Source organism: Rissa tridactyla, chromosome 9 (genome assembly GCF_028500815.1).
Source record: "Rissa tridactyla isolate bRisTri1 chromosome 9, bRisTri1.patW.cur.20221130, whole genome shotgun sequence".
Classification (NCBI taxonomy): Eukaryota; Metazoa; Chordata; class Aves; order Charadriiformes; family Laridae; genus Rissa; species Rissa tridactyla.
Genome location: NC_071474.1, coordinates 13949015 through 14093193, shown reverse-complemented (window position 1 = coordinate 14093193; position 144179 = coordinate 13949015). Strand labels below are relative to the sequence as shown.

The 144179-nt window shown below is 42.6% G+C and overlaps 3 protein-coding genes across 10 annotated transcripts; 1 reads left to right on the top strand and 2 right to left on the bottom strand.

The window, feature by feature from the left end:
- Positions 1–39041: 39041 nt before the first annotated feature.
- LEO1 (LEO1 homolog, Paf1/RNA polymerase II complex component) lies at positions 39042–50790 on the bottom strand. 4 transcript variants are annotated; one of them, XM_054214664.1, is made up of 12 exons: positions 50679–50790; positions 49084–49809; positions 48724–48831; positions 47882–47976; positions 47064–47209; positions 45609–45693; positions 45171–45265; positions 44775–44909; positions 44034–44169; positions 43542–43728; positions 43180–43277; positions 39042–39313 (listed from the first exon to the last, which is right to left on the bottom strand). In XM_054214664.1, the coding sequence occupies exons 1-12, from the start codon at positions 50734–50736 to the stop codon at positions 39209–39211; spliced, it is 1974 nt and encodes a 657-aa protein (XP_054070639.1). In that variant the 5' UTR covers positions 50737–50790; the 3' UTR covers positions 39042–39208. The 4 variants fall into 4 exon arrangements, with proteins under 4 accessions (XP_054070639.1, XP_054070640.1, XP_054070642.1 ...); XM_054214665.1 differs by having other exon boundaries at positions 48724–48828; XM_054214667.1 differs by having other exon boundaries at positions 39241–39309; positions 48724–48828.
- Positions 50791–52065: 1275 nt separating this feature from the next.
- On the bottom strand, positions 52066–78574 carry LOC128914761 (tropomodulin-3-like). 4 transcript variants are annotated; one of them, XM_054214284.1, is made up of 10 exons: positions 78515–78574; positions 71871–72057; positions 70277–70433; positions 62391–62513; positions 61694–61783; positions 61056–61186; positions 59742–59849; positions 58157–58300; positions 57661–57805; positions 52066–55194 (listed from the first exon to the last, which is right to left on the bottom strand). In XM_054214284.1, exons 2-10 carry the CDS (start codon positions 71994–71996, stop codon positions 55163–55165), a joined length of 1056 nt encoding a protein of 351 aa, XP_054070259.1. In that variant the 5' UTR covers positions 71997–72057; positions 78515–78574; the 3' UTR covers positions 52066–55162. The 4 variants fall into 4 exon arrangements, with proteins under 4 accessions (XP_054070259.1, XP_054070260.1, XP_054070258.1 ...); XM_054214285.1 differs by lacking the exon at positions 78515–78574 and adding an exon at positions 77387–77695; XM_054214283.1 differs by lacking the exon at positions 78515–78574 and adding an exon at positions 72469–72620.
- Positions 78575–86721: 8147 nt separating this feature from the next.
- On the top strand, positions 86722–123678 carry LOC128915308 (tropomodulin-2). Of its 2 annotated transcripts, none has more exons than XM_054215499.1 (10): positions 86722–86809; positions 97084–97292; positions 99055–99211; positions 111272–111394; positions 113346–113432; positions 116185–116315; positions 116944–117051; positions 117320–117463; positions 117781–117925; positions 120025–123678. In XM_054215499.1, the coding sequence occupies exons 2-10, from the start codon at positions 97167–97169 to the stop codon at positions 120057–120059; spliced, it is 1056 nt and encodes a 351-aa protein (XP_054071474.1). In that variant the 5' UTR covers positions 86722–86809; positions 97084–97166; the 3' UTR covers positions 120060–123678. The 2 variants fall into 2 exon arrangements, with proteins under 2 accessions (XP_054071474.1, XP_054071475.1); XM_054215500.1 differs by having other exon boundaries at positions 86777–86809; positions 97081–97292.
- The last annotated feature ends 20501 nt before the right edge of the window (positions 123679–144179 follow it).

The window sequence follows — 144179 nt, the reverse complement described above, 5'->3', positions numbered from 1 at the left end:
TTGAGCTGGCTGCTGTGTTAGAATTACCGAGTAAAACAAGTACCAAATACACCAGTATCACTGGGAGACATTCCCTGTGTTTCATAACCCTACAACAAACCATTACAATGAAGTTATAAAGTGTTACAGTAAAATAAAACTTGGCAAGCCGTACACACCCAGGATTTCTTAATTGAAGAAATTTAAAACTTGGTTTTACCAATTTCCTGGTACAGGATAGGACTTTTTTAGCCCACATAAAAATGCACTTTTTCATTAGCTACGAACTACATAATATTTAAGCACTGACATAAAAACTGAATCACCTCAAATATTTTTCTTCCTTCGGGCTAAGTATATATTTTGGAGACGGTCCATTGGCTATCCGGTAAACAGTATACTTCACAAAATGACCCGTTTCCTCCCCGTGCAGCCAGACCATTTAAAGGAGATGTTCATTCGCTTCCTGTAAGTAATGCTTGTGGAAGAATTTTCCACTGTGAAGCAGGTCAAGAGCCAGCAAACAGCCCTGGAGCTCTGTGCAAAACGCGCACAGCGGGACAAGGCAGGGGAAGCCCCCACCGAAGCGGTGGGGATGGAAAGCTGGAATGGCAGCACCTGCCCAGCACCACCTGGACACGTTTTGCCTGACGGAAGGCAGTAGGAAAAGTCTAACAAAAAGGTATTAAGAGCATCACGTTTTTTCCTAAAGCCCAAAGGCACCAGACTATATAATTGCAGGGTACCTCCTATAGCAGCAGATTTTGAGACCTGAATCCCCCAAAATACGCAATGTCTGGTGCCCAGCCTGGTCACGCCGGACAAACTCTCGCTCCTGCTGCCTCTGCCCCCAGCAGCCCCCGCAAGTCCTCTTTACTCTCTGGGGCCATTTGCACCCATTAGTTTCTGCAGGCTTAGGTTCACATTTAATTTAAAAAAAACCCCAAACAACTCAAATCCTTCCAAGCTTTCAAGTGTTACAATACTAATGAGCGAGGATTTCCATTACAAGCGCAAAGGCAATAGTCTTAGCAGCACTCTTTAGGAAGAAGAGAACCACCACAGTGTGTCAGACTGGATCAGACCAACAGTCAGTCTACCCTAACCATCCTCCTGATGCTGGCCAATACAGGTCATCAAGGGAAGAGCAGGAAAAGAGGATGAAATCAGGAGGAATTCAGTGACAGGTTTCACCATTCCCTTGGAGATGATGGAGAAGACCAGGACTGGGCCACAGACGAAGGTACACAACAGAAGAGCGCTATCTGTGGAGCTGGTCGAATCCTCCATTTTCACGTCACCTGCATCCAGTGCTCTTTTTGTCACCAACAGCAAGGCACCTACAGCTCATTTTCTTTGTGTCTTTGAGGCATAACTTGCCTCAAAGCACCAGTGTGTTCGGGAGGTACCCAATCTACTGAGAATGCACTTGCACAGATTGCAAAAGTGCAAAATGCCTGACACGCCAAATGCACCAGATTTAATACCTATAGGCTGCCTCTGCCAGAAAGGTACAAGAGGTCCAAAGCAGCCAGAAAATACTTAAACCCCAGGGAGCACTTGCATATCCTGGATTTCCAGACATCCAGGAATCCCAACAAATGTGCAAAATGTCCGTCTTCCCCTTGGATAAAACTTGTAGGTGGAAGAAAGGGCACATCTAGAGGGAAGGCTCCTGCTTAGAGCAGGGATGGAATCACATTATTAGACCTGACTGAAAAATGCCCAGCAGACATTGGCCAATATGAGCTCATAGCTCTCCGCCCGTTTGTGGGAAGGTTTTGACAAAATGAAATAACCCAAGACTTCAAGCCAATCTGAGGTACTGGGAAGAGTGACAAGTGGGTGCTATTGTGAGAAAGCTTAGCAGCACTTCGAAATCCAACAATACTCCTAAATTGCAGATGGAATTGGACAATTACAGCTTTGTACTTTCAACCAAGGACACCACACCTTGTCTTTAGACTCTTCAGAATGCTTTCTTCTGTCCCCAAGAATGCTCTTTGTCTGCCATGGCAGCTGATTTTCCTCCATGAGCTGATCTCATGCAAGCTGTAGCCTCGCTGGGAGTTGTGATGTGGTCAAACATAATGAAGAACAGTCACAGCAATCTCTCATTGTGATCTCACTGGCATTTGGGTGCAGATCTCCATACCAGTTCAGCTAGTGACTGACGGGCATGCTAAAAAGTAACACAGCTTCTGGAGTCACTGATGGGAGAAGGAGCTGGTAGGTACTTTTACAAGATTTTGAGGAGACCAATGCTGACTATAAAGGTCAGACTTTTCTGAAGAAACATAATGTAAATAAAGATAAGCAGTCGTATAATAAAAGACAAAAAAGCAGCAATCTTAAAATGTACTTGTATTCAGCTGTAGTTACTGTTGAACATCAAAGCTCTTTTGCAGCTTTGTTGCCTCAAACCCAGAGAGGTAAATGATATGTTGTGCTATAGCTGTTTGTTCTTTAGGACAAACATGGGATATTATATTTTCATTTAAAGATATAATCTTGAATGCTTATGAGGTGTTATTTACTTACAAGGGGAAGGCATGCATAGTAAAGAAAGCCATATGTTACAAATAATAAATAAAGGAAGTATAGCTGGGGTGTTAGCAAAGACTTGCATTACTACAAGAAATAGCCCTTAAATCTTCAAGTCATTTCTGAAAGACTCTTAGAAGAACATACAGACCAATGCATCTGATCATTTAGGAATCCTGTGCTTGGACTGTTTCATTAGATTTGGCTCCCAACCCGCTCTTCACTGCCTTTTCCAAGTATAATTTTTTCCTATATAAAGTATCTTCTGAGTGGCATCCTTCTAGATTTCTTTAAAAAAAACCCTTCAAGTAACCATTCAAAGCCTTGGAAAGATGCATGCTTTTGGAGATAATCCAGTTTTTTTGATCATCGCAGGAGCACTTACAGTCAAAAGAAAATAAAGCAGAGCCTATCAATGTCTGATTTAGGCAAGGATTAATCAACCTCACACTTACCGCACAGATGAGTTTCATCACTTCTTTTATTTAGACCATTGTTGCCTTGCTTATTCACTCATATTGAAGAAGACTGAGCTGGAATATTTTTACAAAAAATGCAGTGTTTACACAGGGCTTCTTGATACAGCCTTTGCACCCACGGAATCCAGCTGGACCTCTGCTGTCTGTGACATTTGCCATACATAGTTTTAGAGACTAACATCAATAAAAGTAACCTGCAGTTCTCAGCATCTTGCATGGCCCTGGCTGAGTTGAAGGGCTCTGTCAGCTGGCATAGCTTCAAAGCACTGTTAGAACAACTTTATACCAAAACAAGCTAATTACCACAGTCTGCATCCAAGATGGGCTCTCATACATTATTATATTGTCAGGGAAAAAAGCTGTGGCATCCCGAAAGATCTGAAGAAATCCCCAAACTAATCACTGTTGTATATACCCAGTTACATAGCAGAACATTAAAACACTATATTTCAAAGCTGAATAAAAGAGTTTAAAAAAAGAAAACCACTAAATATCTAACATTATGAAAATTCATTATAAGGGATCAAAAGCAGCTTTAATTTTGACACCGCTTTGCTGTCCTTCTGCACACCCACCAAGGACGAGCACCCCTTTCACTGCCAGCCATTGTCCCAGACCTCACCATCCGACCTTTATATCTGCCACTCTTGAAATAGCCGCTTCTTGCATCAGATGGAAAAGCTTCGCTACCAACCACGCAGAAGTCACAGTCCTCCCTACTTTGGTCTGCTCACCTCCAGAAGAAGTGGCAGCAAGAACTGGAGAGCCTTGCCTACCTGCACCACTTCCATTGACTGCCACAGCTCTTGTCTTCCAGCCCCTTTACTCTTCACTAGGTAAGGCTCACCAGAGACACATTTCCCCAAAATACATAAGCTCCACAGTTACAAATATATCTCATGTAGCACACTTCTAGGTGAGGGAAGTGATAGGACGTCATAGTTCGGATTATTTGTGAAAAATTAAGAACTCCAAGATCAGAGCTTTCTCTTTGTTCTTAAACTTCCACCCAGAACTGCCTCTTTCTCTGTATCACGTTTCTATTCGTTTTTCTTGTTAGTAACCGATACATACTCATAGGCTGACTTTAGTATGCAGCAGGAACAACACATTTATGTTTTTCACCAGAAAAAAACAATAGTCCATTCACAAATACTCGGTTTAACCAATCTGATTGATGGCTGTGAGGCATTTCAATAATTTTAAGAGTGCCTCATACTGCTAGCCACATCTTAAAGCCAAAGCCAATGTTGCTTCCACAGAGGACAGGAGTGTAAGACGGGAGAGCCTTCTGCAATCATTCACCTTCATTTCCCCAGGCCGCGGGACTTGCATTACAGTTTCAGTTTGAAGGTTCAAACTAACTTGCATGTCCATCTAACACTTAAATTGTAACCAGGCTTTACAGCAGATGCCCCCACTATGAGGATGGGTGGAATCAGAAGGTCCGGGTTGGCTTGGTAAGCTATCCTAAAGGCTCTCCATGCATAGCTTTACACTTAAAACAACACAAAGATCACTGGATCTCTCTCACCTGCTCTATGAGCAAAAGGGATAGTGTCTGATCCCAACATTTGGATAGTTTTAGAATGGGCAAAGAGACCTTATGGTGGAGGATCCACTCTCATGCTCAAATATCTTACATCAAAGGGCACCGCTGGGGGACAGCTAACAGGATCCCTGGCCAAGTTCATAAGGCATTTTGTATTCTCTGCATGCAGAGATCAAGGGTCTCGTGCTCTGCAACTCCCTTTCTCCTGTGGCCAAGGCTTTGCTGAGGGAACATAATGCCAGCTCTAGCTATCAAGTGTAGTATTTGCCCCAAGATAATTCTTTAGGGAAGTTATCACATGGGAACCAGCACAGGGGGAAAGACAAAATCTCTCCCATTTATTCTGACTTCAACCCTGACCATCCACAATCAAGAATCACACTTGAGTTGGCAGTTTGGTTGATGACACACAGCTCTAGTCGAAGCATGTCAGCTGTCTGCAAGGCTATTAAAAAAAAATCCCTTACAAACAGAATTTAAAAAAAAGCTGCCACCATATCTAACCAGCAAACAAATCGGACAGGAATGGGGCTTTTTCACCAGGGCACAGACATCTATCACTAGAAAATACCAACTTCTTAATCAGCTATTTGACCGTCCAGGATTTTTATTTCAGTGGAGAGAAAAGATTCAGGATATTTTCAAGTCTGGCAGTGCGCTTCTCTAAAGAGCGGGACATCCTGCCTGCTTTGTAGTTCTGTTTCTTTTTATTTGCTTCAGGTTACACAGATTAGCATTGCCAGTAGATTATTTGCAACGCTGACTAAAGAGCATCACTGTAGGGACACCGAGAGAAAAAGGATCCTCTGCAGCTGTCAACAGCCATAACAGAACCACTCTGGAGTTATTACAACTTTCAGCATAAGCAGAGCGCAGCAGGAACGCTGCTTGTTCTAACAGACCACATCCATGGGTAATTATTTATAAAATATGAGGTAGCTCAAGCTGGGGACTGAAGACTCCACCATTCCTCGACTGTTGTTGAAAATTGTCTTACCAGCCCTTAAGTTTTCTGCTTTTGAGCAGAGACAAACATTACTACAAAGGACTTATTTATGCAACTGTCTTATTTTATGGTCACTGACTTTCAGAAAATGAATACACATACAATTTTAATCCATGGAATTCAGGCTCATAAATCCAACGGGATCCACTCATTGAGAGCAAAGAAGAAGTTTAAAATTTACATTAATAAGCAGACGATGAAGCAGCAGCACTCCAGCTCCTAACTATGCTATATGGGAAGAAATCCACACTTCTCTCGGCTGCTTCTAAATGTCTCTGTCTTCCTCTGTTCAGTAATGTTGCCATCCATGTTCACTCCCAAGCCAAACAGGTTTAAGTAGACCTCCTATTAAAACGAGGCAGGAGTCAACTGATAAAAATTTCACCTTTTTTTTTTTTTTAGATTTTTTTTTTTATTTTCAGATCACCCATCAACGCAACAAAGTAACTCTGTGAAAATTTAATTTTACTTTAGAAGTTAAAATCAGTGAGTGGACTTATTTACAAGGAACATGCAAAGTCCCGTTTCCCTGCGTGCAAAAGAAACTGGGTAGCAGCAGCCAGGTTCTTGCACCGATTTTCTTCCTGAGAGTTACCAGTTCACCCCAGGGGTTCTCTCCCTTTCTTTGGGAAAGTTAATTCAAACCAAGGGATACTACAGTTTTAAAGTGAAATAGCTCTTTTGAATGAATGCTATAGAGACTGCGGTTCTAGAGCAAAAATGCCTTTGGAAAGAGATTCGGATAATCCACAACAAAAAAAACCCCAAACACTCAACCTGGAATACGTTTGTATGTTTGTAAGACAAGTTAATTGGAAAGAGTTTTAGAGGGGTGGCCATTCCAGAATAACTCTTTGAACTCCTGCTACAGCTGCGGTTACTTCTCCTCTCCCTCTCTTTTTTCTGCTGCTCTGTCTCCTTCCAGCACACACAATATGCACATAAACAGGAGCCCACAAATCCTTTCCACCAGCAGGCCCCAATTTTCATGTGGTGGTGTGTGTTGGGTAGGGGGACCAACAGAACCTTAACTGTTTCTGACTACCTCGGTAACGGGCAATGCCCTCCAGCCCAGCGGGGTTTCTCTGGAGCCCCAGCAGTAGCAGCGTCCCAGCTTTAACAGAAGGAAGCAGAGATATCGGAAACTCAATTTAGATAAAGTGACAGAGCAAATTGACGTCAAACAGGATTAGCACCTTCCTATCTTGGTTCCTTGGTAAATACTTTAAATCAACAAGTTACTTGCCTTAATTCCTGTCCCTCTGAAGATAGGAATTAATTTTTGCTTTCAAATCAACTTTCCTGTGAGATATTGGAAGCACTCGGGAATAATTCACGATGAAATTAATTTAACATGGTGTATATCCTGAATAGTAGCATGTGTACATACCAGAATACATAATGAGGACCCTAACATTAATCTGCGAGCATCTGAAAGCACCAGCAACACCAGCCCCTAGCCCGGCATATCTTAAAATCGGCCACATCCAGCTGGGCAGACAGCACACAGTTGACTGAGAACTTCCATACAACCAGCCTTAGAAGAGTCGAGAGCTGAAGCCATGGAGCCAGGTCATCTTGTAGAGGCTGGAGAGAAAAATGCTGCCCAGACCTGATGACCCAGAACTGTCTGGGGGAAGGCTGGTAATGCAACAGGCACACACATTTCTTCTTGCTTTTTCAATTTCATTCACAAGGTTAAGGATGCTTGTTACTCACATTTTCTATGAGAATATTGTCCAGTCACTCCCTACCCAAGTGGTGAAACATTATTCTGTGCATCCAAATTCATCCTTATTAGGAAGAAGCTGGAACAAGTTTCTTATGTAAGGAACTTCCATTGCTACTGTCAAAAATGGGGCAAATTTATTTCTGCTTTCAAAACCAGACAAACAAACAAAAAAAACCCCCACAACCTCAGCCTAAAAACAAAGCAAAATCCAAATGAAAAATTTGGTGTGAGTCACCTAAAGTGCACCAGGGAATCCCCAGAATTTCTTTGATTAGAGAGTATAATCATGGATTTGCATACAGACACACAAAAGGGACCCGAGCTAGGAAGAAACACTCCCTCTTTCACTTGAACGAATACCAACTCTTGATGCATCTCATATGAGCTGCGAGATGCAAAGGGATCGCGAAAGACTGTGGGCCCATCTGCAAGTTATTTACCCTGCGGAGGGAGTGACTTGCAGCAGCATTTGTTCTTCTGCTGGGGAGAAGAACAACTCACAGTACAACCACGTAATAACCCTGCATTATAATCCTTCAAAACAAAACCAAAAAAAACCCCACCGAACTAGGACTTGCAATAAAAAAATGCTTTAATCATCTCACCTGTGCATGCCAGAGCAGGCTGGGACGCAGACGGGACACTGCTGAGTTACAACACGGTGCCACGGTGGGGTTAGGCTTGCTGCTGGGAGGAACTCCGACTGCTCCAGCTGCTTTCACAGTGCAAATACATCACCAGGGCCCAAGGAAAGTGCTGGACAATGGGATATTAATTTACATCCTGACATGCTGCAGCCAAGCAAGAGACCAGGAGGGCAGTGAAAGCAACCAGGGGGAAGTGTTGCTTAAGGATGACTTGGAGATGTTAAGACTTCAGAGTCCAGAGGGAGCCGAGAAAGTCTGGGAGTGAACAAGTTACAGGGGTAAGGCAGAAAAACGAAACGAGCTGCCTGCAACAGAACTTGGTCAGCCCAGTTAAAGCTCAGATGAAGCTAAGTCTTAGCTTTAGACTAAGATTTACACTGCTTTTTCTCCCATGTTTCTGGTTCTACAGAAAGCTTACCCTATCGCACTGTGTTATTTCTTTATACAGTGACTAAAACAGCTTAGCTTGTCTGAAAGCAGGGAAGACAACCAGTCCAAATTCAAACAACAGTGAAGGCTCGTGCAAGATTGCGTCACATCAGCATTTCCCTGTTCAGCGCTCTCATAAAACACGGGAAAGTTGCGTTGACTTTAACAGCCAGGTGCATTTGTCTTGGTGGTAGCTGTATCAGGTCGCCACATGCCGCAGGAGAGTGAGGTAGAAGGCAGTGCCATGCTTGGTGTCACATTGTACCGCACTTCAAAGGAAGCCAGCTTCTGTACGGGAGAAAGCAATTAGCTGGGAACAATGGGTCTGCCTCATCAGGGCAGTCTGGGGTGGGAGCGCTGGGCTGGATCCAGCCATGGCTGGGAGGGATGACTGAGCACGCTAATGCTTGGCTAGCTAGGACAGGAAAAATAAACTACCTTATTTCATACTTTTAATATGTCTACTCATTTAACTTTTCTGCTTAAACGTGGTTAAAATTGGAGAAAGAAAATTGAAACAGCTACCAGAAGAAAACACAGTGAATGAATCAGAGTTGCTAGAGAATATTCTTAGGCACCAACATAACTGGATGCAAAGGCAACTTCAAGAGCAGTGATCTCAAAACAGCCGTGTTTTACAGGACGTGGTGCACTTACACTGCTGACACCTCTCACCAAAGCACAGCTGCCGGCGTTACCGTAGAAATTGACCTGCAGCAACACAAGGTCTGACCACGGGCTAAGTGTGTACGTGTGCATTTAGCCAGTTCTCATAACCTGTGCTGAAGGCCGTGTTGTCCTGATGATCCGGCGTGCTCTCTCACCTGAGCTACCCAGCACAGAGCCGGTCGAGGTATGCCTGACATACTTAACTGCCACACTTTACAGCTGCTGACTTACCACAATACTAGTCTTTTTACTTCTTTTGCCTGCTCAGACATGTTAAAAGTGATGTGCTGCATTTCATAGCACTTCAGATGGGGCCATAACAGCAAAAGATGGAACTTAGTAATACCTGGGACCAAAGACTGCTCTGTAATCTCAGTGCAATGCTCCTGATTTGAGACATTACCTAAAAAGATCATTCACAATGGAAAAATCAGAGATTAAGCGATTTCCCTTTTCTTTCCATTTCTAAAGAGCTTCACGTGGCTTCCTCCCACAATGACAGTCTGTACTTACCAACTGTCGCCTCCAAGTACGTCCTTATCTACAAGATGAGTTCAGTGCGACAGCGAAGGAGGCTTCGCCAACCCTATTGTCCTGGTTCCAGCTGGGAAAGAGTTAATTCTCTTTCTAGCGATTGCTATGAAAGGAATGTCAATAAATCCTATTGTTTTTAGTTGGTGCTAAGTGATATTCACAGTATTCAAGGACTTTTTTCCGCTTCCCATAGAAGAATAGACAGAACGATGGAAGGGCGGCTGGAATATTCCATACCATAGAGGTCGTGCTCAGCATGTAGATGGGGGTTAGCCGCGGGGGTGGGAACCCACGATCACTGCTTGGGACAGTGACAATTCACCAGGCGGTGAGAGTGCCCCGCGTCATTGTTATTATTATTGTTATTTTTCCTTTTCTATTATTGTTTCTATTAAACTGTCTTTATCTCAGCCCAGGACGGGTTTTTTCCCTTTTCCCTCCTTTTTTTCCCTCTTCCCCCCACCCTTCTTGGAGGGGAGTGAGCGAGTGGCTGCATGGTTCTAGCTGCCGGCTGGGGTTAAACCATGACACCAAAACCCGGAGTCATGAGGTCTCTTCCCCAAGGCCATCTACTGAAACCAGTGACCATTCTCCGTGGGAAGAGCAGATCTCCAAGCACATGCTCGGTCCCAAAGAAGATAAAGGAAAAGACATGCTGCCAACCCTCCACGCAAACTGGATGACTCCCTTAAAGAAAACATTTTGTCGAAAAACCTCACTCACTGCCACGCATTACTCCTGGAGATGCCCCCATTGCAGAGGTTTGCAGCAGCTGGAACCCCTGCTCTGGGATGGAGGTTGGTGCCAGCACCAGGTTTGGGAGTGGGCTCTGTCGCACCAGCAGCACAAGGCTGGCATTGAAGCTCCAACCAAATACAAGCCATGATTGTTCCCGCGGCACTTGGCGGGGAAACCTCACTCCAGCAACCAGAAACGAGATGTTAAAGCCCAAATTTCAACACCTGTTGCCAGAGGCCTCCAACGTGTGGCCCTTCAAGCTGTGATATTAGGAGGCTGTGAAACACTTGTCAAGGATTAGTCTTTGTTAGAGAGGCTTGCGAGCAACATTTATAGGAAAACAGTTGTTGTAAACTTTACAAGTCCAGCTGTACACAGAAGTTATATGTATAAATGTATAAACATATAAACAGTAGCCCCAAAACCAACTCATTTTGACTAGAGGAGGTTGGGCACCTCCAGCAGCAGAGCTGAGGAAACCTCTGTAAAAGCAGATGGTTCTGCTACGAAGGCGGGAGCTGGAAGAAGACGCTTGTCTGTGAGCCGTATCCAAGCCCCTCCCAGTCCAAGCCAAACAGAAGCGCACCACTTCTCAACAGGTGGGTGTCCAGAGAGGACTGGTGCTGTATTGGTTTAAAGCCACTTCTTCAGCTACACCGGTGCGAAGCTGCAGGTTGAGCCTCAGAAAAAATATTTCTAAAGTGCAGTTTCACCTGAAGAGTCAGGAAACCGGGATTTACAGCACCGCGCTCCTCTCACTTGGAAGATGGTACTCCTAATCCCTGAAGCTCTGCTGCCTTATTCCCATTACCAGGGCTGCCGAGGAGCCCTTGGGGTACAGCCTGCAGCCACACCTCCACACCAGCTCCCCAACTGCACCCAGGGCTTTTCGAGCTCCGTTAGCCCCCCTCAACTCGTGTTCCCAGCAGGCACAGCCTTGTCAGGAGCACACCTCCTCGCAGTGTCCATGAGGAGGAGACTGCCCAGGTCCTGACTGCTCCTGAGCCAGCTGCTCCTCATCTAAATCTTCCTGGGTCTCATATTGCTTCAGAGAAGGGTCGGTCTTCACCAGCAGTTTGCAGGGAGGATTGTTAGCTGACAGCCAGTTTTCCGAGGGTGCTTTTCCCAAGCCTGACGCAGAGGTCATGTCAGGTATGGAAAGACACGTGCAGGGAACTGAAGCCTGATGTGGATCAGCTGAGGTTTGGACCATGCAAGAGCGCTCAGGCGGCGAAACATAATCAGCTTGAAGGGCCTGCGTGACACCGTGCAGTCAGAAGCTGGCACAGGAGCATCGCTCCTGCCCGGTGCTCATCAGTGAGCCACCTCAGGTGTACCACCGGGGGCGGAGATCTCCGCAGGCCCGCTTTGCTCCCCCACACCATTCCCTGGAGAGAAGTGAATTCATCCAAACTGTGTCTAATCTCAAACATCTGAATAACTCACTGTGTCAAACGCTTCTGTGCGAGACAACCGGCAACACAAGCACTTCTTTCTGATGTCAAGGTCATCTGAAGCCACAGGAGTTATGTCTGTTAGCTGCAAAGCTCGCTGGTCATGTTTGCATGGGAAAAAAAAAAAGAAGAAAGAATGAGGGTGCATTCTGGGAAGGATTACTGAACTGGCAGAGAAGAAAGTGCAATTTAGCACTAAAAATAATGGTAACACAAGGAGATTCTTGGAGAGATTCTCCAGTTATGCCGATGGGCACTGGAGAGGAATCAAAGAGACAGATTCTTACAGGAGCAAAGCATGCCAACTGCTCAACACTTTACGTAAATTGATCCTGTGGGCACAAACACAGCTCCTAAATGCTAAACGTTTGCAAAAATGCAAGCTAGAGCTCTGTAAGGCTGACTACAACCTGCCCAAGACCTACTCAGCATGCCACATCGCCACTAGCACACTGGGTTCGCAAACTGAATTCGCACTGGTGGTCCCAGGGCAGAGGTGACAGGCCAAGGACACCTGCGCTATCTGATGTGCTTCAGGAGAACCTTTCCCTGCAGTGCCTCCTCAAACCCTCCGGTATTTACAGCTGCTACCCACATCTCTGTGGGCTTTCCCAGGGTGGAGGTGTGAGAACAGGAACCTCAGTGGAAACACAAGTGGGACTTTCTGTGATTAGTAATACTTCTAGTCCAAAAGCAGGCATAAACCTGGACAAGAATCTCCTCTTGGACCACCAGCTATCACCAGCATCTCTCTGCACTGTTCTCTTTTCCAGCTCCCAATTCACGGGCTGAATTCACACCCTTCCTTGGTCATTTTTTGTCCTTCACACAACGCAGCTGTGAGTCGGGTGGCTCCTCGCTCTAAGGGAGAAGGTCTTTCCTTTTGTCAGCCTCTGTACAACCCTTTCCAGCGGTCAAACAGGCCAGTGTTTTTCCTAAGCTCTAAACAGAAACGAAAACACAGACAAACTGCCATTTGACCAGCTACACAAAACAAAACCTCCTTCAGCGAGGTATGATTTGTGGATTAAAGATTTTTCCCTTGAGCCCAACGCAACCTAAAAATCTCTTCCGGCAGCTTATCACAATTTAGCTAACCCCAATCCTTAAAAGACTTCTCTATCTCAGCACACCAAGGAAGGTCTTTGTCAGGGACTTTCCAAAAGCCCTCGGCGAACCTGCTACACACAGGGTACACCACAGGCTGCTGAATTTCCCAACGCATCTGAGATGCCAGAGCGAGAACTGGGGGGTTGGATGTCAGGAACAGAACAAGCCTGGGCATTATTTCACTTTGAAACCTTTTGCCAGTCATCTGGAAACTCATCACGTTATTCCAGGAGCATGGAAAACTTCAGTGGGGGCTTCAGTGGGAGCACACTGCTCCCCACATCCAGGCTTTACGTGGTCCCGGAGAGGTGGCAGCAGCTCCTTTGGGTAGACCGGAGCTGGTCAGTGAAACAAAAATGACAGAAAACAACTCATAAAATCCCTCCTGATTTCCAGCTGCTTCTTGACAGACTACGCTTCTTTCGCCCTCTGAGACATGCAGGAACATGAGACTAAAACGTGTGCAGTCCAAGGGATTAATCAAAGGATGCCACGAATTTGTTGGGAGAAAGCAGACTACATGCCCGCAGTAACGAAGGACATAAAGAGACCTCATTAAACACCGTCACAGGCTTCTTTGGTAATTTTTTTCTATTCATAATGGCTCTATGTTGTAGCGCTCTTAAAAACCAGAAAAGATTATCATGATGTAATCTTACCAGTTTTGAGAAAAGACCACACTTTTGAAAATACCTGAAAGTCTGGACAGTCAAACAGAGTATTTTCATTATATTCACCTAAAGAGCAAGATAAACTCCACAACCAGCAGAAAATGCTTTCACATTAACTTCTTTGCAATGGAGCTACATCTTGCCAAACAACCCCGAATTAGCTGCTGCCTGGAGCTCGAGCTCTATGAAAATGTATCTCTGCCTCCTTGAATAAGCAGAACATTGTATACAAGTACTTACTAGCACACACAGAGTTAACCTCTGTGCGCTGCCCTCTTAAACAGAACTGGTTTTGAGACGTATTTGTTTAAACAAGTTAACAGAAATGTCAGAGGCCATTTCATCGACGGCACATGACGACAGCCTCCTTCCTCCTCTATCAGCAGAGAACAATTACGTGCGGGGAAACAAGCGCTTACTAATGTTGAGTCAGAGCAGGAAAATCCGTCCAGAAAATACACGCAAATGAAAGAAAGAAAAGACAGACTTTGCATTCTCTCTTCCTCCTTTTCCTCCTCTCTTTCCTCAAATAACGTGAGCAAAGCAGAGCCCGCCCCTCCCGGCCCGGGCTTGAAGAGCCCCATGGAAGGATTTGGCACCGACGGCCTCATCTGTTCCCACAGCTCCCGCATGGGCATTGCTAATAAATCGGATGTCTGGACAAATCCTCGCTAAGGTTAACAACTTCTGGTTATCTCAGGGCAGGAAACTGTTTTCCAGGAGTATCAGGAAACAGCACGTCCTTCCAAGGATGGGCTTGTGCATAAAGCACAAGAGCTCTTGGATCTACTTCAAGACGAGAAGCTCCGGACCTTGTATGACCGCACGGACAAACCACGCTGGCGTTTCCCTCCAGCTGCAAGTCTGACAGCAGGGGACGTGGGAGGCTCCCTTCCTCCACCTTCGTGAAGGACCCAGGGCCAAAGGGCTCGCTAAGTGTTGGGCATGATAAGGGCCTGCAGTGAATTCAATTTTATTTGACTGTAAGAGCCATCTCTTCAATGTTGAACTGTAAATACTCACTAATAATCGTGCACATGCAGGAACTTACTAGCACCAAAACCAACTGAAGACCAAGTTCTCTCCGGCGTACACCCCTCTTCGCCGCCTCTCCTCTTTCCCACACCAGAGGCGACTTTTGCAAACCTTCCCTAATATCAGGAGGATCCCCAGATTTCGCCCCCGCCCCCCAGTGTCGCATTCCCCACACTGACACCATTTGGAGAAATGACTCCACCGGATTTCCCGAACCACAAGCAGCCGAGCAGACGCGGTGCCAGCACTAGCAGGGCCACGCCACCCCGTACCCGGACTTCAGCCAGTGGCAGTGGGGCGAGAGCTCTCTCCTGTGCCCCCTGCGATAGACCTGGGCCAGCCGTGCTGCGTACAAGGCGCTGCTGGAAGCTGCATTGAAGGTCAGTCCCAATAAAGGACATGGCAGCAGTCTAATTGCAGCACCAGAAAAGATGCCGACACTTTTTTTTTTTTCTCTTGAATGTGGATCATGAAAACAAGCTGCACCTGAACCAGGCAGAGCTGAGAGCTCTCCCTGGGCAAAGCCCTGCCATCGTGCCTGCAGCATTGCATGGGACAGAGCCCTGCTCCCACAGCCCGGGCACTGATTCCGGACAAAATGAAACTGTAAGGGAAAACAGGGTTATGCCCCACTTTGCTTTGGAGTTGATTTACACTTATGAAACTCACTTGAGCTCCACTTATGACCATGACGCAGCACGAGGCCTCAATGCCAGGGCTCTGCTTTGCCATCCTTTCCCAGAGGGGCCCGGTGCCTGTTGGAGGGGCTCTGTGGCACCTCTCCACATCGCAAACGGACAAGCCATCCTGAAACCACCCCCAGCCTCCTAACCCTCTCTAGTTTTTAGGAGCAAGGCTTACTCAAAAGAAACTAACAAAAGAAACACCACTTCTGAAACTTCTGATTACAAGTTTAACTTCTTATTTTCAGGAGAGGACAAAACCCCGTTGAGATGCAATGAGCTATTTCGGTATAGTGCCGTTTCATTTCTTTCAAAAGACTTAACCATAAATAAGCGAATACTCCCACCTCTTCCAGGAACACCAGTCCTGCTCTACCTTCCTCTCCCTCAAGCAAAGATATCATGCGTAGATCACTCCTAAACTCAGCAGACTTCAGCTATTTCTCATTAAGGAAAGCAGAGGGTTCCACTAAGTCAGAAAAGCTACAGAATACAAGGGAAGTCGCAGCCTCATTTTGCCAACAGACCTGTTTTTGTTGTGGCTTTTCTAGATGTGCACCATAAAGCACAGCCCTGATGCACACTAACAGCCCCAGAGCACCAGCCGGCGACGGCAGCGCTGCGTGGTCCTCGAGGACTCCAGGGTCCCGCTGGAACAGGGTCCTCTCCTCCCTGCCTGGTAACACATGAGAAAGGCATTCGTCCAGCTCACCCATTTCACCTTGGCTTCCTCCATTGTGCTAAAATGGTCATGCCACAAAACGTTACCTATCTTACCCACATAATCCTCCCCCGAGGACCAGCTCTGCTTTGAACATCCTCTCCCTGGTTTGTCCTCCCTCGTTGGGCTGTTGTGTCGATTAATTAGTTAATGTTTGCCAGGTGCTTTGACGATGGAGAGTGTTAGTATGCAGCATTAAGCATGATTATTATAACAATACTGCAGGCTCCGGCAATGCACTTCAGGCAGGTGAGTATTCCACTGGAGCCGCTTTATCCTTTTGCCTCGGAACTTCCCTCACCCGCAGCACGTCTCGGTTACCCAGAAACACGTGACGTGTCTTGTCTTACAGCTTAATTAGAAAACAACTTCTAGTCAATCTCGCGCTGCGTGGTGGAGCAGAAAGGCCAGCCACCGCTCACGTTGCACAAAACCCACCGCTGTGACAGACCAAACAGCAAACTCTGCCTCCTCGGAGCAAACGATTGCCATAATGTCCCCAAACGCGGTGATGGTTAGGTGAGGGGACCTCCTGCAGCAAACGGCCAGGCTGCAGTAGGATTGCGGCAGATGATAAAGACACCAAAAATAGGCAGGAGAAACAAGTTACGGGAAAATTCAAGAACAGAGAGTGCAGGAGCAGGAGCCAGAAGTGAGGGAGAGCAGCCTGACTCCGGGCTCTGGCTGACGAGCTCCAGCAGCGGTGGCTGCAGCCCTACAGGCGCCTTACCTTCCTTAGCTACCCTCCCTGGTGGCCCTGGGGAAAATGCCACCCCCAAGTCTGCAGCTGGGTCAGCTCAGTTCCCAGCTCAGCAGCCAACTGCCACCAAAGACAGGTTTGCATGAAGATGCTGGACTGGGAACTGAAGTCCCCGAGATGTGGGTATGTTCCCTGCTGCCCCGAGAAGCCTGAGGGTGGCTGGACGTGACCCCATGCAGCTGCAGCCACTTGCTCCATCAGACGGGGTGAGAGCCTGAGGCCCCAGAACACGGTGCCGACCAGCAGGGGACACAGGCTGGGACAGCCACTACGCACCCGGCTGCAGGAGCAATGAGAACTCTTCCTGACGGGATGGGACCTGAGTGAGGCTGAGGAACACCAATCACCAATAGCCCTCTGCCTTCCACACCCATGCCTGTGTATTTTTGATATATAAAATAGCAAAACCCACAGTTTGGGATTTCCTCAGTAAACATAGAAACCCATTAAAACATTTTTCTTCTCCCTGCCAGTGCAAGTCTGTTGCCTGTTAGTGTTTTAGATAGTCAATCCCTCTGTCATAGAATGGTTTGGGTTGGAAGGGACCTTAAAGTTCTACTTCCAACCTCTGCCCTGGGCAGGGACACCTTCCACTAGACCAGGCTGCTCAAAGCCCCATCCAGCCTGGCCTTGAACACCTCCAGGGATGGGGCAGCCACAGCTTCTCTGGGCAACCTGGGCCAGTGTCTCACCACCCTCACAGGAAAGAATTTCTTCCTGATATCCAATCTAAATCTACCCTCTTTCAGTTTAAAACCATTATCAATCATCCTATCGCTACACTCCCTGATCAAGAGTCCCTCCCCATCTTTCCTGTAGCCCCTTTCGGTACTGGAAGGGGCTCTAAGGTCTCCCCGGAGCCTTCTCTTCTCCAGGCTGAACACCCCCAACTCTCTCAGCCTGTCCTCACAGCAGAGGGGCTCCAGCCCTCTGATCATTTTTGTGGCCCCCTCTGGCCCCGCTCCAACAGGTCCATGTCCTTCTCATGTTGGTGGCCCCAGAGCTGGAGGCAGCACTGCAGGTGGGGTCTCCCCAGAGCGGAGCAGAGGGGCAGGATCCCCTCCCTCGCCCTGCTGGCCACACTGCCGGGGATGCAGCCCAGGTACTACTTATGTATTTTCTTTAAACTTACTCTCCTAAAAATATTACAGTTGCTATTCTTTATGTACAGCATATACTGCAGAAGGAAACAAGCTGCTAATTGAGCTAGTAAATAGGTACATCTGTTACCTCATCTATACTGAAATGAGATAGGAGGCTTTTTTTCAGAACCATGATGCTACTAAGATCCCCGAAGTGCTGAGCTGCTTTTCCCCAGCTCAAGCACCAGCGACCTCGTAGTAGAGGCTCGCACTAGAAGCCCACTGATTTAGTGATAGAACAAGCAACGGGAAATTTATTAACAAATGAATTCCTGCTATTACAAACCACTTCCAGTGCACTACCAGGGCTTTTAAAGGTTCAAGGCAAGATAAGCCATCTCCTTTCATTCCCAAGAGTGCAATTGAGGGCTTGATTTCCATGATTGCTGAGCTCTTACTGCAGCTCCCATTAGCTGTGGCAGAAGCTGTGAGTGTTTAGCTCTTCCGAAACACAACAGTTTGATGTGTGGAGGGGGGCTAAGCACCCCCGCTCCCACTGAAGGCTCAAGATGCACCCAGTAAGTTTCCACTCCTAATGCGAGGGGCGAACATGTGCTCAGGGCAGCCTGTTCCATGCTGTGTCCGTGGGCTCTGAGCACAGGGTGTCCCCAGCAAGGCCGGGAACAGGCGGCACCTGCTAAGACAGGTTTGACTCTAGCTCTTGCCCCGGTACCTGCAGTTAAAGGCAGGAGTGGGGACGGCATGCCAGGTCTGGGGTGCTTTGGGACACATCGGATCACAGCCTCAGCCTGCACCAACCCAGAAGACGGCTGGAGCGACAAGCTGATGTGCTCAGGAAGGGTTGGACCTCCTGAAGCTCTACAATAGCAGCAATTGCAATCCTAAATTTAATTGGCAAGAGGAAGATCTGATAGACATCTGCCCTCAGTTAGAAAGGGCGTTAGAGACGGCAGATACTTCAAAGTAATTCTCACGCATCACCTACAGTTTCTCCTTCTTATCTAAATGCGATATTAGCAACCCGGCTATTGATGCTCCCCAGGGATTTAATCATGCGCAAGGAATCACTGTTTGCTGCAGGCAGCAGACAGTGCTGGGGAAGGTCTTCTGGGATCAGACTCCAGGCCGCTTTATGGATTGACATTAGAAGGAAATCGCATGAAAATCAGCCTTCTTGTACGTGCTCAGATAAATGCAGTCATCAAGCACAAAGTTGAAAGCTCTTCAGTGAAGAAGGGGTAGCGTTATTTTTATTTTTTTTTATTTTTTCAAATGCTGATATGAACCATTAAGTCAAAACCAAATCATGAAGCACTTATTCAATCTCTAGTGTCTGCCAGACTCACACAGGCTTCTGTGGGAGGTCTGTTTGAACAAGGCTATTTTCAGCTATCCACCTGGAGAAAAAAAAAGAAAGAAAAAAAAAAAAGAGAGAGAGAAATAAAGAGGATTTTGTTTCAGTATAATCTATTCCCACCACGTGATGCCGACTGATCTGTGATAAAATTTCCAGAGCTCAGCAGGTGTCTGGGGAGTGACTGCAGCCGCCCATTCAACACAACACACAACCGCAAGAGAAAGATGCGAAACAGAGGTCAAAGGAAAAAGTGTAGGAAGTTAGATGCGAAGATGAATGATGAAGCTAGATAAAACTTGTGCCAGACATGATTTACAGTGTAGAAATGCAATTCTCGTTCTGGGTGAGGGCAAGTCAATTGGTCCCTGTTACAGGGCACTTCTCCATCAGGCTGACAATCACAGGTCTACGCGTATTCAGATGCGCTGGGACAACCCGTTGAAGACCCCAGAAATCCCAGGCCCGAACACAGCTCACAGCACACTTTGTCCTCTTCATTCTTCCACGTCATTTCAACAAAGAGATTTTATTCCTTATCTTCCAGAGCTCCTATTGTCACAGAGAAGCTGAAAATCAACAGAGTGATGACACAAATTCAAGCAGAACTGATTCTTTGCTCTTTAAGTAGCCCAAACACTGATGACACAGGAGAAAGCTTCAGATTGCTGTTGATACTCAAAAGCCAGCGTCCCCACAACCCAGACCTTCTGGCTGTCAGATGCTTCAGAATGACACACTAAATATAGTCATGATGCTAAATATATCCCATGTACTGTCTGCATAGAGTAAAACACTCTGTATGGACCAGCTAGACAGATTTATTTCAGTATCGGTGTCACGTGTAGGATAAACAATACCTGCTTATCCAAAACTGGTACACTGCTATAAAAGGTGGCTATACTGCAGAAGCTTCATTTCAGAGCTAACTACAGAGGAACAGGAATTAAAGCGGCAAGGTTGCTGAGGTCTAACAAGCACGCACTAAATGACATTAAGGAGATAACATGGGCTCAAGTTACCAGACAGGAAAGGGGACGGATAAAGAGTCCCTGCTTGTACGCTGGCTTCCCCCTCGGAAAATAAAGCAAGCATCGCTTTGCACAACTCCCTCCTGACTTTTCCGGAGAGCGCTTCCCAACAGGAGGGCCCACGGGCCGGTGTGGGGGCGGGCAGGAGGCACACCCCCACATTCCCGACCCGGGGAGCCAGCCTCAGACCAAATTAAAACCCAAACATTTCCCAGCGAGGCTTTCACATGCCGGGAACTCCTTGGTCAAAGGAGCAGCGCGTTAACCTCGAAGTTTTTCCCACGGAAGCTGAGGATCGTGGGCTTATGAAAGTTAGGTCCTTTTATTTTCTGTGCAAGCCGGTTTTTGCTTCTTGCAAACTCTACCCGCTTTATTACTGAAAATGGAGCAGCCTGTTCCAGAGGAACTCAGCAGCGTACCCAGTTCTGCTCCTATAAAGGGAAAGAGCAAAACCAAATCAAAGAAATTCATTTACTACAGCAAGTTACACTTTGTCTGTGTATAGGTATTAAATACTTTGTAAGATGTCTAAGTAAATGGGTGTGGAAAACCGACAGTTGAAAAATAACGTCATAGTTTTATTGGTTTTGTCCAAATCCTCAAAATCTTGTACGCTGTTCTATTTTCTAATGTAAGGAATAAGAAAATAAAAAAAAACAACCACCACAAATAAAGGACAAGAGCTGATGGCTGAGGCTTCTCCAAAGAAATCTGCAACAATACGGTCTGACCAGCCTGTATGAACGCCGCACCAGCTGCTGCCACGGCTGGCACACACAAGGACTTCAAACCCGATTGCGACTGTAATGATGAATCACGGCGCGACCGAAGCCTCGCAGCCGAAGTACCGTTTGCAAAGGGATCACCCTCTGCCGTTTTTTCAGTTCCCTGTTAATTTTTTTTCACTGCTCCAACTCTAGTTCCTAGAGAACAACCATAAACACCCCTAAGGTAATGACCTAGCTAAACACAGCTGTATTTATAGCGCTATTATTTCCCCTATAGTACATTTTGGAGCGCAGAGAGAGCAATCAGACCCCTTGAGGATTATATCCTAACATATCTACTATAAATATTTATCTGGCTGACTTAAGTTTAGCTTTACCTAGGTCTTCCAGGGACATGCAGCGGGCCTTAGCTTGGGAAACCAGAGAAGCAACACAACATGACCTTCTCATGTTCCAGCCAGTTTCCCCTTTCTATGGCTGGGTTAAGTTACCTGTGCCTCACCTATCTGGAATGGCCTCGCGGCGTCACGGCTTTTCGCAGAAGGAACGCCAGGACTCCCAGTCCATGCTGGGTGCTGTATTTATTGCTGAAGTTGCCAGCGGAGAACGTAGCAGATTTCATCATATTTTCATGGCACATAAGATCCTTTGCCATGGCAGTGAAAAGCCTGGCGCTGCCCAAATCAGTACCATTCCAGAGAGGTGACTGCCTGGCACAGTACATTCTCGGGAGAGAAAGATGTTCATTCAGCTACTAAAATAAAAGAAAAATAAAATCCTGCCCAGAATAACATCTTGGAAGTAAATCGCAAGTCCAAATAACAACATACCTTCTGGAGGGTGACTGGGTCTCTACAGTGATGCCTGCCTATGTGCTTCACACCTTGTCCTGTACACGTTAGTCTTGCAAGCAGCTCCCTTCCCAGGCACGGTTTCTCAGCAGATGCTGGATCCTGCTTCAGAGCCTCCGCACCAGCTCGCCTGGCACATCTGGGCAGCTGGAAGGTCTGCGTGAAGGTGGCCCCGGTTCCTAGCACCGTCCTTCCTCAAGCAGCCCCAGGAGCAGGTGCTATTTTTTACACCCACCACTGCACACCAGTTATTGTCACAGCTGCTGCTCCGCTCCACGCGTCATGATTTGTCCCAGGTGTTTGACTCCAGGCAGCCTTTGGGACTGGCAGAGCCACCCTAAAATAAAGGCTGTGGGAGAAGTCAGTGGAACCTGAGAAGAATTACTGCTGCAACCACTGCCCTGGCTCCTCACGCTGCTGCCTTCCGAGAGGAAGGCCTGGCACTGCCGGGTGGGACAATCACAAAATCATAAGATAGTTTGGATTGGAAGGGGCCCTTAAAGGCCACCTAGTCCAACCCCACTGCCATGAGCAGGGACACCTTCAACTAGATCAGGTTGCTCAAAGCCCCGTCCGACCTGGCCTTGGATGTTTCCAGGGATGGGGCATCGACCACCTCTCTGGGCAACCCGGGCCAGTGTCTCACCACCTTCACTGTAAAAAGTTTCTTCCTTCTATTTAGTCTGAATCCACTCTCTTTTAGTTTAAAGCCATTACCCCTTGTCCTATCGCAACAGGCCCTGCTAAAATGTCTGTTCGCATCTTTGTTATAAGCCCCCTTTACCTCCTGAAAGGCCGACAAGACTGTATCACAAAGGGGGAAGGAAGTTCAGCAGCAGCTCCAAAACATCTCCCTGAGGAAGCAGGGCATCAGTTCCATCCCTGATGAACCACTGTGGTGCTCGTCTAAGCTCACCTGCCTCATTCCCCACTCTCAAGGACAGGCTGGTATCACAGCTGGCTCTTCGAGGGGTTTTCCCAGCTGTAGTGTGACCAACACAGTCAGTACCACCGAGGATGCTGAGGCAGCCCACCACGGTCTCCTCAGCTATTAAAAACAAATTGACCCCAACAATTAACTTGCACACTTGCCATGCAACAGATATTTAAGCACCGCTCCATTGGCAGGAGGAAAGATCAAGGAGGATTGTGATAAACTGCAGAAGTCAGCAATATTTAAACAGCCTCAGATCCGCATCCCTCTGCGGCACGGCAGAACCACCGCAAGGCTGGAGGGAAAAAACAAAAAAACCCAGACGAACTGAATCACTCAGGTTTGGCCATTACAGGCAATTCGTCTCAGCAGAAAGAGTAAAAACATGAAGGAACCTTTGCCAAAAACACAGTGCCTCCTCTCTGCCCCCCGGTTCCAGGGTGGAGACAGATTCCCCAGACACACGCTCACAAAGCCAGTAACGCTCTCCACTGCTTTTTTATCAGATGCTGTGGGACCATACAGCTCGCAAATGAAGGAGTTTAGGTCAGGAACAAATTGTCCTCTTTTTAAAAGGATTTTTTTTTTTTCTGAAAAATAAACTCTGATTATTTCGGTACTTCCACAGGTAGGTCTATCAGCAAAGCGGCGTGAGGGAAAGTCCAGGCCGCTGGAGCAGGAATAGTTTTGTCAAGTGGCTTTGGTTTGTTTTGTCAAAAGCTTTTGTTGCTAAAGAAAACATGGCACTGAGCTGCACCTTGAGTCACGCTTTGGTACACAAAATATTCTCACAGGCTGCAGTTCCCCCTTGCTCTCCCTACACAGGCCAATGTATTAAGAGCAGGCTGAATCCCACCCCACCGAGGGCCACATGACAGGTGGTGGTTACAGGCACTGACGTTACATTAGGAGACATTTAGCTCTTGGCTTGTGACTTTTAAGTCCTCCCTTCTCCAAACAATGTGCTGAATTCTCGGTGCACAAGACGGTATGAGCAGCACAAACTGCCACAGAAACTCTCGCTGTGAGGCCCACCTAACCTAGGGATGATTGGTCACCAAGAGGATGAAAGTAAGTCCTGCCTGGTTCTGCAGCAAGGTGGAGTTCACCCCTCCTGGGCAGCAGAAGCAGCTGACATCTCCTCACCTCACACCAGGCTGATCCTTCAGCGACTGAACCTTTCTATGGGCCTTCACTAACTAAGGATCTAGGTCTTAAAATTAGTAATATTAAAAGCAAGAAAGATAAAATCAGCGTTGTGTTTGCTTAAGTGCAAACCTGCTCAGTGCAGAGTCCCACACGCAGTTGCGTCACCATGAGGGGAGGTTCACTCAGCTCCAGAAGCCGGGACGAGAAGCCAAGGGTGGAGTGGGGAACATTGCCACCAAAGTGCCCGCACCACGAAACTACACCCACACCTGCCCACTGCAAGAACAGCCCTGTCCTTCACCCTGCAACTTCCCACTGAACCACCACCACCACGATGGCAGCAGTACTGACCAGGCTGATGGGCAGGCTGCCTTGCAGGTCCCCAGATAAACAAGTGCCCCCGAGAGCTCTCCCAAGCAGGGCAGCAAAGCAGAGCCTTGGGACCACAACACATCCCGGACCCCTTCGAGGGAAGCCTACTCTCCCCTTATCTTCCATGTGAAATAGATGGCCGTGGAAAAGAACAGCATTATGGGAGGTGATCCTGTCAATGGGGCCTCCTAAGCTCCGTATACCAACGACAGCATCCTGGAGCACAGCCAGGATCACAGCTTCACATTCTCTGCTCACCACAACCTTTCTTCACGGATCTAAGGGCACCCACACCTCTTTAATGACTGTTTCAAAAAGGATTCAAGCGTAGATGCATGTAAAATACCACAGAAACCAACATTTCCACCAGACACCAACTAGGAGGCATCTCAATGCCAAGGAAACAGTGCTGGGCTGGTGGAGCAGGGGTTAACCGGCTGCTTTGGCCACTCACCATTCCAAGAAGTGCTGGGTTAAAATAATGCTGCTCGGAGAAGCTGTAGTGCTTGAGGGACAAGGTGGGTGTGGGGACTGGGGGATGCCTGTGGAGAACCACCTGCCTTCCAGCCCCTGGCTTGTGAGGAAACCACATCTGCAATGCAAATTAACCATGCGCAGGCAAGTTATCATCCTAGACAGATCTGCAGGCCTGAACTTCTTTCACTTCTGAAAGGGAAACTGGGATTTCCACCATAGATGTGCATGCAGTAAAAGATGTTCATGCGCTGCCTGGCAGCCAACTACTACAGGAGGGATGCCAGCTCTTTCAAATGCAAGTCAACACAGATTTCTCTGGAAAAAAATTTCCAAAGTCTTGGGGGGTCTCTCTGATGCTCCCAATGTACCCATCCCTGTTACTGCCTACCTTTACCGAGATCAACACCCAAGCCACCTAACAGCATCAGAAGGTGTTCTGATGTTGCATGTCCCCAGCGAGCCACCTCCAGCATGGGGAAGGGAAACAGCTGCTCCCATGGGGAGACCATGCCAAGTCGTGCAGGTGACAGGGACAACCACAAGTGGAAGATGATAAAAGATCTTTCTTAAGTGCAGTTTTACACGGCGCCCTTGGTGTTTTATATATAATCCATTTATCAGTATCATAGAAGGCTTATATTCAAATAATTAATCTAAGCATTAAGTGAGTAACTTACCTGACCCAGAAAACAAAAAAAACCCCACAAAACTCTGCAAGCATGAATGTGTCCCATCAGGCAGCAAACAAACTTTCTGCAGGAAAACACGAGACACACAATCTCTTCACCCAAACAAAAAGACCCGTCACACACTTTTGAACTTCAATTTCCTGATTTCTCCAGCTGCTGCGGCAGGGGGCACGAACGAATTACTGGAGCGCGTAAGAACTTACTGAACCAGTTTGCTGCTGGCAGAGCAACCCTACGCTGCAACATGGCCAGACACCCACTGCCCGAACTACCGGTGGACCCCCTGGCTTCTGCTGGAGGTTACTCACCACTCCCCCGGCTCCCTCAGCCCCAGAGGTTGTGCAAGCCCAGCTTCAGGCACAGCCAGCTGGGTGACCTGAAGTCAGCACCCAGGGCACGTTCAATGATCCCTTCCACTGGCACGACTGCGGCAGTGTCTAAGCAGTGGGCAAAAATGAGCAGTGGCTTCTTTAACATGCACATTTAGCATCTTTTAGGAGATCTCTACAGCTTTGCTAACTGGAGGGCTCCAACTGGGAATCGTTTTAAGAGGACTTCAAGCCCTTACCAGACCTTCCAGGCTCTCAGCTCTCCACCTGCACCGCCTGTGAGGAGCACGGGCAACCTTTGTACCTGCACCAAAGGCGAGTGAAGCTGAAAAGGCCCCTCAGCAAGCTCCCGCACAGCGGCACACCAACCTCCGAGTGGTCAAACACATTAGGTGATAAGAAACAGCAACAGTCACTGAATAATTTATGTGATAAACTATTTCTGGAGCGTTTGATCAGTTCTATTGGCCGTCATTAGTTTTGCTGAATCAACAGCCCTCATGAGAGCATATGCTCTAGCGAAAACAAGCAGCACTGTGACAGGTTAGGAAGGACATTTACTAAATTAAATACACACCCCACTTGCTCCGCTGAGCCATAATGCAGTACATACATGGAAATCAAAGCAGCTAAATGCATACTCTTCCTGAAGTGGTTGTCTGAGCATACACAATCTGTGCCTTCAAGGTTTTTCCATTAACATACCCACGTGTAGAGCTATAAATCAAAATGAAAGAGAACAGAGCCAGCCAGCAAAAGAGTGAAAGAAAGAAAATACATTGCAGGTTGTTTTGCAAGAGGCGGTGATTAACTACTATCGGTTGAAAGCAGTCACGGAGAGAGCTATTCTGCACCTCAGCGGCCTGCAACAGAGGGCTTGGAGAGACACAAGGTGTTTATCTGCTCTTAAAAACAGGAACAAACGTGACAATGTTTTTTTAAAAGATATTAAAACCATCGCTAGATACACATTTTGATTCAGAATTTACCAGAAGCAGAAAGAAGGCAACAGTATTGACTTCTGTAGAGAAGTTGGAGGACCCAAAGCAAAGGAGGGGAACGCAGCAGTGAAGCACAGAAAGTGCCCTGGCAAGAGGATGGTCCATCAGCTGCCTCGGTACCTCCCCGAGGCCGCTCAAAGAGCTGGTGTGGGGCAACAGGCTGCTCCCAGCCAACACAGGAACCATCCCTCCACTTCAGAAAGCAGCACCTGGGATTTGCTGGGGGTGGAAATTATCAGGGTTTTACAAAAAAAAAAAAAAAAAAAAAAAAAAAAAACAAAAAAACATTCCCCAGGGACATCCCTCACTCCTACAAAATCCGGAATCCTTCCTTGCCGCCACCTTTCTCCAACTGGCAGCTGTGAACCACCCTCCTTGTTGTGCAGAGTTGGTAGATTTTCAGAAGAAGAAAGAAAAACTGCCATGAGGTGTTGCTGTTGCACAGAGGATAATTTGATCAGCACTGGGATTACGAGACTCCTTTTGCCAGTGGAGGAGCACGCATGGCACGCAAGTCCCCATACTTGCCTCAGACTCCACGGAAGCACACCTGGGGGATCATCTTGGTAGATCTGGCAGCAAAAAAAATCAGTGGTTACCTTGTTTTCCCAAAGGCGCACGGCTTTGGACAAGAAGAATCCCAGCATGTGCTGGGGGTCTTCAGCTCAAAATACAAATTCCCCTCATATTTGGTAGTAATAATACACAGACGCCCAACCACCAGCCGCATGCAGAAGGCAATCTCACTTTCTGCCCTTGGCCAGGCAGAGATGCCAGTGGGGCTCACAAGAACACCCCGGACCGGCAGATTATGTTGGTGCGGTGACTCAGTTGGCCGGGCAGTGAGGAGCGCGCATGACGAGGCAGGAAAGCTGCCAGCTGCCCTTCAGCTGCCGGAGCGGCTCCCATCTGCACAAACACACTGGCACGACACCCACTCGCTCTCCGGCAGCAGCAGATTTTACACCGCTTGACACTGCTGTTAGACATAGGAACCATTTCAGAGCACAACAACAAAGTCACACATAACAGGTTTAACCAAAGCTGCGTATTTTCCTGCTATGGAAACCGGTCACAAGAACCAAAAAGCCGCCCAAAGACAAGAATTTCGTGTGCTGCTCTCTCCTTAATCTGCCCTGTTCCCTTCTGAAACCCTAAAACTGATGAAAGGCGACACGGACTAGTTACAGCCGGCCCAAAGCAGCAATCTGAGCTTTTCACATCAAAGCTCTGCCAATGCATTATCAAGGGTCACACCAAAGCACAAAGATATTTCACCTGCCACCTCCAAATGACCTCATGCAACGTGCAGCCTTGTTCCATCTTCACAAAACAGACTCCCCGCATATGGACAAACAACAGACCTTTAAATTGTAAGGCCTTAAGACACTTTTTTTTTCCAGAAGTAGGAATAATCCAGAAGTCCAAGCAAATGGAAGCTGGCAAGAGCTCAGTAGTCCACAACTGAACGAGAGAGACACCACCACATTTAGAAAAAAGCTCAAAAAGCAGCTATGAAAACTGCAGTCCTCATCTACTGAGAGCAGAAAATGTACTGGCTGAAGCAAAAGGTGAGCTGAGACTCAGAAAACCTTTGGAAAACTGGAGACAGCTAAGCAGCACAATAATCACTGGGAATTTACAGGTTAAAATCTGTCAGGAAGGCTTACATCAAGTTTATCCTATCTCAGAGCATGGACATCCACCTCCAAACCTATTTTTCTATGAACCTAAACCCACCAGTGTTTCACACTGAGCAACCCAAGAACCAAAGCACTCGGTACTCTGTACTGCAGAATTCTGGCTGTAAGTATTTGCTACTCTACACATCTCAGCAAACATTTGCCTGCTTTCTAAACATTTAAGTAAACTCCTTATAGGCCAGGGCTGGATGGGGCTTAGAGCAACCTGGTCTAGTGGGAGGTGTCCCTGCCCAGGACAGGGGCGTTGGAACTGGATGATCTTTAAGGACCCTTCCAACCCACACCATTCTATGATTTGTAAGCTCTGCTCCCATCCCGCTAACACCAGGCCCTCCAGCTGGTCCTCCCCCACCACGTCACACCATGGCCCTAAACCCACAACGTGAGCGTTGGAGAAGCTTCACAGACAAGCTAAACCCCAGTGCTATCAACAGCCACACGCTCACGGGATCCTTCCCCCAAACTGACTATCTCGGAGCAGAATAAAAATCGCACCTTGTCTGAAAAACACTTGACAGACCGTAACTTATGCAACAGCCAAACATTTCGTATGTAGAGAAGCACAGCCTGGCCTTGCAAGAGCGGGAATGCACATCGAAAGCTCAGCCGACGAGATGGAACAATAAACAAATGGCTAACAGGGGAAAACACGCACGTGGCGGGCCTGCACGGGACAGCGGGGCACCAACCCAAAATACCCCACGTGGGTTATTCTGCTTCGCCCCCCCGGCACGCGGCACAGCTTGGCCCAAAGCGTGGGGTGCAGAGACACAGAACCCGTGCCTGCGCATACGCGTAAAGGACCACCTGCTTTTGTTGTTGCATCCAGATACATTTTCAGAGCCTAAATTGCAATGGTACATGTTCTAAATGGTTTTTTAATGCAAGTTTTCAGTTTATTTTACAGTCTTCTGTGTTACCAGTTTTAAAATACATATATTTATATGGTTTAGAAAGAACCATCTGGAATCACGTCCTGAAAAACACATCCTTCTGGCAGACAACTTGTGTACTTGTGAGTAATTAGTGTGTGTTTATAGAAAGGCAAGGCACTCTTGGGGTGGGTTTTTTTTTTTATTTGTGAGCCCACTCTTCATTAATTACCACGTTTCCCAAAGAGCAAGAAATAACGTTCTGCCTCTCTCAAGCTCAGCTGCAACAACCCCCTGCGTGGAGGGCCAAGACAGAACGTACGCTACAAATGACTGTGGCTTGTGCCTTTGTTCCCCCCCACACCTTCTCAGCATCTCCTTCGGGTGATCCTGCATGGCTCTGCCCGGGGAGGTGGCTTCCCAGAGACAGGCAGAGGAGCTCAAAGCACGGCAAATTCAGGCAACTTCATCCAACAAAGCCCCTCCGCTGGATTCAACACCTGCTAAAGAGTTCTGCCATTTCTCCGCTTCCAAAACAACAGATTTTTATCCCCTCCCCCCCTCCCCATCTATTCCAGGCTTCCTTTAATTTTAAAGCTTTTCAGGTTTTTGAAACACCTATACAACCTGATTTAAGAAACATCTAAAAGCTGGACCCCTTCAAGATCCAAGGCCTTCAAGAAGCCAATTTACCTAAAATCTCCAATAACTTTTGAAAGCTGTATAGTCCTTTTAAATGTTACAGTCACGGTCTGCTGAAAAAAATGTGCATTTGCTCAGAACTCAGCATGCAACGCGTCTCTCTCAAACTACTCCCAGAGATCCCCAACTCAAACGTGACACCTTGGTTTTCTTCACTGTGTGAAAAAGCCCGAGCTCTCATTCCGAGCTCCCCCGCAATAGTGGCTGATGCGCCAGGACACCTTGCACGAAGATGTTGTGGAACAACAAAAACCTGTTTGGCCTACGAAGGTCTGAAGAGATTTAGTAAGACATTGTGAAAGGAAGGCCAAAAAAAAAAAAAAGGGGGGGGTGTGATAAAGATAGGCTCAAAAGGAGTTTTTGAAACGTGCCTCCAAATAATTTCTTCCCTTGAAAAAAAGCTTCCTTCCAGCTTATCTGGGAACCGATCTTTCTGTGCAGCCAAGTGTATTTCAGATGCAAACTACCGTCATACCCAGCGCGACATACACAGCTACGAACTGTCCCAAGCGCCCAGGTCAGCGCTCTCAACCTTTTCCGATTCCCAGCCTCAATTCTTAACAGCGCTATCAGCTCTGCTGCACATCCGACACAAGCCCGTACGCGACTGGCCGGCTTTTCTTAGTTACGTGGCGTGGAACCCTTGCAAGTAAGTGCAGAGACAGAAATCAGATCTAAAAACACTGCTCTACACAGCTTTGTAACTTACGCAGAGGTGTATTTCTAATGAACATATTGCAATCGCAATGCACTACACATTTATATAATTCACGTGATGTAAATCCAGAAGCGCCTTTAACAAGTGTCATTGTCACATGTATTAAGGACATTTAAATGACTTGAAAAAGCTCAGATAATCCCGCTTACTCAAAAACTTTGCTGGCTAACTGAAGGGAAAGTTGTCCTAAAATTTAAAAATACAGGAGCAGAGGTCGCAAATGACTACGGAAAATGACAGCCCTGAAGTCCAGTGAAGTGCCAAATTACAAAATGACTCAATTCTTCAAACTGACAGTGCAGCATTCATAGATTTAGTTTTCCCCAGCATCTACTAATATTCACGCTATGGAAGGACTAAATCTTAAGACAGACAACCACATACGTGGTGCTGCCTGCTACATGCCAGCAGCTGGCTCCAGATTTAGTGTTTGAGAAAGTCTGAGAGCCAGAATAATCCTATTTAGTTCTGAGAGATCAAACAGGATTTGTGAAAGGGTAACATATCCACAGATTAGCGAAATGTTCTCAGTTTAAGGGTGGTCACTTTGCAATCGTGTTCAGAAAGGATTTTCATCTGTACATAGAAGGAAAGTTTTTGACCACATCCAGAGACGTTAGAATGACATGAAAAATATACATTCCTATGTAAGGATATATATGAAAAAACCTGGGAATGGTATTCATAAAACACTAATCCTCCCTTATCATACAAATTTTGACACGCTTATTGATACAGGAAGGTTCTCCCACAACCATACATACTGACAACACAGGGAACAACACCTCGACAGAGCGCAGCATCTTCCTTAGCAGAGACGACCCCATCAACATTCTCCAGTAATCAACTTTGCTAAACAAGGTTTCCTTCAGAAGGAAGAAGGTATTTAAAGATACTATCAAAATGCCAGTTGTTTAAGCAAAGTCCATGCTGGTATTACCTACAGTTAACTCACAGTGACTCTAAAATGACACACCGATGCAAGTCTTCCACCCCAGCACACAGCTATATGCCTAACTGTCCCTGCCATTACAGCAATTAACGGTTCTGAAGAGCTTCCCAGAGCTCACTGTTGACAAGGTCCTCAACAATAGCTTAGATATGAAACTTCCAAGTCTTTGCTCTTAACTCTTTGTGCTGTGCCACTACGACGAGAACAGCACCATCGTTCAGCTGACAACAGAAGAGCCTCCTCCCACGGCAATCGTAAACAAACTGCTTCCAAAAGCAGGTGCAGTCCACTTCGGCCACGGGAAAACACAGCTCAGTGGACTGAGCTGACTCTTCGCAGCATCACACCACCGACATCACCTGAAGGGCAGGAAGGGGCCCTTCTGAAGGAGCTTTCTACCACGGTCCATTCCAAAAGCAGAAAACCAGCCACCTGCCAGTGGAGATCCTGGGAAAACATTATCTAAATGGTTACTGCAGACACAAACCTAATCATCAGCCAGACAAGCACCATAAATAACCTAACCAGATGCACAGATGTTACTCCTGTGATAAGAACAGGGGCAGTTAGAGCTTCAGAAAGCTCTGGATCTCATTCAGGCAATATGGGACAACTCCTGCTATCCCTGAATTCCTCTACCCCATAAGTTTTTCATCCCATTGCAATTAAATACATTTAAACTCGGACATGGGTATTTTAACACCCATCAAACTCCTTTATTTATAGCAACACCGTATCAATATGTCCATAAGAGTAAGAGCAGTCGGATCAAGTCAGCTGGCTGTCAAAATGAAAATGTGTTCTCTGTGTATATCCCACTGTCCATGACTAAGCACGACTGCAAGAGAAGAAAGTGCTCTTGAGTTTAGCTGAAGATACAATCCCGCACTGGAATCCTTGGACTCGGGGGATAGCTGTGCTTGGTGGGATGTCTCTTTCCTGAACTGCAGGTTAAACAAGCTCTCAGAAACTGACGGGGCACCAGAACTCGCTACCTGTTACAACGCTTCATTCCTCGCTCTGGGCTGTGACAGACCCCCTTCCAAACCTGCCCGTATGGCAGCTGTATCGCCGCTTGCTGGCTCCTTCTGTAAACCCTTGGAAAAGTTTCAGTACAGACCTGAAATGAATACTGACAGTGACCAGGCACGTCCTGTAACTGCACACTTCATCGGGTGCGGAAATAAAGACCAATTTGTCATGATAACTTTAGAGAACAGCTAGTAACAAATCCCTGTACTGAAGGTACTTGTCTCTCTTTTTCTTCCCAAGCATGCTTTATTTGCACATCCTACTTAAGAAAAAGAAAACTTATTTTCTCAGGAAACCTGATCCCCCTCTTACCAGAAACAAATCAATCTTCTGTTTTTATAGCAATGCCTAGTCACACAGTGACAGGTCAAGGCTGAGTTAGTGTTTTTACTGTACAACTCATTTCTCGAATCTTTTACAAACCTACCATAAATACTCACCGGGGACTATAACAGGCTTTATACACCCTCATTAGATGAGCAGACAGATTTTTTTCCTTAAGGCAGCTTTCACATCCCAGATTGAGTGGCTGTAGTTCACTGGGTTAAGGATCCTGTGTGTTTATTCTGGAAGCTGACCATTTTTATCTCTACAAAACTTCACCTTGGGTTGCCTATCCTTCACCGTAAGCCCAAACGCTTCTCAAAGCTCCAGCCCTCCTTAAAACCTTGAGCCTGTGGAGTCAGCTTGTTCCCCCCTTGCTGACTTGTTCCCCTCTAAATTGATTTCCCTTCATTGCTACATACAGACCACTGCCATGTACATCTTAGGTATATTACACCACTCATATGTAGCTGGACTGTTACAAAACTTACATACTTTCTTGAACCTATAATTTGAAAGTTTCACCTTCACCAATTTAATTCTTTTCTAAAATGCAGCAGTTTGCCACAGGGTTAAATGTCTTTACTGGAGGTACTGCAAGAGCCTGATCCGTATGCTCTGCTCTCCCACTAGGTTGATCTAACTGTAATTAGACCCAACACAGGAACGCATCCTGGTCATTTTCAGAAGACTGACATATTTGGGCCAAAATCTGTAGTTCTATGAAGCCACGAGCTTTTTACATTAGATGACGACTGCCTATGTTCAATAAAGCACTGGTTTAAGTTCCATAAAGAAAAGAGAAACACCATCTACATCCCAAGGCAAGTCACAGAAGTGCTGGGAAGAATAACGAATAAACATTTTGAGTCAGTAAGCCAACACTCCACTATTTCTGTCCTTGTTATTTAAGCCTCTTGTTTTATCATCAGGCATGAAGCTGTAAACGATCACCAGTGCTTCTCAAAACGCCGGCAGGTATTTTGCATTTTTTTCCAGAGAAAGAATATTCTTATTTCCTTTTCTAATCGCTAGAAAAACCTGTACTGAGAGAAACAGCACAGAAATTTCAGTCCAAAAGACAATTTACTGATCTGACATACACAGGAGCAAGGTGGTTATGCAAAAGGGGTAATAACTCTAGTTGTGTTAATATTAATATAAGATGAGGTATCCTCCAGGAAAAATGAGAAAGATCTAGCTTTACTTAAAGAAAGATACCTTTCAGAGTCTAGATTAACAGTTTCCCTTAAACCAACAAAGATTTACTTGCTCATGAGAGAGGAGAAACCCCCTAACATTATCAGGTGTGAGTGTGGAAATGCACCAGCTGCCCAGGGTCAATTTTAATTCACACAGCTGTGATTTTGGCATTTCAGCTTTTTCCAGTTCATTTTTGAGAGGGAAAAACAATAAAAGAAAAAAACCCAAACCATGTTTTATCCACAGCACTTTGCCTTGATCCTTCCTTATCTCCTCTGGGATACACTCCTCCCTTCACAAATGTAGCATAGTCCAAACAACAGTTTATTTTAAGCTGAAAACTGAGACCAGGAGATAGCAAGCTCACGCAGTTTAAATACAGTTCCCTTATTCCATACCCCAGCCAAGCACAACAAGCTTCCCAACATGAGCACCAAGTACAAGCGTACACCCGAATGGATGGGCTGGTACCGCCGTTGCCAAAACCCTGATGTTTATTTCCTTTACATACTGAAAATGAAAGTGTTCCTTCAGTACCCACGTAAGTTTTCCAAAAACAGATTTATCATGGAGATCGATAATGAGCCTTATTGCAAGAACCTGTCCTGTACAGAAAGTTTATCGTACATCTTTACACTCAGTGAAAAAAAAAAACAAACAAAAAACCAACAAACCAGAAGACTGCCAAATTACCAGCTAAGATTAGCACCTCACTTCCACAGTTACATTCTGAAGTGAGGTACCTCACAAAGAACAGGAAAACCATGAAACAATATAAAATCAGATATAACCTGACTCAGTCATAGAATATAAAAAAGAAGGTATGTTAGTTAATACTTCCACTGTTTTATACGTTTTTATTTAATTTACAACAAGTAAAGAATACAACATGGATATGATTCCATGACTATCAATAACTGCATGAATGCTACTGCCTCCGAGAATTTCAACACAACCCAGAGACCTGCAGTTACGTTGTTGGTGAACTGGCTCTACCAGCTCTCATTTCGTCAAGACTAAGCCTTAATGGAAAAACCCCAACCACTTTCTGAAGTTAAGCTTCCACTTTAATAACTTATTTTTTTATAAATAGCAGCCCAGTAAACTAAGAGTCATAGATTTTAAAGCAAAAATAATACCCTTAAAAAAGACACAAACAAAACACAAACACATACAAAAAGCCCTCAAGAAACCAAAATTCTTGTGAAAGCTTTTTTTTTTTAAGGGGCTTTCTGTCAGATAACTATTTCAGCATATGCTTACTTAATTTTATGTTATTTTCTAAACTACTTCGCTTCTATAATTCCTCAGAATGCCCAGGAGTTTTAAAGCAATTAAAGATACAAGTTAGTAATCAATACCAGTTTGCAGCTTTTCTGCAAGTCCTTCATGTCCAGACAAGTATTAAAAAAAACCCAGCTCAAGTCAAAGGGCATCACTAGGCAACAGCAGGTATTAGTCACATTGCTCTTCAAGAAGCACTTCCAAGGCAAGCCACAAGCAAGTTCCTGAGCGTTAGAACAGCCTACCTAAGTGTCACCAGTGTAAGACATTATACTTCTTATAGCAAAAATTAAAACATTTATCCGAAACAAATCATCTTCTCAATCGTTCCCATGTAATAACATTCAACACTACCCAGAGAGCCTGATGAGCAGTCTAAAGGTGTTAACAAAAAGCACTCTACTCGAATGGGCTGACACCGAGGACCCCCGTGCCTGCTGCCTGAGAAATAAATACCCATGACTTCATAGGAAAGTCACCACCTCATGTTTAACACGTTCCTCAGGCTGCAGCTTTGGATCAGAGCTGAGCGAAAACTTGGTGCCACGTACAGGATCTGTCCTGCTCCACCTCTGCTTCCCCTCGCACCACGCCAAGGCACAGCTGACTTTTCAATGTGCCAGTTCAGGCGGCTACACCAGCAGAAAGCTCGTCACTTCTTTCTGTAGGGCCAGGGTAAGTTTTCAAAAGACAACCAAGTCAACGGTTACCTCTGCCAAAGAGATCACCCCTCCCTGATGTCCCCCAGCTCCCGACCACGCCAACTTACTGACTGGCTGGGATGCCCAGGTGGCCATAAGGCAGTTGTGCAGGCAGGCCTGGCAGAAAACACAAAAACTCAGCAGAAGAGACATTTCCCAAGAGTTTAGCAAGTTGACTCACTGAGTTGGGCTACTTATCGCCAAACCTGCCACTAGGAAGGGCAAAGGACTGCATGGGCAGCTGCTCCTTTCCATGGGCACTCCCCGCTCCATCAGGTGTGCTGCAACGTGAAATCCACGCCATGCTGCGAGGCGAGGATGGAGAAAAATGGCTGGTGGAAAATGCTACAGCTACTAGAAAGAAAACTCCAGATCAACAACTGGAAACCATGGCTCAGTAGAAGGATATACTTGAAAGAACAAAACTATATAGCCAAGAACAGCTTTCAATGACTGTTGCAAGAGAATTTATCCCACATCCTGCCACTAGCAAGAAAACCTGGTACTCTACAGCTAGCATCAGCTCTTCACAGACATTTTTCTTTGTTGGAAGTTGTTCAAATCGTGCCCTTTCTGGAAGACGTATGGACCAGTCAGAACAAGAGTAAACACAGTTCCATCTATATTCTCTTTCCTTTGGCTTAATATTTTTAATTTGGGTAAAAAGAAACAATTCCAAGTAATTCTCACATGCTTGGAGGCTGGAAAAAGAGATAGCATAAACTGTCTTTGAGTTAAATAAAACTATACATTTGACTCACAACTAAAAAAATGCTGTGGATAAGGCTAAGTTCATTCAAGTGACTTTAATTACAAGATGATGATTAAACCAATTTAAGCTGAGAAAACACTTTCTAAAATTCCGTGTTTAAATAAGACTTTAAAAGAGCAATTTACAAAAGAAGACAGTGTAAAAAATTACTTCTTTTCATCTTTGTAATCCACAAAAAGCCTCATTTTTGGAAGCTAAAATGGAGCACTTACTTAGTAAAGGCTTAGTCAGCATCAAACCTATGAAAGCGATTAGAACACTTTCACTCTTAGGAGAGTAGCAAAAATAAAAACAGCCAACGCTTTAATTAAACTGACATAAAAGCAAGCACATCAGCAGTGAAATGATGGTGTGTTTCCATACGCCAAATTTGTTGTTTCAGAGGTATCTGGGAGGCTTTTATGTGAACGTACAGCACGTTACACCCACACAGAATGAGTCCCTCTGTAACAGCTGGCTTCTTCCTGAGGCTACAGAGGGAAAGCAGGTAACCTCATGTAAGGAACCAGTCTCCCAGCAGAGGCCTAAACTAAGAGGATTACAGGGTCAAAATTCCAGCAGATGGAGAAAGGTTTTATCTGCACACTAAAGAGGCACAGGAACTCTTAGATAACAATTTAATTATAGAAGAAAAACAAAAAAAAAAAGAACAGTTTCTCAGGCACTCAAGATTTCCGAGTTGACATTTTTCGCTTTGTTTTCGTACTTGCAAATGTCTACACTGCAGTCAGCTGCTCAGCAGAATATTTAACACCGGCAGAGCTCCGTCCTACTGCAGCTAGAACGCTCCCTGCACCTTCCAGGCAGGAGAAACAGACGTAGGGTATTTTGACAAACTGCTAGCCTAATTAAAGATGACAAAAGCAAGATGTCCAGACTGAAAGCTGTATCCAGGGAATGTCACGAGAGCAAATGCTCACCATGAGGCACTTGCACCCTTCTCCGTGTTACCCTGAGGTAACACAAATCCACATCATAAACTTCCCACAGCATCAGTCAATGGTTTTTGCTTAAAGAGGCCTTAAGCTAGTTCTCTTTTTTTTCTGTTACCTTTTTCAAGTCACATCCAAACTCTGTAGGACTGTGTGAAAAATCAGTTAACAATACAACACAGTTAACATCTGAATGCTCTCACCAATGAGACAAACTACATGGGGGATATTTCATCTCGGAAAGAAAGCATGGAAAAGTTCAGATATTTCTGCTAGCCTTTCCCCACTTCACAACTAGTACCGCATCATCAAATAAGGTGTTTAGAAATAGTGTATAAGCAGCAATGATTCTGTCCAGAACATTCTCCTCCAGTGGCTTCCCAGCTGAACAAACCTATTTATAAAACCAACCAGGAACAATAGGAAATAGCACCTTAAGGATTATATGAGATTCTGAGACACTGTTATTAGGATATATTTTTGTATTGTGGTTCATTTCACCTTTTAAAGGACACTTTCATTTCTGCTTGCAGAATTTTTTTAGTTTTGTTTAAATAAGTGCTTTTACTCTCACATTTACGTCACTAGCATGTGCCTATTATTATTGTTACTGGTATTATTATTATTAATGCTCAGGCAAGACATGGATCTTCATTCTAGGCTTCAATGCATGAAAAACAACAAGTGTCTTATGCGATCCGTGAACTATTCTAACTGCAGGAACTTCACAGTTTACTCAAACACGATAAGAAATATTTCCAGTCATCAAAATACACCAGCATGGTAATGTACTGTCCAGAGTCAACAGGAAATAAGGACTATCTAGGAAAAAAACCCCAGACTGTACCAATCATATGTTCTTCCAACCCTTCCGTACAAACGGTAAGCTAAACTGCCATACCCTTGTCAGGCAAACTTATCATTTAAGCATTCTATAAAGATTAGAATGATTTCACCTAATGAACTCAGTAAAAATCACTGATTAATTCAGTTGGACAACCAGTTACTACAACTGAAACGTACCGTGCAAGATAAAGATGGCACTGTCATGACCCCTGTTGCAATAAGAGAAAAATCTTAAAAAGTAAAAGGAAGTCAAAAAACTTTATTCACACCAGAAATGCAGACTTCAATGGAATTTTCCTTTATCAAAATAACCCCATTATGGTTACTTACATCTTTGCTGTAAGAGAACTGTACAATATATATATAAATATATATATATAAAAAAAGAGTCAACTTTTGTGCTTCCTTAATCGTCATCATCTTCCTCTTCATCGCTGATCACATATTTCTTATGCTTCTTACTTGCTTTGTCATCATCCTCTGCTTTTCTCTTTCCAGAAGGTTCACCTTCCTAAAGGCAAAAAAGGACAAAAATAAACCAACATACTTCAAGCTAAAATAAGAAACTCAGAAGAACAACAAAAAGACCTCAAAGTCTTTCTTTATTAGTTCTAGTTTTTCCATTTTGTGTTACTGCAATGCAGGACTGCTTATGTACCAGTACTTTATAAGTTCAGCCAGCATCGCTACCGGTCTCAAACCCCAGCCTAAGAGAGTCCACAACGCAGCTGCAGCTCCATTTACCTCCACGGACGTGCAACCATATCTGCTTCAAACTGAACTATGGCACGGAACTAATGCGTGTCACAGTCTGGATTTATGGCAGGTGCAAAATCATTCTCAGCAAGTCTTACGAGCACGGGCAATTCCTCGAATTCGTAGTGGATTTTTCAATACACAGAAGCTTTCCCTGCAGGCAGCCTGTGTAGCTTTGCTATATTTTCAGGGTATTGACACTTGTATGCCCTAAATTAGAGTTACTGAAGCAAAGAAGAAATTCAGTAAGCGGGCAGACATTTTGTTTGTTTGTTAATTTAAAAAAAAAAAAACAAAAAAACACAAAACCCACACACCACTCTGGCATAAAGGAAAAAGACTGATGAGAAACCACTAGTACTGAGAATCAACACCACAGTTTACGGTCCAAGAAATATAATGGTTTGTGAGGCTTCAAAGAGCTGGTCAAAGGAACTCAAATCATTGAGTTAATTAATTGTTTGCAAGCAATACTGACTTTAATTGTTAATTAATTGTTTGCAAGCAAATAATGACTTTAATAGGCTAGATGTCCAATTTTTAGCACCTAAATATAGAATCAACGGGGTGACTTTTATTCCACATGCATTTACACCAGTTCAGTTTGAATCATCCTTCCAAACAGCATTTTAAATAGGAACACTATGAAAATGTTCAATCAAACTGCAAATCGCCAGTGGTTAATGTAAAAAAATCAATTTTGGCATGAAGAACCAAGTAGTAACTCAAATCACCTTCAGGTCTAAGTAACCTTATCCCTTTTTCCATTTGTTGGTTTGGTTTTTAGGTGGGGGTTTTTTTTTGTGTTTGTTTTAAAAGCAACACAGATTACTTGGATTTTAAGAAGCAGCAGAGATTGAGTTTCAGAACTGTAAGGAATATTTTTTTATTCAAAGCATTTTATTCTGTATTAACATATTAAGTTAGTATGATGAGAATCTTGGTTAGGAAGGAATTTTAAGCATGGAAAACAGAAATTAGTAGGGGTGGGATTCTCAATGATAGCTTCTTCCTCAGAACGGGCATTCTTTTGTAATCTAGCTAGGCTATTGTTCAGTGTTTCATCTTCCTGTTTAGCAGAGTATCTCCATTAACTGCAGTAATAGTAAAACTACTTGCTGTGTGGTGATAAGGTGTATTAATAATAGATTGATGCTTTCAGTAACGGTAACAAATTGTTATCAGGACAAAGATTTGCTTTTATGTGCTGTCAGTCAACAACACAGCACAAGTCTGTGTACACGGAAGTCCGTGTTTCACGTATGCGGATACATACTACAAATACCCCACTTCCTACGTGGTGACTGAAAGTAAGCAGTTATGCAGCACTGAGTTTTTCTGGTAATACTGTAGCACCCCTCTGTGGCCCTGATGGGAATATTAAGGTTTAAGTCATGTAATTTTAAAATGGAGGCTGTCGTTCCTCAAGCAGCAGAGAAATGCTGTCGACTAGACCCTTTCTTCTGAGAGACTGGAACTGCGAAGTCCTGATATCGCTATATCATGAAATAGCAACTAGTACTGTCTTGTAAATAAACAACTCAATTTCTACTAACAGAGTTCACAAAGTTACACTTTCGCCTACATGCCTCGCTATGGCCGTCTCCTGGATTACTGTTGTATTTTCTGAAATACTACATTTTCCTCAATGTGTAATAAAAAGCCAGAATCTATTTCTCTGAAAGAAAAACTAATTTTTACATCTGCTTCATATTACAATGCCTATTAGTGGAAATACTCAGCTGACCATGTAAAAGGAGTAGCATCACAGCAGCAAGAACACGCACTCAGAATGCAGCAAACATCTAACGGGCTGGGAAGACAGACATGCCTCCCGAGAAGTTTGCAGGATAGAAATGCAAATGAGAGCAAACTTACTCCTTCAAAAATTAAGATTTCTTACATGATAGAGGTATGTGTCATACTGAAAACTATGTCCTGTATTGGTCATTTAAACATAACTTCGGCATTTCAGCAACTGTTGTTACAGAAGTCTGACACACATTCATTCACTAGAAGGACACACAGCAAGCTACGCTGCAAAATTACTCTTTTGAGAAGAAAAGGATGTTTTCTTAGGGAAGCCTCTAAAATTCAAGAATAAGATTCTAGCCACTTCAGCAGCTGTTAGAGTAGTACACGAGATATGACTGTAGGAAACCAACTGAAAGAAATCTTAGGGCAATAGTTAAAATAATTTAAACCATTAAAATAATACCTTAAAGGAAATAGTGATATAAAGCATTACAAAATATTCTGTTAAGTTTACTCTGATCTACTCAAACTTCCTTTTTTAACCTTCTGTGTGATATTCTATGCATAAACTTTTAAATAAAATATAATTTACACTAAAACTGGACAGGAAGATTAATCAAACTAGCACGCCAGCATAAAAACACCTCTCTCAACCTGCAAGGTAGTAATGAGAACCTGTTAAGCTAAGTCAGTTTGTATTTATTACTCTGCCACATAAGTGAAGGTGACCATCAGCAGAGCTCCTAAGCCGTGCTCAGCTTCAGAGAAACGCAAGCACACCCGCAACGCGGGGCTGCACTATGTACATCAACAGCAAGGTGACAGTAATACAGAACTCGTGATGTCTAAAAGCAATCAAACTAATGGGCTCCTAAAACCAAGTAGGCCAAACGCCGCCCCAACCCAATTCCCTCTTGAACAGGGCAGTGGGAAGCCAGAGAGCCTGCATCGACTGCCATTTGTCATGAACTCCAGAATTCCCCCCTCTTTCAGCATCCCGAGGTGCACAGTACATGTCCTGTGGCTCTTTGCCACAGGAGCGTTTCACAACGAGAAGCAGGAGTCAGGCAAATAGACTACACAGGTACAGCTGCTACGGGACAGAGTCCATATGCATCCTGGTTCCACTTCTACCACTGGATGAAAACAGTTAAGTTTTAATCTCAGAAACGGTATCTGTAAATTTTGAGAAGCGTTACACTGTAGTGCTGTATCAGAAGAAGTGACATTACTTGAAATGACCTAAACCTCAAGACACGATATACACAAAGATTCATTTGCATATACCCAGCAGTGATAAATTACAAACCAATAAAACACAATTTTAGAAGAGGGAACAGCACTACTGCTGGAGCTAACAGTTAACTTGATCATGGCCTCATGTTTAGGATGGTACTTGGGTGATGGATACCTATTTAGCAATGGACATTAACTCAGTTTTTTAACTCTTCTATTTAAAAGAGCAGAAATACAACGTGAAAATGCTTCTGCTATTTCCAAATAAACAGAAGAGGATGATGCAGCTTAGGAGACAACACTGCACCAGGATTCCAATCTTGAGTCTTCTAACTCCTGACATAATTTTGGTAAAGTCACTTTTACATAACTCTGCATAAATTTTTCCCTCTTTAAGTCAGCAATAACAATAGTGACCTCCTTCGGGAATCACTCAGGTCTATGAACTAATGCAGTATGTAAGAAATCAGTGATTAATTACCATGGAAAGCATGCCAAGTCAAATAATACATTCATCACAGCATAAATGAAACTACAAAATTCTCAGCTTTAAAAAAAATAAAATACGTTTAGTGTAGGAAACGTTCCTGACTGAAAACGAGCAGCTTACGAACAAAATCTTTTTCTCACCTCATCACTAGTAAGTTTCTTTGCCTTAAGTAGTCTTTGTGTTTTATCTTCATCTGAGCCTTCATCACTGTCAGAAGAGTAGATTCTAGCACGTTCCTCTACAGAGAAAAATGAAAACAAAAATATTCATCCGTAATTGATGGGGAAGAGAGAATACTAAAAATAATTCTCTTCCATTTAGTCCCACAAAAAGCTGGCAGAATCTAACTCCAGATAAACAAAATAAACTATACAAACTGAATTCATGCCTCCTTGTGTATCAAATGAACTGGCAAAATACAGTCTTACCAGGACTCTCCTATGAAACTAATCCATCTGAATCACACAGGCACTACTTATGTGCTGTTAAGTTTTATTATTACCTCTGATGCCACCTTTGTATCTGTTTTTGATAGCTGCTAGACTGATTGCATCGTCTCCCTCATCCTCTTCATCATAGCGGTCAGGTTCCAAATAATTTGCACTCAGGCCACGCTGATGCTGCTTCTCCCGCATTCTTCGCTGCTGAGATTCTCTACGAATGGAAGCTCTTAATCTCTCCTCTTCTTTCTGTCCAAAGAAAGAAGCAATATATAAAGATTGAGGGGAGAAAAACCACAAACCAACTCAAGAGCACACTGCATTCTACTGTAACTTTTGAAACAATTTCACAGCAGTGTAAAGATTGTACATATTCTGATTTTTTGTAATCTGTAAGCTTAAGCAAACTGCACCCATGGCTAACAACTCCAAAATACACTCTGTTTCTCTGTTTTTCATAAAGTCATAAAATGTTCAGAAATGTTCAGCTATATTACAGTTGTGATTTTTTTTTAGATTAAATCAGCCGATAAGAGAGTTCCATACCACAATACCTTAATCATTTCTGTGCGCTGAGACTCTGGATCACGACCTGCCATCGGCAAAATACGAATCTTCTGGGTCTTTGAACATCTGTCTGCCAGAGACAGAGTCATCTTCCTGTGAGTGGCACTGTCCGTAGAGTGTGGCCTGTTAAAAAATTGCTCAGGGTTAAATACTTCTTCAAGGAACGTATCCATTTTTAAAGGACAGCATACTTAATATTTCAAAGATTCACCTGCACAAAAGTAAAAGCATCATCCTTTTTTCCTTTTTTTTTAAATTTATTTTGTTTCTGTGCATTGTAACAGCTACTGGGGACATCAATTCCTCTCTCAGCAAACCATCTGCAGTCCATTAGCAGCCTAAATAATCATCCTCATATTTCACATCAATATCCCAGGACATAATGATCATCTTGATAGCAATTGCGCATCAGAAGAAAGGTTAATTTTAGGGAATATTAATATTCTTTCCAATTCAGATGAGGACTTGCACTTAAAAATGCAAATTAAAATATATATAAAAAAATACAGGTAGCCTACATATTGCAGCGAACAGTATATTAACCTTTCAAACTGTGACACCTAATTTAGGAAAAATCTTACTGAATTATTGACTTGGAAAACAGCACATTCTCATAAAAAAGTTAAGTTCTGAAGGTTTACGAACTGCTATGTCTTATCTTTATATGCTAGTTACAACACTCAATTGCAAAAGAAGTACCAACATTTGATATAGCACAGCATGCTTACCTGAAGGTTAACTTTGTCTTGAAAACAGCCTGTCCTTGTAGACCCGTCCCTTGTCTGATAAACAAATGGTTGTGATCTCCCTGTAGTGGCGCCTTGTACACGTCAAACACCTCGTTGCCCAAGTGGAGAGACATGCTTAAAAGAGATTCATGTATCAGTTATTTGATAAAGCCACTACAGTCTGGGGTTTGCTTCACTTATAAATGGAGAAAGCCTTAATGTTTCTGGTTTATATATAGCAAATAATTATATTTCAATCCAAACTAAGCAGAGACTAACACGATTTCTGCTGTGCAGAACTGACATCAAAGTTTGTTGACCTTCCAATTCAGCACGCCGTGGCATTTCACTGTAAGAACAACTGTATTCCTTCAATAGAAAAAAATGCAAACTCACCTTCCATCTGACCATTTGACTATCCGCGCATTACTTTCTCTGATCTCATTCCCTTCCTCATCTCGTCGCATGCGCCATCGTATTGTGTTTTCCACCTACGGGGAAAAAAACCCACAAAACACTTTTTCTAACACATAGTAAGGGATACTGTGGTAAAACATATTCTATGTAGGTCAAGAATTACAGCCGGAAAGACTAGATAATTTGCTGCATGGTGCAAAGAAATTAAGGTGAAATGTAGTGCTTTTATAGGGGAAATGCAGCTGTCAAGCATTTTTTAATTTATTACTAAAATGGATCAATTTTCCTGACTGCTGAACTGGTCCACAATTTCACAATCTGAACCATAACTCTAAACACTATTCAAAAACACCTGAAAGACTTTGAAGAAACATGGCTAGATGAGTGTAAAAGAGAAAAGGAAAATTAACATTATACCTTGAGTTTTAACCTAGTTCTGCCCTCTTCATCAAGCATCTCCTCATCTTCAAATTCATCTTCATAATACTGGGGATCAAAAGGTCTGCAACAAATTATATAATACAGTCTTTATTCTTCTAAAAATTAATCCAGATTATTCTCGAGTTGTGCAAAATAACAGGTACTTGAAAGGTTTAAATTATACACTGCACACAACAGCAGGCACTGCAGCTGCGAGACAGCCGTTGCTGCAGTAATGTAATTTACTGCATTGATCCTCCACCACAGGAGGCCCACCCAAGCGTCTTCACTACTGTGAACTGCAGCCACTTCAACATTCAGACCCTCTAAATGGCTCTAGCTAAAGAAAGCAAGTCTGCCTCAGAAAATACTGTTTCCTTAGTAGCAGGACGACAAGGTCAGGGTTAAGTCTGGAACAAAATACATACAATATTGTACAGAGAAAATAAAAACTATTCTTTTATAAATGTGGTGAATTAGGGATTTTCTAAGCGCACAATCTTTGTAATTTTTTTATTTGAATCTCAAATCCCCTTCCTTTCCACAGGGAAAGGAAGATGAGATTGTTTTTCCCTCTCTTCCTTCAAAAAACCTGACTGTGGTGGGAGTGAGTGGCGGAAGGCCATTCCCTAGCCTCCCCTTCCCAATAACTTCCAGGCTGTTGCAAGGGAAAGAAGCGATAAATGGACTCTGCTACCATATAATCCTATTTTCAGTTCTGTCTGACCCCCAGAGATCCCCAGGACTCTCCTCATTGATTACAGCCCCTAACTGGATTCTTAACAGTTCTCTTCTGAAACAGTCCATAGCACGAACGCCAGGAAGAATGATTTAACTAACGCACAACAGAAACAATGCTACACTGCCAGCTAACAAGACACCTATTAAATAATGCACAAATTTGCAAGAAGTGCTGAGTGTGGGCTTTAGGGCCAAACCTAACATCAAAACCAACTCTAATAATTTATTTTGTTTCTCCTTATGAATTGCAGAAAATTTCTTTACCTTGGGTTAGGTAAATAGGAAAATGAGTAACCAGCCTCTTCATAGTTAAACAGCACATTTAGCACACACAAATAAAAAAGGGCTTATTCTAAAATTCAAAATGATGTTTTTATCACTCAAAAGTGCACAAAGATCCTGTGCATTTGTCTTTCAGATCCGAGAGCCTGAACCTATGTGTAAAAGTCAACTGATAGCATGTGCTTTCAATTAAATCGTATTGTTTTTAAAGACAGGAAGTTATTAAATCAAGCTGAAACTCAAGCTCATAAGAAAATTAGTCAGCACTTGATTAGATAACAACAATAGATATTACTATTGACCGATCACAACCAAAAGCGTGCATCTTAATGTCAACCATTTTAAATATGAACAACAAATCTAATTGTATCACCGAAACAAAAGCAATATAGGGGAACCTTATCAATCACATATTTAACGTGCAATTACCTGGGCTCCACGCTAAGGAAGTTGGGCAGCTTCACAAAATACAAATCATTACCCAAGTCTGTGTTTACTTTCGGTATTTCTACCTCTATTCTAGTCTCTGGAATAGGTTCTTCTTCCTGCTGTTCTTGACTCAGTCCATTCTCATCCTAATGAAAAGAAAGGAGAATAGGAGCATAAGTGAAAAAGTCTGGCTACTGTTGCTCTAATAAGCACTTACATTTTGCTTAAAGAAATGTCATCCGTGTGCACAGAGAGAGATCAAGATGCTTTGGGTAAAAGAACTTGCGCATTTTTAGTGAAAGCAATTCAATTCAGCAGTTTCATATGCCACTTAAAGGCATTTCAAACACCACTGGAAACTCAAAGAGACCAAAGACAGTAAGGAAACAGCAAAGGAGCTGACATACAGTTTTCAGCTAAGCACTGGAGAGTAAGTGGGGGACAACTTTTCCCTGATTAAAACAATATTTTTATGTATTATCAAGACACAACATGAAAATATTTGTCAAACAGCTGTACTAAGGTACCAAAGACAGCTATGACTTTGTATTTCACTTGATGGCAATCAAAATCACCCATTATATTTCTTTCAAGTACAAAAAGTGGAGCAGGGATGGAAGAAGGCAGATAAATGAATGCATCTACTATTGCTATGTATGAAGCTTTAATAATTCTTTTAGCTAGGGCAAAATGATCTGTAATGCTTATTTAATGCTGTTACTCCTTTTTTTCCACTAAAATATTAGCAAACCTCATCGGTGTTCTACACTTCAGAGTGGAATGGCATGCTAATTATTTCAAAAGTCAAATCTACTCACAATGGGCTGTCCTGGAGTTGGTGGCTTGTCTTCTCCGTCGCTTCCTGAGGAAATGTCATCTGCACCTCCAAACAGATCCATGACATCTGCATGCTCTTGAGCAGAAAAATTACTATTTTAAAACAAACATATATATGCGCGCACACACCCCTGCATGCAAGCACGCTCACAGAAAAAAAGATTAACACATCCTTCACTTTTATTACCGCTTAATATCACCTACAAAGGTTAAAAGCTGCAAATGTTATGAGGCATGCATTATTCTCTTATCTTGAAAAACAGTTTTCGCATTATTTTTAAGCTAAGGATTCCAGGTATGTTTTCCTGGAAAGGCTCTATCAAATAAGAGAATCTAGTTGAAAAACAGCAACAGAAGAACAAGTGTAAGATCATCCTTTACTCAAGTAAACAATTTAAATATATGTAAACAGCAACTTTATTAAGCATTTTGGAGGTTTTGCCCCTCAGAAGAATCAATACCTCTTTCTCAGCCAGCTAAACATCACAAAAACCAGTATAAATTCTCTGTGCTGCTCTGATTAGAGGCACCATTTCTTAACATCTTTCAGTAAAAACGTGTGAAACAACATTTGCAAAAGAAAAGCTCTGTCTTTCATGGAGGAGACTGAGAGACTGACAGAGCTAACTAGAGACAATCAGCAGAAACAGCATGTACTTCCCCAGACAGAATTCTTGCTATGCCGATTTGTTATTTCCTTGGCACTATAGTTACACCATATAGCAAGCGCTATCAATTTTATCAAGTTCTGTAGTAGATCAATGGCGTGTTTAAGATGAGAATTAAATGAACCAAAAATCCACAAAACAATGCCTCCATTTACCTTTCTGTCCTTCTGTATCACTGTCCACTTCTGAATCCGATGCAATTGGTTTCTTTCGCTTCATTCGCAGAATTTCATCTTCACTGTCACTGCCCCTTGCAGACTCTACTAAGGAGCATAATTATTCTCAGCAAATTAAAAATTTTGTTCCATGTATTTTAAAATTCCTTTGTATTAGTAAGTTGAGTCAGATGAAAAGGAATTTAAAAACATGGCATAAAAAAATCATTACAAAGATGACTATAGTTGAAAGCTATACGATTAATGCCTTTACATTGAAGTCTGAATCTTTTCAGGCCAATATAAATAAAATAGAGAGATCAAACCAGAAGCAAATCATACCACTATATTCCATCCTACCAGATTTATGCTCTTGGTCCTCCTCATCGGAATGTTGGGCCCTTTCGTCATCGTCAGAGTTCTGCATCTTCTCCTCGTCAGAATGCTGGGCCCTTTCATCATCATCGGAGTTCTGCATCTTCTCCTCATCTGAGGCCTGCGGCCTCTCCTCATCATCCGAGTTCTGCATTTTCTCCTCGTCTGAGTTCTGGAGTCTTTCCTCATCATCAGACATCTGTGGCCTTTCATCTTCATCAGAGTTCTGCACTTTCTCCTCGTCTTCAGAGTTCTGCTGTCTCTCCTCATCATCGGAGTTCTGCTGCCTCTCCTCATCGTCTGACTGATCACTTTTGTCCTCCTTGCCCCACTTCTCATCCTCCGAATGTGCTTTCTCGGAACCATCTCCCTCTGAATGATGACTGCCTTCATCTGAGGCATGCCCCCGATCATCCTCCTCATCATCATGAGCAGCTTCTGAAACGCTGTGCTGGTCCGCGTCTGACTGATCGTTATCTTCATGCTCCGAATGTCCCGAAGCTTCAGAGCGATTGTAGGATCGTTCAGAGTGGTTGTCACTCCCTGTGTGATGGGATGCCCCTTCATCCTCGCTATCATCTCCAAATAGCTCCTTATTACTAGGTTTTATTGCCTCCCTGTCGTCATCCTGGTCACTGTCACTTCCAGAAGCATTACTACCAGAGCCAGCATTCTCCTGATCGGAATCAGATTCAGATCCAGAATCGGAATCTGCAAAACAAACATCGCCCTTTCAAGAGCTAGAATGCCCCTATAAGGATGCACACAAGATGATGGGCATCGCTTTAAAAAAGCCACACACAAACAACCCCCCCCAACCTCTAAAAAGCCACAGAGCTTACAGAGAACTGTAAGAAAGAACTATAAAAATTACCTAGAACAATAAAATAGTGTCTAGCAATAAAGGAACAGCCAATGAAAGGCACAATGAAAAATTATGGATGCCACATAAAGTTTCAAACCACAAGCTATGATCTAGGATACTGGAGCTGTATAAAGAATAAGCAATTATAAAGAAGAAAATAACATTTGAAACAGTGAGGGCTTAAAATATGTAAATACACATATATGACTTACGAGATGCTACAAATCTAAAACTGTCATCGTTTCTTTAATCCAAGTTAGCTGCCTCACACACCCTGACGCGTTGGTTACCATGGAGCTACTCTTGAACGCTGAGCTTGGCGAACAACGTTTCAAGCAGGAAAACAAAGGCACAACTGCCTTGGAAAACAGTTTACAGAGATTGAGAGAAGCATTTTAAAGATGTAAAAGCGACCTGAATCGGGAGCTGTTCCACCGTTTTTCTTTAGACACTGACGACAGCTGAAACTTATCCAGGTACCGAGGGGCAAGCAGGGAACCCGCCTTGCTTTCGCCAGCCTGGGCCCAGACGCTTGGCTTTTGCCCCCCGTCAGGGGCGGAGAGTCCCCGCACACCGCTCGCTCGCTCCCTCCCCGCCCCCGGCCCCGTCGCCAGGCCGGGCCCGCTCCCTCCCCGCGCCTGAGGCGGTGTCGCGGCCCAGGCAGCCGCGGGGTGGGGAGGGAGAGAGGGAATGAGGGGAAACGGCGGCCCCGCACCTTTCTGCTCGGCCTCCGAGTCGGCGTCGCTGCCGAAGAGCTCCTCCATGTCCGCCATGGCGAGGGGACGGCCCGCCGCGCGCCCGCCGCCACGCCGCGGCGCCGCTCAGTGACGCACGTACGCAGCGCCGCACGGCCCCGGGGAGGGAGGAAGGGGGAAGAAGGAGGGAGGCCGCTCTTAAAGGGAACGCGCCCCGCGGCCATTACCGGCGGTAACCGCCTGTCGGCGATAGGCCGCGACCGAGGCGTGCCGAGGAAGCGGGAACGGCTTATGAACGTAGCGGGTGGCGTTGCGAGGAAGCAGCGAAGGCGGGCGTGGGCACAGCCGCAGGGCCTGTCAGAGGGGATGGGCAGGACCCGGCCGCAGCGCGAACATGACCATTTCTCTGCACGTTTCACGTCTGCGCCCGCCCCGGCGGCCGGCTCCCCGCGCGGCCTTACGGCGCGCAGGCGTACCTTCCTCTCGCTAGCACTTGTTGGGCGCAGCCCCCCTGCTCTACTGCCGTCAGGTGTCGATGCAAGTTCTCCATCAGCCCCAGGCGGGCGATAGACCTTGCTGCTGCTTGGCGTTGGTGGAGGAGCTCGGCCCAACCGCGTTCTGGAGCCCCTCTGCTGTGGAACAGGCTGAGAGAGTTGGCCTTGTTCTGCCTGGAGAAGAGAAGGCTCTGGGGAGACCTTATAGCAGCCTTCCAGTACCTGAAGGAGCTACAGGAAAGATGGGGAGGGACTCTTGATCAGGGAGTGGAGCGACAGGACAAGGGGTAACGGTTTTAAACTGAAAGAGGAGAAAATTAGATTAGATACTAGGAAGAAATTCTTTATTGTGGGGGTGGTGAGACACTGGAACAGGTTGCCCAGAGAAGCTGTGGCTGCCCCATCCCTGGAGGTGTTCAAGGCCAGGCTGGATGGGGCTTGGAGCAGCCTGGTCTAGTGGGAGGTGTCCCTGCCCAGGGCAGGGGGTTGGCACTAGATGATCTTTAAGGTCCCTTCCAAACCAAACCATTCTGTGATTCTGACAGGCAGCCCTGCTGACATGCTCTGACCCTGTGTCTCAAAGGCATCACCCTTTTATCTATACACCTCCCCATTGCCAAATATGGCTGAAATAATGCTGCACAAAGCAGCCTCACACCCCCACCCCATTCCCTTGCTTGCTTTGAACGGGGGCAACAATATGCTGTCACTGTTTTTATGGGCTCTTGGACATCCTTCTGCCACCTGCTGTGTGAAAATCAAGTTCCACATCAATAGCCCTTTACTACTTCTCCTATTAGAGAAGAAAAAGTAATGGTTTAACATGAATAAATGCATGGGTGAACTTTAAGCAAGTCTGTGTACAACGTGAAAAAAAACCACACCAAACCAAAAGAAAAAAAAACCAACGACAAAAGAATACAGTACTTTAATCATCCAAAACGTTTACTGGTTTACAATCTGACAGCATATAGTGCTGATATGCAAAAACACTCAATTCATGTTTCCTCAATGGAAATTTAAATTGAACACTTGCTCGTTTGTAGCTTACAAACAGTATTACTCAAGCTGTAGAGAGAATGAGGCTATTTCTTTAAAATACAACAGTAAATAGATAATTGCTGTGGAATATAGGCTACCTTTCCATGCTCAGCTTGGAACTAACAGAATCAACAACATGAGTGGTCATTTGACTTCTGCATTAAGCCTGGAGAATAATCGAGAAGAAAAAAAAGTATTACCTCTTTTGGAAAAAAGACCTTGTGTTTATGGTAGCTGGTTATCAAAGTAATACCGCTTTTGCACTCAAAAAAATTTTAAGTCATCCACAAGATCTCACTACACTTGAGAGCATTAAATCAGACTTTGGTTTACAATTCCTGACTATCGACTGAATTCCTTCATTTAATCCAAAAAGGACATACATTGTAGGCACAAAAGTGATTGTTGTAACTGTTCCATGCATCACAGCAAATGTCTTGCAACAATTTGGAGGGCCAAACTTCTCTGGTTGAAAAACAAAAAACAAAACCCCAAAAAATAGTTTTCTGTGTCCAGCCTGTCAGATATCTGTCTTGAAAGTGCCAACAAGCAGTCAAGTACTTAGCTGCTGTCTACAGAGCCAGACCAATTATTCCGGTCCACTACTGTCATTGTGACAGGACACCTGAGAGCTGGAGCTTAAAAGCCCCTGCTGTTGATTGGAATATAAATCATACATCATTAAGCAGCTAAACTTGATTTAATAAAGTAAGGAAGGGATCTGGGCTATCATTTCCATAATCCAGCCTTTCATTTTTCTCCTCAGTTTCAAGTAGGAGATAACTGCCTGATCTGGTTAGATAATGATAAAATAAATCATCATAGAATCACAATACGTGAACAGATTTCTTGAACGTGCAGCCCTTCGACAAACGAAGGAAGACATTACAGCTTGTTTTTTGACACAAAATGATTATGGTGCCTAGCAAATAAAAAGTAAAGTACAGCTTTAGGCAACTCAGCACATGACATGCTTTGGCCATGTTTATACAGCACTGTCTGTAAAAAGACACTTGTGACTTTATGCACACTATATAAGAACTTAAATTTCAAAATCTAAAAAGTTCTTGAAAATTTACAAAACCCAAAACCAAAAGAAGCCCTTTTTGTTATTAGTCAGATCACTTCTAGTTGTTTCAAAATTATAGTATGTATAGCCTTTGGTGTTAACAGAATTAATTCCGACTTGCTTTTCAGAGAACACACTTATTTGTAATTGTAATAAAAAGGCCGATTCCGAACATGTTCTTCCGCAAGAATAAACCAGTTATATACATCCTCACTGAAGGCACTATAGTTTAAAATTCTCTGTACAGTTGTAGTTAAATTCGAAGTCACCTCCAGAATAAAGTCTGTCTTTAAAGATCTGAAACAAGATTTGCAGCAAATTACAATGTGGGCACAGTGTCAGAGAGTTGCTCTGGTGAATTTTTATAGTATAAACAACCTGATGCAAAAAGCTCAGTCCAATATGTTTTGTATACGTAAAATATTCACCATATAATGATCCTTAGATGAAAGCAGTTGTCAGTTGAATTCTCTGTTGCTATAATTATAGCCGAGCACTCCTTTAAAACATTTTTGTGAGTTTATGATGTCATGACAACATTGAGCAAACTAGTACAGTGCAGTCCAGACAGACCTACACCAAAAAGCCTCCAGATTTTCATATTATTTCAAGGAAGTCTACTGTGATTATGTACAGAAGTTGAAGTGATTCTTGTTGACTTATTAGTTCGCTTAGATATAGAACTTTAAATACTTCAATAATTACTATGCCATACAGATTTGACACTGCATATTGGTTAATTCCTGCACATGTTATGTAGTGTTTCAACATCAAGATGTAAGTAGAATAGAAAAATCCTTTCTTAAAAGTGTTACTTCATTGCTTTATTAAAAAATGATAGATTTATATGAAGTACTAATAGCTTAATGCAACTGCTTGAAAAAAAGGAATTTTTCCATTTGCTAGCAACTTAGTAACCTGGTTTTACAGTTACGACTGCTTTTCCTGTACAGAATTATGCAGAATTTAACAAATGCATGTCCACTACTTCTAAAGAAATTGATACTTATTACTTATGCAGATAAGGATTTTTAAACAAAGAATATAAACTAAATAATGCTGATGAACACATGAAATCAGTCTAAAAACATATCCAGTTTAGATACAAAGTAAGATACAGTTATGGAACGTTTTGAAAAAGACTTTAAAGATTTAGGTGTAATAGAAAAACTGTCATTTTTCAAGGCCCCTTTTTCTTTCTTTTTTTTTTTTTTTTTTCTTCAAGGCTTCCACTTTTTTACTAGTCCCTTAAGTCTCTTGTGAGAAGTCCTTAGCCAATTTATTTTTGTTTGGTTCAAAGGGATGTCTATAAACTTAATCACAGTATCAAGAACTAATAAAAAAATTTGAAAGTAGAATTACAAGTAAGATAGCTGTGAAAGATTTCTCTTCAGTGCATATGAACAAGGCTGAACAGCTCTACACAATGAGTCCAACTGCTGTGTGAAGAATCCCTTATCACTAACGCATTGTTTTCAAGAATATACATACCCCTCCACGTAAATAAACGCCCTCAGATTTTCTAACGAATATTTCAATTGGGTCATCATCTGCCCAATGATCTTGAATGTCCCATTCTTTGACTACAGACAATTATACCATTGATTTACAATTACATTTTTAGTAGAAAGCACAGCCGAAGTCTCGAAATACAAAAAAATTCTTTAAAAAACCACCAAAAACTATAGTACAGACTGTTGCAGTTATTGTGTCTCAATCTGAAAAACGTGATGCATACCAGCAGATTCTTAATACAACTTTGCTTTAAAAGGAATGGGGTTTCCAGTCTTTTCCCTTCTAACCCAGGTGAATGTAGTCCAAGATTGCCAAAGCTCACGGTGACGAGTGTGCCTCGATGGCCCTTGAAGTCTCCACACAGTTTTGACAAGATGATGATCTACTAATTGTCGCCTTCAACCCTTCTCTTGCGAACTGTAACAAGAGAGGGAAGAAAAAAGTTTTACTATTCTATCATTGCAACTACTTTTCGTATTTCTACAAGATCAACAGATAGTTTATACTTTGCCGCATAAAGTTTCGCATAATACAACTTAAGATAATTAACATTTAGTATTATTCGTCATTTTAAGCTTACGCGTTAGCAGTGCTTACTGTGTTATTCATGAACAGCCTCAAATGTTTGCGAGGAGAGACTTGCGGGAAACATGAGTAATTTTACATTTGTTAAGCAGATTTAGCCAGTACTCTTTTTTTTACATTGCAGTATTCCAGTGGTGGAGAATTAAGTTTACGTGGCTTCAAAATAAACAGTACAAGAGTTTCACAGTACATCCAGCACTATTTATACACTTTGCAAAAAAAAAATAACGTTACTTGCAATAGCCTAAAATATTGCATTTATTAATTAAAAAAATTTGTCAGAAAATGCAACAGCAACAAAAATTTGTGAATAAAAATCACAAAGGCTCACATGCTGTTTAGACTTCAGAGTATACAAGATTGACTGAATGACTGGAGCTTTGCTTAATATTTGTAGTATTTTAATTGATATTTTCTTTTTCCCCCCTATCAAATTCTATTTTCCTTTTCTGTGAAGACACAACAAATGAGGCTAAGAGTCTTGGATATCATATAGGGCATCTCCACTTTGTTTAAAAAAGTGGAGCAAGCACATCTATGTAAGAAAGTGATTCTGTTCTCAAATCCACTAATTGGGAATTCTGTAGTTTTACAGATATTTGCAATTTGAATTGGCCTTCTTTACCTTCACAGATCAAAATAACAGAGGGAAAGCTGTTTTGTTTCCCCTCCCTCCTCCTGTCTCAAGAAATGCTTTACATACAGTCTAAAGAAACAACCAGAATAGAATCACACTAGAATGTTACTCTTTACAAAGCCAATGGATTGCTCACTTTGAGAGTAACCCATAGACTTATATCTCCATTTAAATCCAAATCGTTTCCATCAGTGACAGAAGTTATGCATACCTGCTTTCATCAAATTGCAAGAACAGATGGAAAAGTTTCCAACCTTAGACTTCTCCCATCATGCAGTTAAAAGCAATATGCACAGTTTCAGACGAAGGAGAGGGAAGCAGTACAACACAGAGTAAACAAGGGAGAAAGAAGATAAAGACTGGCTTTGGGGTTTTTTTAGAAGAAACGTACAAAGACAGAAATGAGAGACTTTGAACACCTCAGCTTTCAGTGCTCAGTACCCAACTGGGTATTCAGAGTAACCCGTCTCTGTAGCTTCAGGGCTGGAGAGATGAAAAGGTATTTGCAGAAGCTTTTGTTCGCATACTCCAGACTAAGAAAGCAAAGAAAAAAAAGCAAGATATCAATAGAAACATAGATTTCCAACAGTCAAACACTAAAGTGAGAACTAGTGAAAAGAGAAACCTTAAAGGAAAGGAGAGACACACCCAAAGCGTTATGATGAAAAAAATAAGAATAACTCGTTTAGAATCTATTTTGAGAAACAGTTACGCAGTGTCTGAGTACCTTTCGTCTCTCTCTATGCTCTATTCTGTTATTTCTCCTCCATCTTTTTCAGATCTGTTCTCCACTTTAAGTTTTACTCAGAGGAGAGAAGATCTTTAAACCAAATTCCAATTTCCTATGTCATTCCCTCTAATGTGTCCCTGAACTATTGCTACCACTACTGAACTGCATGGCCCATTTTCATGCTGGTGAGATGTGCAATCCTTACCACAAAGCACCTAAAGCCAAAAAGTTTAATTAAATGGAATTTAAAAGGTAATTCTATTTAAATAGACAGACCACATTATCTTGTTGTAGTTGAGAGCTTCGAGCATTTGGCATTAGTATACACACTATTTCCATTCATTGGCTATATTATTAACCAATTTGCTGCTGGTCCATTTACATAGGATTCTAACAGATGAGCTGCAACAAAACTTAACTGCAGCAAATAAAGATGTCACTGCTACCAGCTTCCTTTAAGAGAGGCAGGGAAGGTACCTGGGCATGAACAGAACCGTAAGGGAAGAGATGACCCAGTCCCAACCTCTGCACATGACAGTACCTTCAGTTTCCTTGCTCACGCAATCCAAATGAGATTGGGTGTGCCGGCATTGAAGAGGGCATCCTGCACTATTAATTTCAAGTACTGCTTTTAAACAAACAATGAATCTTATCTGAATAAAACTGAACAATCAAAACTATTACTTTCTCTCATTGTCACAACTCAGGCGGAGTTTGAATGTTCTTGTTCTAGACTGCTAAAAATCATACACCTGAACACCCTGCAACAAAATAAAAGGAGAACATCAAGAAGCAACAGAAGAGTAGGAGTAAAGCACACGTATTTTGCTAACCTCGTTATGTCAACAGAAAAGCAGAAAAACCAGACACCTTTAAAACCTGTGCCACGCACACATTCATTTAACAGTCACTCTCTATTGACAGGTCTTACCCAAATCATTATTTTTTGTGATAGCTGCAGCTGCCCTGGCTCGAGGTCCCTGTTGCATGAAATGGTATCCAAATTTGAGTATTTTGGTGTTTTCTTCAAGCATCTTCGCAATTTCTACTTCTGCAAGTGTGCCCAGCTGCTGCCTCTGTTAAAATAAAAGGTACACAAAGACAACAGTGCTTATGTGTATTCAACCTAAAAGAGATCAGAATACTTTCATCATATTAGTCAATAAACACTTAGCTTCATATTGATTAATCTAAAAGGCAGAAGGTCATAAAGTACATTTGTGCACTTTAAAGCACAAGCAAGCACAGAAGTAACCAGGAATAAACTTCAACTGGATGCTTCTGAAAATCTTAAGGACAATCATTCATGGGGTTAAGATACTTAAAAGTAAAATATTCTGGACAGTGTATCACGAGCTGCCTTGTAAAAATATTCAGTCAGCTAGGAGAGACTGATTTAATTATGATATTACCACCACTTCACCTACCTGGTTATCGATTTTGATCTCTGTTAATGTTTCATTGTCTTTCAGTGCATCGACCAGTGCCAAAATTCCAACTCCAGTGATGAAGTTTGATTCTATGTTTAAACTTTTTAATTTTGTGTTTACTCTCAGCATATCTGCAAGAGCCTTTGAATGCAAGGGAGCGTCATTAAACTTTTGACATTTGCTGCAGTACATCACAGGACACAGTGATAACCATTTACACTGACTAGTTCAACGGGAGCAACAAGTTGACAGATGCATATCGTAACTTTGCAAGTTTTCACTCATTATTTGAGACTGAAGTGAGTCTTAAACTAGCCATTATCTACATTCCCTTTTTTAATAGTATTTAGTCTATAAAAGGCCTGTTTTTCTCTTGTTACAAACTAAAAAGCTACACAGAATATAAATTGTCTGAAATTAGCATATTGGACCAATTCCATTTTGTAAGCCTTCACAGCATACAATGAGTAATGCAAGCTGCTAAATAAAGGCCAGAGAAAGGGCGTTAGTCAACTGAAAGGAGAATTAGGTATGGTTAATTTGTAAACAGGAGATCTGACTTACAAAACGCTCGTGTCTACAGATTTGGTAGGAAGCAGTAAAATTCAAAGCTCTAAGCACAGTACCAGCAGGTAGCTAAAAGCACTCTTACAGAAGTGGCATATACCTGATCTCGTTTCTGAGAACATAAGAAAACAAGAACAGGTACCTGCTGAGGTTTACAGTCATAAAAATCACAATCTTTATTTTTATTTGTATCAAAACCACACCTGAGAAAACAAGCCTTTATAGATTTTTATTATAAATGTTTCAGTTCTACTGAAAAGGAACTTTTTAACTGACCCCAAACAAAGCTTTCAAACATTCATTCATTCATTTAATGGGAGTGTTTCAAACTCATTTTTTTTCTAATTTGAAATTAAAACAAATGCAAAGGATTGTCCTGGCAAAACAATTAGTGCTGTTTTCTTGCCACTTTATTTGCAAATAAATAAGGTACTGCTTTTGATTTAACATAGGAAAAACAAGACCAGGTGAGAAATACTTGTATTTCAATTGTGTCAAACTAGATACCTTGACTAATATTATGCTTTATATGCCAATGCTTTAAGCTAATCTTTGGTAGCAGGGAGATCAGAGAAACAGTTACTTTCCAACTTTCTTCAACTAAAACTCTAGTTAGTTGAAAAAGATTACGAGCTTTTTCAGTCCTCAATGTGCCGCTTTTAAAGTTAGTTTTCAATGTACTATTGGCTTGTGGAATGGAACTAAATGACTAGGAGAAAGAGAGAAAAGCAGGAAGGAGGTTAGCAAGATGAAGAGTCGGGGGAAGGGACTGGATAAAAAGAGTTCTCGCGTATCTCACGGATCTGACTCATTGCTTCGTATTAGTCAGCCAGCAGTCATTTACCAACTTTGATACAACAAAGGTTTGTTAAAGAAAACATACTTTACAGCGTAACAGAATTTAATCATTTCCATCTCTAAATATTTAAACAGGATTCAGTTCAATCCCTTACCATTGTCTTTCCAGCCTCACTTCCCTCGCACCCCACTTAAGCGCATTAGGGAGAGTACTTACAACAGCAACAGGATCATTGCTTCGGGTGGCTGCAAGGCTAAAATTCTTCACATGCGTGTTGGTTTCTAAGGCTTTTGCAAATTCTTTCAGCGTTGGAATTGGTATGTTCTTGAATTAAAAATAGCATTTCACTCTCTTGAGATACAGAAGTTTATCCCCTCCCTCCCAACTTCTTCCATTATCTTATTCTCTTTACAGCAAAACATATGATAATATTAACTATCACTGATCTCCAGCAGTCTCACAGTAATGGCCTAAATGTGTAGCAAAACTATATGTAAGATACAATGGCTATTAGAGTCATCAGTTTTATAGAGCAATGTCATCTTTACTACATTGATGCCACTGTCACAGTAAAAGCGTTAAAAAATACTTAGCTGACTTGAAATTTACTAAGCAAAATTTACACAAACTGAACATTCTGCTAACTATCAGCATCAAATTAACCTTTCACAAATATAAAAAGATTTAGAGCTTTAAACTGGTGAAACTACTAGCATTTCATTCTCTGTGTTCTATTAAGAATAATTCCATAATTTGCCAATCTATAGTTTGATAATGTTTACAGTGTAGTAGCAACCAAGTGTAAAAGGAATCATTTTAGATAATTAATTAGGGTAGCAAATTTCTCAGTTTATTATATCAGAAATTTTGTTCTGTTGCCTTTTTAGGCATTTATTTTGGCTAGCACTTCTCTACTGTACAATATTCTTAAACCATGTATTTTATTTTCTTCTGTTAGTAAAGGCAACAAATAGCCTAGGCTGCTCGAGAGGCTGCAGCCAGCAGCCTGTCACTGCTGTCTGCACTGTAGGTCAGGAGTCCTGTAGTTCTGTTTTCTCTCACGCAAACATGCAGAAGTTTTACTCATATTTAAAACCACAACTGTTACACTTATAAGCAGAAGCAGCCCTAATTGCCAACAGCTTTTTTGTGCAAGAACCAGAAGGATGTCAGGTACAAACATCACTCTGCAATAGCTGTGAGAGCACATTGCTTCATCAAGGACAAAGGAGTCAAAGTAGCAGTTAACTCCAGGATGGTGAGCTGCTGGAACTGTTGCCAACTTGGCAGCAACAGAAATCTGGGCTGGCAGTAAGAAAATCTAAAGCTTTTTAAATACACATTTGGCAAAAGAAACCAAGATGGCTTATCGGTTTAGCTCCAGGTTTCTGAGATTACACACACTGCAACATTAGCAGAAAGGCTGCTGTACTTAAAATAAGCCTATCGTGCTGTTATTACAGTTTTATGGCTTAACGTGTCTTCTACTGAGAAAAAGAGGCATATTTACTGCAGACTTCTGGTAATTACCTTAATGTTATTTAGATTGACTTCAACAAGACGGGAATCATTGTCTTTAATCCTTTGCAGCGTCTCCTCCACATTTGTAGGATTTGGCGGTTCATCAAAAACAGGCAACATTTTTTCACCTTTTACTATATCTGAAAAGGCATTTAATTGCAATCAAACAGGTCACATACACTCACTGTGAATGAATGATACACATACTAAATATTTACTGTATTTAAAGATCATTTCATCAGTCTTTACATCTTTCCTCCACCCAAAAGCCATACCATCGTCTCCTGACCATAGTTTCATAAAGTTCAATTCTTTTCCAAAGGTCCTCACGGTCCTTCTGCTTTTCTTGCAGACCAGCTTTTTTCAGAAAGCAGATAGGAGTTGAATTACAAACACAAACATGAAAATGCATGTTTATGCCTACTTTTATCCGCCAAAAAGTCAATTAACTGCAGAATAGATTTTAGTGTAGATATATTTTAATTCCACTTTTGCCAGAACTCAATTAGCAATGTTAGACATGCACATTTCCAATTGAAGAGTGAATAATCTATAAAGAATGCTAGTGCAACAGAAAATAGTTAATGCTATAGTAACTGTGTGCAGTACAAAGAACTCATTTATCTAGCACTTGCGTACACACTTACTTGAGAAGCTGTCTTTGTCAATCCCATTACTGCTTCCTACTACATCACAGAACTGATTGTTTGTTATCAAGTTAGACATTCCCAGTATAGCTGTAAAAGGAAAAAAAGAAAAAGCAAAAAACCAATTTTACTGTTCCTGAATAATTCAGCTCAGATGCAGAGTTCCTTTAAAATAACAACTGATATTTGTAAAACACCCAGTTATCAGTACAATAAGCCATTCTATCTCTTAATTTAAAGAAAAGTAGAAAAAAATTAATTAATTATAGACTTTTTTTAGTTGGCTTTCACATCTTAGAAAGCTTTTACTTCACCAGGTTCAAGCATCAAAGTTAAAAGTGCAGTTCAGTCACAAAATTCTTGACTGAAGCTTTAGGAATACAGGCGCATAGCAACACCTTCTTATGTGTGAGAAAAAGCAGTAGTGTACCCAACAAAAACCAGCCAGTCTGAGGAATGAAATTCAAGGTTTTGAGTTTGAAAATCTGACATCTTATGCAGGCCAAAATAATCTACCTTCCTATAAATTATCACAAATCAACAAAGATGATACACTACAACGAAACACGTTGTAGTTTCTTTCACAACTACAACTTCATATAGTCACATTTCAGGTAACAAATACACTACCACATTAATTATAGATCTTTCTCGTCTAAATAAGCACCAGCCCATTCGTACTTCAAAAAAAACTAACCTGCAAGGTCACCTAATTCTGTGTCTGTGGCACTGGTCAAGGCTTCCTCCAGTTCTGGATCAAGAGAGAATTTTTCTTCTGTGTAAGACTGTATAGGCTTTTGCTTCGGGATAAATATTTTCCCTGGAGTAAAGAAAATGAAGAGTCTGATGTTACTTTGTATTTTGTACTTAAGGAATACATTTAGTAAGTCCTGAGAAAAGCACCAAGGACAACATAAAGGAATGAGGTTTCTTCTGTTTGTTCTCGAAAGTCAGAGATGAGGAAAGAGCATAAGCAGGAATAGAACATTACTTATTCCAAATCTTCAGGAGTCTGTATCATGACTCCAATCTTATTTGTTTCTCCTAAGTATTAGAAAATAAAGTATAAGCCTCCATTATACATTTTAAACAGCCTAGAAAAAAAGAGCTTGTAAGGAAGATTTACTATCGGTAGAGAACGATGACCCATATCCCCTCAAGGAAGAAAGGGACCGAGGCAGAACTGTGATCTGAATGTGTCAGAGAAATAGAATATCAACAAATCATCTGATATCACAGACCTGAGTATTCACTGCAGTTTTACAGCACACACAATATTTCTGATTTGGGATTGTTTATTAATATCACATTCTGCACCAACTTTTTAGTCATTACGGACAGGTATTGGGACAAGTTATTTTAGGAGACATCATTATAAGTAGAGGTCTGTGTAGTTAGCACAATTGCTGTGTGTATCTTCAGCTGAAAAGTTAGGGTAAGAAATCAGAATATGAGAGCGCTATTCTAACAGTTGTTCTGAAAACAGTTCAGATGTGAATGATTTAGAATTGGCCTTTCAGAACAAACAAGTCTAGCACTGGGTAGGAACCACCCAGGAGAGGAAACGGGTGCTTAGGTTCAGGATAAACTGACATGGTAAATAAAAGCTCTGGTACCATATGACAGAACAAAACCAATGCATTTGATAGAAGTCAGTCACAACTAGAAAACTGTGAATCTGATCTTAACAGTTATTAAAAGTTTTCCAAACTTTCCAAGTTGCCTGAGCTATCTGTCAGCAGACAGAGCTGTGGGAAAGGGGTTCCAACTTCCTTTAGTTATTTCCTGGGGTAGGAAGCTGTGTCGATAACCGTCCTATGATGTCCCAGTGCTAGTTCAGGAACCCACGCTCTTCCATATTCATAGCTAAAAAACATTTCCACAGACAAATCATACTAGCTCGTTCCAATTACATGATGACAACCCGTCACACACCAGAATCGGACCAGCTGGGCAGAAGCCAGAAGACTAAGATTTTTTTACCTCGTACTGCACACAAGTGTATCTTGTTGCATGTTTGGACTAAGACTAAGTTTAGCATTTTTAAATACCTCCCAGTGACAAGAAGCTTTATAGGGATGTTTCAATTATTTTTTTTTTTCTGGGAAATTCCAACAAAGTAGGATTTTGATTTCGCCACTTGTGGGAAGCACTGCCTGAAGTCAGCTCCTGTGTCCCACAGCAGACACAGGCATGACAAAACGCATCCACCTTTTCTCCCTCTCCAAATTCTCATCCTAGATTACAATAGTTTGTGGTTCCTTTTCTTTTTAAAGGAACTTAATGCATTACCACTAGCACAGATTACAAAGAATTCTATCAGGTTTTTCTCTGACAGCACAGTCTGATGACCAAGATCTGTTGCTAACAACACAGGATTTTTGTTCCTGGGTTGCTATCTCTTTGGAAAGTTGTACAAATGGTCATTATCCATATTTAGAAGCAGAACATAAATCTCCTTACATAACTGCCCTGACTACAAACGGTAGCCGAAATGAGCTGACATGCAGTACCACCCATACCTCAGGTCTGATGGACACTGCAAAAGAAGCTATGTGGTGATTCAGGATTAAAAGAAAACCTCCATAAATTAAGACTTATTTTTGTATAAATGCGGATTATTTTGGTATAACTGATATGGTACACTTCTGCCCCCATTTTATTTTACCAGCATCACCTACTGGGGACAGAATAACTTTCAACTTAAATTTTAAATTTCAGAAGAGGTATGAAAATGTTTGACATGGCTTTCATTAACCCATGTTTACTCTTAACAGCTTATACATTATCTAAAGCCTTTTAGTAGCTATGTTTGCATTGTTTTTCCTCAGTAATACAGACTGTGAGTAAAAGAGTGAGGAATTCAGAGTACAAGGAAGAAGACACGCGTGATTCCAGCACCTGAGCCTTTGTTCACGTCATCCTATTTGCAGCATCAGTGCAGAGAGCAGCGAGTGGGAGAAGGAAACCGATCTCAGTTAAAAATAGCTTTGTAAAAGCGTATTTCAACCTAGATCAGCCTCCTGTCTGGTTCATCACACAGTACGCACAAAAAAAAGAGCTACTTTTCCTTATGTTACTTTAAGTAATTCTTAAATTTATAAGTTAGGAACTTCTGGTTCTAACCATTTGGTTCTTAAGAGGAAGACTAAATTTATCCATACATGCCTGATTCTTGAGATAAACTAAAAAAAAAAAAAACAACCCACCACCAGTGTATATTCATTTTTTATTAAAGCAAAAATGTTAAAAGCCACTCCCCTCCAGAAATGTTCATTGCAGCCAACTCCAGTCACATGAACTGGGTCAGGAGCAGTTTCTGTTATAAAACAGGTCACACCCTTGTGTATATAATCTCGCATTCATTTGCTTCATCACATCCTAGCCCAGAGTTCAGAGGTTTACAATGAACATACGAAAGCAGGTTCTTCCCCATTCCCCACTTCTAGTGACGAACTTACTTTAAAAAAAGATAAGACCCCTGTGTCTCCGGGGACGATGATCTAACTCAAGGCCTGCTGCCAGGACAGTTTGGCAATTCCCTTCCCCCCTTACTAATGTAAGCTTTTTTTTTTCCTTAAAAAAAAAAAAAACACCAAAAAAAACTACACATCTGTGCAGCCCATGAGATGAATAGCTTTCTCAGCCCTCAAGTGGAATGTTTCCAAATAGCAGGGATTTGATCACATGAAGGAACATGACATCCTCCTTTTCAGCCAACAAGGATACTGCAAAGATTAAGCAATACAACATGAAGAGGCAAATTTCAGAGATGTTCACATCATTTCTGTAATAATTATATATTCAGGCCTTCTATGCCTTTAGCTAACGTGTTAAACGATGCACATCCCAGGACTAATTCACAGGCTTTCTTTGCTACAGAATGAACTTTCAGTGCCAAGTTCCCAACAATCATACTGCTGAAGAGGCAGAAACATTGGACGACGCCTGTTGACATGCCCTAGACATTTCATACACAGAATCACATTATCTAAGGTGGGACTGAAAATCTTGGCGAAACCAGGTCTGTTCAGTGTGGCCATGCACAGCATATTGCTGCTACTATTCTCACATATCCCACAGTCCTACCCCCATCCTAGCAGGCAGCAAGTGGCCACAACTTGCAGATCAGAAGAAAATCTAAAATGCACTTCACAGTACTCTGTCTGCAGAAAAGGAATCAAGTATCACCTGAGGACAACCAAATACAAGCTCGTCTCATCAGTGACTCCATGAAGAAGAGCAAGCATCATCTGATATATTCCATACATCTTACGTTCCTTAAAGCTTCATCAATCCAGAAACTGATATAATCCACAATTCATCCATCACCAATTCTCACCATGTGACAGACTTAGGTCCATCAATTCACTTGTAAGCACAGTTTAATACTATTTTTTAATTCAATTTACAAGTGACTTCCTCGGTGTCTTACTGTAGGGACAGCACTGCTATTCGTTATCTGATTACAGAGGACATAGCAGTGAGTTAGAAAACTGTTTTATATTAAGGCTAGAGTATCACATGTTATTTATGTTCTTTTGTTCTAGTGGTCTTGTATGGAGAATGTCAATTCGACAAGTTGTTTCTCCAAAGCTCCTACAGGATATTAGCTTTATTTTACAACATGTAACGCTCTTCCTTTAAAGACCAGTGACTGAAAGGCAAACAGAGAACATAGCATCCCAAATCCTGTGGCAGCAGAAGCAAATGGCATTCTGAAACAAAAACTGAACAGGGCAGCACCAAAAGAGCTCTAGCCAGGTAACTACAGTTTCAGCCTAACAATATTTTCTGGGTGAGAGAGCAGGAACAAAAACCAACCAACCCAGCACTAAAGTAGAAGTTACATGAAATGCAAATCTACACAGAACAAACATACCCCGGCAGGAATGCAGAGGGAGAGCTGGAAGAGCGCGCCATGATTAGGAGAGTGCAAAGGCTAGAAAGGCAAAGCTTAGTTTAATTTGCTAACGCCTTGCACTATACAGCACAAAGTACATTGCTGATGTTAGATACGTTTTTATCTCAGGTGCAATAATTCTCATCTTTTGCTTCTCTAAGAGAAGCAAGGAGCATTGCTCAGACACACTGAACACACTTGAGGGCAACAGACTCCAGCGCTGAAGCCTCACTTCACTATTTAGATGAGAGATCCTTCTCTCTGCAGTATGCCTTGTAAAATCTTTATGACATACTTACGTCCACAGATTGAGACAAAGCTAGTTTTGTTGAAATTATTACCACATGAATCTCTTGAACAATGGTTTACTGTATGGTTCAACACTTAATTGGAACAGAATGTGACTTAAGTCATTAAATTGTGTTTGAAAACAAAGTATGTTTTTAAGGATGCTTTTAGAAACAAAGTCAGGCACTGGAAAAATGCAATAGAATATAATATAGGGATTGTTAAACTTCATGTTTCTTTAGCACTGTTCATCTCACTACATCAGAACACTTTACATGATTTCAAATCTTCCACATTTCATAGCACACAGCAAAAAAAGGTTCCAAAGGTTTGGAGAAATCACATCATCTGTCAGTGAAAGAGATGCAACATTGTTCTGTAACATGTTACCTCAAAATGGGGTACTTGGGACAACTGGAAGAGGGGATTTTCCTTTACACTGTAGCAGGGAAACAAGGGTACCAGAATCAGTAGCAAGACAGGACGTTTAAAATTAAGCCAGGGTAAGCTTCTTTGATAAACCCACAGGCCAAACGGCCATGCAGATCACCAGTTCTACTAAAATAGGAAAAGGAAAAAGAAAGAGAAGGATAGATTTTCCCTCTCTTACTCCATGAAATGAATTAGACCAAGTTAGAGCAATGAGACCAGCTAGGCACGCAGAAATATTTTAGCAAAGCCTAACCCACAAAAATAGCACCAAGAAAATAGACGCAACTCCAATCCATCTCTCCCCCCAAAATCTCTGGAACTGAAGGTTATGATTGCCAGTTTCCTTCTGAATTAACAGAATAATCAAGCAAGATTTTCATGTACCCCTATTCCACAATTTGTTAGCATTTCTGCATAATACATTTAGCTAGACAAAAAGTACAAGTCAGCTAAGGTGTTTGTTGTTGTGGATTTTATTAAAGAAAAGCACATTAGGATAAGAGCTCCTTCTAGATTAAAAACATCCTACACAAGTATTAAATTTTGCTCCACTCCCTTTCCAAGTTTTACATCTAGATAAAGATCGTGATTTCTTGCTTTAAAAGATTAAGTTACATAGGTTTGACATTTTTGTGCAAAATGGCCAGAAACAGGGCAGCAAGTCAAAGCTGAACCGTAACATTTTCATGAGGGGAAAGGAAAAGGTTATCCCTCACCTACTACAAAATGAGCTTAGCCTTCCTGCCTCCTCCTGCCCATTTAACACAGCATGGATTTCCATACTGAACATTTGTTTCCACATTTTTAGTTTTAAAGAAGGTAAGCTACATTTCATTTTTCATATTATTTTCTCTTCTTCTATGGTACTAAAATAAATAGTAGAAAAAGTTATTAAATAGCAACTCTTTTTTTTTTTTTTAAAGAGATACAGGAAATTTTACTAACTAAACTGGTATGACATATTGCAACATCCAGACAGACTGCTATTTAGTAATACTTTATTACATAAAGGAAATGACATTTGATCTTTCTTAACCAAGATCTGTGTAACAGCTGGACTCTTCTGGTTTTGTACATGATTCTCACAGATTTTATCCACCCAAACAAATAGTTTTGCTGTGTGCATGTATATGTAAGCTGACATTAAAGAACCACCTATCTGAATGAAGCACTAGGACTCAGTAGAAAAAGAAGTACTAACTAGAGCAAATCCACCATGCCCAGAGTCTCACATCCTGAAGGAGTGGTGTATGAGCTAGCCTGGTTATAAAGGATTCCCCAAACCAGCCCGAATATGAGGCCCGAATATACTTGAACTTAATCACGTTAAACCATTAGGCTGCCTGCAATACATACTAGCAAATATGCTGGGCAAGAAGCAGAACTGGGGAGGAAGCAGTGGCACGCTAGACAGCCAAACATGGGATCAATTGGTACTTGCCAGCAGCGGAGATATGGTAAGGGTACCACTGCTATAGGTACCTTTGACTGCCTTCTACGTTCAATACATTGCGTTACCCTTAACTCAGTTACTCTTACAGATTCAGCCAGCAAGCTGTTGTTCTGTCAGCAAAGGAGCGTCACAGTGATCATCTCTCAACAGAAGTGGTGTTAAACTACACAAATAAGGCAAAACACAGTGTATTGAGGAAGTAGTACGTCATACACAGTGCAGCACATTCTAAAGTCACAGTCTTTCTATTACTTCAAGAAAAAGAGAGACCAACATTGTCAAGTAACAGCAATCTGGTACAGGCAGAGAACATGCAAATACCCCCAACAAAATTTTCACCAAATATACACCACAATCACAATCATACATACAAACTCATGAAATGAATGAAGACTCAAGTCTGAAATAAGCAATGATTCACACCAGAGAATTAAGTAGAATTACGGGATTTCAAGCCCTTAAGAAAAGAGGAACCTGTTCATCTTGGGCAGCTGGAATACAACTTATCAAACAGTTTACTGAAGTCTTACAGCAGCAGATCTTCCCTGCTGCTGGGGAAGGTTCAGACAAGCTAGGATTCACAAGCAGTACACAAACACTGTGGCAACAACTAAAAGCTGCCTCCTCCTATGCATATGTGCCCAGCACAGGACTGGGAGTTTCTGTCCCTACCAATAGTGCTTAGTAAGACACAACAAATTCGGGAACTCTTGCTTTGTGGTGGGGAAAAAAAAAATTAAAATATATTCTTACAATATTTAAGATGCACATTCTTTTTTATTTTCCCCTGAAAAGGAAAATGCTTCCCCATCAAGTGAATGAGAAGACTAGATCCAAAACAAAGATTTAAAATCCCAGGCTTTAGCAATGCGCCCACTCATTGGGTCAATGTTTCCATGGTTTTTAGACCACAAACCACTGCCAGATTTCAAAGCTTCTTGCGATGTTAACTATGTAATTAGCTAGTAATAACTATGCAATCTTATTAAACCTCTCAGTAAGGATACCAGAAGGACAACAAGATTGCATACACCACTTGCCTGGCCTTGTCAGCCTACAATGTCTCTGAACATTACTGAGTATCTACCACGACATTATTCTACTGCTATTTTCTAAATTCAACATAGTATTACAAACACTACCATCTGTACTCAGCACCACAAGGCATAAGCCACAGGCACAACAACAGCATTTGTTATTATTGACACAAATCAGGAGGAGCTCTTACTTTGAGGACACCATCGCCATCAGAACTTTGCAATCTTTGATAAAATCTTTTGAGTCTTATTTCCTTCCTGTGCTACATGCAAACAGCACACCAGCCCCAGCACCACAAAACACTTGAACAGGAAGCATCCCGCCTCTGCACAGTAGCACTCATTTGGAAACGCCACAAGTTAAAAAGCATTAGAGCTGCCGGTGATTCAATAAACTTTGGTTTACAGTAGTTCTGCCTAGTCCACTTCAGAGATTTCATAACCACCTACACCGGAAAGGGCGGTGTTACCTTTCTTTTCTCTTGTAAAAGGCACATAGTCTTCCCTGTCTTTGTGCTCAAGAGCCTGCTTCTCCAAATATGCAAGGAGTCGCTCCCTGTCGAAGGGACCTGAAGCCTTTTTAGCAGTCTGGTCTTTCTGTCGGAAGCCTGCAGGCAGAAGCGCGTTCTGCAAAACAAAATGGAGCAAACAAGTACAGCTTAGAAAGCCTGAGTGAACACCTCTTCAGTTTCATTTCCTTCTTCCCTCTCCCTGTCCCCAAGGTTCAAACCTGATACATTATCCCTTTTAGGCAATCTTTGATCCCTTGCCAACTTCCTTTTTTTGGGGGCAGGGGAGGACACAAGGTAATCTATTCTTTAGGTACCAAGAATATAACTAGAAATAGAGCAATCTGCACTCTGATTAGGACTGAAGCAATTCTTTAAGTACAATAGCTCCCAGCACTAGACTAGCTAGTTACTTTTCATTTCTTTTCTAGAATGAACACTGTTTAAATGAGGAGTAGTAAATAAAACTCAGTTATTTACAGTTTAGACTTTCAGCAAGAACACTGCTTCCTCCATCACTTACATCCTTGTATTTCTAAGTCTTTAAGACAACTGTCTATACTATTTGCTGGCATTTTACACAGAGCATTTCTAGTTTTGACCTGACTCAAGGTGGGGTGGTTTTTTGCTATCAATCACCAACATGGTTCAGCTAAAGAAAAAAAAATCCAGAAAAAAAAAGGAGGATATTAATAAGGAAAGGACAGAATGTATAGAAATTCAGATTGTCATAAAAGACAACCAATCACTTTTGCCAGTTCTCCTCTGTTAAAATGTCTATAAAGATATAGCCAATTAAAATATCAAGAATATCTTGCAGTGCAACAAAATAAGTGACCATAATATTCTTCTAAGTGATCCCTGAACATCAAGTTTAAATTTATCATGGTCCTGTTAAAGCAAGAACAGAAAACCAGGAGGTGAAAACACAAATCCTGGACTCTGACATTATCTGCAGTATCAGTGGAGGACATAACTCAGCTCTTGATAACAGAGAGCTAAAATATTCCATATTCAATACCCCATGCTGACATAATCATTCAGGATCTGAGCAATTACTTGCCTCCTCTTTGCAAAGTCAGCACGGGACAGGAATAGATACAGGCTACCCACAGGGCCAGGAATCTTTAGAAGAGGTCAGCATCCTCCCTCTCCCATCAAACTTCAACAGTAGAAGCAACAAAATAAAAAAGGATACAAGAAGGCTCTTTAACAGACAACACTGGAAACAGGAAAGTTAAACAGACCTTTCTAAACAAAGATTATTTTCAAGAACATGACTAAGAGCAATTTCTTATTTATAAATAAATCCCAGAAAGCTCCTCCTGAGAACCCCTTCTTCCTTTTTCCTCTACTGCAGTTGCATTCACATTGTAAACAGGAAATAAACAACTGAAACATTATATATACATATATATCTGTAAATAAGATCATTAGCAGACTAGGCAAGAACTCCATCTAAAAGTATATTGTTCAAGTAAAAAAAAAGTCTCAATTTATTTAAGACTAATTTCTGAGCAAACAAAACCCAAAATTTCTCTTGGCTAATACCTACCTCAGGGTCAAGATCATCCAAAACGGTTTCCAGTTGTTTCAGTTCTTCTTCCGAAAGTTTGCCAAGAATTTCATCCTCATCGAGATCTTTGTACTTGTCCAAGTCCTTTCGAAATGGGAGCGTCATGACTTGGGTAGTAGAAAGTTGCTCAAACACTTCAAAACCCAAATCTTATTCTTAACCAGATCTATAAAAAAAAAAGTTTTAAAAAGAAATAACCATAGTTAAGGTAAATATCCCAACTACGAAGTATCTTCAACCTCCACATACATGTCCAAAAGGAAAGCTTTTTCATCCATATTGATATCTACCTGTTATTCCACAACAGACAAAGAGCACTTGGAAGCTGACCACACCTTGCTGCTTCACTGACAAGAATCCCATCCTGCCACACCATCAGTATCTAAGCTGTATTTGTTTTCAGAAGAATGCCAGTACCCAGCTTTCTCTATGAGAACTCCAAGGCCATAAGAAAGATCCATCTGGAACTAGATGATCTTCAAGGTCCCTTCCAACCCAAACCATTCTATGATTCTATAATTCCCACAGGGCAGGCTGGGGAATTAGGAATGTAGGAGGGAGGAGATAGCAACTATACCTAGTATTTGTGAGTCCAGCTGAACACCATCAGGTTTTACAGATACTGCAGCCCAAAGAAGAGTTAAGATGCTTCTATTGTTGCTGCTGCTGTTCGAGGGCAGTAAAGGAAGACTTCACTACAAACAAGCTAATTGGTTATTACTGACTCATATCCCTGTGTATTACCTACAGAGGGAACAAAGGAAGTTTGCCTCTGAGTTAATTATAGCACTACCATTGAAGTAACATGCTGTTCTGTCCGAGGAATATTAAAATACCTTGATGAAAGGCTTAGGGAATATAGGTCCTAAATAACAGCACTCCACTCAATCCTACTACCAAAAAAACAAAAATTAAAAATACAGAACAGATCACATAACTGCTCACTAAATATTATACTTAGAGGAAATCAGGGTCCTTCAAAAGATGTACAGTCTACATAGTACTTCTCATAGACAAGGAGAGCACAGGAAACCTTTTTTCTAACAGTGACAATTTTTAAGCATTTGGCTTGGAAAAAAACCCCGAACAGTATTGAAACAGGTTGGTTTCTCTCATTTCTCTGTGACAAGTTCTGGGATTCTCCTTTTGTTCAGCCAAATTCTTGCTTCAAGTAGAACACACACAAAAGGTAACTTGAATGACTCTCTTTAAGCAAGCAAGAGTGTCCATAATGTATTTGGGAGCAAAAGCTAGATCCAGACAATTCTATGATTCAGGCTCATTAGCCTTCCTAACCTCATTCTTGGCTCTATAAAAATTCTCACCACAGATCAGACATACAGCAAACATTATTTGTTCTCCAGTAGCTCACATTCCAGTTCAGATGCTCACACCACATATACTAACTGCATTACTTCAAACGTGCACTTACACTGTACTTCAAAACCAGATCAATTCAAAGCTATTGCCTCTTAAATAAAAGTAAAAGAAGGCCATATATACATACTATACCGTGGAATCCTGCTTACAGGATTCCTTCACCTCATTTGTTTACATCAAGGAAGGTCTCCCTGGCTGTCACAGCTACATACAGTGATAATTTAATTCAGAGACACTGAACATATGAGCACATAAAGGTTCATCCATGCCATTCGGTCAAATTTACCGGTAAAGTAAATCTGGTTTTAACAATTGCCTTTGCAAGAATAGTAAATTTTCAGTTCCTACCAACATCTACACCTGCACGAGGAATATATTTACAGCTATTTTCAGGATGTCTGCTTTTAAAAAAGTATTACTTATATAATCACTAGAGTTTACTTGTAAACCACAGCTGACATCGATAGGACATAATTCCAAAGCTGAACTCACTTAGGTGAAGTTCCCTCAAACATAACAAAAAACAGGAGAAATTCTCAATTTCATAGTAAATTACATCAAAAGAACAGTGTCTGGCTTTCTCTGCACTAAAACCAATCACACTGGAAGACCTTGGGCCTTTTGCAAGAGGTGACAGAGCTGAGAACATCAGGGTTTAATGGCTGCAGAAAACACAGACTGTAGCACACCTATGTTTTTCACAGCTGTGTCCCAAAAGTAACCAAAGGAGAGTCTCCATGGTCTAGCTACCACCTCCTTTCATAGTCTCATGGTACTTGTTTCTCCAGGTGCATAACAGCTGAAGAACAATTAACTGATAGCTGCAGCAGATGCCACACAATCTGCGTGCAAAATTCTCCTTCTGAGCCTTAATGTTTTCCCTTTCCTTACAGTTTAAGCCATTACACACTATCATAAGAGAAAAACATTTCCTGCAGCTGATTACACAGCATTGTTTGTGACCAGGCTGCACTGTCTGAATCTTACATCAACATGCTGCTATTTACCACATTTCTGCATGTCCATTTGCATTCAAATATTAAAAGGTGTAGTTTTAACAGGTAATTATAAGGAGCAGAAGAGTTAGCATACTGCAGAATAATGCTCCCCTTACTCTGAGAGAGCAGCACTGCATAACCATATATTACATTCACGTAGGCTGTATTTCTTCTCCATGAATCGTTGTAAAATGCTGTCACTCAGAATTAATTACCTTTTATTTACTGCATTGGTATGCTTTACATTGGAAAATTACTCATCCTTTGTAATACATTAATTAACACTCAGGTCATAGCCCTCAGTCTCACTTGTTTTTATAATATGATTAAAGTAGCCATTTCAAGTACTGAGCCACGGTGTTCACACACACACAAGTGTGAAAAATAAGGCAGCAGAGAAAAAAACCCCATATTTCTGTAACTGAGTCTTCACTTCAGCAAGAGGAAGAGAATCACATGTGGCCTGGCAAATTTCAGTTTAAGGAGTTTTGGACACATTTTCTAATACCTATCAAAGGTATCACTTAAAATATGAAAGCATACTTAACTTGAGGCACCTTTAAGAAGTTATGATGGTAGCACTGATTAGCATGTCTGTACTACATAGAGATTGCTTGGTAACGACCTTCAGATACATTCCCTACAATAGAAACTACAGCATGTATGACACTCATATATACCGTGCTAAAACTCAGGTTCTAAAACATGGTGTCAGGAACTCTCATTGCCTAAAAAGGGCATAAAGGCCAGCTGAAGCTCTAATCTAATCAAACAAGCCCCTCACCTCCCATTAAACACATTTGGTACTCTGTTTGCTTTCCATCACTCACTCTTACAGCACAGAGAATGATACATGCATAACAAATTACAAGTTTTTAGAAGGAGCAGTTATTTAGACTGTGAATATTTGTGGCACATCTTACTGCAAAATCGTAGGCAAAACTGTAACCATCAATTTTGGCTTTGCAAATACTTTGCACTTTTTTGAGGAGCAGAGCTAGTTTTCTTTTAAGTATCCTTCTTAGGTTTGCCATGAAAACATTACATACATTAAAAGCTGAAAGGGCTAGTATTCCTTTTTCAGATATATCACTATGAGGTAAAGTAAGTTCTTCACTCTAGAAACTTCATAGTCCCATAAGAAACATTTGGGGAAATGGAAACAAAGCCAGCACTTCCAATCAATCAAATTTCAATTCTGTGTTTATTAAACTGAAAATCAGAAATTAAGATATTCTGCTGGACATCACAAAGACAAAAATCTTGGCATTATTCCTTCACCTGAGAAATCAATGAAGAACTAAAGAAATTAGAAGATAGCAGTAACTTTATTTTAGGACACTTTATAATTACCAGAATCGTTCCCTGAAAGACTGTCAAGCAACTTTCACACACCTCTTAACTACAAGTTAAAGTATTTTTGGTTTAGTCTATCTGAAAGTGTATTTTTAAAACCCCAAAGATTCTAAAAACAGCTAGCTTCTGATTTTCTTTCAAAAATTCATCCCCCCAGAAATTTCTACTATACTTAAGAACACAATTTCTTGGGACCCTAACAGGTGCAACTCTTTAGAAATATTTTGCCCACAGAAAACTACAGTTTTGTTAAAGTCCACTGTAAATGATTTCCATAACTTGGATTTTAAAATAGAAGTGACATCATGAAAAACAAACCAAGCCAGTTTTGGCCAGCACGTTCACAGAGTTCACTTTAATCTCATTTGTTCCTTCGGAGCCTCCTTCCACCCAGCCTCTGGATGAACCCGTCCCGGTGCAGGGGGGTCTGCAGGGCTGTCAGCATTCCTGGACCAGTCGGGGGCCCAGAACATCTCAGCTGCTTGGAGAAGTCTAATCTGAGTGTTTCCCCAGGGAATCCCTACAATGGCAACGATCTGATTTTCCAGTGTGCGAGATTCTGTAGAACTGCTTATGAAGAATGTGCTGCATTTGAAAGAACTTTATTTATCAAAACTAGGAGAAAACCCAGTAAACATAAATATTACCATAACCCCAGCAGGCTCTTTAGGATGGCTTTGTAATGCCTCACAATACGTCTGCTGAACAGACCAGTGCTGCTTTTCTTAGAAAGAAAAGCTCCCAAGAGCCCACCTGAGCCTTGCAAATTTCCAGCCTCGGGTAGGGGACACAAACCAGGTTCTCCTGCGCAGGGAACCAGCAGACATTCCCTAGCCCAAAGCTTTACAGAGCCAGCAGGTGGCAGCTCATCTTTGCCTAGGCTTTTTGTCAGGCTAAATTGAGTTTTCCAGGCAGCAAGGAATAGCTATTCTGGGCTATTTTCCTATAAAAACAAGCCCGAGGCTTCATTCTGTTCAAAGGAACAATTCACTAAGCTTTACAGATGGCAAGTGGAGCTTCCCCAACTTCACATTTGTCCATACAGTAACCCAGGGAGTGAACGGCGACAGCTACTGCAGAGTTAACTACACAGACCATGAAGATTCTTCCATGATAAAGGACATCAGAAAACACCTGTATTTCCAGTTTCTGCCAGCTCCTCCTCTGTATTAGAGGGCACCTGGAATCAGACAGAGCCCACTTTGCTGTTTCATGTCTCCTATATAGAGCTACACAGAACTAGAACGCAGCTATTTTGCGGGCAGGGTGCTCTGAGTGATGGCTAAGTTGCCAAGTTGGCTTTATCCCATAAAAACTTACTCCTGTGTGCCTGTTCCTGAAAACCAGTCACCCACGCTGCAGGGCTGTATGGACATACCCATCCAGCCCAGGCAACAGCACAGGCGACAGAGCCAGGAGCCCCGAAGCACACATTCGGCAAGCTGCATGGGGCACAGAAGGTGAAGCCCTGGCAGCGCAGGAGGTGGCACTTCAGCACAGCCATCTCCACAACACTTCCAGGCACACTCATCAAACTAGCTGCAGGGCAGGTGTTATCATCCCAAAGAAATACAAGGCAGGGATAAGCTAAAAATCCCAGGTACCAAATGCCTGCCCTGAGAAGATCCTCTGACAGAAATCACCACCCCAGCTGTCTGTTCCCTCTCCCAACACGCAAGGCAGCACCACTGTATTGGGAGTTACTGCCCAGACACAATGAGGGATATTTTGGCATCATATTTTTTTTTTTTCAGACGGTACCTGGATTTTCTTCAATAGAGATGTACTGCCCATGGACACTGACACACTGTATCTCCTGGAGGAATCACCTATAGGTGTTTCACTCAAAAAGAAACATCAGATGCAACCTATTGAACGTTTATAGAAACATTCAGATGTTTGTATCTATTATGGAAAAGTGGCAAAACTTACAATCCTAGAATGGAACAGCAGAAGACATTCACTTTACTCCCACTGTGTTACTTAGGGAAAACTTCCAAGTACTAGCCTGTTTCAGGTTCTCCCCTCCACTACAGGCTATCGTTCAAGATCTGTACACCCGACACAGTAGCAAGACATTAGAGATAAGGATACATTCAATATATTATGTATATATATTTATATTTAAAGCATGCAGCAACCTCTCTAGAATAGAGTGCCGATTTTCAACACAACTTGCGCTGACCCGCAAAGAAACAGGCAGGTAGCTTTCAGAGGCGTGTACTGCAAGCGTATGTGCAAAATTCCCAGGAAATACAGAAAACGGGGTGCGCCGAGGCGAAGGGGAGCCCACTAGGCCTCGGCCATCGCCCCCCCTTGCCGGGGCCCGGCTCCCTGCCAGAGCACAGGCCTAGTGGTCCCGGGGCTACCGAGCACAAACCCTCCAGGGCAGCAGCCCGCACACTTTATAACTTGTAGAAAACATAAATCGCAAGTTGAAAGAGTTATGCTAACCAGATACTCCAGGCTAAGTTTGTGAAGTTTCACAGCAAAGTTGGGCGCTGGCTAAAAAATTAACCAACACCCCCCACCTCCCCCCGCTTCCTCTCAGCCCCGAAGGCGGCGGGGGAACCCCCCCGCTGGAAACCCGCATTTCCCCCTGCCAACACCAACACCCCTCCCCGCGCCCCCCAGCCCCGCTCTGAGGAAGCCCTGACCTCCCCACTACCGAAACCAGCCCAGGTTTCGGTGCCGTCCCCCCGCCCCCGCCGCCCCGGTGAGCCACTGGGGTCCCGGCCCTTCTTCTTCTTCCTCCTCCTCCCGCCGCGCTGTGGCGGCGGGCGGAGGGCTGCCGCCCACCCCCACCAGAGCACCGGAATGGCCGCCGTCCCTCTCCGTGCCCCCGGCCACCCGCCCCCGGCCACCCGCGGACGGCCGCTCCCCGCTCACCCGGGCGGCGGCGACCCAGCTCCCTCAGCCGCGACCAGCAGCCCCGCGCCCCGCCCGCCACCGCCGCGCCTGCGCGCCGCCCCGCAGCATGCCGGGAGATGTAGTCCGGCCGCCATCTTGTTTTCCCCGTACGCCCAACACCCGGCGTCCTCCTGCGGGCTGTGGGGCGAGGGGAGGTGTCGCTCGCGGCTGGGCTCGGTGCCCCGAGCCAACGAAAGGCACGGTGATGGGGAAATGGCGGCGTCCCCCGCGACGCTCTGGGCCGAGGGCAGCCTCCGCACGCCCCGCCGCTGGCCTGAGGTGGCCAAACACCAGCCCAGCCTCCGCAGTGCTGGCCTGTGCTCCGTGAGCGCCGGCCTGGTTTGAGGGCAGGAGTTGAGCATGAATCAGTGGGTGTTTCGCTACCAAGCACCATGTGCCAGTAAACACCATCTGCTAGTCAACATTAGCTACAAACACTATTTTTAAAGCGATCTGAGCAAATTGGCTTGAAAACGGTAGAATACCTTACCTGATCCAGTATACGTGCTGTCGAGTTTTGGTGTACGTGAAGGCTGGAGCTGCTCAAAGGCAGTGGTCTTCAGAGGTTTAGGTTTTTTACAATGTGTTTACTGTCTTATTACTGTGTTGGAAACTGTTAGACTTTCCACACCTCAAAATAAATACATAAAAAAAAAGCAATTAAAATTAAGGCACTTGTCTGGCCTTGATTTGATGTGCCAGGTGATTCTGCCCCTCTGCTCCACTCAGGGGAGACCCCACCTGCAGTGCTGCCTCCAGCAGCAGGACAGATGGACATGGACCTGTTGGAGCGGGGCCAGAGGAGGCCACGAAGATGATCAGAGGGCTGGAGTCCCTCTGCTGTGAGGACAGGCTGAGAGAGTTGGGGTTGTTCAGCCTGGAGAAGAGAAGGCTCCGGGGAGACCTTAGAGCCCCTTCCAGTACCTAAAGGGGGCCTACAAGAAAGACGGGGAGGGAACTCTGTATCAGGGAGTGGAGCAATAGGACAAGGGGTAACGGTTTTAAACTGAAAAAGGGGAAAATCAGATTAAATATCAGGAAGAAATTCTTTATTTTGAGGGTGGTGAGGCACTGGACCAGGTTGCCCAGAGAAGCTGTGGCTGCCCCATCCCTGGAGGTGTTCAAGGCCAGGCTGGATGGGGCTTGGAGCAGCCTGGTCTAGTGGGAGGTGTCCCTGCCCAGGGCAGGGGGTGGAAACTAGATGATCTTTAAGATCCCTTCCAACTCCAACCATTCTATGTTCTACAATTTGAACGGCTAAGTTTTGGCAACATACAATAATGGAAAATATCATTTTACAATAGAAACTGTTGAGTAACCTTCCTAGTAGACACCGCCATTCCCTCTTTGAGGATACAGCATTTGTAGCAGGAATATAATAACCAGTAATCATAAGTACAGATATAGCAGTTTGAACCTTGAAGCATTTTCCAGATGTCAAGGGCCCTTCAATACTGCTGTGACCTCGAGAAAAATGATTCCGAGGCTTAGACAGTCGGTAATACTGAGATGCTGATTTGCTTGGAGTCACTGAAAACTCTTGGTAGATTTGGGAAAAGAAATGGGGTGAAATGTTGGCTCCACTGGCGTCAGTGTAAGTTCTGCCGTCTGCTGCAGCAGTGCCAAGATTTCATTTCCAGAAGATATATAGAGTGTAAGGCAACATACATAATCCATCTTATTTTAATATGGAGTTTATTTAAAGTATGTAAAATTCTAATAACTTTTGACTAACACATCAATTAAAGATATTTTGCAAAGTCCTGGCTGTGCTGAAGTCATTAGTGAGGCTCTTACTAACTTTAATAGAGACATAAATTAATCTAATAACTTATATTAATATCAGAATTGTGGAAACTTAAAAATAGAACAGTCCAGTGTGTTGGGCTGAACCGTCTAAGAGTGCCTTGCTTCAAAGAAAGGAACTCCCCGTGCGTGCACAGGTGGCGGAGGCAGGGAGCAGTCAGTGGGTGATGGAGCTGGGCTTGTGACCGCTGCGAGATTCTCCCTTGTTCGGCGCTGGAAGCAAGAGACCCACAAAGCCACACTGAGCCCTTCTGGCACCGTGCCTGCGGGTGAATGAAGAGACACTTTTATAACCACAAGAGCACTTCTGCAAACGCTCAGCAATAGATTCATAATCCTTTGGTCATTAGAAGGCTGGCGTTTTCCAAGCTGACAGACCAATGAGTGTATCAGAGGGCAAACATAATGTTCTCAAAAGGATTAGTAGAGGGATTTCTTTTTCAAAGGCTGCGACATAATTTAAGACAATCACACATGGGTGAGGGAAGTGTTGCACATATGAAACCTCAAAGGACATAGAAGACCTGGACAGCAGTGGAACTTCCACAAGCGCTGAACCGATGCACATGCAAAGCAAGAGTGGATACAGCATGAAGCATCCTCACTGCCATTCACTGAGCTGAGCTGCGCAGGGCAGGAAAGGAACATCCAACGCCTCAGACATAATCCTAAACTGATTAAATCATAGTATATTTACTCGCTACAATGCTGATGTGGTACAAATGAATAACATGGGTTCTTCAATGCATATGGCCTGAGACAGAAATATCTTCCTGGCTGGGGAATTCACACAGGATATAGACAGGAAGGATATTGTCAGTAAACTAGATGATAATAAAAAGTGATGCCTGGACCCTCTATCCTATATAATTTTTTAATGAGCGTGGCCAAACTCAGATTGAAACAAATTATGAGTGAGGAAATCATATTCCTTCCAGTGGCAGCAAAGAAGGACATGGTTCAGTCCTGGTTCTCTTGAGACACAACCCTAATGCTTTGAAAATTTTATGTTCAGACAGGAAGGGTTAAGACGAGCACATTCCCGTGAGCAGGCTGGCTTACACAGCCCCACAGGGGTAGCTACCTACACGTATCTTGGAATTTTCCCCTCTTCTTGCAGATGGCTGCCCCGCGGCCAGCCCAGGGCCAGCCTGCCAGGACGTGTCTGGAGACAAGCTCAAGCACGGACCGTCAGACTCGCAGACTCCTAAGCTGTATCTGCAGGAGCCCAAACGCTGCCTGACGTGCTCTCTGCCCAGCAGCTGGGACCATGGCGCACGGGGTTTTGTTCCTTGAGTGCACCGATAAGACAGTTTAGGCATATCCAGAATGATCCAATTCACTGTGCACTGTCTGTATAAAAGAAATATGTGCTGAGAAAAACTTACCCTGGGCATACTGCTCAGCTGCAGAGGGCCTTTGCCTGACCTTGGGCCTCAGGTTCTTTAGGTAAAGAAAGAAATCCAACACTGAACGAGCTGTCCTGCAGATACGCTTATGGAGACAGAGGTGGAGCAGAAACTTCTTCACCATTAGCAGGCCCTGTAAAGAAAGGAGAACGGTATCTGTTACCTCCTGCTCCCTTCTGAGGAGCAAACCACCTTTTAAACATGACAGTTTAAAGGAGGTGAAGAGCTGGCCTGTACCTCCAAAGCCTCCTCCTTCTCATACCAGCACAGACAGTAGAGCTGGGCAGGTGGAGGAGCTGCCGTATCACAGTGGATGGAGCAGACGTCATGCTGCCTGTGCTCAGGGGTGGCACCAGGGAAGCGTGACCCAACCCAAGGCACGCTTTGGGACCAGAGCAGTGCTGTGCAGCTCTGTAAGCGGGGTGTAGAGGATGGTCAGCTGGCGGGGTCTGGTCCCAGGGTCAGCAGTGGTCTTCTTACGTCCTTGGGCAATTTCTTCCACCTTTCAGCTTTCTGGAGTCCCAAAGCATGGGACCCGTGTTCCCGTCCCCAGCGGCATGCCCACCAAGTGGGCCCCAGACTTAAAATAATCATCTGCTCTGTGTCTCACTTTCCACACCTGCAAATGGAAATGGTGATTCAATTTTAGGTCTACTGCTGCAAATTAATTGGTACGGATGAGGTATTTATTATTACTTTTACCACCATGGGGCAAGTGCAGTGTACAAATCTAAATGCATTTCTTCAGGATTTAGTGTACTACGGATACAGAAGGGTTTACAGAAATCGAGTTTGAGTGAAATAGCCGATGACTTGAAGTTTGTGTTATTTAATGTATTACTGTACGCTGCCTTATAAAACATTCCAAGAAAAAACAATTATCTGTCAAACCAATGCAATTAAAAAACCCCAGCCCAAATATTGTTGACGTTTGACCACTTGAGATGCTGCTGGCCAGCATTTTAAGGCACAAACCACCAGGCTTTTATGAACTGGGGCTGGCTACATACATGGGTTCTCTTTCAAAGCCATTTCAGAAGTGTCACCACAACTCAGTAATTTTACATGTGAACAGGAGTCCAATTTTATCTCTACCCTAGGTCCAAAATTTGCTGATCAGGCATTGAACCAAGGGGTTTAATACACAGGTCACTGAATTTGATCAACAGCTGGTCTTTAAGGGAAGCGATCAAAACATGCACAGCACAGTAATCAAGACCAGATGTTTGTCTAAAAGACAAGCTCCAGCTCAAGCAGGAATTAATTAAGCAAAGTCTTACAAGCTGTGTTATAAGGAAAACAGATGAAAAGATCACAACAGCCCCTCTGGTTTTTTTATTAAAAAAATACAACAAACAAAACAACTGACCACATTTTGGCTACGAATAGTTCATTAAAATAAAATTTGCTTTTGGGTGCCCAGTAAAGGATTTACTGGTGCGGCCTGCTGGCAGTAAGCACAGTTTAGGCAGTGTTGGAAAAACCCCAAACCTCAACACTGCATTCACCACGCGGCAGCTCTGAACCAAACTCTCACGGGTCAAAGGGAAGGCAGAGCCAGGAAATCTGTTGTTTTGGGATCCACAGGACCGTTGGCTCTTGAAGGTGCCCCCTGAAGTGGAGCAAAAATTTTTCTAGAGTAGTTGTCCCCATGTCTGTTGTATCCTTAGGGTGCTAACTCTGCTGCTGTGCTTCTTTCCACAGGTCAAATACATAAATTTATAAAAAGCCTAGATGGGCAAAATGTTATGCAAAGATTCCTAGCAGGGAAAAGGGGCTGTTTTGGAGCCTTACTTTCAGGGTATTGTCTGTGAAGTCCCACACATTGAGAATGCGGTCAGTCCAGGTGCTCACAGTCATTTGATGTAAATGTATCATAGCAGGTATAGCCCATACATGGGGTATAGTGTATCCCGTACATGGGCTATAGCTCAGATATGTGAATTGTATTGAATACTTTTGTCTTTTAATGTTGCGGTTTTCGAAGAATGAAACATTATTTAGAATGCACACTCTGTGAGGCTGAAGTATGATACAGTTTACTTTGTATGCTGTGGTTTTAACGAGAATGTTATTCCTATACATGTAATAGACTGTTGTGTACATCTGCATTTAATATATTTACCATGTGTATTTTTGTCTGTGTGTCTCATGAATACAGGCGACCTGTGTCTTTTCTTGGGCAAACTGATCACGTTTCTAATTTTTGATTGCAAATTCTATGCGTGAGGTAAAAGGAAGAAAGAAACACGAAACCACAGCCAAAGAGAAGAACCTTGACTCCAGCCAAACTCTGCACTCCTTGCAGAAGTCTTAGACTATTACATTCCTAACAGAAACTAATATGAGGTGAATTTGTCAGCAGATACAAGGCAACTGCAAATGGAAAAGTCAGCATGGGAGGGGTTCTTCCCATTCATATCAACTGAGAAAGAGTTTCAACTTAGCAAATATATTTTAAGGCGTAACAGGAAAATCTGAGTGAATAACCTGCAGAAGTTTATCAAAAAAACAAACACCCCAAAGTTAACTTTCGCTCCTTGTTGATAGCGTACATTTCCCTTTCCCAGTATTTGTATAGTTATGAGTAACTCATTCAGCCCCTGATCCTGCAGACCAAGATTAAACCCCAAAAGAGGGTTTAATCCACGTTAAGAATGAAATCCACATTTCTCTGCCTCATGTCTGAACCAGCCCTCTTTGCAATGAAGCTTCAACCCCAGCACCAAACTAAGAGATTCATCTTCAGCCTGAGCCACCAAGTTGCCGAGCAGCAGATTTCAGAGCAGTTCGATTCAGCTTCCCTGACGCTTCTGGTAGTGAACAAACAAAACCAAAGATGCAAGCCCTGTTTTCTCTGAATGCTTCAAGGCAGACAGAGAGAAAGAGGAAAAGATCATGGAATAAACAGGTCTGTTTCTTTTCCATCTCTGTTAATCTGACAACAATTTGGATGTTTGGCAAAAACTTTGTTAACTTATGGCTGAAGTTTGAGGCAAGGAGGCTCCAAGATAATTGCAGCTTTGGAGCATCTTCGTGCATTCTGCACATTATTGTGGATACAGGTGTTTTCCTGAGCAGCAGTGACAAAATGCCCAAGGTAATCCTTCAGTCCCTGGTGTTAGTCTGCCTCTTCTGCTGTGAGTCTTGCTACAGATGCCCGAGATGTTTGGCAGGGTATGGAGTGAAGCTGAAGGCATTGTATTTCCTAGTTGCACTTTCTTTTTTTTCCATAGGAAAATTCATCTCTGGTGCAGCATCTGCTTCTTACCAAGGCAATGCCTTGTTTTCCTGCCAACATGTCATGAAACTTAAAGACACGGGAAGAGCTTTTCTGCTGTTAGTGACTCATCACTTAGTGCTCAGAACCAAGGGCCTCAGTTCAGCTAGAACTCAGTATCCAGTGAAGGCAAGCTGATAAATGAAATTGTGGACATACGTGATTACAGGGAGTACATTCAAATTTGTTACTTATTATATACAATCTCAATCAATGGTTAACTTTAGTATAGAATAAAAGAACAGATATAAATTGAATTGTCAAAACTAATTAAAAGAAGAGAGGAAAAGCATCGCAATGGTCTGTAGCTATGTCCTCTGTTAAGATCAACATGTTCTTCTGAGAGGTTTTGACCTCACTGCAATGCCATCAACTCACTGCACTTTGATACAGCCAGCAGTCCCCTTGAAAACATACACCAAGCTTTTAGAAAGTGCCAGGGTAGTGACTTGTCCTTCTCGAATGGAGAGGTGCACTCTGAGATGCTCCTGTCCTTTTAGGCCTCCAGATGAGACCCCCCAGAGATCCTCCTGAGTCCAGAGATGGAGGAGCAGTAATTAAAGAGCCCTTCTCCTCCAGCCTGCGTCCTGCTCGCTGGCTGCAGCCCAGGCAGGCAGGCTTTGGGCAAAGACTAGCACCCTCCACTCCAGAACTGGCTCCCTGGAGCCACACATCTTGGTGCAGGATGAGGGCCAGCAGGCTTCTGCTGCAGGACCTGTCAGGCTGCTTCAGCTGCCGGGCCAGTTTGCAGAGGGTGTGTGAGAGGAGGAAACCATTCTCTTCAGGGCTGGCTGCCTACATGTGCGCCCAGAATTGTGCAGCACATCTGCAGAGGCTGTGCATGCATGTGCAGTGAGGGCATGCTCAACTGCTTAGGGATGTGCATGGGGCAGGGTGATGGCCACAGCTGGCAGAGCATCCGAGCTGCAGTGGAGTCTGTTCTCATGGTTTCCAGGCAGAGGGGATGCACGCGGGACAGCTGAAGCTACATCGTGCCAAGGCAAAGTCAGGAGGGAATAAACATGGTCTGGGTGTGGGTTAGGTGGGACTTCACCTGCAGGCTTGGGGCACACAGAAATGGTAGAATCATAGACTCACAGAACAGTTTGGGTTGTAAGGGTCCTTTAAAGGCCATCTAGTCCAACCCCCCTGCCATAAGCAGGGACCTCTTCAACTAGATCAGGTTGCTCAGAGCCCCATCCAACCTGACCTCGAATGTTTCCAGGGATGGGGCATCGACCACCTCTCTGGGCAACCCGGGCCAGTGCATCACCATCCTCACCGTTAAAAACTTCTTCCATCTACTCTAATCGACCCTCTTTTCGTTTAAAGCCATTACCCGTTGTCCTATCACAACAGATCCTGCTTAAAGAGGCTGTCCCCATCTTTCTTTTAAGCCCCTTTAGGTACTGAATAAGGTCTCCCCGGAGCCTTCTCCTCTCCCGGAGGAGGGGGTGACCTGCCCAGGTGCGGGCGGGAGGGGTGCTGCTGGTGGAGGCGGCGCTGGCGGTGCCGGTCCTGCTCGCTGCTGGGGAGGGGGCTGGCTGGGGCTGCTGGTGCCGGTGCCCGCGGACCCCTCGGCGCTGCTGGCGACTGCCGGACTACGAGTCCCAGCGTGCCCGGCAGGGCAGGGGCCGCGCTGCGCAGCCGCCGCGCCGGGCACCCACCTGCCGCCGCCGGCGCTGGGCTCGGGGCGCGGAGGGGCGCGCAGCCGGCGGGCGGCGCTGGGCTCGGGTTGCGGAGGGGCGCGCAGGCGGCCGGGGTCGGCCCCACGGCGGGGTAAGGCGGAGGGACGGGGATGGGGACGGGGACGGGGACGGGGACGGGGAGGGGGAGGGGGACGGGGACAGGCGGGCCGCCGGAGCATCGCCCGCGGGCCCGGGGCGGCGGCTCCGCGGTGCTCCGCGCAGTGCGGAGCGGGGCGGGGGGGCGCGGGGAGCCGGCTGGCCACCACCCCGGCCCGGCGGCCAGGAAGCAAAGCCGCTGGAAATCATCATCCTCGGCGTGGAATAAGCGGGGGGGACTCGCCCGGGCGGCCCCGAAACGTCCGAGGCTCCCGCGGTGTGCGCAGTGCCTCTCCCCGTTCTGCCTTTTTTTTTCTGGGAGGGGGTGAACAGCGCGTTTCACGAGGGAATGCGGATGCGTTTGTTTCGATGCGCTCGCATCCTTTCTGTCAGGCGTTAAATGACAAAAATGAGGTGAAGCGGTTTAATCAAATAAGAAAAGAAGGTATTTTTGTAAATGAAGACGAGCTGTCTGTGCTGAGATCTCACGCCTTTTGTATGTCAGCAATAGACCCGGCAGGACTGATGGAGGGCGGCTCTGCCCCGCGGCCCTGCCGCACGGCGGGATAAAGGTACCAGCGGCAGGTTCAGGAACAGGAGGCGGATTTGGTATTACTAACATTACCAAGCTCTCGATGAGCAAAATGTGTCCTCAAAACCTGCACGTTGGCACTAGGTATCGCACAGGCTCTATTTTGTCATGTTCTCATTACAAAATTATCAGGGTGGCCCTCCGCTGATTCAGGGGTTTTTGCTTTGATGGAAGCTTTGAGAGAATTTCTGTTGCCAGAGTAAAAATCCACAGCTGATCAATGAGAATCACGTAGAGAAATCCGAGGACTGTAAAACCAAAAAATGAAAACTGGCTAGATTCACGTGACCACCCTGAGCTTAGGAGTAACATAAACTTATGAAAAAAAAAATTAACATCATTAATGATGAAACAAATTCAGAAATGTATCAATGCCAAATATCAATTTAAAAATAATTGGAAGAAGTGATAGTATTTTTATACCGTGAATGATACACAGTATAGGGCTATGCTTTTGAAAATGTTTAGTAGATGAAGTCTTCAGTAAGTTATTGAGTTGTGTATTTGTAGTACGTAGGTACAGTCCTTCAGTTTCTTATCATAGGAAAGCTTTTCTTTAACTGACTTATTCTCAGAAATTGTCCTTGAATTTCCTCTGTTCTGCCCTCCGCTTCTGGAGACAGGAACTTGTAATGGGAAAGAAACACCTGGGACCAAGTGGCCTAATACTGCAGGCATCGCATCCTCTAATTGCTTGCAAGGGATACAATTATTAGAAAAATGAGCTCCAACTAAGGGATGTATGGATGTCTCACTGAATTATCCTAATGATATTACGATCTTTTCTGCGTTATTCTGCACCTGTTTGCTATCTAATAGACTGCTTTTGCTGAGGTGCCGTATGCTGTGCAGCTCTTAACTGGCTGGCTTCCACTATAGATATATATTTAAATTTTTACGACTATGTAAAAAATGAAGGTTATGTGAGTCATTTTAGTGACTTTGCCAACCTAAATTCCCTATGTATCTTTTCTCTCATTCATCTAGCTTGGTTGGATTTGTCTGAACTTGTCCAGTAGCCCCTCTCATCTTGACAATCAAAATAATTTTGTTCAAAATGGTGCGCTTTGCTCTCCTGTTGCCTAACTTTTATTCCTTCCCCCACTTATTATTATTTCCAGTATTTTACAACTTCTGGCAAGCAATGCTTATGCATTTCTGCTGTTATTCATCTGCTCTAGGGTTTTTTTGTAGCATTCCGAAGTTATTGAATCTCATAGTTCGATGTCTTCCTGTGGCTGAGTGCCCTTTTGACTGAGGCGGTGGTAGCTCTGCAGGGTTTTGCATCGAGAGGTACCAGGTAGCCCTCTGTAGCCACCTGGATTTGCATGTGTTAGGTTAATACCGGGCTGAATGCATAGGTTCTGTTTACTGACCGTAGCACACAAGCGTAGCGCTGCCTTCTGTTCAACACCGGAGTTTGGTCATCATTATTTGGTGCCACAGAAATCTGTAAACTTATTTTTTAAATCCTTCTTTATTAGGATTCTTTCAAAGAACGGCTGGGTCTGAAGGTCCAGCTGCTGTTCTAAAATAGGGAAATCTGAGAACAGCAGTGACAAAAAGGTAGCATGCTGTTTGCTATCTGTTGTCAGCACAAGTGGAACAATGCTTTTCTTGGTATTACCCAGTGTCCTTTTTTCCTATTGATGTTTCCAACATATGAAAACCAAACACTAGTGTTGTCTTTTCCAGGCCTGGACTGATCTATTTTGTTGTAAAAATTATCACTTCCAAGTACAATTTCCTCTCTTATTGTTTCAGCTATCGGAATGTGCACATCACGGATGGTTTAGAGCTAAAATACAAAAAATACAGGTAGTTACTATGTCTCTGTACATTGTAAGGAGAAAAAACAGCTTAGGAAAGATGGAAGAAGAGTTTTTTTAGAAGTCGTCTATCAGTGATCATTATCAATGATCATAGTTCTGCCATCAGTAGTATAAGCTCTTAGCCCAGCTTTTGGTTCTGTCTCTGCTATGTTTTCACCTGGCAAAGATCGTTCATTTAAAAGATCCACTTAGATGAATAAGACTGTCCATGGAAGAAGGAACCTGTAGCCAAAGGAAAAGCTGTCCAATGCTCAATACTTGGAAGACAGTTCAGTTCTTGGTCTTGCTGCAGACTTTCCATTTGACCCCGAACAAGGCATTTCTTTCCTCTGACAGGACAGTAAAATGGAGAAGCTCTCGTGTGGCTGATGATGTTTAAGGCACCACAGTAGCTGACTCCATGTAAACATGATCGATCAATGTGGGTACCAGAACTTGGCCTTTGGCTTCCTGAGGATGCCTTTTAACAAAGCCGTGGGTGATTCATACCCCACTCCGTGCTTTGCTTTGCATTTATGGTTGGTGTGTTGATGACAAGAACTATAATTCTTTAAACAACACAAAATCCAGGGGACTCAACTGGATGAAGGCACCATCTTCTAAGCATCACAGCTATTCCCATAGTGTGAATGATATAAGAACCGGTTCATCCCTGTTCATCTGGGGAGCATAGATCCATGGGCTGCTGTGTGGCAGGACTGGGAGCATGTACGCTCTGGGGCGGTGCTCACCCGGGGAGGTACAGCCTCTTGTTCCAAAGTAAATCCTACTGCAGAATCAAACCTGCGGACTCTGGTAGTTATCGAAAGTGGCTAAAATATCATTGGTGCCTCATAGAAAATAATGAGGCTATCATTCTTCCCGTTGCTATCGTATGGGCACTTACACTGTTACACTGTCGCTTATAACACTGATCGGCATCATTACTGATAGTCTCAGCCAGTCGTGATATCCCCCAGACTGCCAGTCAACCCCCACTCGTACAGCTCGGCAGCAGGGTGTTTCTGAAGCTTACACATGACAGATCGTGGGTGGAGCTGCCATTCCATAGTCCATTTTGTCTGCATAAAAAGACTCTGCTCTCCAGGATTTTCAGGCTAGCACTTCCCACCGCCCTCAGTTTCAGACAGTTACGGTTATGCTTTTATGGTTATGGTATGGTTATGGTTATGGACAGTTATGGTATACAGTTGTTATGGTTTTATTTTAGAAAAGCTAAATAACCTTGCAGGGATTTTTAAGTAATCAATTAAGTTCTAGAGATGGAAGAAACATACCTTCCTGTTCCACAAAGTTAGCAGTTGCAATGAGCAGAGATAGAAGATGGTTGCTTCATTATTTGATAACTACAACTTTTCCCTTCTAAAAGCAAGGAGGAGTCCCTCACTGCTGGGGACATGACAGATGGACAAGTGCCTCTCGTCTTTTCCATTTCCCACACTTGAAGCATCACTGGAGCGTCAGAGCACCATATGCAATCTCACTAATATCTGTAGCACTTGTTCTGCCATCCTCTTCCTGTAGGTAGGAATTAAGTGATCTACAAGTTGCTTTTTTTCAGTAAGACTGGCTTAAATCCTCATATAGTCATTGTATAATTAGTCATAATTTTTGTATGGAAACAATTCTAGTGGTTAGGATCTAAAGCTATGTTGATCCCCAGAAACAGGTTATAAATTCATCAGGCATTGTAAAAAAAACTACCCCCTACCCAGGACTTACTTTCATGTTTTGAGTGGTTATGAATAATACCACTAATGTTATTTTAGAAACAATCAGAAATTATTTATTATATAACTTTATTCTATACTGGTGGGAGAAGCATTAATGTTTCATCTTTAATCACCAGTGAAGAACCTTTCATGTTATCTGAATCAAAGGGACTACATCCTTTTATATCTTCTATAAATAACGGTACATTCATATGGATAATTTTGCAATATACTTGATGGTTATTTTCTCATAAAGGGCATGACTGAACTCCCATTAAAGTGAGTTGATGTCTCGCGTTTTATTTGCATAGGAGTTGTCAATCCCTCAGTAAAGAAGCTAACTGTAAAACATAAACTACAGAGTGGCGTAAGCATTACCAAGGTTCAGAAAGGCTCACCCAATTATGAAGTGGAGTTTCTGATCACTGAATGATTATCCTAAAGGTTCAGGTCTAGTCTAATATTAGGACAACACAATTTTTAATGTTTACCAGTGTCTGTATGAGACTAAACCATTTGCTAGGAACAGGACATGAAATAACCCTACATTAGCCCTGGGAAAAACAGTGTTTTAAATATATAGGGATTTTTAGGGATTCTTTGCTACAGTATGACAAAAGATGGCAAACTGGGCTGGGAATAGAAGAGGTTTGGCCATGTCATTACTCGCCCAGAGCCACCCCTGAGCTTGGTGCCACGTCAGCTGAGAGCACTCCCCATCAGCCCCACAGACACCCTCTCGATGGACCCAGTTCTACAAACCCTTAAACAGGTTTTTCGCTTTGATCCACCCAGTGATCGTGCTCTGTCCTGGATGTAAAGGATTAGAAAAGGTGACTAAACCAGAGCACCTGGTTTAGTCCTTCTGCCGTGAGTTCTTCGGAAGTTATTTTTGGGAAAAGTTGGGGGATTCTAGAAGACCAAGATTCTAGATTCTACAGATCTCTTCCATTTTCTGCCTATGTGAGTTTCTTTCATGTGTCTACTGTCCCTATCTACATACAGACCTGTAGCTAATACCATTTTCATCACACACACACAAAAATCAGTTTCATAATGCTTCACTATATGTTCCTATCATGCTTCTGGGCTGTGTTGGACCTAATGCACCCTTTCTAGCTTTTCTGAGATCTCTGAACCTTCTAGTTCAAAACCAAGAAGAAATTTTGTACCACAGAACATGATCTCTGAGTATACTCCTCCTGTATGTTCATGGTTAGAAAGTACATACTGGTCTTGCTTTTTAAGTATAAAAATGGAACCTTATTTATATGTCAAATAATGGAGTATTTATCAATTTTTAAATTTTTTTAAGATTGAGCTTTCAACAACCCAGCCTTATTTTTCATAGCAGTTCCTGGACAGCAGTGAGGTCCTCTCCCTGGCATTGGATCAAGTATATTGTTGTGAGCTCTCCATTGCCTGGGTGGTGCGGGACGGTCACCCTTCTTCTACGGAGCATCTGCTTGTGTTGCACAAACACTCTGCTCTTAATCATAATGTCCCCAATCCTATTTATTTGGTCCAGTATCAATTTAACTTGGGATTTATTCCACCTGTTTCTTGTTTTCATGTTTAGACTATTTAAAGAAAGGGAAGAATTTTTCCACATCTACAGATCAGTTTGACAACTATTTTTCAAAACACAAATACCCACCATTGTGGATAGGGAGATAGTTTAAAATAGATTGTGCATCAGGATTTCCTTTCTAAACATCAGTTGCCATGATTTGCAAAAGCGAGAACAATTTGTCAGTTCTCATTATAAAAAAAGACTTTTTTTGGTATAAAAATGCAGACTCTATTGGGTTATTTCCCATTCAGCACATCTCTTTACATAAATGCACATTGCCATGCAGCTTCGTTCTTAGCTTGTACACACTGTCAAAAGCTAGAAATTCAAATGATCTGTATCACAGTATTCTCATCTCCACAGGACCTCAGAGACATGATGTTTTTTTAGGTGTATAGCCTGTGGTTTAGACAGCGTGAGGGACCTGATGTGCCTTTGTAGCTGCTGGTCCATAGAAGGTCCTACAGGTCAGGTTGTTCCAACACTTCTCAAGGGATCCAAGCCAACACAAGTGGGACCTCTCTGACATCTGACCTTAATTCAGCAGAGGACCAATTCCATATCAGAAAGAAATACCTGTATCAGCGGTAGAAAATTACGACAGTCTTATGCTATCAGCAGAAATACAGCCTGGCTACTCTAGAAAACCCTTTCTGTAATGTATAAGGATTATAACCAAAAAGTACTTATGGAACACAGCAAAGTATAGAGGAGTTGTAGCACAGCAGGTGTTGGCTACATAGAGCAATAATGATTTTATGCACGCTGACTAATGACACCCTTTTTGTCTTTGAAAACATATTTTGAATCCTGATGTTGACAGGCATGGGTAAAAAAGCCACCCCAAATAAAACAGAAGTATGTATTTCTTTCTTTAGATGTAATCGAAGATAAAAATATAGCAATGGAGTCTTTGAAGCTCACCGTGAAACATCTGTGCTCCACAAAGATTTAAAAGTAGCACATAGTTAGCAGAAATGCTGTTTCTTGTAGTTTTGTACTATCCTAAACCCACATGGATTTTACCTGTTGGGTATCTAACAGCATGCTTTGCTGTTTAACAGCGGGTATTTGAGCCCAAGGTAAACCGTGATGCTCCCTATTGAAACTTCGTGGAAAAAACAAAAGGGATTTGTGCTCCTCCATTCCTTACTCCCCTTGTTCACTCTTCCCAGTAAGTTTGAAGGGAAACTCCATAATCTTATCCATGGTCCCTCATCCTGCTTCCCTCAGTGTCCCTAATGCACGTGACGTTCAACAGCGCATTGCCTCTGCAACTAGATTGAATGTCACTCTACTGTGTGACACCTGGTTTGCTTTTGTATGCTCAAAATAACAGTAGCTTGGAGCAGTTGGTTTGTTAGGATTGCTTTTGTAACTGATTAAAGTTCTCATACAGTAATTATAACAAAGAAAATTCAGTGGATATAATCTGTAAAGAGTACGGGCGCACTTAGGAGAGTCAAACCCCAACAAAAAGCAGCACAGACAGCATATGGCCCTGTTTACATACACAACATTAAGAGTATGGAATCCAATTAGGAAGGTGAAGATCGTAATCATCACATTAGACAGCAATTCCCATAGTAGGTGAACCCAAGACTTCAGCATTTCCTTCCCAGACTGAATGATGCTGAACTGTTAAATTTATTTCGTTCCTTTGGTTTCTGATAACATGACTGTGGTCAAAGATCACTGGAGAGCATAAAGCTGGGACATGAGCGACAGTGGAGCTTTCAGTCGCCTCTACAGCAGGGTGCAAGCTCCAGAAAAGCTTTACTCCTTGCAGAGATCGTGCACAAAGACATTCCCAAAGTGATGTCTTTTGCTTTTGTTCAGCCACTGAAGAGTAGGATTCAGTCGTGAAAGGGAAAATATCAAGGGAACTTCTGTTGCAAATCTATGCGTGCAAGAAAAGTGTGATTTCAACTCTTCCATGCACCGCTAATCTAACAAGGGTTATCCGACATAGTGCTTCATGCCATAAGAAAAGTTAGACTACTACATCTTTAATATCTGGGGTTATATTTCTCTTTGCGTATCCTTGCTGCACATGGTCAAATATCTTCTCTTTCTAATAATTAAAAGGAAACAGTTACAATATTGAAAACTGTCTCCTGTTGAAAAGTGTCTCCTGGCACGTCTTCCCTTTGTGGCTAAGCGCTTAGGGAATTCACAAAGAAATCAGGAACGTCTGGTACGCACAAGTCATACTCTGCTGTACTTAGCCATTAGCACCCGGATTCAAGTTTGCAAACTTTTTCACAAAAGCCACGACATACATGGTCTATCAGTAAAACAGTTCTTAGCTGTGTTTGTTCCCGGATGGGAATGGTGCAGCGCCGTACAGCTGCGGGAGAGGTGCTGGTACCAGCCATCCTGTGCAGCAGCGGCGCTGAACCTCAGCCAGGGAAACGGCTATGTACTCTCACTACTTACTTTTCCAACCATATTTAATTAACCTAACTTTAGGATTACATTTCTGTCTTTTCCAGGGATGCGATTAAACTCTAATAAAATAACCATTTAAACCGTTAAATAGAGTTTTAAAAATTTCTAATCCCCTCAAAGAAAATTTTCAGCCCAGTTAATGACTGCTAGCTGAAATGTTACCTTTTTAATGAGTTTATCCAAAGAAACTTAGAGAAGGTGCCTAATGCCTTAGTATAGAAATGTTGTACTGCAGCTGAATTTGTTTTTACAGTTTAAACAAACATACTTATCACTTAAATAACATGCTTTCATTATTTAACAAGTAGTTTTGGTAACAAATGGTATCAATTAAAGGTACGTAGAACTAGTGTTCTCTTTAAGCACCAAGTACACAAAAACATTAGCTCTTTCGGACTTTTTTGCCAAAACACCTCTCACACTCATCACATATGATGCAATTTTGATAATATAAGAATTTTTCACAACTGTGGTAACTTTGTGAAGCATCAGATGCTGACTAACTTCCTAAAAGAAACTCGCAATTTAAAGAACAGTTGAATTCTACCATGACATTTGGAATGGCTTGACAATGATGTCATGCTATGAAAAGAGGGACAATAAATAAAGCAGCAATAAGGAAAAAAAATGAGAATGTATAGGGGAGATAATGCTTTTTCTTGGAATAGGCTGTTTAAGTGTTTCAAATCAAGGCTTATCGTGCCTTGCAGTATTCATAGTATTACAGATTTTTCCAATTTGTAATTTTACTCATTATTCTATTCCTTTTCCCTAGGTTGCTGATTTCATGTCTTTTCAATAAGTAGAAAAATGAGATATGTTTTAATATTTAGTATTTCAATAGTGAAACTCTAAGTAAATGCAACATTTTCATATGGATTTTGAATAAAAGAAAAATAAAGATCAGGCTTCCAGCTCACATGAAGAGTGACAGAACCCGCATGGATTTTGTTAGCTTATGACAAGTAAGGACCTGGCCAAAGGAAATCGGAGTCTGGGTTGACACATAAGCCAGATGTAGGTGCCAGTTGGCTGGTTTCCAGATCGACCATAGCTTTGAAATTTGTGAATGCCAAAACCCAGCTGTAAAACTGCACAGCTAGCTGGGTAATTGGGAGAGCTCAGGTGCTGGCGTGGGAAACTGGGCAGACTTGGGAGGGCCCAGAGCACAGTGGAAGTCCCCAGCTAGTGCTGGTTCTGATGATACGTTAATTCTCTTTCACTTCGTCCATTTACAGGCAGATTCTGGCTCTAGAATGTGTTCTGGACAGGGAGAAAAGAGCGAGTAATGATCGTCATATGACAAAATATATGACAGTTGTGGCCATGCAAATGACACTTCCTTGTTACTGATCAGTTGGGATCATCTAACAAGGATCCACATTCAAGTTTTAAAACTTAAAGAGTTTGTGAAATACTAAGTCCGTATTTTTTTCATGACTGTGTTTTCAACGCCTGCAGGTGCCCCATGCAGCAGACTAATTTGCAGATGCTCTTTTGAGTTGTAAGTAGCATATCCTCACTGCAAGAATTATCTTGATGACAAGTGCCATCATTTGTAGCCAAAAATTTTGAAATGAGACTACCAACTAGCATACTTTAAAGCTGCTTAGGTAACCAGAATGTGTCAAAAAGCCAGCCAAGATGATGTGGGTAAGCTTTCATCCATCATCAAAGCTAGGATAAGACAGAATACCTCAAGGCATAACATTGTGTTTCTTGTTTGTCAGTGTTGGACTGTACCGCTTTCCTCTGTGTTTAGCCAAAAGAACAAGCAGATACTGCTGTTTCTAAGTAAATTCAATAAAACAGATTTATTTCTATGGAAAAGGATAAGTTCCTAATGTTTTGGGTTTTTTTCTTTTCTGTGTCTCAAAGCTTCTCTTTGCTGCTGCACTCACGAGGTTCCCAAGTGTACCATACCCTTCCTTGTTATTCCTGGGCTACTGCTGCACAGGCAGCCCCGGCGCTTCCCACTCCCCCTCCGCTGAACCAGGACTCTTGCTGCTTTGTTTTCATTAATAAAGTGTAAATGGGACTCTCAGCATGCAGGCTCTTTTGGACTATACCAGCTAAATGGAGATACTCATAATGCTTTATTGTTAGCAGTGAGTGAAGCCCCAAGAAGCTCAATACTCCTGGATGGTTGAAGTCTTGAAGAGCAGCATCAGTCGAGCAGAGCAGCAGGAGCCATGTCTCTGCCCTTCCGAAAAGAGTTGGAGAAATATAAGAACATCAATGAAGATGAAATACTCAGCAAACTCTCAGAGGATGAACTGAAACAGCTAGAGCATGTTCTCGATGACCTTGATCCTGAGGTTAGTAATGGGGGCCGGAGAGATCGTAGTTCAAAAGCTGATGATTATAAATGCCACAAAACTGCAGCATTTTATATTTGTATTCTGTTACAGTAGAGGCAGCGTGCCCTAAAGGATGAGCAGCTCAGCTAGGGACATCTTGGTTTTATTCCTGCTGTGATGTGCTACTTGCTTTTGTACAAGTCACTGTGCCCTTTCTCTATCCCTGGTCTATTTAGGCACGAGCTTGTCTGCAATCTAAATCTTTAATCATGTTTGTAGACTACAGCATGAGAAGATTTTATGGCTGCTATTTCTGAACACAGCAATAAACAAACAAACATAATGTCTGTTTGTGAAGATCCGATCATTTGAACTTCTGAAATCTGTTGACTATGTCATTCAGCGCAGATATTTTTAGTTGAAGAGAGTATATTTAGGCGTGATTAAGAAAAATAAGAATCAGCCACACAAATGTCATTTTGTCGAGAGCAAGGATAATTTGGATATTTGAAGACTGTCTCACAAAGAAGTTAAAGATCTCTGGCCTGGGAACCACTTGGTCCTACGGTAACGAGGTTACAGTCACAAGCGTGCTGGATGGGAAATCTGACTGTACCTGCCCCAAAACCTTCCAAACTGATGTAGGAGTTTGAAAACTGTCAGGTAAACTGGTAGATAAAATCCATTCACTCTGGAGACAAAATGAATTTGAAAAAAATACAATAGATTTATAGCTTCTAGTTTTATATCACAAATTTACCTAGAAACTAAGGGTGGGCTTTACTCTTCTCTCCCTCCGTGCTGCCACTTCCCTCACTGCTGCCACTTCCACAGTGCATTTTCTGGTGTGTTCAAGTATCTGGCATCTCAACAGGAGACACAGAGCATCCGCAACAGAAAAAACAAGCCATGGTGCATTTGTAGTCAAGCTATATTTGTGCAGTAAATTTGTAGCACTCTGGGCACATTTGTGCACGCACAGATGAAGTGTCTAGTGACTTGAGCTCATTGGATGTGCGCAGGATTCCCTGGATATTTGCCAGGGATCAGACTGACTGTGCGTGCTCTGGCCGAGGCGGAAGTGTTTCTGCAGTGCTCTGGGGCAGCGTCAGCCTGTTGGCTTTACTGCGCGTTCACTGCAAAGACCACATACCTGTATTCCTTTCTGGGATTTCCTGGGCAGAAATGTGGGAGCCTTATGCATCTTCCTATATTATGGGATGCAGATGCAGTCGCATGGTCATACAGCTACGTGTTTCAAGTGGGGCTTCTTCTGCTTGCTTCCTGCATACTCTAAATAGCTGAAGTCCACATAATTCACCAATTACTTTCTGTGCATGCCATTCATTTCTGAAGTCCAGGAGACATCTGTGTTAGAATGAAAGGAATTTTTTAAAAATTGAAAAGAGAGAAAAATGAGGAGGAAAAAGAGTAAATGAAGAGAAGAAAATGTAGAAAAACTTATCCTGATCTATTTACCTGGACTGCACACTCTGTGGTTATAGTATGTGTAAAACAAAGGGCTCTGATCTTGCTCAGTTCTTTGGTGCTGTGATTGTAAATACGGTTAATAAAAACATTAAGAGGTGGTACAAACAAGAAGGCTGGAAGATATACTGGTTTTAATGATTACATTTAGGTAATGTGTGTTATTCCTGTCAACAAAGAGCATTATGTGAAGTGACATGCAAAGAATAGTTTCATTAAAAAAAAAAAACAAACATTGAAATTAAAATTGTAATATTATCATGTCCTTTACACGCCTCCCTCTCTTTCACAGAATGCCTTGCTTCCAGCGGGATTTCGGCAAAAGGACCAAACCACTAAGCCTGCCACGGGCCCTTTCGACAGAGAACGGCTGCTTTCGTACCTGGAGAAGCAAGCACTTGAGCACAAGGACAGAGAAGACTTTGTACCATTTACAGGGGAAAAGAAAGGTACAGTCTGTCTTTGTGTCCGTGTTGAGTTATGGACCGTGCAGGCACAGGCATCCACCGCTGCCTGGACTTGGTGTGGAATATGCTGGGACAACAGAGGCGGAGGCTGTTGCTGTGCAGCTCAGGAGTGAAGCTCAGGAGTCAGGGCAAGTGCTGTCGAAGCAGAGGAAGCGGTGGTCTTACCTGGTCTGCCTCGCTACTCTGGAGTTATAACGGCAGGTTTGATCAGGCCCATTGATGGGCGTGGGAACACAGGAACACACCGGTCTAGCAAAGGGTTCAGTCGGCAGCTCCCAGATCAGCAAAGGCCTCTTTGCAGTCACGGATGGACAAGGGTGGCCGCCCTGACCTCATTGGGACTATTCCCACATAAAGGTTTAGGTCCGTGCAAGGGCACGGTACTGGGGGAGGTGTTTAGGAGGAAACGTATCAAATGCCTTTCCAAGTAAGTATTGCCTACAACTGCCGTTAAGTAATAGCTCAGGGAATACACTTACAAAAAAATAAGTATTTTTCCACTTGTTTACTAGCACATCTGGCAGTGCTATTCATGCAGACAAGTTTCTCTGCTTCCCTTTGTCCTACAGCTACAGGAAAAAAAGGGAAAAACAGGAAAACCTAATTCTAATTGTTCAAACATTGGTAGGATAACCTTAGGGCAGGAACAGTCATATTTTTAAGCAAACAATGTTTCTTTAGCACCATTATCTCCTTTTTCTCATTTATATACAGTGCATAAAAATACCTACCTCAGGCCACCCCTTCATTCGAGAAAGAACTTGTTATGTCTGAGTCCATTTCTGGTCATCTAATGAATTTGCCATCATTTCAGTGGGACCTGCTTAAAGGAAAGCATATGTTTCAAGAAAGTCACGTTCAACATGTTTTACTTTATGTATCATTACCAAAGATATTGCAGGCCAAGAGTTGTTACTATCATTACATTGTGTTCTTATTCTTTGAAACAACGGTTTTGGACAAAAGAGCAGTTTTTCAGCCAGGTTTGGTTGATATCTTATTTTATCATGCAGGATATTCTTTTTCCTCCATCATAACTTGTGCTTGCTGCTATTCACAGGGTCGGCTCTCAGCCCACTGAAATGCAGGGACACTGCAGTGGTCCTGCTGGTAGCAGGAGTGATCAAGCACATACTGTGCAGAAAGGAAAGCAGTTTATTGTAGTATGGATTTATTACCAATTGTTTCCCTTTCCAGTCTCGCATACGCCACCGGATTAGCGCAGTGCAAGTTGCCACTTGCAGATCTCTGCATATTTATGCCAACACCTTCAGTCAGGTCTCACCTTACTGATATTTACTGGCTTAGGGCTCAGATTTTGCATTTTGCGCTGTAGTCACGTCTAAGATTTCCAAACATGCCCAAAACATAAGTACACAAAAATCCAGCGGTGTGTGGAATCGCATATACCCATAGGGCTGACACTTGATCTGTACAAAGCTAACCCCAGTATTGTCCCCGACAGAGTTATTGTACGTACTGGCTTGTTTATTCCATTTCAGTTTTCTTTTGATGAGGCTAAGGCAGCATTATTCCTAAGTTTGCTTCCCTTAAAGTGCTTATTAGTGCTGCTTATTAATTCCTGGTGTCTGTGGTGTGGAAATGCCACTGCTTTACAAACACAAATAATCACACACGTCACTTTTCCCTCAGCACAGAGTGAATTCAGCCATGCTAGCATTTAAAGCTATTCTTATTTTGTTTTCTGCTTCACTGTGATCATTTACTTCAAAATTACAATTTGAAGAATTGTGACAATTACGAGGTTATGACAGCATTTTAGGCTAAGGGAACAAGGAACAAAATCGTCAGTATCGGCTTCAGCAGATTAAGTCAAATGAAAACAACCGCATGTTCTGTGATTTCTGCAGTCATTTTACAACTATAACTGAAACACAAAGAATTCTACTAATTTTTTTTTTTTTAAGTCAAAGGCCAAATGCCATGAAAATGCCCTTTGTTTCTTTCTTAATATTAGAAAGAACTGAATTAATCTGAGATCTGTACACCTGATGAGGTCCAGTACCGTGACAGCTGAGAACTGGATGAACAGCAGAGTGTCATTTTGTGCTGCTTTAGGGGAACTGGCTTTGAGAAGGAATCTGTTTATTTTGAGCTTGATCCCGAAAGGGTACTCGTGTCTCTCTCTGCCCCCGACTTGGCAGGAGGTGTCCTACAGAAAGACGACCAGAGTTCAAGCACTGGGCTTCGCGGTCCCCTTTTCTTGTTCTCTGTCCCCCTGGCTCTGCACTTCATGCAGAATCTGGGCCTTATAAAACATGATTGAGGTCTCCATCTGCCAAATGTACTGCAGCCTTCTTGTGAATTGTATGGTAATTCTGCTAATTGGGTGAATCTGGTGAAACATGGTGAATGTCGCATAAAGGCCATGCGTGGCTGTCTCCGGACCTTAGAATCCGTGCTTGTAACTGAGGCGTTACTTATTTTGACAAACTCAATTGAGGAGGCAATAAGAGAATGACTGTATTAAAATATTAATGACTTGGTTTTCATTTATACTATTTCCTGTGCGAGGAAATAAAGCAATCCTGCAAAGACATTTCCAAGACAAGATACTACATGCTAAATTTAAAGTCACTTTAATTAGAGAATAATTAGTATTCTTCCAAAGCTTAGTAATTAGTTCAGGATAAATAATTTACATGGCTAAAATGTGTCCTAAAACAAACTAAAGAAGAAGATCTCTTGAGGAAAAGCTTATTCTTCACCTTCTGCATGTTGATGGTCTCTACGGTGTATTTACAGATTGGTAAATATTTATATGATTATATTATATAGATGCCTGTTAAATGATCTCTTTACATTATAGCAGGGCTATAATTTAGCCATACTGTAAATATTCTCCAATTAATTTTACACTAATTCTGCTAGTTAAAAATTAAGTTCTGGGGCAGCTCCAAAATGCATCCAGTTGTGCATGATTAGAAATGGGAGGTGTCGATGTCAGTGTACCATTTGGCACTATCTACCACCTGAGAATATTTGTGTGTCGGTAGGACTAGAATATGTCAAGTGTTCTTTAAGCTTGTGTCATTGTTTTCTACTTTGATATTTTTCTGCCACTGGGAAAGCATTTATTTTTTCAAATTTAGGAAGTGGGATGCTTCTCCCAAATGTTAAGGGATATTTCTACCAGTTCCTGTGTTTATCATGCAAAGCTGATACTGACATGAAAATTCAGTGATGAGCTGAAAAGAAGGTGGTATTTAAAATATCCTCCTTCCAGAATAGTCTGTGATGTATCATTATTGTTCATCTAGTGTCTCTGCCTCTCTTTTTTTTTTGTGTGTTAATGTTCTATTGGAAAGTTCTTGACTAAAAAGCAATACCAAAGAGCTGCTGAAGGACAAAATTCAGTTGCCTATGTTGGTCTCTATACGCTGAACACAACCATCAGGTTTTGATTGTGCTAGAAAACAAGCCAAAACAAATTCCAGAGTGGACGGGGATATTCAGAGCGGCTAAAACACAGGAAGTGTTAAATACGAGCTCAAGATGGGGGGCTGGTCCTGCAGGGAATTGCCTTGGTTTTGATTGTAATCGTGGTTTGAAGAGGTTGGAAATGTTTGGCGAAAACAATCAAACGTATGGCATGCATTAGGGTTTTGACCCGCTGCCATATTTCAGCTTGTTAACTGCTGTTAACTACGTTAATTGCTGTACAAAAAGAAGGTTTTAAGCCTGTATGGGATAGCTCTCAAATTTCAATGAAACCCCAAGTTTTGCACTGAACGAGGGCCCGAATGGTCCCAGCCTGCCAGGCGCGCATCCAAACTGGCCACCAAGCAATTTTTTCAGACGGCTTTACCCCACACCCTCCCGAACACAAGTCAGGGGTGGGTACGTCATTTGAATGTCCCCGTGGCGAGTGTTTGCTCCCACTGCGGTAAGCAAATCAACTGGTGGCTTTCAGGAACCACTGTGCAACACAGCTGTTCATCAGCCATCCCCACAAACAGAGCGTTCGTTATTAATGAGCAATGGAGGCATAGGGAGTCAGGACTGATAATTGTAGCCATAGTGATTGGCAGCTTGTAGTGTTTATTTTATGTATTTTTGGATTAGTTCCTACTTAGGGTGGATGTTCTAGAAGTCCTTACATACAACTTGATGAACTACAGGAGTTACTCAGACTGACCCATTGCATTTAACACATATGGCTCGAACAGCCGGTTATCACACTTAGATCACTGTAAAGCCTTTTCTGTACCATTTTCAAGTTCATGAAAGGTCCAGAAATAAAAAGAAAAGGTGGAGAAAATAAGGGGAAGTGCAGGCACAAAATACTAAAGAGCAATGTCAGTGGTGCATGTTTTCTCTTACTGAATGCGGTCTGTACAGCTGATCTCGGTTAAGATCTGAGTACTACTGTAATACAAACATAAACTATTAACAATATTTCTGTTTCTGGTTTGTTGCAGTGGTTCTCTTAACTACATGATACTAATGAAACATGATTGAAAAAAGTTCTGTTGTTGTGAAATATCATTAGATATGAAAAGTTGGCCATGCCATTTTTAATTGCTATAAGAACCGCTGTTTCAACCCTTTACCACTATATCTGTTTTCTTCAAGGTCTTCTGCTCCTTGTCAAACCATTTTATTTTGGATCTGATCCAGTTCTCGTCAAAGTCATGGAAAAACTCCAGTGGATTGGGCTATTATTATTTGTGGCTGGAAAGGGAAGGGGAACATGCTTGTATGGGGTTAAACTCTAACATTTTTAGCCAACTGATAAAAGGGAAAAAGAAGAAAATAAGGATGATGAAACCAGAAAACTTCTGGGCAAACCCCTGTTTTCAGCTACTCTGGCAGAGAACCATCTGTTTTGCATGTTGTGTTGTGCCAAGCAGAGCATCAATACACAGCACTAGTAATAACGACAATCATTTTCAGAAGGTCAGAGTATTAGAGTAGATGCTAATGAGTTCCAATTCCAGTTTCTCTAACAGACTCTATATAAAAAAGTTAGGGTTTAGTTTAGAGTCACGGTATCTTTCTTGGATTGACAAAGGCAGTCTTTCTACCCTCAACGCTGAAATGGTTTGTTTAAATTTTTGCCACCTTCTTCCTGTTCTTCAAGGCTTAAATTTAGAACCGATGTTTGTCTCTCAAAGTCCTGAAAGTGGTGCAGTTGCTGACAGTAATGCCTCCAGCCAGTGTCTTTCACTGCTTGCTTTTGTAAGACCCTGTTTTAGTTGCTCATGACTTTGCCAAACTCACACAGTTCACACTGAAATTTCCCATGCTGAGAGTCTGCCTCGGGCTGAATTTTTGGAAAGTGTCAGCAAAAAGGACTCAGCTGTTTCCAAGAACAAGATTAGGAGAAAACACATTGTTTTAGTCATCTAAAGTAAATTTTTCCAGCTGGTTTTTTATGAGCTGCAGTCCCTCCATGCTTTGAAGAGGGGGCTTGAAATATATGCCCTTTGCAATCCCCAGGGAAATACACTTGAATTTGGCATCTTCAAAATAGTGTACTTTCTTGTACATCTAGTTTGTTATAGCATTCTCCAAATATTCCCCCTGCAGTGAGTATTAGCCATGTGCTCGGATCTTCTGCCTGGACGCACAGACAGCACGTGTAGCAGCCCAGCAGCGCCCGGAGAGACCCGGCGTGGATGGCTGGAGGGTGTGTGGGATCATCCAAATTGCTCATGAGAGGCCACTGTCACACCAGAACCATGGCAGGGAGACTCTCTCCTGCTCTGACAGTGTTCCCCTCGCTTAGGAAAGGCGCTGTAAAGGAGAAAAAAAAGTAAACAGCCAGCGGAGAAGCAGAAGGATCGGTTTTTGAGGAGCTGTATGAGTATGTTCAGAGTGAAAGACTAGATGTGGCAGTTCCGGGGAAAGGAGCTGTGGTAGTCAGAAGACGATGGTGGTACAGAAGAGAGGGCAGAGGCAAAGGAGGTGGTGAGAAGGGTCAGGATTCAACCATGAGCCGGACTGGGAGGCACAAGGGATCGGGAAGGCATGGGGGCAATGAGGAAAGGAACAGAGGAGAAGGATCTGTGAGATGGGAGAAGAGGCCAGAGAGGAAGACGACTAGTGTGGCATCTAGCTTTGCCTGAGTTTCAAGGCTCTTTGATGTCCCTGAGAACCTAAAGCCAAGCAGCACAGCTCGAATCTCCTCCTCCCCCGCTGCCATCCCACCTCCCCCGCTGCCATCCCACATGAGACATAAGAGCTTTCTGCTGCTGTTGGGGAAGCGGGTTCACCCAGGTGGTAGTCCAGAGGACTGCTGTAGAGCCACAGGGATCCTAACTGTTGTGATAAACCGTGTGAGGGTCTGATGAAATTCTGGGCTTCCTTCTGTTTTAAAGATTATAGGTTGGATTTTGTTTATTTTTATTTGGGAAAGTATACTTTTCAGAAGAATTCTTTATAGGGTATTGCTAAGGTGGCAGAATCACAGCACCCTGACCAAAGTCAAAGATGCTGCTGCAGTTTGACTTTGCTCTTTGTGTATATGCACAATAGATTTAATAACTTTGGAAAGCTTAACTTTGCAACCTTCCTATTCCATTATCATAATTTTTAAGGCAAAGAATACGCAGATGCTAATCCAAGAGCAACAGTATAGCAGGAATTATGATGATGCATTTTAATGACTGCTACCTTTCAGCTTCACACTTATTTGAACTTGCCTTGTTTTTCTTCTTCGTAATACAAATTTATTCCTGGTAAGAACTAACTTAGCTCCATTTTCATAGAACTCCATAGAGGAGTTTAAGGAAGCTTCAGAAGAAAAGAACAGCGCAAAATGGAAAAAGTGAATCAGGTGCCTGTGATTTATGTAAGGCATATTTCCAAGATTATTGAATTTCACTTCTAAGGTCAGTGCAGCATTCTGTAATGGAGAATAAACAGGCACTCACTGGAGTCAGTGATTCATTGAAAAGTAAGAAGTAATAAGTGTAACCAGATATTTTCTTGAAAGTACAATAATCTGAACTGCAGTTTATAGGAAAAGAAAGTATGTTACTGTTTTATAATTATGTCAGAAAATGCATTTGTGTTATAAAATTAAGTAACTATCCTTAGTAAAACTGATCTTAAATAAAAGGACATTTTTACAGCTTGCATAAATGGGATCATTTCCCATTTCTTTGTGCTTTGTTGAGTTTTTGCTTGTACGATTTTGGCTTGTACAAGGTGGGAATAAATATGAAGTATTTATACTAAATAAAAATGGTGGCAATTTATATTTATTCACAAAAGTCTAATGACATAAGAAGGAAGGCAGAGAGATGTACCAGAAATGATGTTCCAAGTGCTATAAACTATAAATGAAGATGAAATCCTCAAAATGTTTTTTAGATTGGACACACTAGTAAAATCCTACCAACTATGCTATCAAAATTCCTTCCGCCCCCCCCCCCCCCTTATATAACAATAAACAAATAAACTGACTTCAGGAAAATACACTTGAAGTAGTTCCCTGCTCAGTTAAAACATTTTCCTATAGATGTACGTATGTGGCTTTGTAGTTAACTATTATTGTATAAGGAGGTGAAGTTAGGGATACATTTCCTTTTCTTGCTTTACTTTGACATTGCTTTAATGGGGGCATTTACATAATGCAGGAAATCAGAGCTTGCTGAAACCAAGTGGCAAAATTACACCTATGGTTTTGTGACTGTACCCAGTGTATTTCTTTTCTTCGTAGGATTTATTTTCCTTTTATCTCACTCTGCATTTCTGTAGTCCTTTTTACTGAATCCTTCTTCTCTCTGGTTTTCAATGGGCTTTTTTTCCTGAGCCTCTTTTGAGTAAAACATGAACCATATCATATTTCAATCTGAATAGAAGTTTTGCAGTGTGTGAAAAGGAATAGTTCTGCTGTTAGACTGAGCCAGGACAAACCTCTACTCGCTACACTCACAGTCAGAAAGTCCCTGGGTTATAATAAGCTGCTTCAGTCGTCACCCAGGTCACCCCAGGCCCTTATCTCAGTTTGACAGAAAGAAGGGGAGAATTGCGTTGATTTACGCTTAAAATTTCTTCTTGAAAAAAAAGCACTTTGGATTCCAGACATTTTGGGTTTCTATGCATGTGTAAAAATAAAATGATATTTTAATACTTACTATTTTTTTTTACCAGAATTGGATTTTGTTTTGCAGTTAAACACAAGAATATATTATTTTTGTATGTAAATGTGGTTATCTTAGTGTTGTTAACACTGATGTAGCTCAAGTGTGATATGTATAAACATAACCTTTTGTCACTATTTTTTTTCATTGGTAGAAAGATAAGCTACTACTATTAAGACTTAGCATAGAACATTAGTATATTCTGGAGGCAAAATGTAACACAGCCAACATTAATTATACCACATGGAATGTTATAATAAAGTACCTTCTAAAATACAGTATGACTATAAAGAGCACTAAGAGCAGCAGCCTTTCTTCATAAATCTCACTTTAAAATAATAAAATGTCACTATTCTTCCGAAGCTTCTTCCAAATAATAAATTTTAAATTTAAGCTGGACCATTGAAACAAGCAAGCCACAATCCCTATTTTATTTTGTCAGTGAATTCCATGATGACACTGTATAATGAATTTACAATGTACAGATGTGGGACTCGCAGGGACCTCTTGCATCTTTAAACTCTGTCCTTAAAATAATGAAGGAAAACTGGTTGACAGCCATCTATAAACACAGACACACCGTTTTGCTGTTGGTGGACAGATAATGAATTCCTAATAACGTGCTAAATGCATAAGCTCTTCTAAACTCTTATCTGCTATGCTACAGCATCTCTTCACAGTGGGATAATGCAAAAGAATGTTCTTTTCTAGATAGCAGAAAAAAAGAATATTTTTAAAATGCCACTGGACACCAGCAAGGCCCACATATATTAAAGATATATATTGCCATCTTTGACATGACCTTACCTCTTGACATATTTCATATAACGAGTAATAGAATTTTTTCTCTAAAACATTTGCCAAGAATGCTTTAAATGGAACTATCATTGGGAGTCATATACACATTTAAAAAGATTTGGGCTGCCTTCCAAGAATTACATATGCCTGAAAAAAATGCTTAAAAATTATATTCCTATATATGTGAACTGCACAGAAAACGTATGAGCCTGTACTGGTTTCCATTACCCCTGGATTTCTTGCTACACAATATACATGGTCTGCCCGCATCCAAAGGCCATAGGGAAGGACCAACTGTAATACATACTGTGTCCAGTTTACAAAAGACTCCAGGTCTTGTGTCCCCTTAAGATGTTATGTGTGACAGTACAGACTTCCGTCAGTATTTGTTAAGAGTCTGGCTGGCGTTTGGGTCTGTGAAGAATCACTTATTGCCTGATGGAGATGTTTCATGTGAGCTATGGCTCTGTGGAGTACAGCTGTTAGGGGACAGTATTATCAGTCAGGATAAAGATAAGCAGAATTCCCTCAATATCTCAAATGACCTACTGATTACTTGAAACTCATGTAGAACCACTGCTGATCTGAAAGGAAAATATTTTACAGACAGTACTCCTCACTATTGATTGTTTATTCAGATATTCTGATTAATTTTGGTCTTCTAGCTTCCAACGTGGAATCATAGAATGGTTTGGTTTGGAAGGGACCTTAAAGATCATCTAGTTCCAAACCCCTGCCCTGGGCAGGGACACCTCCCACTAGACCAGGCTGCTCAAAAGCCCCATCCAATGTGGCCTTGAACACCTCCAGGGATGGGGCCTCCACAGCTTCTCTGGGCAATCTGGGCCGGTGTCTCACCACCCTCACAGTAAAGAATTTCTTCCTAATATCTAATCTAAATCTACCCTCTTTCAGTTTAAAACCAGTACCCCTCGTCCTATTGCTCCACTCCCTGATAAAGACCCTCCCCATCTTTCCTGTAGCCCCTTTAGGTACTGGAAGGGGCTCTAAGGTCTCCCCAGAGGTTTCTCTTCTTCAAGCTGAATAGCCCCAACTCAGCCTATCTTCACAAGAGAGGAGCTCCAGCCCTCTGATCATCTTTGTGGCCCTCTGGGAACATCATGGTCACATAGTCATGAATATTTTTCCTTATGTTATTCTTACCAGTCAAGCGGGCATCAAGTTAAGTCTTGGTCAGTGGTGTCTGGAAGCTGCATCCAACACTGCAGTTTAGGCATTGGAACAGAGAGAGTCTGAAATCTTAGCACCTGTGCTGTTACGAAATCTAGAGAGCATGACTAAGCTACCTTCACAGAGTATTTCTCACCCTAGATTTCCACTTGACCTTTGTTTGATGTTGCTGGGATGGCTGTCTTGGATTCATATCGCCCAGTGCATTGTGAAAATGAAAATGATTCTCACTTTTGGCCCACAAAGGCTTTTATCTTCTAAAAGCCCCTTCTTAAAAAATTACTTACTTAAAATATTGCATGAAGAATGAATCATAATATGATACTACTTTGTCTTTCTACACAACCTTCCATCCAGTTTTGTACTCAGAAATTATTTAGCCGTAGTACAAATATCTCTAGGGCAGATAATTCGAATCCTACGTCAGTAAACCTTGCCAGAGTTTCAGAAATGTCCCTTAAAATTTTTTTCTGAGCTTATTCAGTGACCTCAGTCGTGGAAGCTGACAGTATAGAAGTTGCTGTAGACAAACTTGTATGAAAGAGATAAATGAACTGGTTGTTATCTACATGAAGATGATACTTTGGATCATAATGGGGAAAAGTTAAGCCACAAAAGGATGACAGTGTTGAAAAAGCAGTGGCAAAGCATCTGTAATTCAACACTAAATACCAGCACTGCAAACAAAATAATATCACTAATACAGTTAAAATTAAACTATTTTAGAGACATTTCAGAAAGCCACAGGATACACTTCAAGCATTACATCTAGAGTGTACAAAGCTGCACAAAAATTCAATTTAAAGTTGACAGTGGCCCAAAGTCCCCTGCATCCAAAGGTCATCACAGCTTCATTACAATGGGATTAACTAAAGCCTGCTTGAGAAGTAGTGGCTTGGGACAAGGTGAGAGGAACTACTCTGCAGCGGACAGTAGAACATGGGAATTCACAGAATTATCAGAGCAATGACACCATCTGTTGCATGTGGCATCATCTAATGTATTACTGACTGCGTTTGGTACAGGAAAGTGCTGAGTGGGAGAAAAGCCCCAGTGGCTCAGGTGACTGAAGTGCAGCCCTAGCTCTGATTTAAAGGGTCTCGTGCCACGTATTTGCAGTTACATCAAATAATATAATATATGGTTAGATAGAATAGGTTAAATATAACAGCAGGCTACCGGAGCAGTGGGACTTTTTGTGTTGTTTCTGGATTTATCCTACAGTTTTCTTATTTCAGCAGAAGGGCTGATGATGTCAGTCTTGGGGAATATCACATGGAAACGCACACCTGCTGACCCCAGTGTAACAGCAGGATACAAGGAGAGACACATAGGTCAGAAGTCTTTCTTGGGGAACCTGTGGTTCAGTTCAGTTCAGACTTTTCAGGCCTGCACAGATGATCAGGATAAGGCTCTTTATGTGAACAATCATCAGGAGACACAGAGGGGAAATACTCATGGAGAGACTGGGAATTCAACTGAGTTACTGGGAAAGACCAGCTTTGTTGAACTTTCAGGCTCTGGTATGGAATTTGGTAAACTGAAAGGTTCTTGCAGTAGGATGGTTTTAATTGTTTCTGGTACCTCCTTTAAATAAAAGGATGAATTTTCTGCAAGGTTTTTGCGTAGACCTGATTCTGCCACTTTAAGGCCACAGGAACTTCAGAAAGATCCCAGCTGTGACTGCTCCTGGGGATTTATTTTAGGAAATTTGCTTCCATGTTAACAATCACCAACACAGAATAGAAATCTGCACCTTTTTCTTTAGACTCTTACTAAGATCCTGGTGTCAAGGATAGCATCAAGTAAGAAGGAGGAAAACATGCCCTTGATATATTTCCAAGTGGTTCCGTTGTCACAGAGTCAATCCCCCACTGCCAGGAGGCAGATGAGTTGTTCCAATAATTCATTACTCACTCTGGCCTTTTTCTTCTCTTAGGAAAAATATTTATCCCTAAAGAAAAGCCCATAGAAACCCACACAGAAGAGAAAGTGACCCTGGATCCAGAACTAGAAGAAGCCTTGGCCAGCGCTTCAGACACCGAGCTCTACGACCTTGCAGGTTAGATAATATATAGGTATGATTCTCCTACATACACATCCAGTTCTCCTCTGCCTGGCCCTGCCACTGGCAGTGTCTCAAGATCATCTCCCAGGTACCTGCTGTTCCACTGTACAGATGGGTGCTTAATCTGTGAGCCACACATTGCCCATGAGGACATCAAGCGCGACTCGATAGCTGCTGCATTTTAGACATCTCTCATCTAATTATAATTGACGTGGCAGGCAAGGGGAGAAGATGAGCCAGTTAACATACTCTGGGGAAGGGAAGGGTCAAGACGGTAGACTGCAGGCTGGGGTGTTCGCATTGCAGTGGAGACCATTAATCTACTGCATCCACATTGTCTGTAGTGTACTATTGCTACCTCCTCTCAACTCTGGCATCCCAAATGGTGAGATGAACTTGTTAGGGGATGCAATGGATGAAGATCCTGCATCAATGAAGAAATATAGAATCTAACCCCTTGAATCAGAAAATTGGTGGCCAGCCGATTAGACGTGCCTTATTTCACCACTTGTAATTCTTTTCCTTTAACCCAAAGTATAATCTCATGTTCTAGAGTGTGCACAAAGGAAATAATTTTGAAATGTATCCACTTGCATAAATAACATTTGAAGCTACAGTTTAACAAAGGCCAATCTGTAGTTCTTCAGCCAGCTGTGATTTTCAAGCAGTTCATATCATGGGTAAATCATATGTTTATGCTAGTAAAAGATTATAATCTGAATCCCTAATTTGGGAAGAAGCAAACCAGCCAGGGCTGGTGAGATTTATGTCAATGGGTCATTCTAAGACCCCGCACAACCTAGTGTTGACACTCCCCATGGAACCGTTGACATTTCCTGCTTTTTCACCCAGTTCATAGTGGATCCTACCCTTCCCTGGGTTCTTTGAGGTCCATGGTCTGTCTTTTTGGGGCACTAGTCTACACAAAATTTTGGTGGGAGAATTTCAACTGTATTTAACATTTTTTGGTTTTCATTTGGAAAATCCAAGTGAAATATTTTAGCATATTAGATTAATCTGAATCTGGGTTAGATCGACATTAATCTCAAAACTCTTGTACCTATTATACTGTCCTATTGGAGGACATGATCTTGACATTATCTTCTGTAATTCCTGGCTACAACACACATTTCTGAATGCATTAGCTTTGTCTCTGAGCGAAATGTGGTGTACTACAGGATTATAATTATATTTTATAATTATGGAAGAAGTATCATCATACACAGAACAGTTTATTCTTTGACACTATGGAAGTTCATTTGCAGAAAAGATAACTCTCTCTGCAGCTTCTTTTATGGAGTTATGATTTTTTTTGTCATTTCTCTCATAATAGTTTATATTCTCACTATTTGAAGTCCTGGAATATATTCTTTTTTTCCCCAAGTATGTTAGCATCCATATGCTTCTATAAGAAACCCCAGTGTGAATGCCAATTTATTAAGCTAACCACAGGTACAGTCGAATTCTTCTTGGATATGCCAGACAATACAACAAGGAGCAATAGGAGGTTCAGATTGTATATTATAGGAAAAAAATTATTAGGGATGTAGCACTGAAACAAGTTACCCGAAGAGATTGTGGGATTTCCATCCCTGAATGTTTTCAGGATCCAGCTAGACAAAGCCATGGCTGACCTGGTTAATATTGGCAACACTCCTGCTTGAGGGGGAGGCTGGACAAGATGACCCGTAGTGGTTCCTTCCAGCTGGCATTTCTGTGATATGCATACTACACTGCTTCACTTGTTCAAAAACTTACATTAAAATGTCTGTATCTCCAGTATTTAGACCCCTAAAGACTCTCCCTACAAACAAGTATGACTCAGAATTAGCATTTTATAAAGGGTTTTTTGTTTGGGGAACTAAACTAGAATTTGTAGCAGATATTTTTCTCCAATCTTTGTTCCTGCCATTAATATCCTGTTCCTGGTATTTACACATTTTAGCTGTTCTTGGAGTGCACAACATGGTCAACAACCCAAAATTTAATGAAGGAGGAGCCCGCACTAAAGATGGAAAAGGAAGCGTGAGAAGTAAGCAAGCAGATTTCTCTTGTGGGCTGTATGTTATCTTTAGGGACTTGTAAACCTATAGGTTGGGTGTATTGGTCTAATTTAGTGTAATGTAACTTGACCTTACCTTGACTGATCTAACTAATCATAAGGGGAAGCTCTTTAAAGTAAATATAATCTTAATATTCGTTATCTATAATGACAACAGTACTATGCAAATAAATCATTCCTAAGGAGCTTCGTTTTCCTAGAGAGCAATAACCGGCTCTGCAGAGGTGCTTGAAAAGATGGGCGTATTTAAGAAGCCAAGACATATATATTTTCACCCCACTTCAGTTTAGGCAGCAGACAGAAAACACAGCGCGCTGTAGCTAAGGGGCGGCCAGGGCACAGGCCAGGCCATCTCGCTCCGAGTCCCTGCAGTTCCGCAACTGAAGAATGACTTGTAACCATGGGGCTGGAGCATGGCAGAATCCCTGGCAGAGTCACATCTCTGACCGGAGTCACGTCAAGCTGCCTTCACAGGGAGGCAGAGACCGCATGGATGTTCTCCTGCCCCAGCTGCTCTCTCGTCTACTACCTCCACCTTCCTTCTGTGGCAGCACATTTGAACGTTTGCTGTTAGGGCTCCTTAGGTACACAGGGAGTGTAATTGTTCAGGAAATCCCCCAACAGAAGCCACTGTAGTTACTAAAACCAAATCCAAAAATGTTTGCTCTAAGGAAACAGACCTTTGGTGAATCAGAACTTAGCTCAAAAACCAACAGGAGGTTGGATGGGGCGAGAAATGGGTACGTCTGAATTCCAAGTTTTTCTTGAGAGCTGCCAAGCCTTGATCCAGAGCTCATCACCTCCAAGCTCTGGCATGTCAAGTGGACTAAACTTTGCTTTTTAAGACAAAATTGTGGAATGCTCTTTTCTAGGGAAGCCGTACTCAAAAAACGGTATCTTCTTGTAAGGCCATGAGAACAGCAGCTATCTTTACCAAGGACTTTCATTTCCATCCTTCTTTAATAAAGGCGAGGTGGGAAAGTAGACAGGACACCGTGTCACTTCATTTTTCTCAGGATTAAGGCTGCTCTGCAAGCCTCCCCAGTGGGGCCCTGTGCAAGCTGCCGTCTATCTCATAACAGGCAACTGCATGCATTACTAATCCACATAGATTTCAGAATATTTTTGTTGTACTGAGTCAAAATGTCAGCTATGTGAGTCAGCTGAACTATGCTCCAATCATAGACTTAAGAACCAGAAAATCACTGTCACATCACTTTATTCTTTGGTCCAAAAGCAATACCTTTCCTTAGCCAAGTGAAACGCTTCAGTAAAAGAGGGAGACATCTCAGAAGTTGCCCATCGATGTGGCAAAACAGCACCATTATTAAAGAAACAAGATAAAACTCATGGGAAGCAACAAGAAGTAGAAAGTGAAAAATCCTGCTAACTCTAGACTGAGTATACTGCAATGTCTAACCTGAGGACAGGGTGCAAGTCTCTCCCCAGGTCCCAGCTTGGCAGGGTGTTGCCTCAAGTGCAAAAAATGCTTTGCTGTTTTTTGTTTACTTTCCTTCCTTGCCTCCAAGATAGGGTGAATTCTCTTTTACCATTTAGCATTTTACCAGTAGTTTAGCATTTTAGTAGTTTTCAATTTCCTACTCCTTAGAAAGGCTGGAACGTTATTCAGTGTAATTATTGTGAAGTCTCTCAGGGAATTAGGAAAAAAAAAAGTTGAGGGTAAAAGGGAGCAGAGTGAAAACAGGCTCAAGGTTTGTGTATGACTGTCTCTACTAAGAATATGAGTTGTCAAAAAAACACTTGGTTTTCTTTTGGCCCATGATATGGCATGAACTTTACCTGTTGCACTGAACAGCAATGCATAGTACATTAAGACTCAAGCACAAGTCTTCAATATCACTCACTGTCTGCAACATAAAATAAAAGAGTTTAAACATACTTGTGGTCAGTAACATATTCCTTTCTTGCCTCTAGTGGCTTCAGTGGTCAGGGTTTATAAATTAATCTCTGCAGCTACATGCGTGGGAATTAGAAGTACTAATTCTGTTCTCAGCTATGATTTTTATGCTTCTCTAAGAATATTTATAGCTCATAGCTTCTAGCATTAAAAACTGTATCTCCTTGGATCATGAATACTCAAAGACTTCATAAATCTTGGTGCTGGCAGACAGACTTGCTTTTCATGCTTTGATAGTTTTATTCTTTAGAAAGTGCAGATGTTGCAATTTTACAAGAGCTAATTGAATTTATCGTAAGGCTGATAGCATTAGCCGAGAGAAGGAAACTGAGGGGCCTCCTGGTCATGGCCCTTTTTGTTAGCACAGTCTATTCATAGGTGCTGGGACATTTTCTCACTAATGTGATGGGAAAGTTCTGAGCACACCTTCCTTTACAGGTGCTAGGCAAGGAGCAAAGCAGCCCTTGCAGTATATTACATCCTATACAATAGTCTTTAAAGCTGCTTTGGCTCAAATTAATTGTACCTGGACTTTTGTACATAAAAGGAGGAATTTGCCCATGATGATACTGCCCAGCCGCTGCGACAAGCCTCCAGTGACATGCTTCTGGGTGCACAGAAGGTGCAAAGGGCATGGCAGGGATAACGGGGCTAATACTCCTGTTTCCAAGCTTTGTGGTTCGTATAAACCCTTTCTTGAATGCTACAGTACAAACCTAAATGGGACTTGAAAAGCCAGACTGCAGACTGTTAGTGATGATGCCTGCTCCTCACGTCAACGTTTCATGAGATCTTGTGTTGCAGATGTGGTGAAAGGTGAAAAGGTCAAGCCCATCTTTGAGGAGCCACCTAATCCGACCAATGTGGAAGCAAGTCTACAAAGGATAAAAGCAAATGATCCTAGTCTGACAGAAATTAATCTCAACAACATAAAGGTAGATGCTTTGGCTTCATTTATGTCATCATAGGAGGGTTTATTCAAGTATTTCCAAAGCCCTTGCCTTTCATCTTCAAATTTTGTCTCTCTCTACTGTTCAGAAGAAGCAGAACACACAGGAAGGGGGTGCGGAGGGAACTGTTGTAGAGGCTCCAAGGTCATCAATGCCTGATATTGAATTAGATGCCAATTAAAAGCCCAAGGGGTGATTTCCTCTGGCTGCCTTCCTTTAGCAGACTGTAAAGCAAGATATCTCATGGGCACTATGTAATCATCACGGGCCAAATTCAATTAGCCCACACCTGCAAATGGAGGAGCTGGCACGCGGAGACTGAGCAACCAGCAGCAAAATAGGAAAGTAGCTCAGAGATCAGTCACATGCTTGCGTTGGCCTGACCCAATTAAAGGCAGCGCTGACATCCCTTCCTAGCACAGGCCTCCACGGGTCTCTGAAGGCCACTATGAGCAGAGCACGCATTGTCCTTTCTGAGATACTCTTATAAACATTGGGGATGTTTAAATTGCTTAGACTGTAGCTGTTAATCAATCAGTTTGATAATAATTAAAATCAGTGTCTAGCGATGTGACTGGCTTTCCTATTTACTGGATATTTCTTCTTAATGCAGAATATTCCTATTCCAACACTGAAAGAATTTGCAAAAGCTCTGGAAAGCAACACGCATGTGAAGACATTCAGCCTTGCAGCTACTCGAAGCAATGACCCTGTAGCTATTGTAAGTTTAAACACTGTCTGGAACAAACCCACAACAATTTTTAAGTAGGTCTATGTCTGCTTTAGGATGCATTCTTTATTTTCCCTTGCAGAATTTCCCTGTGACTATGCAAAGTAGAAGTGTGATCTCTTCTGATCTACCTCTATGTTCTTCTAAGCCTTTCTGTCTTTCGTTTCTTTGTAGGTACTAAGCCACGTTTTGCAGATTCTCTGTTATTCCCTGAAACTCTCAAGATGTTGTCTCATGTTCCCTCTTTCTGACCCCTCAGGCATTTGCAGATATGTTGAAAGTGAACAAAACACTGAAGAGTCTGAATGTAGAATCCAACTTCATCACTGGGACGGGTATTTTGGCACTGATTGATGCACTGAAAGAGAATGAATCCCTGACAGAGATTAAAATTGACAACCAGGTAAAGAGAGACGATTGAGCGAGTCCACTTGGCCCCCTTCTATATAGATTCCCAGAGGGTTCTCCTAGAGGCCTCTGGCAAAGTCAAGGCAGCCTCGGTGGCTGTCATTCTGCACCTCATGTCCCATGCCCATGCAACCAAACAGGGGAAATCTAAATAAAACTGGTCAAAGCCAAATATAAAACCCAGAGCAAAATCTCCAGGGATGGGATTCTCTTTGTAGTTTGCAGCACAGCACTGAAATACAACCACTTATTTCCCTCTCATATGAAAACAAATATTTTGTTTCTTTTGGGGACATTTCACATCACCGACAGAGGCAGCAGCTGGGGACAGCTGTAGAGATGGAGATTGCCAAGATGCTGGAGGAGAACTCCAAGATTCTCAAGTTTGGATACCAGTTCACAAAGCAAGGTCCAAGAACCAGGGTAGCAGCAGCTATCACTAAGAACAACGATCTGGGTAAGATGCTACTACATCTACTCATCATTTGTTTACGTGAGCCAAGCCTTGACCTTCCTAGATGCATCTTTTCCTATCGTACGTAAAATCGAATTCTAACTCTACAACATTCCACCTGCTGTATGTGAGGGGTGATGCATAGCTCCACGGACTCTAGAGCAGACAACAGCAAGATCTTTCTGCGATTAGGAGCCACTATTCTTCTCAACTCCTGCTGGGAAGGGGAGTTATTTCAGCCTTTTCCATGAAGCACCCTGCATTTCCAGCTGCCCTTTCAGCTGTTCTGGCCAGTAAAGCAGAGAGCCAAACCCATCCTGTTTGTTCAGTCCTCACCTCTTTGCCCTGCCCATCATGACAGACCAGGCCTGCCCAACCAAGGGAACAAAAAAGACTCTCCTGCCTGCGTGACCACGTACAGGCAAAGACAATAAAGCTTTGCAAGTTTTACCTGAGCGTGACATGCTCTGCCCTGTGTGCTCAACAGAGCAGAATAAGAAGGAGATGACTAGGCAGGAGTAGTTTACAGTAGGAAGGAAAAAAAATTAACTATGTGTTTTTAATCAATTCTACTTCAAAGTGAGGTGTCAAACCATGATGCCTTTGCTGGCTTCAGCTTGGGTTTCTCTCTGTGAGAACTGAGATAAAAGTTGAGCTAGAACCTATTTCTTTCACACATACTTTTATCTTTTTGCAGTTTTAATTTTTAGCAGTACTTAAGCATTCCAGTGATATACTATTGGTCCTGAAACTATCAGTGTCCCAGAATGGTGTTTGAAACGTCCCACCAACAGAGAAAGACCTTTTTTTTCCCCACTGTTTAACCAGTTGCCATTAGACATATGTCCTGTACCTCATCTTCATTTTTCTGCTTTTGCATTGTGTGGTTTTGTTCAAGATTTAGTAAGACAGAATAACTTAAAGAATTCAACAGAATAAAATAAATGAAGCAACAAAACAGTGGAAGCAGACACAAATGACTGATGTTACACTGTAGACTTTGCAATAATGCAGTCTGCCAAGAAAGCACTATGAAATAAACCTCCTGATAGTAAAGTAATGCAATGTTTGTAGTAATATATTGTTGTTATTGACTTTCTGTAGTGAAAAGTGTTCATTCATCCAGTTTTACTGCTTTTGTTCTGTCCTTCAGCAGTTCAGTATCAGAAAGAGGACATGACAGTTTGATGTAACACCAAATTTTGTATCACAGAAACAGTGAACCTCACTAATCTTATCTGACCAAGTCAGAGCAGACTCATTACATTTTTATTAGGGTATGGAGTAGCAAATGGTGCCCAACTAGACCTGCTCTATACCAGCTGAAATGCATCCTAAGTACTGTAAGAATTCACAGAGGGCTGCTTATCAAAATAATACTGCCCATAGCACAAAGCTCATCACTCTCCGCTTTGCTAAATGGTAACTTCAACTTGGTTTCTAGTGAGAATCCAGGGTTAATTATCTTACTATCAGACAGATGGCTGATGCAATCAGAGCATATGAAGTTTAAACAGATAATATAAGGTCCAATGTGATGTTTTCCTTGTTGCCAATACTCACTGATATCCATACCTAAGAGTACTTCAAATTATTTTCTAAAAGGGGATGATTATTGTTTACCTATATAGTATACACGTGTGCAGTTACAAAAGTTATTAATTTTTGGTGCCTAATGTTTAAATAATCCAGAGCACTGCCATGCAGACTAGAGCAAACCAGTATCAACTTAGCTGGAACACAGTGGCTTTTAAATGAACCGTAAAACCTGTAACAAAAATCTAAGGGGAGCTGTTGGGAGGAAGAACTGGAAATGGTGATTTCTTCATCATCTAAAACCTTTAAGTCAGAATCTGATTTTTATAGAAAATGTATTGATATGAACACCTGGTGATATATAAAAGTGCAGTTTAGATACAATTGTTTTGTGTGGCATTAAGATCTGTTAATTACAGCATTTATGGACATAATTCTTCTGAGTATTTTTTAGAATCTTCTTCCTTCCTGTTCACGTTACTGGGAAGGCAATGTGTCAGTGAGAAAAGTCCTTAGGCTCTCAGGAAAGCAATAATGACTGCTCTTTTCTTGTTTTATTGGTCTAGTTCGTAAAAAGCGGGTGGAAGGAGAGCGGCAGTAGCCACGCCATAGAGGATGCACAGCAAGATTGGAGGCCACTAACAACTGCAGTCTCAGTGTGCTCACTGGTCAGAAGGGAAAGCACTGGAAAACCATTACAATGGGATTTATTATTTGTGTTAATGTCTCCTTTTAACCTTGAAAACACAGTCTGTTCTTTTCTAATTTTCATGGTTAATTTTTATGAGAAAGAATCATAGTTGGTTTGATTTTAATGAAAAGAATGTTTTGCAGTATCTGAAGCCAATACGCAGAATTTTAATTGTGTTACTGAGCTTAACATCTAGTGACTCTGATCCTTATTTTAGACACTTTTTGGTATGTTAAAATATGATCTTGTGTATGGATAAGGGATTCTCTGCTGAACATAGAAATTTTAGGGCCAAGTTCTGCAATGCCTTATGTTTGAGAATAATCCTTACTTGTATGTGTATAGTCCTGCCGAACTGAACCCTGCAAAGGGATGCTCCCAGGAGTAGAACTAGTAATGCCAGTACAAGTTTGCAGGATCACAGCCTTGAGCCTCTCTCCTGCAGTGGGATCTGGGCAGCTGGAACCGCGTTGGCACAGCGCCCTTCTACCGTCTTGGGTCTCCACCCGTCCAGCTCCGAGTGCAGGATCACGCCTAGACCTATAAACATTGTCAAAGCCTACTTGTTTACATAAGCTTAGGTTAGGTGGATCATTTCACAATGTTACACTGATATTTGTTATCCTTACTCCACACTGTAAAGTAATATTAGTGCTGCCAATCCTATAGACTTTGAATGTTTTGGGTTTTTTTCTAGGCCAACAGGTTTTTATTTGCTACTAGAATGCACATTTTACAGCTATTAATCTAAACAAGTATTCTGAGCAATATTTGTTTTACTTTGAGCCATGCATTTGACTTTTTTTTTAGTTCTGGTATTTATGTACATTTGTTGGTATTATAGAACTGTTCTCAGGACCTTTAGATGAAGATTAATTAAATAGTGAATCCAGGAGAGCAGCTGTGCTACCAGGAAAAAACATTAAAAGGGTAGCTGTGACAGCTATATAACTTACATTTATAGGCTCCGGTTCGGGTTTGCCCCTGTATCACAAGGCACTTAGGTATTTGCATCAGTGCTTAGCTGAATAAGGGCAGATTTAAGCATAGACACAAATGCTTTGCTAAATCAGGGCCTTAACTCAGATGCCGGACATAATCTTAACCCAGTGGAAAACACTTGGGAAGCCGCAACTAACCCTGATGCTCAACAGCATCAAAATTTTAGTAAGAATTCAGTCTGACGTTTCGTTTTGTGTATTTTACAGTCTAAAACTATTCTCTACCACTGTTTTATCACTGCCAACAGTTGTCTCTGACTAACAGCCAGAGGTTCATTTTGGTTACACGTAGGCATGCTGTAAGAGCTCAGGGAGCCATGGGTTAGGTGTGTCACACATACCAATGCTTTCAGAAAGCTGCAGAAATGCACCTGGGGATAGTCCTGCTCCCTGGGAAACACCAGCCTCTCCTCTGAGAACTCCTTCAGGACACCAGGGATGAAGCACTGCTTCCTTCATCTGGGTGACAGGACAATGCAGAGTGACTCCTGACCCGGGCGTCAGAGCTGTGAGCCACTGTGCAGCTGGGCATCCAGGGATTAGAAACTGGGGGAGCCCTAGGAGCAGGTGGTACATGTTGGACATACTTCCCTGCAGGATGTTTTCATGACCAGTGCTGGGGTGCAAGCTAACAGGAGGAACCCTCCCTCTGTGCCTTTTGTAATGGAAATGAGTAGGTCCAAGACAACGCTCTTCCTGTTGGATACCAGTGTTCATACTGGAGTCCAAACTGAATGATATACACTTAAATCCCACTAAAATAGTTTGCTAAAGTGGTTTGCTGAGCTGGGATGTAAAGTGCAGTATCCCTGGGGAGCTCCCAGTCTTTACAATTTCCACCTTTCTCTCCCTTCCCCAGAATAAAGCTGAAACCTTTGATTTGCAAGTAAAAAACCCAACACACAGGGGACTCCTGCTGAGATTTTCCCTGGATCCATGCAGGATTTGATGTGAAAAACTTTGATATCCCATTAAAAAAAATGACAAGTTCTTTAACACAGTCATAACTCCACATGGGCTTAAATAAACAGCCCTTAAAAAACATGCAGATTGCCAGGGGAATACTGGGTTTTGCAGCACCAAGTCTAATACGTAGGAAGAATCCTCACATCGCAAACCAAAAGACAATGGTCACTGACAAACTTCAGTGATTAGAATCACACTGCCCGTATTTTCGTCTTCTTTTCCTTTGATCCAACCAAGGGAATCCCAACTATCAATCAATTTTTTTAATGTATTTTGAAGATTTTTTTTTAATAGTTTTTTTTTTTTAAAGGTGGTACGTGTATGTGTTTAAGGGAAACAAGTGCAATCCATTTCTAGTCTTAATTGCCATTTAAAGTGTCGGTATTTGCATGCAGCAGTTTTGCAAGGATGGATTGGTCTGACTGCTTCATGATGTCTGCAGCATGTCAACCTGTACAGCTTTGCTCAGAGCCACACAAGTGGTTATAAAGTCAGGTGGCTCCATCCATGTCAGCTACCGTTTGCATCATGGACCAAGGTACCCAGCTGGGGAATTCCCTGTGGGCTCTCTGTCCCTTCTTCGGCCATGCCTTTTGCACAGGCATGTTTCCTCTAAAGGAAGAATTCCTCAGGCACTCCAGAGTTCCATCTCCAACACCAGCCCCACCATGCACTAGCAGACAGTGCCTGGAGCTGTGCACCCCGTGTCGGGGCACCTGGGAGGTCTGGCCCCTTCCAGCAGGCCTGAGGAGAACTCTTAATCCCTGGCCATTTTCTCCAGGCAGCTGCTGCCGGCCCCTGCCAGGGGGCTCGGTGACCAGGGACATCTCTGTCCTGCCTCTTCTTGGCTTGGTTGTCACCTGGCCTTAGGCATCACAAATCAAACACTGCAAAAATATAAAGATCTGTTCAATACAATAACAGCACAGGGTGGTGATGCTTGAAGGCATATTTTCATATTAATATTGGATTATTTAGCTGGTTAAAAATCTCTGCAACTAACACGAAGGGGGTCAGGACATGACTAGTTATTGTAAATTCCACTTTCAGGCAACACCTGGCATACTCAACGCTGAATGGGGAACGGGGACAGAAGAGTCCTTTTTTCTTAAGCAAACATTCAGGAGTAACTGTCTATTTTTGCACATTGCTTCTCGTGTTGACAGCTTCAGTTTGGTTTGTATTTTTTATATATTTTTTCATGGAAAAGCTCAACTTTGTGCGTGTCCTAATATACATGTGAATTGTAGCGTGCACTAAGGACCATATGTGTACACGTATAACTCTAGATGAAGAACAAAAGTAATTGCATGCGCACAGTGTGGTGCATATTACTCGAGAGGAAGGGAATTACCACGCTATGTAACAGTGACTCCCCAGCGTTGTGTTTTTTCTAAATAAATCTTCATAAAGGATTTGGCTTTTGCAATTTCTCACAGGTTTGTGCCTTGAATCAAGCCTCCCTTGATGCTCTGACATTAGATTAAGCAACTTTCTCCACTGTGGCTCTTGCAGCTTTCACTCGTTTGCATTCTCTGCCATGTTTCGCCTTCTCCCCATGTTGCATGCACTGAGCTGGAGCTCTGTGAACGATGGTTGGGTGCTCAGAACCAGGACTGGGGGCAGAGCAACCCAGATTCTCCTCCAAGGTTTAACAGACCTCCCAGATTTACAGCAAGTTCATCATACCTGCCCATGCCTCGGCTTGCACACTCTGACATCTACCTAATACTTTCCTGCCTCCCGACTCAGCGAATGCTTGTGAAACTCTGAGCTTCTCAGAGGAATATGCAGCAAGAGATGCACTTTTCTCTAAAGGAAATAAATGGGAAATTAAAACCTACCACTTCCAGAATGTGTCATTATCTGAGATACTTTGGGTCAGATTTCTGTGATGCATCTAGACATCTAAAGCTGCACATGAAAACCCATGGTATTTTTAGGAGTGACTAGGTACCGGCTCTCACCAGCTGCAATGTAAGTTTAGATACATCAGATACATAAATTCCTGTCCTTAGGCAGCTACATACCGTAAGAATCTGGCCCAGGCATGCAACACCCTTTTGGGAACTTACATGCTTTTGAAAATTATGCCCCATATCCCAAGACTAGATTGTATTACTAGAGTTCTTTTATCATTATTTTTTTAATATATGCCGTGGCTCTAAAAATAAGTACACAGTAAAAAGTGAAGACAACCGAAAAGCGGAACTCTTCTACAATGCTTAATGTTTTCTTTAGGTCTGGTTTCAATTTTTACAGTTCTGAAATTATGTGACAAGGCAATAATAGATCTCTGCATGCTGCTGTTCTTTTTTGAAGTAAAAAATGAGTGCAATTTATAAAAGGTTGCTGACATTGTAGCTGCACAGACTAGATTTCTTGTTTACTTCATAACTAACAGGGAAGAGAGATTTCACTGTTTTGCGAAATTTAGAATCCAATTCAACTGTGTGAAGTTGCATGCATAAAATCACTATTCTCTGATCAGGGCCTTGCATACAAAACAGAGGAGAAGCACTATATCAAATTATCCCTCCTCAGCTAGCTTCTACTCAGAAAGCCTGCAAAGTGGGCTTTCCGTGAGCATCAGGTAGAGAGGCACTTATTTCCTGCCCTCTCTTCTCCACACAGTGTCTCAGCAATGTTCTATATGTCACCTCGTTAGAATTTGACAGTGAGAACTTACACTGATTTCTCCCAGGGTATACACAGCTCTAAGCTTCAAGCGAATCAAGCGCATTGTAGAGTGCCTAAAGGCATAGACTGAGTTAATGAACTGTTAATCTGACCCTTTGAACTGTTCAGTTGATCCTTAGAACACTTAGCACTTAGAACACCCTGCAAAATATGCGTAAAGACCGTTAAAAAAGAAACCTCAGAACATCTCCCCGTGAACAATGTGCTCTCTGCAATCCCAGGGAAGTTCGGTTTACCCATAGAGAAACAAAACAACTTCCCTACCCATATAAAGACCACCTTTACTTATGTCAATACTTTAACTCTGAAATCTCACAGTTGCTACTTTTCCTCTCTTGCACGCCGGAAAAATGGATGAGAGACTTAAGAAAATGAGGGAATCTCATAGAGAAAGAAGAGGAGGTAACTGTGTCCCGGTATGTGGTTCTGCTGGGATTTGCGGAGCCTAACATCAGAGGCAGTGCTCATGGGAACTATGCAGTGCAATTCCCAAATCCTCAGTCATAAGGGAATCAGAGAATACAGCTGCAGAGAAGCTCGTGAGGTCATGCACCCCATTTCCTATTTCCGAGATGGGGTTTTATTTCTACATACTTGATAGCTTTTGTGAAAAGACTTGTTTTGGTCGTGCATCCCTTTCATTACAGGGGTTGTGTTGAAGTCCCATGGGATTTTTACTATGAATGCAATATATGCTAAGGAACACAGGAATCAGGTTTACTGATTTTACTTTACTTTAGGAATCACATTCTTTCCTTGCACCCGCTTCTTTGCAGAATGAAAATTTCCTGTACGAACAGTTGAAAAATAACTCATTTACAAAAAGAGGATTAGTACTATTCTTAAAGCCTCTGAGCATGCATCTTTGTATCTTTCCTATTCCAGTCTGCTCACTCCTCTCACAAGCCTGAGAAACAGCAGGGCAAACCCCAGGTGCTTAATTTTCTACAAGGAATGCCAGGTCAGTCTCCCATGGATGTGATCCGGAGTGACAGCCTGAACTGCAGCAAGCGGCATTTACCACTGGCCATCCATCTCCTGCCGCTGCCACACAGAAGGTCCCCAGCTTCTGTTCTTTTGATGCACCTACCCAAAAGTCAAACCTCCTCAATTTTGACTGATACAGAAACTCCAGGGAGCTGTAATACAACATCAAAGCAGCAGAGGTGCAAGCTGACTAAGTTTTGTGCCGTACTGCAGTGGCTCTGACCTGTCTGCCTGCGGGTTTCTCCAGCCGCAGCTGCAGCTCTGCACCCCGTGCCCAGTGGCAAGCTGCTGCCCAGCCTGCAGAAGGCTGGCACGCAAACGCAGCGCGTGGAGAGCACTGATGGTGGGCAGAGGAACAGGGCGAGTTCTCTGCTGGGTGTGCAGATATTGGACAGCAACCACAGCACCGCGCAGCGCTCAAATCAAGTTTTTAACTATTTTAATAGAGGACAGCATTTGCGTATTAAAAACAACCACCACCAAGGAATCTCTGTCATTCTAATCCATTTCAGCTATATCAAATATCCGCCTATGTCTGAATGGAGCAGAATGGTCAATGGCACTTAAGGTTTCTTATTTGAGGAAGAGGAGGAGGGGAAAAAACAGCAGAACTGTATTCAGCTCGTTCCCAGCCACAGGAAAGTGCTTTAAATATTCATGCTTTTCTTGTCCATTCCAGTAAAGCAGATGAGCACAAACAAAAGCAGCATGAAGGGCCTCCCTTAATGAGAGTCTGTTTGTTTCTTATAGCCAGCTGCCTGACTTTACTGAGTCTAACATTAGGTAGACTCGTTCAATGAGCAAGGGAGGAGAAAACAAGGCTGTGAGATAAAGCAATTGCATGTATTGTTTCACTCTCTATCTTTTCTGATAATGACTGCATTGATACTATATTGCACAGAATCTGGAAGCAACATTTCATACTTGCAATTTATTTCCCATCCATCACCACAGGTGCAGGTCACCTAAAAGCTGCCTAGACTCTCGATCTATGTTGGTGAACACTATATATAAAGAATTCCCCGAACCTGAGAATCTTGCATTGATTCTGCCACTTGTCCATGAAAGGGTTATATACTCATCAGCTGTCTAAATCAGCATTAAGAGCTTCCAGATGATGATGGTGAAGAAAGAGGTCACTGCGTGCAAGTGTCTGGTGAACCGGGGCGTTGGCATTCTTGGTTAGTTTGTACTCCAGCAGCGCTGGCACACTGCAGACACTGCTGTTAGTCATCCACATTAACTAGGTTGCTTAGAGGTCAAATGTGTTTTCTTATTACAGTTCACTGAACTCCGCGTTCAGGAGCAGACACAAGAGACACGGGCAGGATCTGCCGGCGAGGCTCCCCCCGCAGACCCCCCCAGCTGCCTGGCCCCGCTAGGCGGCACAGTCGCTCTATTCCACTCCTGTATTTTTTCTTGCATGCTTTCAAGCTGCTTGAGGGAAAAAAAAGTATCATTAAATGTGCTGAGCTCACTAGAAAATAAGGATAGCCCCTCAAAATAATCTCCTTTAAATTTTGGTCTTCAGAACTGATTCTCTGTGGCTGCTGATTAAAGCTCCAGTTAAGCTCTCTCCGTCTTTACACTCCAAATGCGCTGGTTTATCCAGGTTAACTACTGTGACATCTTCTTAAACGCACCGTGGGAAGTTTATAGTGTCTCTTCTAAGCCTGGAACAAGGTCAAGAGCACCTCTTATGAAGCTGGACCTGGCTATCACACATTTAAGTTGCTCCCCTTACCGTGCTTTTTTGCAGAGTACTGATGTCATATATGCATTTGTGGGGAAAAACCAGAGTGCCTGACAGAAGGGAAATGGGAGTTTGATGGTCATAAGCAGACAGAAGTGCTCAGCTGCTGCAAAAAACCCAGCCAGCAGGGACATAAGCAGTTACGCCACCTGCCAAGAGCTGGAGTCCCTTCCAGCATTAGAGATTCATCGAGTTTGAAAGATCATTTCCATGATGAGAAAGACTGAAGGTTTAAACAAAGATATGTGATGACATTTAAATAAAAATGCATTTGCTTCCATTTGGTATACATTTTTTCATTAAAATGAGACAGTTATACTTAATATATTTTAGTTATTTCCTATTCTATTTTTGTACCAATGAGAAAATCCAATTAAAAATATGATTTCCCTTCACTCTTCTGAAGCTTTCGAACTGACTCCATAATTAAATGAAGAAGTCAGAACAAGTTACTTTTTGAATATCTGTACAATGGAAAACACGCTGTTTCCAAGGAGAAGGGGTACGATCCTGCGTGCCCTGAAGTCAGCCGGGACTCAAACCTGCACACAGCCACTGCTGAGAAGAGCCGCAGTCCCCAGAGACACTGGCTGAAGTACCTGCTGGTCCTGTGAAGGACTCACTGGGCTGTCTTGCTTGCTTGGAGTTGGAATGAATCACTGTAAGAATATCCAAGGAGAAGATCTGGGTGCTGAGGAGGAGACTTGCAAAAGGTTTTGCTTCTTGTTTTTCCACTGATGCACACGGTTATTGTAGCGTCCAGCTATGCCACTCATGTCAGTGTCAGATAAGCTGTCACCAAGGCCACATGTGTACTTAATCACCCTGGTGATACAGGTCATGGCTTTGTCCATGAGTTACTGTCAGCTCCTGCTGCTTTGAAATTGCTGGTTGCTTTATAATAATGATCTTTTTGGGTCTCATTTTTCCATAAGAAGGACTATGGGGCCACCTCTGGCCTCTTGTGTATCTGATATCCTTAAATTGCACGCCAGTAACCAGCCCAAGATTTAATCAGGCCAGATACTTGTATCATTTAGAATAAAAGAAAAAAAGTTGACACTAGAACAGTGTTCCATAGAATAAACGATGCAATAGCAGGAATGAATTAGGTACAACAAATGCAGGAATTTCCATGCACTGAAAGTAAAATCTACCTGCTACAGAGGAAGTGAAAAGCCTAAGGTCTCTGTCAGCTCAGCTGGGGCAGTGGTTATCAGCTCTGAGCTGGTGATTACGTTTACCTCTGGACACATGAGCAGTTTGGCACACAAGGTCTGCCAGAGATACTAAAAAAGCATTGGCACCGACCTTCTGGATCCTTTTCCGGATGTTCACACTGAGCCCAATCATTCGCTCCGCTTGGAACTTAACAAAGGAGACCACAGCAGGCTAATTTACTTGAAAATGTTTAAACCAGTGCCAAGCTAATCAGCCCTCTGGATGACCCCTTGAATCTCCTCCCCTGACGAAAGCTGCTCTGAAATTAAAGAGAAATTTAGCCCCAAAAGAATTTAGATACCACAAAGGGTACATACAGTAAAATTCTCATTCCAGCTCTGAGGAATCTGGCGTTGCACAGCCAGAGTTTAACCTCATCACCATCCAAGTTAGCAAGCATCTTCTAACTGCTTTCACTCAGACCATGCCTGGCACCTGCAGTAATCATCAGTGTGCTGATGGTGCCTAAGCAGACTGCATACACCTTGTAGGAGTTTAGAATAAACACTGCTGCTAGGCTGAGCTATATTTGGAAATCCTCTCTTATCTGCAGCACAGGACACGAACAGTATTCCTGCACTGTGAAGGAAAGCCCCAGCAAGCAGCAAGTTACTGCCCATCCTTGCAGGCTCATTGTCACAAAATCGGGTTTAGTCCACTGCGTTTTAACAGGGAATGCACATGTACTCTGCTGGAAACGCCACAGCCACCTACTATTAATTAACATCAACTTATTGCAAAGGCAAACGACAACGTTACCCTCAGCAAGTTTTACAAGCAGCAGGAATGAGAAAGCGAGCTGTGACACAAGCATTGGCATTCAGTGGGGTGCCCTGCACAGAGCAGCTCCCCACTCCCCCGCTGTGGCTTTGGGTAGTTAGCACTGGCGGCTGCCTTCCCAGGGACAGAGGGAAGAGGCACAGCAGGGGCAGAGGCACAGCAGGTTTCCCTCCAGTCACAAAGAAGTCACAGGATGACAAACTAGTTACTTACGGTTAACCGAAGAGGGAGCGGAGGCAGGACTGGATTTGGGCTGAATGTGTGGGCCTCACTGTAAGTGCACTGAGATTTTTGCAGAGCTGAGGAATACATAAAACATAAATAAATACTTTTGGGGTTATGCGTCTTTACACATTCCTCTAAACTGGGCATTAATGGCTACCTCAGGTTACTGATCCTCAGAACATCCCCTCCAATGTCAACTTTACAGTTAGAAAACAAGCCTGCTTTAGACGGAGTGGCTATCAATTGCACTCCCCCTTTGACTGGTACGGGTGACATTTCAATTTTTGGACCATCTTCAAATCATTAATAAATCACAGTTTGCTGCATTTTGCCCAACAGTTTTGGTGCAAACATCTAAAAGTACTCAAACAGCGAGTACTGTATGCATCCGTAACACACTACGGCAGTAGAAACTGAGGCACAGATACATTCAATAGTTTTTTCCCTCTTCACCCAACAAAATGTTAAAAATAGAAGTCCCCTTGACATTTCCTGTAGCAGCTCCTACAGAGCCTGATGCACTCTCCTGTCAATGAAGATTTATCTACCAGTCATGCATTTGTTTTCCAGTGGAGCTCACTGGGGCTGCAGTAATACTTCTCCTTCCCCTCTGATCTCTGCCGTGAGTCACTGAAGCCTTTGCTCGCTGCCTGGGCAGGAGCGAGAGCAGTGTCCCCCTCTCTGCACAGACGCAGCCGGGCACACCAGCGAGGCAGAGGGGAGCAGGAGGAGCGTGACTCAGGCTGGAGCATCCAGGGGCAATGCTGCCATGGCAACTGTGCTTTAACCATTGGATTACTCAGACTAGGCAACCTTTAATTAATGGCTTGATTCTCGGTCCTGCCTTTCTCCCACACTCCCTAGGCAAGCCACTGAAAGACTTCAGACAGCCAACAGCAGAGATTACAGCTGGTCCAAACAGCATATGGGAAAAAGCCCTGAGCTTCAAGGAGCACTGATGAAGTGGGGCTGAGTATAGCTGCTGGCGTGACCACTGCCAAGGTGATGGACACCAAGTAGATCCGCCTAGAGCCAGTGTGCTCATCACTGAAGGACCTGAGAGTCACTGCCAGCACCTGTCAGCCTCTAACATTCAGAAAGTCCCTTCAGCATCACAGCAAGGAAGGAAAAGACAGACTTGGAATCAGAAGCTCCCAAGCATGCCCTTGGTTGTATCATTGACCATGGGAGGAAGAGGTCAGGGTTTGTCCACTCTCCTCCCAGTGGGATGACTGAGATCTACCACAAATAAGAGTATGTCTTCCAGTAGACAGACAGTAGGCCACTAACCCTCAGGAATCCAAAGATCATAGGCTAGAAATCACTATAGTACAGAGTTCAAAACTGAAGACACAGTTGGAAACATTGTGGTTTTTTGCTGTTTCAGTATTAGGTGAAAGTCTATACAAGCAATCATTCAGGAAAAAGAGATGCAAAATCAATGACAACAAGAAAAGCTAACCCTCTACACACTTGTAATTTTTAGCAATGAATCTTTTGAAACCTTTTATAATAAAGGAAATTCCAGTCATAGCATGCCCTATGGGAAGATGTGAATCCAGAATGGATGCTAAAAGTCATTTTTTAACAAAGGAAAATCAACCTGGGACAAGGTATACAACAGGTACTGTAAAGATTCACTTTTAATGATGAGGCACTGAAACTCACAGCCTGGAGTAACAGACCAGCCTGTAAGTTCTATAGACTAAATAACTAAGTGTGCAAGGAAGACAAGAAAATACTCAGAAAAAAATAAAACTAAAACATGAAGGAATTTCCTTTTTCAGATGTGAAAACCTGCATTCTTACAGGCCTGATTTAAGCATTTTTAAACTTAGCCCTAAATCATTGCATAGCCAGAATAGCACATCACCATTGTAAGTATTCAGAACTGTTCAGCTATACCCTGCTCTTCCAGTAGAGCTGAATGGAGCCACACCACCATTCCCCGGGTACGTGGCCTTTGCACAGTTACCTTTACAGGTTTCCAGGATTGGCTCCTCAGTGATGACTATTTCTAACAGCTGAAAGATGGATTCATCTGTTCTTAATCACAAGGCCATTACATATACCACAACTATATGCATGTGGTCACTGATGCTCATCCAACCTTCAAATACATCACCAAAAGAAATCTCTAGTCATATTACAGAGCCCAGATCTCCTCACTAATTCTTTGCATGACCTTTCCAGGTAATACCTGCTGCTGCCAGCCATTTTTATGCTGCTAGGGAAAGGGCTGGAGATCTACTAGCAGCAGTTAACGGCACTGCATTGAGAATCTCTATTTTCCCTTTAACTAAAAGCACTCAAGTTGATCTCTGCTTTACACACATAAAATAGGTTTAAAAGTAAATGGTACTGCTAACACATACAAGGTATGCAATAGGAAGCAGGAAAATGAGACCAGCATTGTCCCCCTAATTGCCTGATGTCCACAGCAAGAAAGGATCTGCAGTGTGGGGGATACAACCACTGCTCTGGTCTTTCAAGACTTTACAATTTGACTTCAAGGTTCGAAGTCTGAAGTGCTTTTCCTTAATGTAGATAGCACAAAGGACTTCTCCAGATACAATCAAGCCTTTAGTTAAAAGCTCTGGCTTGTGAAGAGCTCCCTATTTTAATCTCAGCACTGAGTGATGTAAATCAGTATCTGGACTTCCCCCTCTACCCGACTCCTCGGATGCTGTTGACTGTCTCCCAGAAAACACTCGCCCAAGCTTCAGGGCTCCTGCCAAACTTGCCTTCCTAGGGCCAAATGACTGAACTGCCCAGAAGAAATTCCTGAGGGTAGTCTAAAGAGCTGAGGACTCATTTTGGCTCAGGGAGGAGCAGGGACACATTCTTTCCCCAGAACATCACCTTCTCTTGAATGAAAGTTGTAGAGAAAAACCTGTCTGGGTGCAGATGAAAAACATGACTAAGAAAATGTTCTCTCCAATGAGAGGACATTTTCTTGACCTGCACTTCATACCGGAGACACAGTGGGGTTTGATGTTAACAAGGAAGAACTAACCTATTTACAGCTGTTTTTACCAGGATGACACAGGGAAGATCAACCGTATTCTTCAAAATGACCAGTACAGTTGTAATAAAGAACAGTGAGCTCTTGTTTTGATCTCATCCCATTCATATGCAAATTGGGAAAAGAATCATGATTTTAATTTGAACCCAGCTCAGACTGACTTGAAATATTTGACTTGAAGACAGACTAATCAGAGTCCATGCTCTTATTAGGAGACAACGTAAAAAAAAGTAGAAACTGATGCTGTTCATGGCGATAGACTGGCCTGAGTCTCCTGAAAATCAGCGTAAACAATAACTGCTGTCCAGCTACAAGGAGCAACTACGCTGCTCTGTGTAACGGCACCACTGAAACAACAGCAGCCCTCCAAACCAGATGTAACCTCCCAAAACACAGCCACATGCAGGGAAGACTGAGGGAGAGAGAGGTCACTACAAGGAGATGCTGCTGCTCTGCCAAGATCTGGGTTCATGAGAAGGACTAGAGAGCCTGAGAGAATACAGACAAGACTGAAGACCAACACGGATATACTAATGTACTAGCTGATACCTTAAAATGAAACTATGTGTCAGTGAAACTAAGGTAGGTTTTGTGCACAGATGATAGGTTGGCAATAGAGATGATGAGCAGATCCTTGCAAGCAAACACATTTGCTAAGAAAATTCCTGCTTAGTGAATGTAGTTAGAAAAGTGACTGAATTACCAGTATGGGACGATCTTGTACACTGCAGAGAAATACGTTTTAGTGTAATCACTTTTGGAAAAATACATTCAATCCTTGTCTAACCCTCATAGGCTTCACCTTTGAAATGTCACCTCTGAATACACCGTCTACTTGATTTCCTTGTTTGCCAGATTTAACATTCAGCAACAGAAGCCTGCCTGTTTACAGAGCCAGGTCAGGAGTCGGTGATGAAGAAACAGAAGTACCGGATGTTACAAAAAGGACCGAGGGATGCAGTCCAAGTAAGGATGAGTAATGGTACCTACTTCTTCAGATATGCGTCAAAACCAACCATCATTACGAGGTCTGGACTGTTAAGATTTGCAATGCTGTTAGATTTTATGTTATTCAAGGACAGAAAGAGTTATGATTCATAAAGAGGCTTTTAAGAAGATGAGTCTAAGCCCCGCACTGGAACAGCTCAGGTAGTGCTCTCACTGTAGCTCAGATAATCACTTGTGTCAATTAAAAGCTACAAAACTAGCTCTAAAGATTGCATGTGCATTTGTAACAGCTATTTATATTTTACAGAGCCTAGCAGCCTGTGGTTGAACAGAGGGCCCCAGTGTGCCATTTAGAGCCCAAATATCTAGCAGAAACATAGTTACCATTGCGAAGAGATGAGAAACTAAACCAGCAGCTGTATTATTTCTGTTTTAGAGTTCAAAAATAGAAGCATATGTCTGGCTCCATTGTACCTAATGTATAGAAGCCCCACCCGCAGTCAGACGGGACCAGCCTGGGCAAGACTGACTGCCCAGGGCCCTCACTCGGCCTCTGCAGCAGAGCAAGGGCTCCTCACCCCCTGGTCCTCACCCGCTGCCCTCTCCAGAATCCCTTCTTTCTTTGCAGGTGCTTTCCCCACAGAAACCCCATAGAGGCGACCAGTACCGTCACAGCCACTGACCTACAACGCGTAAGCAGCTGCAGCCCTAGTGCGGAGAAAGATCTGCCTGACAGAAATTGGGTTTCTTGTTTCCACTTCCAGATTTAATGTAAATACCAAACCAGAACATCAAGTCCTTTTAATCAAGAAAAGAAGAAAAAGAAGTTTACAAGTTTATAAACAAAAGCTGAAAACTGGTGTTTTTTCAGGACACCGAGGCACTGGAGAACATCATGTGTGTTCATGGTGTGGATTATACACAGAATTCAAAAATCAGTAATGGGAAAGTAGCATGTCTTTAATTTGACTGTTATTTTTTTGGACAGAAACAGAAACATTTAAACTATTTCCAAAAGGTCCACTACTGAAAGCGCTTTCCAACTCCTACTTTGAAGCAAGTCTAATAGCTGCAAACCCCATGGATTTAAAAGGTCACTGCATAATCCAATCTCTGTGATTAACATTTTCCTTTGTAGTTATGACTATACTAAAATAATGATCCCAATTCACAGGATGATTAAACACGTCTATTAATTTTACATCAGTAAAACAGGCTGAAGAATCTTTGTATAACCGAGCCAGCTGAAGCGCAGTTCACACCACCTTTTCCTTCAAGGAAGTTAATTTTGCCAGTTAAAACAAAAAACCCAGTTCTCTTTCAAAACCAGCTTTTTCCTATTCAAAGCTGTGAAATAAGATTCCAATTTTAGCACCTAATTCAGAGCCAGCATCTTGGAACTACTGCCGAACATTACCCTTCTGCCTGCTAATTTTAAGGCACTCATTATTACCCTAGGAGGCATATAATTGTTTACTCTAAGAGTTCCCATGCTGTTTGAGCCATTTGTACAAATACTCACTGAGATGAGCAAGTGCACTTGATAGGAGGTGAAAAACCCTGCAACTTCACAAAAACTGTGCCCTCAGAGACACTTGATATCCACAGTCATATCTTTCTGTGAGAAACATGATTTTAGCAGACTTCTGATTTTTCTTAGATTTCATGTATTTCTCAGCACTAACTTGGAGTGATTACATGAACAGACCTCTCCCTCAACCAGAAGAGCAATTAATATGTTATATTCTACTTTTTAAAAGTTCTTTCTTTCTTGCATATTTACACTCAATTTACATTTCGTACTAATTGGTCACAAGAGTGAGAGGAAATATATGGATAGTATGAAATGCAACTTTTAATGAAGAAAAATTAACCTCTTACCCTGACAGACAATTAAAACAGTAATTAATGAAAGGAGATGGCAACTAGGTCACAACACTTAAGAGATTAATATATTCAGTACTCCTTGTTTCTCAATTCATGCATTAAATATTGGTCGTCATCTTGCCTAGTTTAATCTGTAAAACTAAATACATGGAAGTGGGGTGAGGAGAAAAAAGTCTAGACGGCTCTTTTTGCAGAGTCACATTATCTCACATGATGCTGCAGAAGAGGACAGAGGCAACTAAGGGGTCTGACTACCCATCCCACAATGCCGTCCTAATCCCCCAGGATCCATGCAAGATGAGGACCAAATCATGACAATAACCATTTTTAATTTTTTTTTCTTTACACAAAGTTGTTGGAGAGGCGCAGGCACAGTTTTAGAGACTCTGGCTCCAGAAGGCTGCTCTGACTCTACTCCTGACTTGGGCTTGAAGCCTTTAAGCTTCTGTTCCCAGCTATGGAGGTGCAGAGTTAAACTTCATGTTTTGTACAAGGTCAAAACACAGATCCTGACCATTTTGCTCTTCTGATGGATTCCTTTACACTGTGCTCCACCTCCTTCACCTTCTCTTTCCTTTTTTACATGGCATGCTCTTCTAGAAGCAAGATATCAAACGAAGTGAACACAGGCATCTCTTAGTGGTGCTATGCTCGTGATTGAGCTGCATTTTTTGATGGAGAAAAGCATCCTGGCAGCCGTAACCACTGTATCAAACAGGTAGGCCTCAAGGGTTTTATATAATTTTACAAGAAAGTCAACCTCGATACTAAATGCTAATTAATTCCATGATTACTTCCTACTGAAACAAACTTGCCAGGGATGCTCACCAGGAAACAGCAGCAGACTGATTCTGAGAAGCTGAAGATACCTCTTCAGGCTCTACATGTGACACAGAGTTAGGAAACGATTCAGAGCAGCTTGAAAGAATTGCCTAACAAGAAAGATGATGTGAGACAAGTTCCAGCAAACTTGTATGACTGAGAACAGCACAGGTGTTTGCATAAAATGTCTGGGCTCTTTCAGGTAATTCCCCCCATTGGCTCACTTGCCGTCTTGACACTATTTGTTTGGCCGCTGTGAATGACAGGACCCTCACAGGACAAGGGAGGTCTCACGCACGGCTCTGTTCAGGTGAATTAGCTGACGGCAGCAGTTTGTTCTGCCATTCTTCCACTCCATCAGGTTGGAGTGGAAGCGGAGCAGTGGAGTTCATCTCAGGAAAATGAAAATCCCTGGTGCCAAAGAATAAAGTGACAGATTGGAACAGCCTATTTTAGAAAAGAGCTGCCACGTCCAGTTAGTGTCATACACAGATTCGTTGCACAGTAACAAATGGAGCTGGACTGCGCTTGGAAACTAAAGCCAAAAGTATATTGAGGATTTCAGCCAGGAAAGGGAAGGGAAAATGCTTTTCTGCATTGAATTGCAGGGAGCAAGCGTTCCTATTTTACTAATGTTCTCCATTTTCCTCCCTTCATTTCTTTTCAAGTCGTCTTTACAAGGACACAAGACACTAGCATAGGTGATGCTATGCATGACCAAATTTGAAATTCAAGGGAAGTAAAGATTATTTGATGTAAGCAGCAAGCAAACCAATGGGTCCCTGTACCAACTCAGGTTTCACCATCTCACATAATCTGCCACCACACTGCATCTAAACTCTGTAGAAAAGAGTAATCACTATAGAAAGCTTTCAGAAAAAAATTCCCGATTCACCCCACTCATTAAGCAAAACATTTTATTTTCTTTGATCTCATTTCTTTTACAGAAGAACCAGGCAATTTAAATATGAATCCTAACAATGAAACTACTAATCATCTATTTTTTTCTGACTGATCATATTTGTCTAATGTTCCTATTTATTACTCTATGCCACTGTATTATGCCACTGTATATTTTACCTCTTATATTTGCACCCATTGTTTCAGTGTAAAAAATCACCAATTTGATATACTCATGGGTGTTTGGGCATAAATCCAGCATTGTTATTCTGTAAGGTTATCATGACATTATAATAGATTACCTGCCCACCAAAACACATAGGTTTTTTTGTTTCATACATTGGCTTTCCATTTTGATACATTTAATTCATTCAGATTTATTGCAAATTGTTAATTTATCAAAATTAAATGCACCAAATTAAATTTAATTTAACTAATGGATTAAATGTATCAAAATGTATTCACATTTATTAGAAACGTGAAACATTATAAATAAATGTGAAATCTAATGTAACTAGTACAGTCTAGCTGAAAGAGAGAATCTGCCTCCTTTCATTGCAGCTCTGGACAGCTACGTACTTTCCATTGCAAGTCTACTGAAAATCATCTGCTTCCAGGAACCACCATTGTCCAAACCTCCACTCCATATGTATACAGCCTGGTCATTGGCATTTAGCATCTGACCTATCGCTGGTTTAATATTAGAGATAACCACTGCTTCAAACACTCCAGCTTACTAACTTCAGCTCTAGAATTAGCTGTCCATAACATCTGCTTGCAAGTCTGACATTCACGTTTGCAAATTCAGAGCATAAACTAGTACGTACTTCCTTTACTACTGTAATATTCTGGGCATTTCCTTTCTGTATTCTTACCTGTGGTAATAGTGCCCCAGACAGTCTTCCCAGACTTCACTCTGTTGTGATGGGACTTCGGATAGCACCGAGTGAAAGCACATTAAGTGCTAATACGATCATTTGAAAAAAACCTCGTTTTATGGCCAGTACCAGAGTCCTAATTAAGGAGCTCTCAGCAACTAGAAATAGAGATGTAAATCATTTCTGAGAGAGCTCTTCAGTATAGGCAGTCTTCAGCTGAGCCAAATCATCAAGGAGATTATTTTACTGGCAATATTTGACATAGATATTTCACAACAAGGCTCTCAGAGGCCTTTATATACATGCCATATATTCATATGCACATCGGCACAACTACTGCAAAGACTGGTCACCCAAAGGACAGTGAGCAAGTATTACCTGGCCATTGCAGCAAGTACTTTACGGGATGAGGGCTGAGCAGTGAGGAGGGAAACTAGCTGAAAAAAAAAAAAGTATCAGACTGGCACTTAAAGAGATTCAGAAGGAACAGGGAAGTAGGGAAGACTTGGGCACTTAAATAATCAGTCTTGAAGGGCTTCCTAGAAGGGACTCTGCAGCTGAAATTCTTTGAGGAGGAAGAAGCTATTCTAATTATAATGACCCTAAATACTCACTTATATCTGACTTCACAAACAATACTGATGCTTGAACAAATAAGCCTATCCCTAATTAGACGTGTTAATGCAGAAAGAAAGCACGGTATTTGCACATTGTGCAGGATGATAGAAGTTTACAGTACGTAAGAAAAGCACTATCCTCCGTCTTTAGGAAAAGATGAGAACATGAGAATATTCCCAATAGGACACACTTGGTACTTGCTAGAAGAGTTAATAACCTATAGGTAGGATTATATATCCCTTTGAACAATTGGTCTACAATGAAGCATGGAAACATGGAGTACTCTTTAAATACCCTGGGAATGCTAAAAACAAAGTCTTCCCAAAAGACATAACTCCCCTTCACATAAGAACCCTTTCTCATTTTTGCTTTTGCTTTTTAACTTGCAGGCAAAACAAGTCATACTGACACGCTTTTCAGTGGCCCAGAAAAACAAGTGTCTCTGAGTTAAACCAGTACACTAAGCTATGACTTACTGTCTGAGGAGCCAGCATGCTTACGCTTCTAGCAAAACTGCTGTAAAGACTGTAACGTCGGCAGAGAGGCATAGTATAAAACTGAAAGCAGTAACGCCTCAAGTTGCTTTCCTACAAGCCACCTTTATCCCTTTATTAAGTCTTCATCTTCTATTCTGACTTAATAAACTGTCGGGGCGCATCGTTCAGAGGCTACCTTCATACAGAACCTTTGCTACATGACATTTCCTCCATAAGTGACACATTGTCAGAGATTGACTCAAACCTGCTCGGAGTTTAACAGAAAGGAAGTTATAAAACACTGTGGGGAGACTCAGAGAGCACAGTGGAAGTACTGCTTGGACAAGCTCAGAGATCTTTCCCCCATCACAGAAAAACACTCTTCCACAAAGTTACACTTTCTACGTTAAAACCATGAACTGTAGTCCAGAAACAGCAGAACAGACAGAGTTACTGGAAGAAGCACTCATATAAATTAAATCTAGAGGGCTTGTGGTCAGAGTAGCATCTCAAATCATTACATTTCCTTCAGAATTACAGTTCACTCTTTTCTTGTAAAAGCTGAGGACACTGTTGCCACCAGGGAGTTCAAGCTGCTGTGCTGTAACATCGCACCAGTCAGTGCAGAGAGCAGGCTGTGCAGCTGGCTTCAGCTGAATGCTGCCTCCGGAGCCCCGCTGCGCTAAGGGGAACCGAGGCGCCGGGGACAGTCACCCCCAAAGGGGCACACGGGACACCGGCCAGGCAGGAGGAACGGCGCGATCTCCAGTTGGGATCAATCAGCTGGTCGCCACTCGAGGGCAGCATTTCAGTACAAAAACCATGGGAACGGGATCGTCACCGTGAGGATTTTGTTTGCAGGTTGATCTCAAAGCTTTCTGTATCTATATAAACAGAGTGGCAACATGAATGGACTACTGAAGTGTAAGCAATGAAGCAATAAAAGGTCAATACCAGATAAATACGAGCAGAGACTGTACAGCCACTTTAGTTTGCATATGTCTTAGCCACCAGAAGGAAAGGCAGATGCACCCACATCCTGGTCTCTCACCCTCCGCCCCAGTGGAAACAATTCACATGAGAAAGGGAAAAAGTTAGTTTTCACTCAGATCAGCCAACTGCCTTCTACCAGATCACAGAAAGCTGCTGTACAATTGTGACTTCAAAAGCTAAGGAACAACACCCAGAAATTATCAGGGTACAAATCAATGACCCACTTGGTCCATCATCACCTTCTCACTTCCGACAACGCCATTCTAAGAACACTACTTCTAAGGCCAACTGCCCAAAGTGAGAGTCCTGTAATAAAAAGCATGAACGCTGCTGGGTTAGTGCCCTATTTACACCAGCTAAGAATAGTCACAGGCAAAAAACATACTCCAGTTTTGGACACTGAATGACATCATGAGCTGCAACGCCAACTAGGCCAAATTAAAATATTCCCACAGGAAGAAAATATACACTAGCAAACACCCTGGCAGGCAAAGACAGCTCTTGGAATACAAAATTGCTACACAGCTGCAAATGCACCCTCATCACCATTCTGTCTTCTCATTCAAAGTGTAGCTTTCCCTCTTACCAGCAACAGGCTGCTCTCAGAGGAGCATCACAAGGGCCACCACCTTCAGGCCTGGGGAAGCTGTAATCTGAGGCATCTTCTGCACTCAATGAAGGCAGGTAATTTTCGAAATGACTCACAGCAAAAACCTAATTTGAGTTGCTCTTTCCAAGGCAAGAGTTAAACTTTGTTTTTCCTTGAAGGAAAATATTCACAAACAGAACCCCTTCCCCCGTATTTTCAACTGCTCCTCTTTCTAAGCTCTTCTTCCTCCAGACACATGTATACATGCAAGAGCAAGCATCTGTCTGCTCCTCCCAGCTCTTCTTTCAAGTGGGCAGGGGACTGTTGGGATATCTGCAGGCAGCTGAAGATTTACAGCTTGAATTTCAAAGTTACGCTCTTCATCACCTACGTGACTCCACAGATTGAAGCAAACTGGAGTCTAGAGGACAGACCAAGTCTACTGGTAGTTTCTGTCTTAAACTACTTCAACTCCACAGCTGAAGCCAGATCCAACCTGAAGAAGGAGAAAGAGCAAGAAAAAGATGGAAATGTAGGATGAGGATGGAAAGTGACGAGAAATAGGGTCAATAGGCAGAGAAAAGGAATAAGAAGTATAGTTTAGTAGGTTGCACGTAGAGATAAAAAGCTTGATATTCTGGCCTGGATTTCTGCATGTCTGCTGACTTCATTGATGTTCTTGGGGAATTTCTGGACAGATTTTTTGGATTCCCTGATGAAGTACTTTGAGGTACACTTTGATAAAGGACAGACCTCTTTGAAATCACTATTTCATTGCTGCTGTCCTGAACCCTAAGACTGAGGGAAGGGTTAAAAGGGATGTTTAATTGTTTTTTTAAGTCTTCCTGAGCTAAAAAAAATCAGCATGCATAAAATAAACAAGTTATTCTTGACCTGTTCGAACAGGTTATACAAAACTGTTGGTAAAAATAAGCCTAAAAAAGGAATTGTAATAACATATATAAGTAAAGCAGTCTTTTCTCTGTGGTTCTTCACTTAATTAAGAAAGTTCCCTTTGGCTCGAGACAGAGCTGTGACTGGAACTACTTTGGCAAAGTGAGGTGCATAATGACACTTTAAAGAAAAAACACCCACTGACAAATGAATATTGAATTTATTATTTTTTTATATCAGTATGAATAAACAATTTCTAGTGGTGAATCACTTGTCCACAGATTTTCCAATACAATATTCTCCAACCAAAAATGTTGAGAGTGAGAAAGCCACTCACAGAGAAGTAATGGGGTGAAGACACTTCCTTATTAGCATCCCTCTGCCTATTTTGCACAGCTCTCCCACATGACAGAGCTGTCTTTCTTATGCTCATTGTTGGGTTTACACATCAGCGGAGGTGCCATTAACTCTCATATTACATCCAGATTTATTGTATTCATTGCTTTTTTAATTAAAAGAGGCTGAAGCAGGGGTTAATTGCGCTGAATTTGAATTCAGCAGGGAAAGGAAGACATTTTTGTTAACTTGGCACCAGCAGGCTCAGCAGCCACGGCAAAGTGGGATAATGGTGAGGATCCTGCCTTAGCTGGGGTGCAGGTGCATGTGAACAGAGGAAGCTTATGGGGAGCAGCAGTTAGCACAGACAGGTGAGGCAGTGCGAACGGAAACACACAGAAGCTAAATTAAAAACACGTTTAAACTCACAAGTATTTTGCACTGACAAATATTCCAATGAAATATGCAAGAAATGATTTTAACATTAATTTCACTCTGGAAATTGAAATCAAACATGGTGTCATGAAGTGCAATGATAAAGGAATCACTCAAAAAGTTGCCTGATCTTCACTCCTTTACCTCCATGTTTTCAGCACTTTATTTTTGGCGTCCCTCTCTACACTCCTCGCCTTCCAAAATGAACTTGACGTGCTGCCATTGTCTTGCAGCAGGGTTTACATGGACAACAGAGAAGCAACATAAGGCATCACCACCTGCCAATCTATAAGCCATCTTGGGAGGTAAAAGGTATGTTGCCAACATCTCCTGTCACTAATATGCTGGCTAAACAGTGTAAAAGGGACCATCCTATTGATGCATTATGAAGTTAGTCAACATGTATTCATCTGCTACACATAATATGAGGTTGCATACATCAGCAGCAAGGCATGAATTTAAAGAAGGCTATAGCCTGACATTTTAGTTGTAAACTGAATGTCATTGAAGGACAGCAGATACTGTCCCTACCAATTGCTTCCTAGTGTAGAACAGCGTTTTATGTAGTTTATTATGTTAATTAATATATATGCTGCTGCTCCAAATGTTTCCTCCTTCCATACTGTTGACTTCACTGCCTGATAACTTATTAACGAGACAGACCTGTAAACAGTTTGATTTCAAGGATTTTATGACTTAAAGGAAAAACTGACAAACAATAAAAAGGCTGAAAAAAGACCTGAGCAAAAAGAGAGCCTGAAGGCCAGAGGCTGCCCCGAAGAGCCTCTGGACAGCTCGTCCCACGCTCCTCCAAAGCAGTGGCAGCAGCAACTCCCTGCCTGCCAAGCCCCAAGCTGGGCTGGGTGCTGCCTGCTGGCCTCATGACCCAAGGTCTTATACATCCATGGATTGTCCCCTCTCAGATGTAAATGTGCAAAACATGGTGATTCCACCTTGCGTGTTCAGCCCACCTATTTTCAGTGGAAAGAACTACGGATTGCCCAAGAACTGCCTGCCCTATCAGCATGCACGGGTAGAAAACAAGTATCAGTCAAAAGACGTAGATAGGAAGAAGAGGCTGACTAGTATCATCATTCTACAGCAAATCACACCAAAAACCACACGGCTGGAGGAAACAGAACACATCTGTGGTAGCATGAGCCAGCCCTTGCCACAGGACCCAAACCACTTCCATCCTTTCCTGTGCAAGATTGCTCCTACCAGCATGGCACCAGCAACATTCACGTAGCGAGTGATGTATAAGTAAAGCTTGAGGCAACGAAGAATGGATAATCATGCACTACAATGCAGCTGAGAAAGACATTCAGCCTCTGCAAATGGCAGGGAAGGGAAATAAATAAAACTTCCTTGGCACTTCACACAAAGCCAAAAAAGCTCTGAGAATGCAAACCCACAGCACATGATACTGCAACACTGTCTTGTAACCTTATTACAGAAACCCATAGTAACCCCTGCTAAGAGCATTAAATATTAATAATGGCTCACAGCTGCTACTGCTACATAATGGGCTCATTTTGATGAGGAATATGTGTGCAGCTTCAGTAATGTGCATCAGTTCAGATGAACCTACTTTCC

Excerpts from the sequence above, each read along its gene's own strand:
- LEO1 (XM_054214664.1), bottom strand. The coding sequence starts at position 50,736 with ATGGCGGACATGGAGGAGCTCTTCGGCAGCGACGCCGACTCGGAGGCC. Across the intron at positions 45,266-45,608 it reads GAACTAGGTTAAAACTCAAG|GTGGAAAACACAATACGATG; the intron begins GTATAATGTTAA and ends TTTTCCCCGTAG. Across the intron at positions 43,278-43,541 it reads ATACAAAGGTGGCATCAGAG|AGGAACGTGCTAGAATCTAC; the intron begins GTAATAATAAAA and ends TTTTCTCTGTAG.
- LOC128914761 (XM_054214284.1), bottom strand. The coding sequence starts at position 71,996 with ATGACGCTCCCATTTCGAAAGGACTTGGACAAGTACAAAGATCTCGAT. Across the intron at positions 62,514-70,276 it reads TTTTACAAGAGAAAAGAAAG|GGAAAATATTTATCCCGAAG; the intron begins GTAACACCGCCC and ends TCTTTACTCCAG. Across the intron at positions 61,187-61,693 it reads TGACAAAGACAGCTTCTCAA|ATATAGTAAAAGGTGAAAAA; the intron begins GTAAGTGTGTAC and ends ATGCCTTTTCAG.
- LOC128915308 (XM_054215499.1), top strand. The coding sequence starts at position 97,167 with ATGTCTCTGCCCTTCCGAAAAGAGTTGGAGAAATATAAGAACATCAAT. Across the intron at positions 97,293-99,054 it reads TCGATGACCTTGATCCTGAG|AATGCCTTGCTTCCAGCGGG; the intron begins GTTAGTAATGGG and ends TCTCTTTCACAG. Across the intron at positions 111,395-113,345 it reads CGAGCTCTACGACCTTGCAG|CTGTTCTTGGAGTGCACAAC; the intron begins GTTAGATAATAT and ends TACACATTTTAG.